Genomic DNA, 144,179 nt, shown 5'->3' on the forward strand with positions numbered 1-144,179 from the left:
TAGCGTAGCATAGCAAATTGAAAGTGCAAATAGACAACTATGAGTCATGAAAAAGAAAGTGAGAGAAACAGAGACAGTGAATTAGAAGCAAAGAATGGAAATAAAAATGAGCTTGGGGATTTATACGAATGGGAAGAAAGAAATTAGAAGGGAAAGACCTGTACGATAACACTAAGGGCGATGCCTTGCTTTCTGAGGCTCTAGCTGGCTGCCTCAGGACAAAAAAAAAGAAAATGTCAGCGCAATTATTCATAAGATGATGCATATGTCTGCTGCAGCAAAAATCCGGAGACCACTCAGCCCATCCTAATGGCAGTTGAAGGGATTCACCAAGTCAGACTCGTAGGCAACGCGCATTTTCTGGAGGTGCGTGGATTTAAAGCATCAACCAGTCAGCAGTCGAGATAAGCAAAAGTCTTTATAGTGGTTGTGAAAAAAGCATACAAACATGGAAGTGAATTAATGCGACAGCATCTGTTACAGGCATAGGTAGCGGTATAAGGTAGATACGTTTTTAGGAAGAGGAAAAAAAAAATATTAAGGAGACGTATACAAAAATGCTACAATGAAAAGCCTGTATAGCGTACCTGATTAACTCAATCAGTCTAGGTAACTATTTGTCACCGCCCCGTTTCAAAGGGGATCCCAATAAATAATTGTCATCGCTATCGTCATTACGTATGTGGGCTACAATTATTACAGTCGCCTAGTGCATCGTTGAGCGTGCTTGCGCGAACGCTTTGTAGACAATAGGAGGCTCGGTGCGTGCTCTTTACGGATCTCTTGTTGGGCGAAATTGACCAAAGTGCTGGATGCCGAATCGAAAGCTAGGGGGAGGGGAAGTGTACCACTGTCTGTCTGAGATACTAAGTCTGTGCATTATAGCATTCGAAGCTATTCATGCACCAGAAGGCGTACTAAGTTACACGAAGGAGACAGTGATGATCGTCAGCGGTAGCGATATGTTAGGTTTACTCACCTCTTATGACAATGTTTTGACCAAAACGAATATTTGTAAGGCTTAGATTTCTTTTCAGCCATTTGATAAGTATGGTCAAGAAAAAGAGTAATTAACTATCAGAACATAATAGTGTCACGTTGTAGTGACCCTCAGGAAAACAGCGGTAAACTGTGAATGATGAAACCAACTCTTTATTGGGCGAACTAGTGTCCCTAAAAGCAAGTAACATTCAGTGCACAACGATAGCTGCGACCACAGACGGCGATCGTGGAAAATCTAATCTGTGGGTCAAGGACGTTGACTTCTATACATGTATCGACGAAGCTTCCAGAGTAATCGCTGGTGGCGTCGTACCTTCCAGGAAAAAACTACACAATTGACGTCGCGCATACTATCGATTACACAAGGTTCGGTGACAACAGACAACGTATAAAACCATCGGTAATACTAGAGAAACTTGCGATACATGCAGGTGCGTCCTTTGCCGAGCGATAACGTTTAACATTTGTTAGCCGATGAAAAGCGCTCACCGTAGAAATAGGGATGGTTGAGTAATTCTCTTATTCGATTAACGACTGATGGCTCGTTATTCTATCCTTTAACTGATTCATCGCTTTCGATGCAAAGTTCTTCAGCGATTGATTGATTATTCGAAAGTTTTACCGGGAATCCTTAAAGAAAAGTTGAAACACAGTTGCCTACGTTTGTGGGACCCTGTATTAAACTTTGAGAGGGTGTACCAAGTTTAAAACACAAGGGTATAAAAGGTTGATGAAGAATAATCGTTAGATAAACAATATATGTTATAAAATGGCACTTAGTGCAGAATATGAATAAGATACATAGCACTAGTGAATCCCTGCACAGTACAGTTAAACAGGAAATCAGAAAAATGGCAAAAGTCAACCGTTAAGTCCAGTTAAATAGCAATGAACATCAATATGCGCAGGGGAAAACAAATTTACCAGTTTATGATTTTTAACGACATGCTCTGTTCTACATTGCGCAGGTATGTCATTTGGCTGGGATGCTTGGGCGAAATCGACACTTTGTTTGAATGGACATGCACCCAGCATGCGAGAATCGATGCTCGCACGCTATATATTGGCTGGAACAGACGTGAACTCCATCGCTATGCCAAATACATGCTCCAAACCGAAGCGCATGCTGTGGCACGTCTCTAGTGGACTCGAAATAGCACGACGATCAACTACTGCGTTTGCTTTACTGTGCATTGAATTGAGACGGCAGTTCAAGCCTCCGCCTTCGGGCGGCCTGTGCGGTGTGAGGGAAAGGAGGGGAAGCGCTCGGGTCTCCATCATTCGGAAAAACAGTGGGCACAGTCGCTATACCACAGCCGCACAGTCACTGCTAGGCGCCGCCATGTGAGCACAATTTCTAAATTTTCGCGCCGCTCATGTCAAACTTTCGGAAACGCTTAATGGAACAGGTCTGCTTGATTAAATCGGTTAAATAAAACATCGGCATCGATGAAGATCAATTGCTTTGTGGGATACATTTATTCGATTAATCATTTGTCGATGTTACCAACCCTACATAGAAAGATAAACAAGTACACGTGTCAATAGTATATATACTCCTGTGCTACAGGTCGTTCTTTGTTATTTCTTCGATCGTATCAGTTGCGACGTTGTTGTCTTTCTCGTACGTGAACCAACTAGCCTAGAAAACGATTTTATTTTTCAAACTGTATTGCAGACTTTGTTATCGCCATGATGATAGCTCAGACAGACATTGCTGATGTATCACAACTGACAAGCAAGAGGAGACAATAAAAAAGAAAGCAGCGGCCACTATGTCAAGCCTTTAGGACAAGGAAAAGCCCCGACGTAGGGGTGTAGCAGAGTTTAGACGTACAGCAGTTGGTTGGGCATTGGATGAATGATAATGCCCATTATGGCAGCGCAGGCACGGTGCAGTAAGAAATGAAATAAAGCAAATAGATTTTCTGCAAGCTTTGCCATTGTGCTGCTCTTGAAGTGAAGGCAATGAAGCCTTGTCGTTTCAGGAAATCCATTGAGACTGGAACAATAAGAAAAATTGTGGCGACCAGGATTGCATGCCTCCCCACCTGAATTCCTAGTCTAAAATAGCGAAGACACGCTTGTGCTGACATTGAACGATCAGTTAATGCTCGTTCGCAATCTTGGCAGCTTGGCTTGGTTCTTCATTTAAGTAATGCCAAGAAAAGCTTAAAAGAGACGAGGACGAATAAGACATGCGCATAGGTTCCTGCTTTTTTAAAGATGGGGTGTTTAGGATATGTTGCTGCGTTTGATTCTGTTCATTTCAGTTAATGCTTTGTTGCCGTTTCAGGGACGAAACCAAGGATGGCGAGAAAAAAGTAGTATTAACCACCGCTTGACTAGCCTCGCAACTCCATATAATGTGAAGCCCAAGATTTGTCAGTCATCCTTGGCGAAGCCGTGTGATTGTTCAGAAGCGCAATTGTCGAGACGTGCAGTAACGTGCATAGCAACGACGCTGTTACGGATGAATGGGAGCAACGTACGAAGGCGAAATTTTGCGTCAGCTCTTTCTGACACGTAAACATTTGTTGTGCTCCATCGTCCCTCTATTCACCGAACTTGGGTCATGTCGATGGCGTAAGCATTTCTATGCCATACCCAACTAAGAAACCCGTCCCTGTCCTTCCGGCCGTTCGTAACGTAAGACGAGATCGCTTTCAAGATAGGGGCCTGCAGCAGCGAGCGAATTGAACTTCGCGCTGCCACTCGCGTGAACGCGAACTAAACGGCGAGAACACAGCGCACACGAGGCTATCAGCACTCGACTCTCCGATCGCTTTCAAGATGGGGCCCATGCTTCCGCGTCATACGTAGCCGCCGCCGGAGCATGGTTGTTCACGGTTGGTAATGGTTCGCATCGAGAGGAGGCAGGCTCATCGATCACGTCTGCGTAAGAGGTCTACCAAACGCGATGCTGTTCAATTACGTCATGTAGTACAGCACGCATCGGCCAGTGTTCATCTTCCACAAAGCAGCGGCGTCATGCAAACGCATCATATAGCATGAGGGAACGTTGCAACTACTCGCCACTTTTTCGTAGTCTCTGGCTAGTCTCAGTCAACATTTCGGTGTTGCATCTGCGTTTCTCCGTTTCACAAATATTTCGCTCTGTCTCGCAATTACACCAAACACAGCAGCACACGAGGAAGAAACAGCAAGTCGCTCGTAGCAAATGCTTACGCATAATTTAGGTAACTACCACAGGAGACTCTGCGTATAGTTTTCTTCAATTTACCTCGCTTGAAGGATAATGCTATGTTCACACTACGGTCGTAACGCGCGTAACAGCTCTTTTGGCGTATCGAACGTAACGGCTGTAAAAAACGTTACGGCAGTTAAGCCGGCACCTTTGTTCACATTTACTGCTGCTTAAATTACGGCTTTTACAACAGGCCAATCAAATTTGGAGCTGCAGAATCGACGTCACCAGCGGTCCAATATGGCTCCTGCCAACAAGCGAGCGCTGGCCGAGATCGAAGAAATTCACGCTCAAAACAAACTTATAGTCATGTATTTAATCGCCCAAAGACGACGAAGGCGACGCAGAAGGGTTTGGGTGCGGCAAGTATTTCTCGACAGGGCCGCGGACGGCGATTTTCACAACCTTTTCGCCAAGCTCCGAGTTGGTGACGCTGCGATGTTTCATAACATCATGCGCATGTCGCTCCAGCAGTACCGCTTCCTTGAAAACCTAATGAGACCACTCATCGAAGTTCAGGGCACGCATCTGCGGCCATCGATTTCCTCGGCGGATAAACCAGATGAACTGAAAACAGTCTCGCAAGGCGCACTGCAAAAATTTTCACGAACACAGCCAATCGTGCGCACGGAATGGCGGAATGGCACTTCCCGCGCCCGGAGCTGTCTGCAGACGGGAGGACGGAAGTGTCGTCACCGGTTGTTGAAAGCCGAAAGCTTATCGGTCATTGGCTGTGTCGCAACGGTCGTAACATAACAGTCGTAAATGTTGCCGACCCTTTAACACTCTCACCCACGATTTTTGCGAGAATTGCGCAGGTTGGTACCTTTACGTTCGCAGTCTGAACTAGACGCATACGCTTGTTGCGCTTCCGCTTACGTTTGTTATGAAAAATCGGCGCCTTACGAACGTAGTCTGAACATAGCATAACTTGAACGGACAACGGTTTTAGAAATTTCACTGGCATCAAACGCAATGTTAACGATAAACTCAACGGCATCCCGCAAGCTGCCTTCTGTACCTATACAAGCGTGCTCATAAGTGGACAGCTATGGGACGCTGTTATTGTGAATGACAACAAGCTGTATTCCTGCATATGTGTATAGCCTCTTCTGCTAATAAATCACGAAATCAATCATTCGCCGTTTTTGTTGATCACAGGTTGCACCACGTACTAATCAATTTATTCGAATATTTAAACAAAAGCTTAATTTCTAAACTGACACACGTACGCAACGATGCAATAGCACAGGCGCTAGAGTGTACAAGAATACTATTCACAGTAAAGGTCACGAATTGGGGAAAAGAACACAGTTCTGAAATGGTCACAGGTCGACAGGTTTGAAGAATTTTGGCAGTATACAGGTATATAAGCATCGCCGAAGCCATAATTTGTACACTTTGGTAATAGGAAGGTATCAGGTTTTCTAGGTTTGTTTTGTAGCGTTCAAGCGGTGCACCTTGAAGAAATGTGTCGTAATTATTCGTCTTTTTAAGGCCAAGTAAATTTATAATCAAAGAAATTGATTTGCTCTACCAAGTAAATTGGTCTCGTTTCAAAATCGCAAGATGTGCTATTACTCACCACATCTTTTATTGGTACAGAAATTATATTTATTTATTTATTTATTTATTTATTTATTACGCCCTTAGGGCTGCGTCGCATTACGGAGGGGAGTGGTCACAGTCAGTATGAAAAATAACATACAGAAAAGGGTGTACAGTAAGAAGGCTTCGTTATACATTGTTAGCTAAACACTTCTTGAAATTTTCCTTGTCAACTATGATGGCAATGTGCACAGGAAGGTGACTCTCCACCTCGGATCTTCGTGGTGAAAGTGACTTAAAGAAAGAATTAGTTTTGCACGATCGAATTCCAACCTTGTGACGAGAGTCTAGCCGAGATGATGCATATTGGGGAGGCAAAAAGTGTTGATCGCGCAGAGAAGGTTGATGAAAGGTGTGCTGACAAAAACACAGACGGGCAACTTTAGGGCAGTGTGTTAATAACGGTGTGTCAGAACTAGACTTCACGCTGTTTATACTGAGAGTTCTGTTATTATTAGATAAAACGAATAAAATAGGATAAAACGGCCGGAGTTCTGAATTATTTCTAAGGAGTTTTTTACGTTATCATGGTGACTGGGGTCTCAAACCGATTTGGTGTATTCTAATTTTTCGAGTTAGAGATATGTAACACAAGCGTTTTGGTGTCAAGGGTGCGTGGGAAATGTTCCTTCGAAAATATTCAAGAGCTTTGGTAGCATTGTTAGTGACATAGACAATTTTAGCTGTCCAGGTGAGGTCGGTCGTAATGTGAACGCCTAAGTATTTGTAAGAAGGCACTAGTTCCAAGCGGGTGTCATTAAGGTAATACGTTTGCAATTCACAAGCGGATTGGGTTACGTGCATTGATTTACATTTATCAGTATTCAGTTCCATGCACAAAGTTTTGCACCAATTAGAAACAGCCTCAAGATCAGATTGGAGATACCTTATGTCGCTATTGTGACCTCTTTCTTGAAGGCTAACAGTCTTCAACAAACAATTGAATATGAGATGAGACACAAGTTGGTAAATTTGTTTATATAGTTAAGAAAACGGAAGGGGTCAAGTACATTGCCTTCGGTGGCGCGCCGGAGTTGATGGCAGTTGATGAGGAGTTAAAATTGTTAGCGGAAACGATTTGGGAACGGTTTAGCAAGAAACATTTAGGCCAGGCCATAAGCTTGTTGTCTGTCCGAAGTAAATGCAATTTACAGAGTAATAATTGACAACTCACCGTGTCGAAAGCATTAGGACAACCTAGGAAGTACAAACGGCTAAGGAACCACGGTCAATTAGCATGTTTACTTTGTGCGTGAATAATATGAGCTGTGTTTCACTTGAGTAGGTTTTGAAGAAGCGGCGCTGTGAATGTGTGAAAAATAATTTGCATTCTTGAAACCTGTTCAAATCTAAAAACAAGATATGTTCAGGGATCTTGCACGGAATACTGGTGAATCAAATTGTTCAGGAGGGTTGCAATGTGGACTTGTTGGTAACACATCTTCAAGGGGTGTACGGTAGCGCGATTAAAAGGCGTGGCTGTGACTCATGTTGGCTCAGTGTATAAGTACAACTTGGTTTTCGATAATAAACGTTGTTGGAAGTTAGCGCTGTGTGTGTCTTCTTTTGTCCGGTCTTTTAATCGCGCTACCGTACACCCCTTGAAGAGTCAAATGGGCCGGTAATTGAGTGGCGAGTGCGTGTTGCCTGATTTATGTCGTGGACTCGCCTTCCCCACTATCCAATCATCAGGTCAAGCCGTTGTCACTGTTGTAAGGTATTCGTTAGTAGTACTGAGGAATAAAGACGTGCTTTTTGAACATTTCGTATTAACTAAATCACAACCAGGGGATGATTAGGGTTTTAGCTTTCCGATTATGTTTTCCGCGCCACTTGGGTCACTGAAAATCGGTGCCATTGGAAAGTGGCACAAGAGTGCGCTTCTGGCGGTAAAGTAATCGAAACGTCAGAAAAATGAAATACATTTAAGCACTCTTCAGCAGGGATGGTATTCCCCAACTGTCAACCAGGTGTATTAAATCATGTGCTTTGGGCTTCATGACACGCCGAAGCTTTCTTGGATCAGTTGCAAGCATTGGTGGGAGCCCATTATGCCAGAAATTGTTTTTTCCTTAATGCAGGAGTATATTCGACCAAAGCAAGCTTGTGCACGTTCCGTGGAGCATTACTTGAAGACAAGGCGAATTTGAATACGCGTTTCTTTTTGTTCGATATACCTTTAACGTTGCGATTGTACCAATGGGCCTTGTGATCAGCAATAACAGTGTGAGAAGGTCTACATTTGCTAGTTAAATCATTAACTTTAACCAAAAACAATTTCCAACTAGCTTTTACCGTACGGAGATTGAAATAATGAATCTTCAAGAAATGCAGTGAGTTCATTGTTAATGAGATTGAAATCAGCAGACGAATAGTCACGAGTGGGCGTCCTCTTGTTCTTAAACGTTAGGTTCTGATAAATTAATGTGAAAGAAAAACAGAGAATGATCGCACAAACCTGATGAATAATTTATGGGTGATACAAGATCAGAGCTTGTTGTTAGAACAAGATCCAGAATATTTTGGACTAATTCCGTTATTCTAGTGAATTGTGTGATTAGTTGAGAAAGACAAAAGAGCGAGCACATGTGAGTAAATTTTTTTGCTACAGCAGAAAACGGATTTATATAGGTGGTTCAGAATTCAACTTCATATTAGGAACATTAAAGTCGCCCAGTAAATAAAGCAGGAGACGTAGGATGGTAACACTGTGCCATGTCGGTTACGTCGTGCAGTAGATTAACAGAAATTAGACTATTGAGGGTGGGCAGCAGATGCCAATGATTATTTTTGGCTGGTTAAGTTCAGTGGTGGTCCACACTGTTTCTACTTCGCTGGAAACGTAGATGCACTGCGACAGGAAATCTTTGGAAACGGCCAGAAGTACACCGCCTCCTCTTCGTGATGTACATAGGGTCGCAGCGGTACACCGAAAAACGAGATGCGAGTGCGAAAAGTTCATGGTCCCGTATTTGCGAGTGAAGCCATGTTTCTGTTAGTAATACTGGGCCTCCGTCAAACTGCTGCACCAGCTTTTTGCCCCTGTGTCCCTCCAGTTATATCTGTTTCTGATAAATAAAATTGATTGATTGATGGATTAATTAATTGACTGACTGAGTGAATAAGACTTGCAAACAGAAGTAAAACAGAATTAACAGAAAAAGAATAACAGGGCACAAAGCTATACAAATATTAATGATAAAAACCGGCGAACGAACAAGGATTCACAGCATAAAAAGGCTTAAGTCTGCCTATGTGTCACAGTGGCACATACCCAGTAGCCCAAAATGCGCTAGGGTAAACATAAGAAATCCAAGGAAATAATGGAAAATATTAATGTTTGTGCACTTTGAGGTTACCTGTGAGCTGACATACTATTTAGAATGTTTGTATGATGTATTTCTGGTTAAAACTAAACCTGTTAATTCAAACCTGGCGCAACTGGAGCTTGCATCATTCGGGAATACCGGTTTGTCCGTTGCCTATCTGTTGCACTGCAATTAATTATGAACACACGCCAACTCGCACAGTTTCCGGTTCTTATGGCGGGTTCATGAGCTCGCTTGTTTCCTAGAATATCTGCATGGCTATGTATCCTGTAATTTAAGTTCGTGGCCATGTGCTTATATGTCGCGTATAAGTCTCAAGTTTTCCGTGACAATATTGTGTGACATGCAGGACCTGACAGTTTCTGGTGAATTCATGCAGCCATGCAGGATGTTGTAGTCTGCAAATTTGCACTGCAAGTGCGCTTTTAGTTCAGCGTCTCTGGGTGTAGGATGACCTGGAGTGGTCCCCACGTGTATGATATTTATATTATGCAGTATCATACTACTGTTACACCGTTATTGCCACATCAGTATACTATATGTGCCTGATGTTTGCCTTCATGATTAGCAACTTCGTCTGTGTGCTTAGCAGTTGCATATGGTCTCCCGGCCTAATTGTTTACCCATATAGTCTACGGTATCAGTCTGTTGTGTGCCGAGTTCAGATGCTCCTAAGGTTGTGTTGCTGGAGGTAAAAGAAGTCGTCATTAGAGCTCATATGCTAGCTGGCATAGTATCGGCGATCACATTCGCTGCTCTTGAGGCAAAGTTGTGCCCCAGGCTGCACCTCTACTCTGTCTAGGTCTTTGTTCATTTGCCTTTGCTCATAGAGTCCTTCAAGCATGGTAAAGTTGAAAAGACCTATCAGTACCCGTACATGCCTGTCTGATGACATGACATGAACTTTATTTGAGTCCTGAGGGACTGAGATCTCGGGGAGACATGACATGATATGAACTTTATTTGAGTCCTGAGGGACTGAGATCTCGGGGAGCCAAAGTCGAAGGCCCCCGAAGATAAAGTCGGTGGCTCCTCCCCCGATGGGGCCGGGAGATGAAGTCCTGCTGCAATGTTGTGGGCCCTATGGACAGCCTGGAGTTGAATGTGCAGATTGATGCTCTTGAGAGATTCCTGTCATTGTTATTTCGTGATGAGTCGAGAGGCGTTAAGAGCTGGGCACAGCCAGAGCATGTGTTCAAGAGAGCATCAGTCATGACCACATTTCGGGAACGACTGTGAGTGGTCAGGGTCTATCCTGTTAAGCAACCGAGGAGTGCGATACGAACGGGTTTGCAGAAGTCTGAGTGGGCTAGCCTGAGGTTTGTTCAATTTTGGGTGAGGTGGTGGAAATGTCCTCCCGCCCAGTCGGTAATGCGAAACAGTTTCGTGGAAAGTGCATAATGGATCTTTGTAGATGTTGACCTCGTTCCAAGCCTGCCTACGCGCGACAGCGCGGTACGTGAAATCGCGTGCTCTACGGTGGGCCTCCTCGTTAGGATTACATCCAAGCGGGTTAATTGAGCCATCTAGATGGGCTGGGAACCACGAGATGTGGTATCCCCCTTCGCTGCTCTCCCTGGTTCTTTGAAGTACTTTCTCACAATACTGTTCGCCTGTTCAGACACGAGAGCGGACGAGAAAGATCTGACCGCCATGCGCGAATCCGAGAAGACGATAGGGGGAACTTTTGCGCTGTGAGAATCCAGAGGGATGGCCGCTTCCTCCGCCACATGGGCAAACTTCGTATAAACAGAGGCTGCATTGACCAGTAGGCCCCTCGCGTCTACCACCGATACAGCGAACTTATCCCCACTGTCATTTCTGGAAGCATCGACAAAGAGGGCATCTCGTTTTTGCTGACTGATCTTTTTGAAGATGAACTTGGCTGTCGCGAATCTTCTACCCTCGTTATGCACTGGGTGGATGTTTCGTGGGACGGGGTCAACCATCACGCGAGTTCTGGTTTCCCGGGTCAAGCTAACTTTGGTCGCCGCTTCATGTCTGGGTTGGATACCCGCTTCTTCTACAAACTTGATCCCAGGCTTAGTGGATGGAAGTCTCATTATTTGAACCTCTGTGTGAGCTTCTATTAGGTTACTGATGGTGTTGTGGAGTCCTAGCTCCAGCAGCTTCTCTGTGCTTGTGGTCTGCGGAAGGCCTAGCACGCGCTTGAGGCCGGTTCTGATTAGGGAGTCGAGTTTGACCTTTTCTGCCTTACCCCAATTAAGGTACGGCGTGATCCAGATAACATGACACAGGAAGAATGCCTGATAAGCTCTGAGCAATTTGTCCTCTTAGACCGCCTCTTCGATTCGAGACGCGAGCTACAAGCTGTCAGGATTGGGGGCTCAATCCCATCGTCCGTGGTCCTTTGCCAAGATTGGAGTACGGCATGAATTCGAAGGTAGCCGGCCCATGCCGTCGTCCAACTTATTTACGCTGAGATCGTTGATGAAGTGAAGAACTGTTTCTCATCGAGAACGAGGAAAAGGGTTTATTTACAGAAATTAAATCAGTCTAACATGACTGCTTGAGAAAAAAAGTAACAGTCCAACATGACTGCATGAGAGAAGTGACTCAGTCTAACATGACTGCTCAAGAGAAGTGTCCTCAGCATTCGCACAACCACAGTTTTTATACACTCGATCCGCCGGTCCTACGACGCGGCGACTGTTCGTTTACTCATCACCAACGCGCCGCTGCACTGCAGATCAGTTTACGTACACAAAGGCAACCGCGCTCTGTACACAGAGGCAACCGCGCGGGGTGCCGTTCCGGGAACTATCGGAGCCGATCGAGGGTCGCTCGTTGTTCTGCGCCACTCCGAAGCGTGAGAAGCACAAAAATACGTTGTCCCCACGGCAGCTTGTCCATGCGTGTCAAATCAGCTCCGCGTTGGGGAACTCCGGAATCATTGTTCACACACGCCGAACTAGTTCCGTCACAATGTCGATGGGGCGGGTGGAAGGCGGCGGATTCCAGCGCAAAGGCCGCTTCTTTGAACGCCTCCCAGCTGCAGCGACGGAGAGGGAGAGGTGCGCGTCGTGTCGCCCTGTCGTAACTGTGTGTCAATCTTGTTTCGCAGCTCGCCGTTCTTGACAGCGCCTCCCTGGCCCGGAAAGTCTCGACTGTCTAGCGCTGACAACCGCTAGGCAGGAAGAGAACGGCTGCTGGTCAGGGGGGGTATTGATGTCTTGGCTCGCAGCGACCACTTGTGCATTGATGTCACCGCCCCAAAACCTCCAACAAGGACAGGCAACTGCAACAGGAACCCCACAACACGGCTCTGCGCCGAGATGACGTGCATTGGCTCTCACTTTAGACTCGCTAGGCTTCAAAAAAAAAAACAACAACCTAAGTGCAGAAACAAAACAAAATGCTACATTTCACTATGCCAATTTCTGAAGCAAATTCCTGCTGACAAATTCAGCAATTAATGGAGGGAATTCTGCTGAATGAGAGGGGATTTTCTTCGCCTAAAGAAAAGCTAACACTAGTAACCCTAAAATTTAGGCGGGACCCTCAAACGCAGAATTCAAATTAGCCTGCTCAAACCATCCGCATTGCTATGCAGCTTTCCCTTCTTATATCTAACGGAGAAGTTGTACTCTTGGAGAGTGAGGCTCCATCGGAGCATGCGGCCGTTTTTGTGTGACATTTGATTGAGCCACGTCAGAGGACAGTGGTCGGTCTCGAAGATGAACTTCGCTCCGTACAAGTAACACGACAACTTCTGGGCGGCCCAAACCAAACAAGCGCATTCCTTCTCTGAAGCGCTGTAGGCTTCCTCTCTTACATTTAGTTTACGGCTGGCGTAGAGGATAGGATGCTCCTCGTTATCGTCGCCGACCTGACTAAGTACCACGCCCATACCTCTGTCGCATGCGTCGCATTGAACTATGAATTCCTTTGTGTAGTCTGGCGCGCGAAGCACAGGGCGAGAAACCAATAGCGTTTTCAAACTTTGGAAAGCGTTCTCCTTGTCCTTATCCCAGTGTACGTTACTCGGTGCTCCCTTTCGGAGGGCGTCTGTTAGTGGACTTGCCAATTGCGAGTAATTCGGAATATGCCGTTGATAGCACCCCACAAGTCCCAAAAATGAACGAAGGTCCGTTTTCGGGCGCGGCTGAGAAAATTCTCCAATCGTAGCTATTTTCAGCTCAGCCGGCCGTCTCATGTCCTGACCGACAACATGGCCCAGATAAGTAACCTGTGAACAACCGAACCTACACTTTCCCGCTTTCATCGTTAAGCCGGCTTCAAACGTACGAAGCCTCGCATTCTTGTCGTAATAGACTTTGGCGTTCTTTTGAGCTATTGCCATGTTCTTTCCGACTAGTTCTTGGGTTGCGCTTAGGCGTTCCAGTAAATTTAGCACGTATTCAACCACTGTCGGAATCTCCCCTCTTTCTTCCCACATCTCTCTTAACATTCTCAGTGGAGAACGGAGTGTCCTCTCATACACTAGTTCTGCTGGTGAGAACCCTGTCGCCTCATGTGGAACCGTTCGCAAAGCAAACAAATTTGCCGGCAGACAGTTCTCCCAGTCCTCCTTGTGCTCGTAACATAGCGCACGCAAAACTCGCTTAAGCACCGAATGCCACCTCTCTACACTGTTTGACTGAGGGTGATAGACAGAACTGTGTATTAACTTTACCCCGCACTTTTGCAAGAATGTGGAAGTCAGTGCGCTCGTGAATACTGACCCTTGATCTGCCTGAATTTCGGCTGGAAACCCAACTCGTGCAAACACTGTCAAAAGCGCGTCTACTACTTCGGTGGAGCTGAGCTCTTTCAAAGGGATTGCTTCTGGAAACTTGGTAGCCGGACACAGCATGGTAAACAAGTACCTGTAGCCTGATTTTGTTTTTGGAAGAGGCCCTACCGTGTCTATTACAAGTCGTCTGAAAGGCTCTGTTATTAAGGGCACTACCTTCAGTGGAGCTTTCCATGTCTCTCCTGGTTTACCAGAACGCTGGCAGGCGTCGCATGATCTTACAAAGTTTTCTACATCTTTGAAACAGCCAGGCCAGTAGTATTCCATAAGCAATCTTTCCTTTGATTTGTTTATCCCTAGGTGGCCGGACCACCCATTTCCATGACAAAGACTCAAAAGGTCCTCCCTATACTTAGTAGGTATGACTAACTGATCTAAAATCCTACCCTTTCGATCTCTGTAATGCCGATACAACAATCCTCCTCTGTCATGTATCGTTACGTTGCGCCTAGCAATGCCTTCTTTAGCTGTGTCACGTAATTTAGCTAAGCTCTCATCATTCTTTTGCTCAGCTGCCAGTGACTCTCTATCCACGCGTAAGAGTTGATCGAAGTTCTTTGAGGCCGGTGATAATAACGACCCTGTCTCGCTTGTGAGCGCGTCTGCTTGCTCTTCCTGCAGGCTAGAACTCTGACACTCTAGTGCTACGCTCTCATTGAGCTGGTCAGCTGGCAGGCTCTCCTCAACTGTTCTTTTGTCCCTCGGGCCTAGCTCGGATTCGGGTATTGAAGTTATGCCCTTTTCTGCTTCCGCTGGAGGAGCTTGAGCATTTTCAGCCGAAAGCGCCGCGATCTTACGAGCTTGGCCTCGGGTCAATGCCTGTACTATGCCCTCTCCCAGTTTGAGCCCTCTGTCACGCAGTAACTGATTCGAGCGATTCGAAAAGATGTAGGGATACTGCAGTGACAAAAATTTGGAAACTGCAGCCTCAGTCTCTAGCTCCCCGAATGGTCCACTGATTTTGACTTTGGCCATGGGCAGACACACGCTGTGTTCTTCTACAACCTGTTTTATCCACGCTACTTCTCCGGTGAAGTCATCTACCATCACGTAAGACGGATGGACAATGTCCAGCGTAGCGGCACTGTCTCTTAGCACTCGGCATGGTTTTCCATTAACTTGCAGGTCGTGGAGATATGGACTTAAAAGTTCCATATTCTCATCTTTTTCCTCCACGTAGGAAAAAACTACGCTAGACTTCTCGCAGTTTACAGCTCTATGTCCCAGTTTGTGGCATTTGTAACAGCGAATTGGTCTAACAAATTCGAATTTTCTTTTCTGTTCTTTTTGTGCGGTTTCTCCGTTAAGTTTCTCCTCGCTCTTTTCTGCGGGCTTTTCCGCCATGTCTACAGGCTCGGATCGTCTAGTTTGCGCACCCTTTTTGAACGGAAATGGTTTCCGCGGTCCATTTCGACCGTCCCAGTTTCCCTCCTCGGCGTTCAATTTTCTACGGGTTGCGTACTCTTCGGCTAATTCAGCCGCCCTTTCCACAGTGTTTACATTACCTCTGTCTTGCACCCACAGTTTCACAGCTTGGGGGATGGTTTTGTAAAACTGCTCTAGACACATGCATTCAATGATCATGTCTCTGCTGTCGTACGCTTCCGCGCTTTTAAGCCACTCGACTAGGTTGGCCTTTAAGCTATACGCAAACTCCGGATAGCCCTCGCTATCTTTCTTGCCTGTGCTCCTAAACCTTTGCCGAAAAGCTTCGGCTGAAAGGCGGTATTTCTTCAGGAGACTAGCCTTAACTTTTGCATAATCATATGCATCCTGCACACTCAGTCTGGCGATTACTTCCGCCGCCTCACACGGCAACATAGACAGCAACCGCTGTGGCCATGTACTCGGGCCGAAGTTCATCTTCTCACAAGTCCTTTCAAAATTGCTTAGGAACAAGCCTATGTCGGTCCCGACCTCAAATGGCTTTAATAGTCTGTCCATGCGGTATGATTCTGCCTCACTTGATCGACCCAGAGCGCCTTCACTTCCTTGAGACAACTCCAAACGTCTGTTTTCAAGTTCAAGTTGCATTTTTCTTAATTCGCGATCTTTATCGCGTTCCTCTCTCTCTCTATCCCGTTCCTCTCTCTCTCGTTTTTCTCTGTCCCGTTCTTCTCTTTCTCTTTCCCGTTTCTCTCTCTTTTTGAGAAGTTCCAATCCCATTTCAATATCTTGCTCACTGGCCTGATTGGAAATTAGCTCCAATAATTCCGATTTGAGCATTTCCTTGCGTACATCTAGGCCCAGTTCCTCACCAACAATCAACAACTCGTCTCTCAGCAGTGTCCTTAACTCCATGACTGCTGCTTTACTGCCTTGATTCTGCTCTCTAAATCTAGCTAGGAAAACACCACCTAGCTAACACACAACAATCTAGCTTCCCTACTGTTCTAAACAGAACAACCACAAAATGAAGCCTAGAGAGTCAAAGCAAAAACCAAGCACTCACCGCAGATACAGCACCATGTCGCAAAGTCCATCTCACCGCTGTCAGCCAGTTGTCAGGATTGGGGGCTCAATCCCATCGTCCGTGGTCCTTTGCCAAGATTGGAGTACGGCATGAATTCGAAGGTAGCCGGCCCATGCCGTCGTCCAACTTATTTACGCTGAGATCGTTGATGAAGTGAAGAACTGTTTCTCACCGAGAACGAGGAAAAGGGTTTATTTACAGAAATTAAATCAGTCTAACATGACTGCTTGAGAAAAAAAGTAACAGTCCAACATGACTGCATGAGAGAAGTGACTCAGTCTAACATGACTGCTCAAGAGAAGTGTCCTCAGCATTCGCACAACCACAGTTTTTATACACTCGATCCGCCGGTCCTATGACGCGGCGACTGTTCGTTTACTCATCACCAACGCGCCGCTGCACTGCAGATCAGTTTACGTACACAAAGGCAACCGCGCTCTGTACACAGAGGCAACCGCGCGGGGTGCCGTTCCGGGAACTATCGGAGCCGATCGAGGGTCGCTCGTTGTTCTGCGCCACTCCGAAGCGTGAGAAGCACAAAAATACGTTGTCCCCACGGCAGCTTGTCCATGCGTGTCAAATCAGCTCCGCGTTGGGGAACTCCGGAATCATTGTTCACACACGCCGAACTAGTTCCGTCACAATGTCGATGGGGCGGGTGGAAGGCGGCGGATTCCAGCGCAAAGGCCGCTTCTTTGAACGCCTCCCAGCTGCAGCGACGGAGAGGGAGAGGCGCGTCGTGTCGCCCTGTCGTAACTGTGTGGCAATCTTGTTTCGCAGCTCGCCGTTCTTGACAAAGCCCTAGGACATTACTAGCCTGTCCACTGAGCCTGTTGAGGTCCGTTGAGTTAGAGCCCTTGGCATCAATGAGGAGACCTGGAATATTGACTGTCTCCATCCTCAGTATGGAATGTCCATTCCTAGCTCGAATTTCTATCGGCAGAGTTTCCAGACGTGCAAGGTTTTTAACGCCTTGTCTGGACTGGCAGTATAACAGCAGCTCTCATTTAGCGGGGAAGAGTTCAAGGCCCGTGTTGGAAAGAAAGTCTTCCGTAGCCTCCAACGCGCTTTGTAACAAGTGTTCGAGCATGGCTAGCGATGCGCCCTGCACACATATCGTGATGTCGTCCGCATAAATAGCGTCAGCCACATTCGCGATTGCAGCGAGGCGAGTGGAGAGTTTGTGCATGCCTACGTTGAATAAGAGTGGGGAGAGGACCGAGCCCTGCGGGGTGCCTAGCTCGTAGGGTACTCCTGAGACCGTGCCTAGTCGGAGGTGTGCCTTGCTACCCGCGAACAAAGATTTAGTGTAATCATGAAACCGCTAACCCAGGTTAAGAGAGGAAAGCTCCGTCAGGATGTCTTTATGCACGACCCTGACGAAGGCCTTGGAGAGGTCCAGTGGGAGAATCCGTCGCACGTCGCGAGCAGGGTTATCAAAGGTTGCTCTCTTAAGCAAGCCGATTAGTTTATGTCTAAAGAGCTCCTTGTTTTCAATATGTTCATGATTATATTGCGCTTAGTGTTACACTGACGAACATGAAGGACAGGACACGGACGTACGTAGCGCAAACTAACAACTGTTCGATACTGCTAAATAACGCGCTTATATTCAACGAGATATGGCGCGTCGAGGGGGGATATAAAAAGATATGACAAGGTGACGGCATGTGTTGATACTTTGCGCCGGCAGTACATCGTTCACGTGCTCCCGTTCGCCCTCGCAAACTAGACCTAGATAAGCGCGATGAACTAAATAAGCGCGATGGACGGAGTGCTTACCCACATCTCTTTTTGTTTTGCTATCGCCAGTGCCTCCCATATTTATCTCTCAGTTATTGTTTTTGATGTGCCATTGACTCTGGTGCTTTCTAGTAGCGGAGAGCATTTGCATTGTTTGCAGTACGCAGCCAAGTTGCTAGGTGCTGTCAGAAGCTGGCAGGTGTATTTGTGCTCCCGTAACCTATCATTTAAACAGCGTCCAGTTTGCCCAATGTGTACTTTCCCGCAATCTAGTGGGATTTGGTAAACCACTCAACAAGCACATTCCACGTACTTTTTCAGATGCCTTAGTCTGACAGAATGTAGCGCCTGGATTGCCCTCTTGCACATGCCTTTTAGTGTTTGCGGAGCGGAGAACAGTACTTGAACATCATGGCGTTGAACATCATGCGAAAGGCTGGCGCATGATGACTGTGAGCATCACGTTGCTGCTGCACCAGCTCATCTAGTGTGTTCAGCTGTGCGTTCTCTTGGAGCGCCACGATCGGGGTGATGCGGGGAAGGCAAGCGCCTCCCTACCAACAGCTTCAAGACTACCCCATTGTTCCCTCGTCAAATGCTGGAATTGGGATTGATAAACAAGGTGTACTTGCACTATCGCCTTCATCAACTATCGCGCAACATGTCAGCGGGCGCCGCCCGTTTTAGGAGTAATGCGTCTAATCAGACGCAACGCCTGCTGTTTAGCGCTGGGGAGCCAAGGAGTCCCAGTTCCCGATTTGTGGACCATTAAACCCAGATTTTTTATAGTTGTACATTGTTGAAGTGGGGTTCCGGATAGATGAAGACGAATGGGTGTTGCAGAGAATTTACGCCTGCCGCAGCGGTTGGCGACTGACATGTAAGCAGATTTGTTGACGGAAAGCTTAAGCCCGACCGAAGAAGCCTAAGCCGACGTAATATCTATAGCAGATTGAAGGGCAGCGACTTGAATCTGTAGGTCAGTTGAGTGCTCCAAATCGTGATGTCATCAGCGTACAAGAACTTTATGTCAGGCACACCGTGTAAGCGCCATGCGAGAAGACGAATGCAATATTGAATAATCTGAGTGAAAATGCCGATCCCTAGAGTACGCCGCGAAGAGGGACAAATGAGCAGACGGCGTCACCACTGAGAAGGACTGCAAAATGTCGGTCTTCAGGGAAAGGTTTGACAAAATGCCGTACTCTAGGGCGAAATGCAGCATGTCAATTTAAGCCAGGTGGCAGCATGATTAATGTTACCGTACGTCTCTTCGACGTCCATATCGAGGATAGTACAGACGGTGTGGCTGCGATTTGATAAAACTGAGGATGCCAAGACATCCAGCCCATCTTCAGTGCTTATGCATGGACGGAAGCCAAATTGACCAGGGTGATAGAAATCGTAGTGCTCTAGCCACCACGACAATCGTGTGGCTAGCATTTTCTCAGGAAGCTTGCACATCGTTGATGTTAGGGAAATGGGTCGGAAGTTGCCAAGGTCGGTCGGCGGCTTGCCTGGTTTAGGAATCGGGATCACAGTAGCCGATTTACAGCCCGGAGGGACAATGCCATCTAGCCATACCTTGCTAATAGTGTCAAGGAGTTGCAGTACAGCGGAACTCAGGTTCTTGTAAACCTCATAAGTTATAGCGTCTGGACCGGGTGCTGTCTTGCGACTGGCGCCATCTACCGCTGCAAGCAACTGAGGCTTGGTGAAAGAGGCAATTCCCTCGGCGTCTGCTGTAGATGGTAGCTTGTCGACATGTGGTGGAATGCCTGTCAAGGAAGCACCATTGGTTGTTTGCGGCAACACTTCGTACTGCGGGAAAATTTTATTTGCGGGATGCTTCTATGGCGAAATCATCAGGCGATAAGTCAGCAGCAAAGCAGGCTGCGGCCGCCGCATCGCGACAGCGGGAACCGTGTTCCATGGGACGGAACGTTCGCTAGAGAAAAGCATTGTATATCTTGGATGAAAACCGCTCACACCACGTATGCCACTACTACCACGAGAGGTTGCGTTCATATCTTTGGGTCTCAGCAGTAAGAAAATTCAGTCGTGTGCGTGCTTGTGCATGAGTGGGGTTTCGGGATGCTGCCAGCTCAGCTTGTCTGCGAGCAGCCCACAAGCTGAGCAGGCCGACATCCGGTGCGGGTCGATCGACGATCTACCCAGCTGATGGTTGTAGCTTCTTTGAGCGCGCTTTGCATGCGGTGAAGAAATAGCAGTGACGAGTGCACAGAGGTGTCTTGGAGAATGGAGCGAAAGGTGTTCCATTTGACCACAGTAAACTTGCTGCCCAATAGGCGGGCCTGCGATAGATGAAGGCCGACTATGATAGGGTGGTGGTCACTACGGCAGCAGTCGGGCTCCAGGTGCCAAGTGGGAGTGCTGGGACGCGACCAGCACGTATGATACGGTGCATGTGTTGCACGCCGAGCTTGAGGCACAGCCCGCGTTGCTGAATCGGGATGGTTCAGTAGAACAAACAAGGCATTCGCGAAGACGCCCGCAAACATAGTGGGGTTACCCCGATCTGGATGAGGGGAGTTGAAGTCACCACGACCTAAAATAGGACACCCTGGGTATTGTCGACGGAGATTCAATAACCAGCCCAGACTAATGCATGAAGAGACACTGCTGGTTTTACGTAGTTTGACACTACCACCACAATTGCCTTGGGTAACTTCACAGCTACTGACACTACCTCCTGATGTGAGTTACTCCAGTTTTCCAGAGAAAGGCGGGCCTGATGAAAACGCGTATCAACATACACTGCCGCCTTTCCAGTAGGGCTAGCCATGTGCACGCGACGGTGGCTCATCGACGGAGACACGTATCCTCTGAAGCCAGGAATGGCAGGCAAGGCGTTGTCGCCTGCATTGGCAAGGTAACACCTTGCGGTAATACCCGCAGCTTGTTCATGCGAAGACGAGATTTAAGCTCCCCCACTTTCGTGGAGAGGCGTCTACAGTTCCACTGCAGTACACTACAAGAACATGTACCCGCCATTTTGACTGCGAGTCCAGGTGTTGCGAAATCATAGATGTCAGGTGGATAACTGGCTGACCATGAACCGCAGAAGAGATGTTGTGGAGTTTTTTTTTTATTGCGATAAAGACTTGCCCTTAAGGCATAATTCTTGATGCGTATATGTGTATTGTATGTGTGCTGTGAGGCCTGTGTTGTGTATGAATTGAAGCAGTGTTTTGTGGAATCTGTTGTCATGTATCCAGCGGTCATAGCTGGTTGTCACACTGTAGCGGAGGCCGGCTTGCAGTAGGAGACGCGAGCGTTCCGATTTTAAACCAGTACATGTCCATATTAGGTGGTATGCATCTGCTTCCATCACAGGAACGGAGCAGTATGAACACGTAGCACCCAGTGGTAAATGCGACCAGTTCCACCTTGAGATAACAGCCGGTGTAAGGGCCACCCCGGCCCGAAGTCTCCTAAGCACAACTTCTCTCTTACCAGGTCTTCTGCTCCGGCAACGGAGCAGAAGACCTAGTAGAATCAGTGAACGATACAGGAGGGCGCGACATAGACAATGATACAGCGGAATCGATATTTGTGGTGGTGTGAGATTCCACTGTTCGTCTGCGACGCGCAAGTAGTTCTAGGTGTTGGGGGAGCTTGGAAACCTCCACTAAAAGGCGGCCAATTTGACTGTCAACTACTGTCATATCATCACTAGGATGTTCCGGCATGCTCTGCTTGTGCGTATCCAGCTGGCGAGGACAGTCTTTGTAATCTTTGTCACTGTAAGTCTGTTGGGAAGGGGGTGCAAGCGGGTCGGATTCGGAAAGCGCTGGCGAGTCATCGTCATCCGACTGTAGCACCGAAAACCTGTGGAATGTCTGCACTGGTTGTGTGGCAACATCTTGAAGCCATTGCTTATCAATCCCGCGACGAACCTTCTGAGTGGCCTTTTACTTTGTGGAACAAGTTGTAGAGGTGATCTCGTGGTCGTCGGTCTTGCAGAGTCAACATCGGTAAGACACTGTGCCGGCTGGTGCACCCTCATCTGGAGCTGTAAACGGACAGGATCGGCTCATGTGGCCAGGACGACACTGGGCTTCTATACCCGAGGTCGTAGAATGCAGCCATAGCAGTACAGGCGGCTGAGGGAGTTGGTGGGTCCTGCAAGACGACGGTGCAAGACCGCCCCTTTCCCTTGTAACGCTCTTGAATGACACGGTGAGGTGGACAGTAGAATGCATGCTGGAGAGCAGTCTGGTCCTCTCCAACGTCAACGCTGTAAACGACACATCGCTGTAAGTGCGAGCCCTCTACAAGGTACACCTGGACCGGCACCATGACTTCGTTTGTGATCGAGAGACGCTGAAGCGTCTGCGAACGCTTGACAGCAGCCAATGTCGGGAGCCCCACAGCGATGATATTTGACTTCTTCCTAGCCGTGAAGCTGCGGAAGCCTGTGCTGCCACACACGCGTCTATGTTCGCCTGAATAATCCTGTTCGGAATCTCCGTGAGGCTTGTGGGGACCATAGCATTAATGCTTTCTCTATAGCAAACCGAGCCCGATGTCGACACAACTGGGTGTTCAGTCGTTAGACAGAAACTCTTGCCTTGGGAGCCACTGTTGGCCAAAGACGAAACTGGTGCAGAGTGTCCCGAAGGACGCTTCTGAGAACCACAGGGCCCAGCGGCACCAATTTTAGCGCAGATGACAAGTCCATAGGAGTACTCGGTTCCTTGGGCACAACAATTGGAGCCCCATTCCCAATTGGTGACTGGGGAGCTATCACTGGGCTCTGCCTTGAGCGCAGATGACGCACGGTCTGATGTGCAGTTTAAGAAGGCGGCGGGTGGGCTGTAGCCGAAGGACTTGGAGCAGGAATCAGGAGCTGGCATCCAGACTCATATGTCAATTGTGCGGCCGGTAATGCCGTCGTTAAGAGCGGCGCCGGCGACTCTGCCGCTAAGAGCGCGTCACCGGAGGCACTAGGCCTAGTCCCGTTGCACAATTCTGCTCCAAGGATGATGGAGGAAGACTCGCTGAATGCCAGGAAACCAAACAGCGCATGAGCGTCCGCAACGTCCTCACATGGCTTTAGGTCAAATCTTTTGAAGTATGGAACGCATTTACGTGGACGGCGAGGTTTTCCACAGGAGTGATGAGCAGGCACCTTAACTTCGTCTTCTTCCGAACGCATGGTACATTAGTACTTATAAAGGTAATAATGATATAGGATATCGTTATATGGTTTTATACACTAATAAATGCGATCACGAACTTATTAGAAACTTATTAAGAGCATGTTAGACATGAATGTTTCTGCACACTTGATTAGCTGTGGACGTGCAAGAATCATTTATGCTTAAATGATGGAATCATTCGCAGGAAGGTATACAACTGCCTGATTTCACTACACACTTTTGATTTACTTTTCTTTAACGTGTCGTCTTTTACTGTCTCATCTACGTAGGAATAGGCTGTTTGCCTCTTTTTCGCATTGTTGCACGAGTTTTACATGACGGTACACGAGGGTGCGCTGTCACAGCGCCACTATAGCAAGCCAATGATGTTGTATAACTGTATAGCTACTTACCGTTCAAAGCCAGGGTTGATACACCAGCACTAAGGATATAAAGTCCGGAACGTATTTAAAGTTTGTTAAAGGGACACGAAAGGTTACTATGCAGTCAAGTTAAAGTGATAAAGCAATGCTCTAGAATTCTAAGGCGTCAATATAATCGCAAACAGAGCTTTAGTAAATGAGAAGTTGAGGTAAATGCCTGACACGATTCGTGAGCCCTCAGTGACATTCCGGTACTAGCCCAATGAAGAAGGCACTCCTCATCATAATTTATGTCACTAGTACTCAACGACTCGTATTAAAAAGCCCATTTCATTAGATTATAAGACGGAAGAAAATAGTACTTGTCTACTTCGATTCTAAGAAAAATATAACATTTTGGCGTTACCCTTGAGTAGTATGGGGCTCTTGCATTGCCCAGGGGGCGCTGCGAAAAGGTGCTAAAAAGCGCCCTCTGTCCTAAAATGGGTCGTACCAAGCTCGGTCGTCTGCATCGGAAAGCACGTTTACAATATGGACCCGCCGCTTTCGGTTGTGTTGTATCACGGCCTGCAGCGAATATCCGGTGCCGAAGATTTTTTCAGGGGTGGCAAGCTGCGTAAAGGCAAGAAATTATGCAGTGCCGAATGCCTGTATGCCGTTCAAGAATTAAGCGGCGAAGTTTTAGCGCGGTGTCAATCGCAAGTGAAGCGAGTCGCGTACGAAGTGGAACTTCAGGTTAGGTTTGCACGCTGCTAGATTCAGGCGTACAAACGCGAGGAAATGCTTGATATAAATGAATCCACAGCAGCGATAAGCAGACATCATGTGTACGGAACTGCTCGAGCACACGATCGTACGCGCCGCGAAGGCAGCGGACTTTCGACATGCCGCGAAACGGCGGGCCTCCTGCAATCTTTGTTGACTGCATGCCGCTAAACAAATAGTTATGCCTGCGTTGTCGTAGCGGCCATCTGTCCCTTTTAGTAACTGGTAATAACTGATGCAATGCATATGAGCTCGCACGTACGTGCGAATCGCGCTGCAGCGCGAGATCGTGCGCTGCTCGTTTGAGCTTTTATGACAGCGCTCGAACATCGATTTGCTGTAAGGTTGCTGCGCTGCCTCAACATGCTGACTTGAGGTCAAGAATGAGCACATTTAACTCTCTTAACCTGTGCTGCTCGTAGTGGAGTAGTGAATTGTCATCGAATGAGCCCGACCATTTGTGCTCATTTGCACACACTTCACCACTTCGCATCGGTCGAATTGTTAATTGTCGCTGTGGCCGGGTCTCGAATCGTGAATCACCAGCCATGCCTGCTGCTATGTCGGTGTGCTGTCGGGACTGTACGTGCAAAAGACCGAAATTTAGAACGCAGATAATCAAGCAAGCTTCAAGACAGGCGAAGCAGTCAGCATGGCGCGAAGTTTCGCTTACTCAGCGCGACGAACTGCAGCTATGCAGCGCGCCCGACGCTCCACTTCGTGAGGCCTTGAAGGAAAACGGTAGAATCTGATGTTGGGATTCAGGCCTTCTTGTCCATGGCAGCCGACGACGCAGAAGTAATGACGGTGACGCCTTCTCGAGGCTGGGCTAGCTAGGTCTCTCCGGATCGGCGTCACCGATTCCGTCTGCTCCCAGCATTACATCCCACGGCACACGGAGAGCCCGTTTTCGTTAAACTATAGGCGGCGGCGAGCTCGCAGCGTGGTCGGCATGGTCTGTGAGAAGTGACGAGCCTCTTCGCACTCGCAACAGGGCAGAAAAAAGTTCGAATCGACGCAAAACTCGGCCTAGAAACGTGCTTCGCCACAGCCAGGGCTCAATACGACCCAAGCTGGTACGACCCAGATGTCGTTTCCCGCGCCGCCACCAGGCGCCGCTACTATACCTCAAACTCCAGTTCAAGACGCCCATGGGTGGTGGAAAGGTTTCGTTTTCGCCCGACTCCGCGCCGCGCGCGCTTTGGAGTTTCAGTTGTTTCGTTATCGCATCGTGCTGCGCTGGTTCTGCTGGCTCGCGAAACTTGAATTTGGAACAAGCAGCGAGAATGCTACGTCCATGTGATGTCGTGGGATGCGCGAACGGTCCGCGGAACTTGGCCAAGGGCAGTTGCAGCGGCGAATCCAACGTTACTTATTACTGTGTGCCAAAGAGTGAACCTCTTCGTTCGATGTGCCGTACCTCCGCCACAGCGCGTTGGCAAGAAAGCCGAAAAATTGCATTGTGTGCTCGCTGCACTTTCGTCCAGAGGATTACGAGTTCAACGCCGACTTGCTGAAGTCATGTGGAGTGCCTTTCAAAGCAATGCTTTCCCGTAGCACTGTTCCGTCGGTCTTGCCTGCATTCTCCGAAGTGCAAGAACAACTGCCCGTCGAAGACGGGGCGGTGAGTGCGGCATTTGGTTTTCACGAAGGAAAAGCTACAAATGTGCGAATATGTGCAGCCATGACAAACAGTTGCCGTCGCAGTAGTACGCAACGACGCCGGCAGCGCGAGCCCTCAGCAACAGGTCACGTTCATCAGTGCTTAAATCGCTGAAGTCGAGCCCAGCATCGCGAGCCAATGTGTCGTTGTCAGGGTCGTCCATTGCAACGACTGTCAAAGTTGGCGTCATAAAATAAAGAACCAGCTTATTGGCTCGCGCTTTCCCAGCCGCTAGCCACCATAGTTGCGCTTTCGCGCTGCTGTCGGCTCTGTCTTGGCTGATTCTGGCCGCGCGTTTGCGTTTTGCGCAGAAAATCCGTAGCGCCGTCTGCGGGCGACGTTTTACTCACCGACGGCGCAACGTCACTACGAGACCATGACGTCACCACTTCTCGATCGGAGGGTGGGCGATTTAAACTGCGCTAGAGGTACGCAGATGCTTCATAACGCATTTTCTCTTAAAGTAAGTCTCTTCTTCGCATGAAACAAGCGCTTTGAGGTTTCTGGGATGGCATTTCAACAGTCCTCGTTGACTTAATATTAATGTTTAGTGTCCCATTAAGACGGCAGACTCATATCTCTTATGTTTCAAGGTCGCGTTGTCCAGTAAAGAAAATCGGAGCACTCGTGCCACTCCTCGCGCGTTCATCGTCTTTCACATCGATGCCGCTAATCCTGCTCAAAAAGGCACAGTTAATTATTAAAAATAAAATTATGGCACTCGAACCAACGACCTTTGGTGGGAGTCGAACCCACGACCTTTCGTGTTATTTAGGACGCAGTTGGTTAAGGAACAGCTAATAAACGTAGCTTTAATTAGGGCACTCGAACGCACGACCATTAGTGGGAGAAAATAAGTAATAAGTAAGGACGCATTCGAGTGAGAATGTCAAGTAATGTAATGGATGTGTCTTGCGTGCGCAAGTTTTCGCCTTCACCCTCTTTGGTGTATGCTAGTGTGACTGTCAATTTTTGGTTTCAGTGCAGAAAAATACAAAAATAGATTCTCCATCAGAGAAGAGATACAACTTAACGTGCATGAAATATTCGAAAACAAATTGACGACGCTGTTTATTCAAGCTAGAGTTAAATATGGTATGGTAGACAATGCATTACGATATCCTGCGCGTTTGGCACCTAAAATTTGATAAGCAAGTGAGGTAAGATAGCCTTGCAAGAGGCACCGGAAAATTTACGCGTCAGAACCGACACGAAAAGAATGCAACTAAACAGTCGCTCGTTCAGCGCAACATTGAAAATTTGGTTACTTTCCTTTCTTGTCAGTTGCAATTGCACGCGGTTGCTATTATTTAAACTGCTCCGTGAGCGCGATTTTTGTATGCTACTCAACAAAAGAAAATTGTGACGATCCCAATAGGCCATGCCGTCCCGTGCGGATCGAACACCTCGTAGTATTGACAACTCGCAAAGGTGTGTCTGTACTGAATGCCCTTCATTTGTTACATAGCGTGTCAACGAGCGCGAAGAAATGAGAGAATAGAATCTGTGGTAGAAGTTTATCATTCTCAATTCGCGTACGTACTTGATTCGGCGCTCCACGTCTCCGCGCATTGCACCTGTTGAGCGAGACGCCATTTCCAAAAACAAACCGCCATATGAGTTCATGAGAGTGGCTTGTTGGGCTAGTTGGTACATGGTTATGCTAGGAGAATGCCAGCAAACTTTAGAGTAGGAAAAAATCGAGACGCAGACATAGACAAAGAGACAGGAAGGTGGCTGGACTAACAACTGAACTTTATTCATGAAAACGACGTCCCCCAAGTCCGTACTGAACATGCGCAGGCACAACAAAACAAAAACATGGTCAACACCTTATCTATACACGTCTACAGTTATCAAGAGATAAAAGCTCTTTCTTGGTTAGGAACACAGATGGGGTGCTTACACACTTCTCGGGGTCAAGTTTATAGATGCGATAGGCTTCAATCAGTTCTCTTTCTTGCTGAGTCTTCGCCTTCGCCAAGATTGAAACGTCATTGAAGATAGGATCACAACCGCACTCCTTACAATGCAGCGGAAGATTACCTTATGTGCCTGTGGGTATTAGATTTGCATGCTCACGCATGCGATCATTGACACAGCGACCGGTTTGTCCTATATAATCTCTACCACATGTCAAAGGGATACTGTACACTACACATGTGTCGCACGTGCGGTGCTTCACAACATGCTTGGTATTGCACGTACTCTTTCGCGAACTGTGCTGTGAGACGCTACTGCAAAGTTTGCAAGCTTACAAGGCGCAGAAAAAACCAAACTGACGTCGTTTCTTGCCGCAATCTTTTTCAATCGATGAGAAATGCCATGTACATACGACATGACCACCAAGTTCTTCTTCTTTCATGCGGCCTGTCGCACGTTTCTGCGTGGACAATGACCTTGGACTTCTGCAGTCCGATAAGGAAGGTGGGTTTGTTGTCCTCCCGAATACTTTGTTTACTAAGAAAGCTAAAGAAGCTTTGAGCAAAAACTTCAAGGCTGTGTGCGTAAAACCAGAAAAAGTGAAAAGAAGTGCCTTGGAGCTGCTAAAAAGGCTTAACCTGGAGTTGTTAGACAAGACTGTTAAGAAGAGCAAGGGTGATGTACTTTCCGCATTTTTCACTGTAAAAACGCACAAGCCTGACTACCCTATGAGAACCATAGTGACAGAAGAAGGCTCATGGCAGAAGCCTGTTGGAAGGTTCTTGCAACGTTCCTTGAATGCCCTTGCCACTGAGGAGCCATTCAGCATTGACAGTTCAAGGGTAGTGATCGACGCTTTGAGATTGGGAGTGCTAACAGCGAACACGGCATTTTCTGTGGACATCGAAGAGCTGTATTATTCTATTCCACATGAAGAACTTTTTGTGGCAGTGCGCGAAGCTATCGAATGCCAAGGAGAGACTTCTTTTCAAGGTAGTTGCGGCCTCTCGACTGAGAGTTTTATGGAACTGTTACTTTTTTATTTGTCGGCAACTTTTGTTAAATTCGATGGCAAGATGTTTTTACAGAGGAATGGTATCTGTATAGGGTCAAGTGTTGCGCCGATACTGTGTGGTATTTTCTGAGCGAAATTCGACAAGTCTTTGTGAGACGCCATTACCGATTACCGTGTTGCCCGGGTGTTCAGGTATGTCGACGATTTCCTGGTTCTCTTAAATATCAGACGAAGTGATTGTCTCCCTGATATCATTTGCAGTATTTTATCAGTTTTTCAGCATTGCTCTCGGCATCTTAGTTTCACCCACGAGGCACCACAAGAAAATTCCATCAAGTTTTTAGATTTGACTCTAACCTTTCACCCTCAAGGTCACGCTTGCAGTGCTTATAGTCCAAGAACTAAAAAGACGTTGCTACCGTACCAATCCGCTCACTCGAAACTGGTCAAGCGTGGCATAGCCTCTTTCTGCTTGTCGAATGCGGTGGAAAAGAGTTGTACGCATCTAATGCAAGACAGTGCCGCCCAACAAGAAAGGAGACTGTTAGCGGCAGGCTACCCAAAGACTTTGACCACTGCAGTGGCTGAATCTGTGTACAAGCGTTTGATAAAGAAAAAAAGGGAGGATCGCGAAGTGCGAGACAAAATAAAGAAGAACTTGGTTGTCATGCCGTATGTATATGGCATTTCTCATCGATTGAAAAAGATTGCGGCAAGAAACGACGTTAGTTTGGTTTGTTCTGCGCCTTGTAAGCTTGCAAAACTTTGCAGTAGGGTCTCACAGCACAGTTCGCGAAAGAGTACGTGCAATACCAAGCATGTTGTGAAGCACCGCACGTGCGACACATGTGTAGTGTACAGTATCCCTTTGACATGTGGTAGAGATTATATAGGACAAACCGGTCGCTGTGTCAATGATCGCATGCGTGAGCATGCAAATCTAATACCCGCAGGCACAGGAGGTAATCTTCCGCTGCATTGTAAGGAGTGCGGTTGTGATCCTATCTTCAATGACGTTTCAATCTTGGCGAAGGCGAAGACTCAGCAAGGAAGAGAACTGATTGAAGCCTATCGCATCTATAAACTTGGCCCCGAGAAGTGTGTAAGCGCCCCATCTGTGTTCCTAACCAAGGAAGACCCGCCGTGGTTGCTCAGTGGCTATGGTGTTGGGCTGCTGAGCACGAGGTCGCGGGATCGAATCCCGGCCACGGCGGCCGCATTTCGATGGGGGCGAAATGCGAAAACACCCGTGTGCTTAGATTTAGGTGCACGTTAAAGAACCCCAGGTGGTCAAAATTTCCGGAGTCCTCCACTACGGCGTGCCTCATAATCAGAAAGTGGTTTTGGCACGTAAAACCCCAAATATTATTATTATTAACCAAGAAAGAGCTTTTATTTATTGATAACTGTAGACGCGTATAGATAAGGTGTTGACCGTGTTTTTGTTTTGTTGTGCCTGCGCATGTTCAGTACGGACTTGGGGGACGTCGTTTTCATGAATAAAGTTCAGTTGTTAGTCCAGCCACCTTCCTGTCTCTTTGTCTATGCCTGCCTCTCGATTTTTTCCTACTCTAAAGTTTGCTGGCATTCTCCTACCAAAACCGCCATATAGCTACCAGCGCAGACGGAAAATCGCAGCGATCGCTGGGACGTTGTTGGTTGCAGCCGGAAAGGGGCGGATCTCATGCTGGGCACCAACGCCTAATTGTTCGCGTGTACAGTCACGCGAATGGTGTGGTGTCCGAACGATCGAGTTAGTCCATCCCGGTGCCTCGCTCCAAGCCTTTCTCAGAAGGATCCCGCGAAGCGTGTCGACGCAGGTGCGAAACCTCTGCGCCGCATGTCAAAGAGGAACAGCCTACTCCATTTTGCGTCCTCGTAAACCCGCTGTTAGGTGGCTTTAGAACGCAACACTCGCGTCATCTCTCTTACTAAGCCGAAACCAAACCGAGGGCCACTGGCGTTCAGCTACACGTAGAAGCCGGATTACAGGAGACGCGAGAGTCATGCAGGGAAAACATCAGGGGACGCGTAAGGCGTGCGGCCCCATATTCTTTCAACTATAAATCGCTGCATGCGGTGCCGAAACGTGTCATACGGTCTAACATCAACACGTGCTTCGCGAACAAGAGGTAGTAAATGCGGCCGTGGCCGCGCCGAGGATATGTCCACGCACTGTCCACAACATACGCCCTGAAATGTCTCTAGAGTGCACGGCTGGAGTCCGTTGGTCACAGGAGTAGCTTTGCAGACTCGACGGCGTGACTCCAGGCTAGGTTCCTGAAAACGGCGACGTACTAGATGGCGTGAAAAATCGCCGCTTGCTTTCGCGCACCATGCTGGTGAGAGCCGCAGTCGTCCTCGGTGACTGCAGCCTGTTTTCCCATGCCGCCAGGGTTGCGAGCCCTCACAGAGGCGGCCGCTGAAGTCGCTGCGCCGAACTGGCCACAGGTATTCCAATTGCTTGGGATCGCTCGATCGTATTCCGGGGCAGAGAGAGAGAGAGAGAGAGAGAGAAATGATAAAAGGAAGGTAGGGAGGTTAACCAGGACTGAGCCCGGTTGGCTACCCTACACTGGGGAAAGGGAAAGGGGGACGGAAAGATGAAAAGAAGAGAAAGTCCACTGGAGATATCAGTCGGTCACTCAGTCCGAATCACAGGCGCTCACTCAATCCGGTCGCTTTCAAATATCGCAGCAGCGCTTTTGTGGCCTTTTGTAGCTGCGATATGCGAGGCCATGGTCCCAAGATCTTCTTCAAGGTGAACGGCTTCCCATCCAGCTGATTGAGAGCTGTGCAGAGGTCTTGCCTTTCGTTTTCATAAGATGGGCAGTAGCACAGTAGGTGTTCTATGGTTTCCTCGACACCGCAGGCGTTGCACTTGGCGCTATCAGCCATTCCAATCAGAAATGCATAAGCATTTGTGAATGCGACTCCCAAACGTAAGCGGCACAGCACTGTTTCCTCATTTCGCGGAAGACCTGGTAACAGCCGCAGTTGCATAGAGGGATCGAGAGAATGCAAGCGATGGTGAGTGAATTCAGATGTGTGCCAATTCTCCAATGTCAAAGAGTGCGCTAGCTTGCCTAAGTGTTGGGCTGCGTCGGTCCGCGATAAAGGTATTCAAACAAGGGTTGCTCCTTCGCGTGCTTTTCTAGCAGCTTCGTCAGCGAGGTCGTTGCCGAAGATACCGCAATGACCAGGCAGCCACTGAAACACGACGTCGTGTCCTTTCGCGATCATGAGATCGTGCATTTCTCGTATCTCCGACACGAGTTGTTCACATGACCCGCGACGAAGAGATGCCAGAAGACATTGTAAAGCCGCCTTGGAATCGCAGAATATAGCCCACCGATTAGCCGGTTGGTTATTAATATAATCAACGGCACCTCGGAGGGCAACAAGCTCCGAACCAGTCGATGTTGTCAAATGAGAAATCTTGTATTGGATGCTTAGTGACCGTGATGGTATAACCACTGCGCTGGTGGAGCTGGTCTGAGTGGAAGAGCCATCCGTATATATGTGTATTCGATCAAAGTAGAAAGTGTGCAAACAATCCAGAGCTGCTTGCTTCAAGGCCAGGGTAGGCAGGTCGGTCTTCTTTCTTATTCCTGGAACCGTAAGACGCACTTGAGGTTGTTTTAAACACCACAAAGCTGAGGTTGAACGTGCAGAGGGTGTGAAACCCGATGGTAAGGAGGCACGATGGATGCTGACCTTGTTGGAGAAGGACGCCTGTGGTCGTCGTTCCGGCAGGCACGCAAGAGAGCTTGACTGCATCCGTGAAACATGACGAACATGGGCTCTAAGCGTTTCGGTACTAATATAAGTCGTGATCGGATGGTCTTGAGCCATTACAATGGTTCCAGCTGTTGAGGCGCTGCGCGGAAGGCCTAGGCAAACACGTAGTGCCTGCGCCTGCACGCTCTGAAGTTCTCGAAGATTAGACTTGCATGTTTTAGCAAGCACGGGAAAACTGTAGCGTAGGAATCCGATGAACAGAGCTCGATATAACTGTAGCATGGAGCCCACTGACGATCCCCATGTTTTGCCGGCGATGAACTTGAAAACGTGAAGAATAGATGTGAGCTTCTTCTTTAAGTGGGCAACATGAGGGCTCCAAGTGAGGTCTCGGTCTACAATGACGCCCAAGAACCGGTGATTTCTCTTGTAGGAGATAGGCTGATCATTGATGCATACCGGATAAGGAGTCATCGTTTTTCGCGTAAAAGCGACTAACGCACATTTGTCTGTTGAGTTGGTAAGGCCCTGTGCGTGAAGGTAGTCAGATGCCTGTGTTGCTGCTTTCTGTAACCGTGCGCGAACCTGCAGGCGAGTGACCGCTGATGTCCAGATGCAGATGTCGTCGGCGTAGATTCAAACACTCACTGTTTCCGGTAGAGATTCGGCCAGCCCAAGAAGCCCGAGGTTGAAAAGAATAGGGCTTAGAACACCACCTTGGGGAACGCCTCGGCATGTGTAGTGGTCGGTAGTCGGACCATCTTCCGTTCGTACGAACAAGGACCTTTGTGTCAAGTAGTTACTGACCCATCGATATACTCGTCCCCCTAGTTCGATTGTCAAAAGTGCGTCTAGAATGGTTTGATGGAAAACGTTGTCGTAAGCGCCTTTCACGTCAAGAAAGAGTGCTACTGATAATCGCTTCCGATATTTTTGTTGTTCCACAGATGTTACTAGATCGATGACATTGTCAATCGATGAACGACCCCGTCGAAATCCCGCCATAGAGTCAGGGTAAATCTTGTAGTGTTCAAGGTACCATTCGAGACGCATGAGGATCATACGTTCCATGAGCTTTCCGACGCAGCTTGCAAGAGCTATAGGCCGATAGGATGCCAGTTCGAGCGGTGACTTTCCTGCTTTTAGAAGCGGTACCAGGCGGCTACGTTTCCATTCCTGTGGGACGACACCATCTTGCCATGAACTATTAAAAATGCTGAGGAGTTCTCTTCGTGCTTCTCTGCCTAGGTGGCGCAAAGCAGTATATGTAATGCCATCGGGACCTGGTGAAGACGAACACTTACAGAGCGCCATAGCAGCTTCTAGCTCTTCCATAGAGAATGGAGCGTCCATACTTGCATCTCTTGCGCCGGGGATGTTGCCTAGAGCCATGTCAGGGACTAAAACTGTGCCGCCGGCGACGTTCGCACAAAATTCCTCTGCGACGTCCATCTCACAGCGGTTTTGATAGAGAGCAAGGGCGTTGAATGGGTGTCGTTGCTGGGGACTTGAGCAAAGACCCCGTAGGGTACGCCATACACAGGACAATGGCTTGCGAGGGTCTAGTGAGTCGCAAAAACACTTCCATCTTTGATTCGCTAGCTTATCCATACGGCGTTTGATCTTCTTTTGCATGCGCCGAGCTTCTCTGAGGTCAAGAATTGACTTCGTGCGCCTGTACCTCCTTTCAGCTCGGCGACGTAGTGCACGAAGCCTTTCCAATTCAATGTCATTCTCTGTACGCTTGGATGGATGTGTGAAGCAGCGTGTACAATCTTGCATAGCGTCCGCAATTATGTCTTCCAATCTGCGTGCAATATGTGTCTTGCATGTGTCTTCTACGCGATCTTGAAAGACTGACCAGTCGATTTGGCGAGAAACAACCGGTAATGAGGCGTCTAGTCCATCAATTCTCACATAGGTCGGGATATGATCACTTCCATGGGTTTCAATATCAGTGAACCACTGCACGCTCAAAGTCAGGCAACGTGACACCAAAGTCAAGTCAAGGCAGCTACTGTACGTAGTTCCGCGCAAAAATGTCGGGCTTCCGTCATTTAGAAGACACAGGCTGTGGCCTGATGCAAAGGATACTAGTGACCTGCCCCTCGAATTTATCCTGGAGCTTCCCCATATATGGTGGTGAGCGTTGAAGTCCCCTGTTATTATCCAAGGACCGGGAGTAGCTGCCATAATATATTCCAGTCTTTTTCTATCAAACTGACTTGTTGGGGAAAGGTAGACGCCGAGAAGAGTAAAAGACAGCTTCTTCTTTTTCACAGTAACACAGACGTATTGGTTACCGTCGTGTGGCGCTACTTGTTGGGAAAAATACGTAAGGTCCTTGCGAATGTAGACCAGAACCTTACTGCTACGGACACACGTGTTGGAAACAAAAGATTCATATCCCGACAGCCTTATGGAGGCTGATAAGTTCGGTTCACAGATGACCAGTATAGGAAAATGGTTTGCAAATATGAACTGTCTAAAATCCGAAATACGGGACTTCAGGCCTCTTGCATTCCATTGGAATATGGAGGCACTTCTCACATCATCCCGGAACGATCGTTGTTGTTGTCGATGAGCCATGGTTCTGCTGTAGAAGTTCTCCAGCACTGGACTTCTGAAGGCTCGCTAGAACCGGACTGATGGCATCCAGCACTTGCAATGCACTTCGAGCTGTTGGTGTCTGTAGCTTGTCCAGAAGAACACGAATAGCACTCACCAGAGAGCTGATCATAACAACAATTTGTTGATCTTGGTCCGCCAGTTTATCAGGAACAGACGAAGTGTCCCCTGCTGTAGAAGTATCACTTCGCTCAGTAGGGGCATGTAGCTTCGGGAGTGCAGGCCACGCGTCAGCAGCCGTGCTGTTCGATGCACCCGTGTCCTTTAAGATGACTGCGTTTGGCCTGGGCGGAAGAGTGGGTGGTGATATACGTGTGTGGCGTTCTGCAGAGGCTTTGGAGGGTCTTGATCGACGTCGGCGACGTGATCGTCGTCGCTTAATAGATGCTGCTGCCTCTCGGTGAGACGAGTGGTCTCGAACCATTTTCTTCAATATTTGCATTTCCTTTCGAATCAAAGGGCATTCCTTCGAAGATGCATCGTGAGGGCCGCTGCAGTTTGTGCACTTCAGCACACTGGCCTCGCACGTGTTTGTGGTGTGGGGCCCAGTGCAGCGAGAACAGACGGTTGTGTTATTGCACACACTGCTCACATGGCCAAGCTTCATGCACTTCCAGCACTGCAGTGGTTTTGGTATAAAGGGGCGAACTGCGTGTCGGAAGTGGCCCACTTTTACATGCGATGGGAGGGATTCGCCCTTAAATATGATCTTCACACACCGTGACGTGCCGAGACGAAACGCGTTTGTGATGATGGTGTTCTCTGTAGCTGGCCTGATTAAGATTGACAGATCGGAGTCGACAATGGTCTCGTCAACATCGTAAATTACGCCAGTACCGACTTGTTTGCCCAGCGGAATATAAGGGCGGACTTTCATCCCGCCAAGTTCCGTGATCTTGCGCAAGGAATCCAACGCAGCCGCGTGTTCTACGTCAATCGCTAGCACGTTCTTACGGGTGTTCACTCTGATGTCTTTGATTTCGTTTGGAACCAGCGCCTCTAGATGAGAAGACACGGCTTGCCTGTTGAGGCGTCTCAGGTTGTCAGTGTCGAGAACTGGCGAGAACAGGATGGTGAGCTCCTCGGTATCCCGCGAAGATCTCACGGTGGACTCACTCGAATTCGATGATGCGCTGAGAAATCTTCGCTTTGCTTTACGACTCCGCACCAGCTCGAAGGTGTCGTCACAAGAATCTTCACGGCTGACATAGTACTGCATGGTGTCGTCGCTGTCCGTGTCGCTCTCGGTGCCGTTGCGCTTCCTGGAGGCAGCCGCCGCGGGCACTGCCGAGTCCGGCGGACGCGCGTGAGGCACCATCTCCATCGCAGTTAAGGAGGAAATAGCAGTCCACTGGCAAAGTCTAGGAAATTCACAAAATGAGTAGAGCTGGAAGAGCCGGCGTTCTGCCCGAAGACACTTCGTCGTCGTCCGGGGCAGAAGTGCAGTCAATATGCAGGTGACTGCAAACCAATGATGACTCCGCCATAAACACTGAAGTGGTGCACGGGAAAAGAATTTTGCATGCGCATTGCCCGCGTGGTGCGATGTTTATTTCAACTAGCAAAAGATTAAGCGGCTAATCGGATGCTAAGTTCACGCGAACAAAGATCGATTTCTCGAGTTGAACGAGAATTATATAGAATTAGGCAAGCAATGTGTGACACCTAAACGCCACGTCCCACCGGGTTATGTCCCTCCACGAGCTACAGGCAGCTTCGTAAAACTTTAGAACTAATAGTCGCTAACCTGACAACGACCGGCGTCCAAAAACACACAAAATGGGCGCAAAAATGTCAGCCGCTAGAAGACGGCAGATGAGTTGGTCCTAGCATCCCAGTAGAAGGCGCCCATCGCTCCAGACGGTGTCGGAGACCCCTATGCCAGACCGCAATACGAGACAACCAGTATAGCGGAACTCATGCCTCGCGGCCCCTCGGCTCCCAGCTCCCCAGCTCCGGGACTTCCGGAGTCAAAGAGACAGAAGTCATTTAGATCAGAAACTTGGACCACCAACGAGCCTCCCGTACTCACTCACTTCAGGCTTGACAACGCTCCGCGGGGGCTAGGCTTTACTCTCCCATGATGCAGACCATGTTGCTCTTGCACCATGAAAGTTCTTCAAAAATACTTGCGAAAAGGCTTAGCGTGTTGAGAAGTTCAAACTTGCTGCAACAACCGTCGCCTCGCCCAGGAAAGCATGTTGCCTTTGCTAGCGATCAAGTTCCAGGCTAGGCCTACGCTTCGGTTTAAACGAAGATGGTATCGATGCCTCAGGGGACATTGGGCAGCCAGATGTGTCTGTTCCCACGAGAGCGCCAGTTTGAGCAGCAAGATCTGGAGTCAAACGTGCTTTTTGGACAAAGGAATGACGACACGACATAGTAGTGCAAACAATCAAAAGGGCATTTATTGCACCTTGCACAGACTAATGCCTGCTAGCCGATTTACCACGTCCATGGAACATTCCGATTGGCGCGCAACAAATCGCGGAAGTCCGACTCATCGCAACCGGATAGCGATCGGATATGTTTGCTCCCATACTGGGCACCAACGCCTAAGCGTTTCCGTGTACAGTCATGCTAACGGTGTCGCGTTCGAATGATAGAGTTCATCCATCCCGGTGCCCTAATCTGAAGCCTTTCTCGGGACAGTCCCACAAAACGCGTCGGCACACGTGTGAAACGTCCGCGCCATTCGGCGACCCCAAGCCAAACAGGAACAGTCTACTCCATTTTGTGCTCGAGTAACAGCGTCATTAGGTGGCGTTAGCAGCGCAGCACCAGACCGATCGCCGCCGGCGCTTAGCTGTGCGGAGCAGCCGGATTACAGGAGACGCTTGCTCTATGCAGGGAATCCCGGGCGCTAGATGGCGCCGAGTATCCTTAGGGAAGCGCGACAGACGAATCCCGCTGCAGCACACGCCTCATACATAACTCGTTACGACAGTGGCAAAATGTTGTGCCACTCTAAAGATTCGATGCCAAACGAATTACTGTCGACAGTCATCGTGAGATAGATTGTCCCACTTTTTTGCGTAGCCCACTGTAAAGATCTCTCCGCTGTTCTCTTCAACGAAGTCCATTAAGCAGTGTTATAAAATAGTTCGGAGGTCCACGATCATTCGGCCAGGCAGGAAAGTAAATGAACAGCAGCATAATAACAAATACACACCAGCAAATGAATAACTGCTCTGCGTAGCAGCTGCGCATTGAACATGCATATTTTCTTAAGGCGAGATAAAACTGCAAGACAGTGCGGAACGTCTGACATGAGAGGGCAGCAGATTCGCTACCATGCGCGTTCTTATCAGCCTTGGGGTCAGACTTTTTGTGTATCAGACTTTTATTAGCCTTTTGTGTTATTTCCGTGAGCGAAGTCGTGTAATGCATAAAGACTGCCTTGTATCGTACTCTTTGTGAGCGGCTGTAGCTCTCTTTTTGTCATTTCAGCAATAAACCTAGCCGGTAGGAATAAAGCTGCGAGTGAACTGACAGCTCCAATTGGCGTAACAGTGGCGTATACTCGGTCGGTCGTGTTGACGACGAGCGTTTTCAGCAGGAAAGTGGCGTTTTGCCTGCGAAGAAAGAAAGGGCGAAATCGAAACAGGTTGCGTTAGAAATGATCGCTCAACATGATGTAGTCTGGACAAATTCTCATAGACTCGGGCAGATGTTGTCGGCCTATAAAACGTCTTTTTGGGTGAACATAATAGCTAAAATTTGATGTCCCTTTCTACCCGTTGCGTTTTTTAATAAAGAAATCGACAGAATTTCCCGAATACTTCGCTGAACTTTGAACAAAAAAAAAGTACGATGGGCGATTTACGTTTTCATATTAGCCACGAAACAGTTACTAACGAATCAAGCTTAATATAAAGAGTTTTTTTTTGTCTGCTTTCCCTGAACTGGGCGAGGATCATTATTGTGTATTTAAGTATGCATAAAATAGATATTAACCCCAAAGAAAAGTGTTCACGCGGAAGCTCTACTGTATTCGTTGAAATGAATTTGTTGTTCTGTTTTCAGCGAACCAAGGGAATACAAACGGCGCTCTCGAGAAATAGTGCTCGCCTTTACCAATAATTATAGTAGTTGATGAGGCAACTGCCCGCCGTGGTTCCTTAGTGGCGTATGCGGTAATTGCGCTGCTCCACGCCAGGTGGGTGCATTTCGATGGGGGCAAAATTAACTCAGAGTCCCCCGCTACGGCATCCCTGAATATCAGATCATGGTTTTGGCACGTAAAACCCCTGAATTCAAATTTAATTTATTCGGACCCCTACATCTTGGGCTTGTGAGTGAATGAATAACAGGCAGATTACGTATTACGATAAAAAGAAACCAGCGAACAGACAATAACGGGAACCGAGACAAACAAGACACCAAAGCACTGAGCTTACAACTCTATTGGAAAGTGTTTAGTCAATACACTTGTTCATGTTTCGTATTCAGTTTACACATGTATGCAGCTTGACAGTTTGTCATCAGCGCCTGAAACTTGATTCGAGAAATTCGGGTTCCTAATTACATAATAAAACGTACTCTGAACTAACACTGCTTGCTTAATCGATGAATCATTTCGTCTTATATTAGATGACGCACGTGTTTGCCGTTATCTCTGCTGATTATCTTTGCTTCATTCAAAAATGCCTGCATGCGCCAGTGTGTATCATATTTATTAATCGTTAACCCTCTCATCATCACGTCGGCGCTGCGTTTCACATCAGTATAAGGTGCATGCGTGCGTTTAAGACTATAGTCGTCTTCTGCCCCGAGCCGTGTTGGTAACCCTTTCTTCCACAAGTCGCGGCCCGAAATTATCCTACACCTTGACAAAGGTTGCTAAGTGATGAGGATGACTTGATCTGCGTAAATTCTTTTTTTATAATTTACTGATGCCGCACGTTTCTCTCGGTATTTTCTAAACGATATATTTAGGGATACCTCTTGCAGTGGTGGTTCGAACGTCGGATTCTGAAACGGCTGAATTACACGTCTTGGTGACGTAGTGGCGCCCCTGTATTCCGTGCATTGGGGGACGTTAAAGAAACCGAGGTATTAAAAATTAGTCCGGAGTACCCCACTACGTCGTTTTGGCACGTAAAGCCCCAGAATTTAGTGTTCTTTTTTTTAAATGGCCGAATAACTCCTGTTTTCTGAAACAGTATCACATCATTGTACTTTGCCAAGAAAATTTTCTTTGCTGTACCCAGATGGCTTATTAATGAGGCCTTCGCTATGTCTTAGGAACAGGGAAATGGAGGTGGGCCCTCGAACTAAAAATTATTTTGTCCGTGGAATATCCTTGGAATTATTGAGATGCAATCCACATTTATGCCAAGGGATAACACCCGCAGTGAAATGGGACTTGGCACTGAACTTAGCCAGAAACACCTGTGGAATCTCAGCAGGGCAGTCTTCATCTTATTGGCTTCACTGTAACAATAAACTAAAAAATCGCGGAGGCTCTAGAATGACACGTCAAGTTCAGCGACTTATCCGGATCTTCTGTGTTTGCTCTCGAGTATCAATCGTATACTCACTCGACAACCTCGATGATGAACCTCGCTGAAATGTTGGTGCTCACTATCGCTCTGAAGTCGGCCATGAACGTCCTCACATTCACGGCAAGCGTGACGGTCAGGTTGCGCACCGTCACGTCGGCGTAAACGTACGCGCCGCATTCGTCGATGCGGGCGACGACGTCACCCGACTGGCGCATCCTGGACAGGCCTCGGATGGTTCCGTTGCTGACTTTGACCGAAGCGAGTTTGGCGAACAGGTCTGTCGTCAGCGCTGGCAGCGGACTCGGGTCGAGCTTGTACGAGGTTAGCGCATTTCGGAGGACCGCTTCGAACGTCGTGCATCTCGTGCATTGCACTGCAAGTGAAGGACGTAAATTTAGGTGCGTAGGCTGATACAATTTTCTATCGAATACGTGAAATGAATTGTCGAGGTCACAAATGAGCTTCATGTGTGTCTAGCCCTTGCAGTACTGGGGTCCTATGACGTAAAACTAATATATTCTGATCTAATTTCTATCTTATGATTTAAATTTTACGCAACCGCCAATGTAAGCGTCAGATGGTACTGTAGATTTGTTTGAACCGCCCAATCAAACGCTCTCCTATGGACTATAGGAGATCACTTTTGTTTGCTCTAAAAGCAAACACCATTGCCTACAATTAACTGCTTTTTTTTTGTCGAACTGGCCTACAAGAGGCGAGGAATGCACAAAAGCGAAGAGGCTTCCGGTGATCCCGAGCTAGCGCGGTGAATGCGATTGGTCCTCTTCCCCTTGCGTACCTTGCAGTAGCTGCTCAAACAAAAATCGAGGCTGCGTGTAACGGAAAGATAGAAATGCCGCTAGAAGGTATTCCAAGCGCAGGAGAGTTGGCAGATGAATGTATGTGTGCCGAAAGTTCTCGACAACGTTATGCGGCCACGCGAAACATTTTATTTAAACTTAAAGAAGTCCATTCTCCCAGCCTGCTGCTTAGCCTGTGTAAAAGCTGTCGGCCGAGCAGCAATTTTTTATATCTTTCGAAACGGGTCAGTCACCGGCTATTCAATAGGAATTTAGTTTTTTTCTTTGCATGTTATGCGAGCACGTCGAATTCACGTCGGGAGTTTTTTGCGGTTTTGTGACGTGGCGTGACAAACAAGCAAAGAGTGCGCAGACCGAAGACTAGTATAGCGGACAGCTAACGGCGAAACAGGCGTAGAATCGTAAAGCATTGTCTTCTTTTCGCTCCGCCTAATCATGCTTAATCAGTACGTACACGTCATATCAGATAAAGAGCTCTTACGCGACAGACAGGCGAAGCGGAGGTGGACCTAAAAACTTTTAACCAATCGTGAATGGCTACTGGCAGAAATGGACTACAAAGCGATCGGAATAGCTTTAGGTTATAGCGCTCCTGCTTGAATACCCTTAATTGATTAGGTGTTACTTCAGTATCATTTTTAGTCGTTCGGATGTATGCTTCTAGGGTGTGCATAACAGATTCTTGAGCGTCGCACGCCAAGTGAGGTCATGAAGAATATACTGAAGCCCTACCGCGACGGCATTTCCGCATCCACTGTAGGCTCTTCTGGTGGTACAAGCGCCATTTGTTCAGGTTAATATTATTTTGTGACATTGAAGAGCCACCAATGGGGAGTTTTTATGCTTAGGCTAAGCATATCAACAAGCAGTTTGACTGTTATACGGGGTGATTATATTTAAGTTGTGTGGAATTTTTCTAAATATCGCCTGTGGCAAATTGAATTGAATAAAAGTAATTAAACTTTAAAGCGTTAGCTTTTGATCGCTCCTTGCTCCTGAGCGACGCGAAACTGCAGTTCCCTCAACTGTTGGAAAGGTGTCCGAGAAAGATGAAAAAAAGAAAGAAAAGAAAGCGCACTCGACGCCGCCTTGCTGAGTTCGGCGCTGACGCAGCCGCACACCACGCGACGAGGCGTGCCCTTGCACAAATGAGAGAGGGAACTTCGGTAACGATGCTCCGCGATTGCGGGTGGCGAAACCCAGCCATTGCACCCGTCGTAGTTCCACCGACTACATTCGTTCTTCGTAACTCCATCGCGCTGTTGTAATTTATGCGTGATTATGACACCTTCGTTATGCCATCGTCGTCATGCAGTCATCGTTGAGCATTCGTTGTCATACGGTCGTCGTGATTAAGTCGTGGGGGAGGTGGCGTGGATCAGGAGGTAGAACACGGGGCCTCTTATTTGAAGGTTGTAAGCTCGAATGCTCATCCAGTTCACTACATATTCAGGCTATGAGTAACGCGTGGCACCGGCAAAAAAATAAAATAAAAGAAACCGCTGAGAGCCAGTGGGGCTATACAAGTGCAGGTGCAACCAAATCAGGAAGGCCCACTAGTATTTTACAATGACACTCCCTGACGACAATAGGAATAGGCCTCCCTGGTGCAGTATTCGCCCACTGCCTCCTTCATGACTCCTGCGGAAATTTACAGCACAGTAAAAATGGTTTGAGTGCACACGGTAGGCATTACCAAGACCTGTCTGAGAGCTTACCACTGTCAGTGCAAATAAAAATGTACAATCATTGCCTTCTACTGGTGCTAACATATGGGACAGAAAGACACTTGGAGGGTAACAAAGAAGCCCGAGTACAAGCTAAGGACGGCGCAAAGAGCGATGGCACAAGGAATGTTAAGCCTATCGTTAAGAGACAAGAAAAGAGCGCTGTGTATCAGAGAGCGAAGGGGGTAGCCGATATTCTAGATGACATAAAGAGGGAAAGATGGAGTTCAGCACGCCATCTAATGCATAGGGTGGATAACCGGTGGACCATTAGATTTACAGAATGGGTGCGAAGCGAAGGGAAGCACAGTCGAGGGCGCCAGAAAACTAGGTGGGGTGATGAAATTAGGAAATTTGCAGGCGCAACTTGGAATCAGCTAGCACGAGACAGGGTTAGTTGACGACCGAAGGGAGGTGCATTCCTTCTGCAACGGACACTGAACAGGCTGATGATGATGATGGCGCCTAACTCATAGTTGTTCCATCGTTGTCATTCTCTCTTCGTCATCCCATTGTCCTCATATCGTCGTTGTCATTCTCCCCATATCGTCATATACACTCGTCATCCCTTTGCCCTCGTGCTGTCGACGTCACGCTGTCGTCCTTATACTATCGTCCTCATTTCAGAATCATCATACCAAGGTTATGAAGCCGGCGTCGTCACAGCGCTTTCGGTTGCGCCACTGTATGCTAAGAAAGTGGGCGAAAACTCGATGATTGGAGAAGAGCGCAACAGTGTTAACGAAAGCTCTGTAAAACGTCATTTGCACTCAAATGTCATGGATGAAACAGGACTTTCAGAAGTGATTGGGCTAGCTCGGGCGCATAAGTGAAAACGCTTAGCCTGCACCACAGCTAACGCAAACATTTCCGTCCTGTGAGTTTTTTCTTCGTTTTTATTGTGTTAAGAGGCTCAGGTTCGACACCGGCATTAACGTGTATAGCTGGTACGACGTGGGATGTTGACATAATCTGTGCCGTCTTTTTCTTTTTTTTTCTAGTTCGTCGGGCCGTTACTTAGACCGCATGCGTGGCAGTGAACCCTGTATTGTGAATCGATGTAGTCTACCTCTTTATACACACGCATGCTTTCCTTTTCGTGTGGGGCTCTGCTAATTTGTTAAGAATGCTATGATAACTCGTGCCGAATTTTGATTTGCAGGTCTGACGATGAGGACGATGATCATGATGATTTGGGATTTTTATGGCGCAGCAGCCATGCAAACTATAATGCGCCAACTTTTTTTTTTTGCAGGTCTGCAAATATGAATACTTACGCTCTGCACGCCGTTCTCCCAGCGCATGAACAGCTTCGTCAACAGCGTAGAAGAGTTCAGCTTCCAGATGCTCATTTATCCTCTTGTTGATATATCTCTGAAGTGGCGTAAGCTTGTTCAGTAAACGTAGTATTGGGCTTAGGAAGCGAAACTGGACTTTCACCTCGCTGGTATCGTTCATCTCGAGCCGCTTCAACATGAGCGTGTTGTTGATCCTTGAGAATAAAAGAAACAGAAGGGAAATTAGGGTGTTTCATGGCGCACATCAAGAAAAAATTCGACCTTTAAGGGTGTTTTCCTGTGTGTAAAGTTCACTACCTTACACCTTCGTAAAAGAATGTTTGAGTGAACTAATACGTGGGTGATATTTTTCGAGTTTAGGAGAAGTTGTTGGGCGAGTTGGTACATATTAGCGAACATTGTTTAACTGCGCTAGCAAACGGAGCACAGAGACATCATGGGACAAGGACTACGCCCGTCCTTGTCCCATGCTGTCTCTGTGATCCGTTTGTTAGCGCATTTAAACCATGTTCGATATTTTTCGAGTATCACCCTTTTCCTTAATGTGTGTTTCACCAGAATGCACATTAAGCTTTCTTTTTTAAAGCGATATCTGCTTTTCCACCGTTACCCTAGTCTTTTGGGCATTCACCGAAGTAACTGGGAAATGTTTTTGGAGACGCCTATAAAAATATAATAAAGAAGCCGCGCCGATTGTTTTTAGATAGATGTGAAAACACCGACCTTATTCTCTGTATTTTTGTTTTGAACAAAATAATCCTCCTAAACGATCCTGCATGGGCCCGAAAAGGGCCTGCAGTATGTTTAAATAAATAAATAAATAAATAAATAAATAAATAAATAAATAAATAAAATAGCCTGCTTGGATTCGAACTTCGGTACTTTAGATTGCCACTAGGACATGTAAAAAGTTGGGCAGTCCGCGTTCATTACTACAAGTAATATTAAAGCTCATAAAGATTGCAGGGACACGTACCTCTGGCTGCTAGGACACTCTGGTGCTATGCTGTTCAGTTTGTCTATAAAGTAGCGTCAAGGTGAAACATCTTCTAATAATAATAATAATAATAATAATAATAATAATAATAATAATGTTTCATCACGGCACTGATAAAGAAAGCTTTAGATAAAAGCTGTTCTCCGTAGAGGCAGCTTGAGAAAGGCCTACAAGTACCTTTTTACAGAACAGTCAGCAGCGGCAATTGCCACAACATGCAACATACAACAAGAAAAGGTAAAAGAAATACAGAGGATATCTTAGTTTCGTAAACAGACAAAGCATGGGAACAAATAAAAGGTTGACCGGAGAAGCAATGCAGTTTAAAAACCTAGGATATGCAGTTTTCGCAGTTCGACCGGTGTGCATTGCAGAAAATGTAAGCGAAGCTTTATCCTTAACATCTAAAGGTAGTGTCTCCACACATTGCGACTGGGGCTGTGCCACCTGCACAACAAGTGCCATGTTTTTATTGGCAGTAGGTTGCTTCTCAACGAATCTGCAAATGTTTACTCCAATAGATTCTGCATGAACGAATGTGCAAAGCTGGCTGCACATAATATTGCACCGGCGCCGATGCGACGCCAGAAAGAACACACAGCTGAAGAACTACACTGGTTTACGCGCTACGACTCGCTGACGCTTGGCAGCTGGTCTATAATATAACGCCATGCTAAACCAAATTCAACGTGGCCAATGGTAAAAACGATATGTAGAATAGGAAACAATAAATAAACAGGCACTGCTTTGAAGCACTGTCCGTGGACCTTCCCCACCAGGGATGTATTATACATTGAGCTGTGGCGCCACAGCGTAAAGCTTGCTCAAAAATGTCATTCCATTTCTGCAATCAGCCCTCCGTGATTGGCCGAACACTTTGCGGGTCACCTCCACTTCACCTGTCTGTCACGCGATGTCACGAAACTCGTGGGGGCTCTCCATTTGATATGACGTGTATACACGGATCAAGCTTGATTAGACAGAATGAAAGAACATATTTATTTGCGTTTCCACACCTTTTTCGCCATTAGCCCTCCGCTATTCGGCAAAAATCTTGCGCTGCGCCCACTTCGCCTGTTTGTCACGCGACATCAAAAGACCGCGAAAACTCACCACGTCAAAGTTGCGCGTACGCATTATGCATTGTTATGCCGAACATAAGTGATTTCTTTTCGGGACAGCCGGAGTGCCCCGTTGTGAATGGGATAGAAGATGTGTGCCAACCGATTGCTCTGGCACTGTCTACTTGAAACTACCAGAGAAAAGTGATTTGATTTAGTTGCGTATAATAAAGCATTTTTAAGCGGCCATATCCACGCCTGCGCACTCCTTGCACCTTGTCAGCCAATAAGACAGAATAAACCTACCACGGTCGGCAATGCTATTCGCTTTCAAAGCAAACAAATCTGACCTCCTACAAACTATGAGAGCGTTTGACTGGGCAGTTCAAGAACGCTGCGGGTCACTTCCCCATGCTTGCGTCAGCGTTTACGTAAATTTGTTGTCAGGAGATTAGAATGAAAATTGATCGGAATGCCTTTACGTTACAGGACCCCAGAATGGCATCCGCAGCCCACTGTGACCACATGACGTGCTCGAGTACCGACTTAGCGCGAACCGCACGGAAAGAAACCCGTGCAGCGTTTTGCCTGCTCGAGATGTTGCAAGTGCCTTAGCATTCCTAAATTCTGGCATGTGTATGTTTCACACATAAAACCTTTTCGCACCCTCAAAATAACGAGAGATGTTCTTCGAACGACTACAGCCACTTGCGAAATGTTCAAGAAAGGTAGGAGTGCAGAAAGGGCGTTACTTTCCAGAGTGCGGGTATGAAATGCACGCGCTACATTTAGTGCGTATTGTTATTGAAAATAGGGAGTGTTGTTTTGCATAGTGTTTGACCTACAACAGCTGCCACAATCTTCGGATCACTGTCTAGATTTTTCTTCTCTAAATTTTAATCTGCCAAAAGGAAAAAAACTGGCAGATCCCACGCTCTGTGGGAATCGGTGTTATGCGAAGCAGTGTGCGGAGAGCCTACCATGTTTACGAAACGACTATGAGAGCACCAAGACGTAGGCTGTGGTTTCATGACCTTCATGGCATGCGCGTCACGAAATTCCTGCCATGACCTATCACTTATGTTTGTCATGCATTCTTGTCATAAGTACTATGCCAATTTAGGTACATACTAAGTTAATGAAACGACCATGAGTGCACCAAGAGGTAGGCGTCTGTTTCATGACCTACAAGACACGCATGTCAAGAGAATCAAGTCATGACCTGTCATTATTGTTTGTCAAACACTCTTCTCATGCTATGCCAATTTTGGCACATACCAAGTTCACGAAAGGATTACTAGAGCACCAAGACGTAGGCAGCTGGCTCATGACCTACATGACATACATGTCATGATATTCGTGACATGACCAATCATTTATGTTCGTCATACACTCTTGTCATACTATCTCAATGTTGGTACATACAAGTTAACGAAAGGACTATAAGAGCACGAAAACGTTGGCGGCTGTTTGATGACCTACATGATACGCATGTTATGACAGTCTTGTCTTTAGCGATCATTTATGTTCGTCATGCACTCTTGTCACACTATGTCAATTTTGGTGCATACCAAGTTAATAAAACGGCTATGTGAGCACCAAAACCTAGGCGGCTAGATAGATACTGTCAAATTGTAAAATGTTCGCCAAGAAATGCTTCGCATTTAATTGAGAGAAAAACCTATCCGATTCTCTTGACGCGCAATCTCGACCCGTTATAGGATGAACTCGTGCTTGGAATCGGAGCACTTAAGTGACAATTATTAAGTTAATTGTTAATTGTTCTAATTTTTGTAAATTAGTTATTAAATTAAGTGAGTGCGGTTTGAGGTCCTCGAATCGAGTGCTTACACTGTGCACATACAATCGTACCTTCAAGAAAAGTCGGCAGTGATCGCCTTGGCTAGGAACTTGCTTTAACATTTTGAACGTACAAACAATATCATTAGAAAGGGCTCGTTTCGTTATTTGTATGCATGGCGATTACTTTCACGATGGTGAACAGTGATTCCTAATTGGATATTTGCCACGCTCGAGCTGATTGGGGAATCGACAAAACACACCCTTCCCGTATATGCAACTTTGATTGATTACGAAAAGGCGTTTTATCAGGAGGCTTGTATGCCTTGCATAGTCCAGTTATAAAAGAAACACAAGGCCCTTCAAGAAAGGTACCAAAGCAACCACCACACCACTTATGTCGACGCAGCAAAGTAAAATCATCAAACTTACGTAGTGAGCGTCGTGACCGGAGAGGGAAGTATCCTCAACGCCGCGACCATAAAAACAGCGTCCACCGTGGAAGCGGTAGAGACTGCCATTGCTTTGGCCATCATGAATCCCTCCGTGCAAGCTATCATAAGCGACTCCAAAAGGGCAATCGTCAACTTTTCGAGAGGCAGCATAGGCGTCTGTGCAGCGCGAGTCGTGCGGGACTTTACATATGAAAATACTGTTGAACTCGTATGGGTCCCGGCCCATTCGGGGAATCAAGGGAATGATGAGGCGCACTGGGTAGCCCGAGGTCTAATCAACCGGGAGGTGCGCCCCTCAGACCTCGGATCCCAGGGGTGAGGCACCGACGATATACCACGAAATAACAAACTACTACAAGAAAAAAGGCGAATCTACCCGCCTCCAAATGCAAGCTTCACGCGAGTGCAAGCCTCGATCCTGCGTCGAACCCAAACTAAGTCGTTCCCCAGCCCACATTGGCTGATCATAATTACCAACTGGCAATGGAACCCAATATGTCAAAACTGCACAAATCAAACATTGGCTACCAAAAATCACATTATTTGGCGGTGCGAGGGCTTACCTCCTGGGAGGAGCTGCTCAGAACGCCGGATAAAAAACTGCAAAAAACCCTCGTTGCCTGGTCCGAAAGGGTCGCTCCTCGTGAGGGACCAACCTAAGACTCGGGCCTGCCAGATCATAACTGAGCAGAATCTCAATAAAGATGTTGCCACCACCTAGGATCGATAAGGTTCTATAACATAACTAAGGTTCCATAAGTCTCCTGCAGCGGTTTAGACAAGGCGAGTCGACTGCGGCAAGCGCTGCAGGAAGAGCTCCATCAACCGCGGCACCGTTTGAATCGACGTTGCTTGTGCCGAGAAACTGCCGCATGCTGTTGAGCAGCTGGAAGGCGCGGCAATCTCCAAGCTCCTCGGAGATGAGCAGGTACTGCAGGCGCACTCTTTCAGGCCGCTGTGGTACGATCTCGAATACTCTGCTTAAGACACCGGTACGGGGCATCGATCAAAGGTGCAGCGATAACGGCCGCCACCTTTTCAGCCACATCAGGAGACAGGTTGCAAAGTAAGTGGCGAAACCCAGGTCTACAAGGTGATGTGGTTGAGATCGAAGATGGCTTCGACCTGGGCGAACAAAACCCGCGGGTTTTTCTGCCAGAGCGTGGGAAGCTGGAGCTGTAGAGCTGCAACGTTTCGTGGGCGTGAGGTAGCGTCAGGCAGAAGGTTGCCTTAGGGCGGTTGGTTGCTGGGGTCGGTCATCTGCTAGGCCAGAGTCACCGCTGTCGCAAACCTAGGTGTCGCAACGGGGCGCCAGAGCCGGAGGACCAGCGTGCTTACGCATCGTGCACGCGGCGCCGAATTTTGTATTCCTCGTCTTTCGCGGCCAGCACCAAGGCGCCAGCCTAGAGCGCCAACCTTAGCGTCCCCTCGTGGCGGCGTCGGTGGGCGCTACTACGATGTTACAGCGAAAAGTCGCAGTTTCGTCCGAAAGGCGAACAATCAATTGCGATAGCTAATCAGCGGACAGCTATACGAAGTAAGAAAAGTAGCTTTATCGACCATAAAAAATTTGAAACATGCACTTACCAGCTGAAATAACAAGCATGATGTCGGCGCACACTAGCATACATGAACACATGACACTCAATGAGCGCGGACACGCTGTAAATGTACTTGTGTGAGAAAGCGCGGCAGCAGCAGCGAGCGATGTAACCTTCGTGTGGTCTATCGCTTCAACGCAACAGCGGCGGGAACACAGCGCGCACAAAGGTACGAGCCATGTGCAGATCCCTTTCAATATAAGGCGCATGTGACCGCGCGCGGCCGTGCAAAGTACGCACTTGTCGGCAGAGTCGAAGCCCCCCCAGCGCCATATGTGGCGCGCGAGATTGAGCCGCGATCGTCAGTTCCCCTTGTGCGCGATTGCTAAATGCGCGGTTGCTGCCGGAGCACAACGCCACACCCTCCCTCCCTTCGATTCCCCCGCGGCCTTTCTTGCGACGGCAGACGGCGCGTTTACTCTCCACATTATTCCTTCGCGCACGCCAGATTGAGCCGCGATCGTCGGCATCCCTCGCGTGCTTTAACTCACACATACGTCATTTGACGCACGGCGACAGTGTTATCGCCCTTGGACGTCATAGGGAACATCGCTGCGAGGGCGGCGGCAACAACGCGCCTGGGGCGTCCATATAATTGCTGTCGCAATAAAGCAATTTATCCGGCCAATGATGCCGTCAGGCAAGGTGAGACTAATTTTGCGCTGTAATTCGCCCCCCTTACTTCGTAGACAATCGAAACCTAAGTTAGGGCTACCCAGGACGCGCTCTTTCGTTCATGCTTTCGCTAGTTCCTTTAATACCAGCTTTGGCAAAGAGGTAAGTAGCAGTGTGAGACCGCGCTTAATAGTAATTGCCAAAGGTGTTCGACTACAACATCTGCGATTCGCCATTGCTGGCGATTAAACGCACGGATAATATATCAGCAACCTATAGCTGCGGTTTGTGATTGCGTCACTTCGTTTAGCAAGGCAGGGGAGTGATTCGTAACCAAATATGCCAAATTGATCACAAATAATGATCAACAATAGTGATCGAAAGATGGACGACCCTGTCAGTGGTAATAATCAATGCTATGTTTTTTTCTGGCGACTCCGTGCGAAAGGGAGACACATAGAAAGCTACTGGCCAGTGTATCTGAATATAAATTATACACACACGTAGGACTGCAAGAAATAGCGCACTATGTGGTTTGCAAATTCCGATGAATCAGTTGTTTCAGAGATGCCTGATTTTATAGTCCTCGCACTCTGCTGGACCGAGTGACAGATAAGGAGAGCATTGTAATCCGGTGAATGCATGTCTTGTAGTGCAGTGTAGAGGCTGTGGATGAGAAGCGTTTGGGCAGAGCTGAGTTGCTTGGTTGAAGAAGTAACAAACACAGCTCGAGAACCAAATATTCGATGGTCGTGTCCTGAGTGAGTCCATGTCTCAATTACAGCTCTTCTATACATCAGCAACATGATTGTCATTTCCTAAATTAGACTGGCTGCAGGCATGGTCTTTATTTTCTTTTTCAGGGGATGCAAGTATCAGTTGGAGGCGTGATATACTCATAATGACATCTGCGATAGCACACAGGTGTCATTAGTGTGTATTTTATGCCACGATCGTTTTGTAATAAAGCATTTGTTTCAAATTACTGATAGTACTAGTGGTAACTCTGTACAGTTGCTCCATTGTTGAGCAGGTAAAACAGATCATGTTCTGTACTTCCTGCTCATTATGGTTTTACCTGCGCTATAAGCCAGGTGGCCACGTGGGAAGCTTCAATCGTTGCCAAGAGTTGCAAAACACCTCCATGGAGGTCATGGCGTTGGTGCGCACTCTATCTGTCAATGCTAGTCGGAGACAAGGAACGCGGGCTTCACACAACACGGCAGAACAGCTTGACCGGGCCAGAAGAACTTGCCCGGACCTTTCACTCGAGAAGGGGGTAAACCTTGCTTCTGTCGCTCTTTCTCCTATTATGCTCCACGGCGGCCGCATTTCGAAGGGGACGAAATGCGAAAACACCCGTGTACTTAGATTTAGATGCACGTTAAAGAACCCCAGGTGGTCGAAATTTCCGGATTCCCCCACTACGGCGTGCCTCATAATCAGAAAGTGGTTTTGGCACGTAAAACCCCATAATTACGTTTTTTCTTATTATGCTAGGACGCGAAAGTTCCTGCAAACCATGTTTCCACTCGCTTTTTGCTTATATTTGAGGCAGATTTGCTGCAAGAATGTTTCACAAAGCACGATGAACGCCTTCATCGCTGCTGAGAGCATCGCTCATAGCTTCTTTTTATGTGTGGCTACAAGTCAGCGATTCTCTCAAATACGGTGGATCTGCCGCTGCTTAGAGAGGACGGAACATTCGGCCACTTCTCTCGTATCTCTGTTGCAGTTCTGCGAAGGCCGCCGCTGTTCCTTATTTTTTTTTTTTGACGTAGAAGCCTAGCGCATTGTAGCTTTGATTGAGCGATGAATTTATTGTTGCGCGGTCATGCAACATTGAAGGGCTTGAAGTATTAGAAAACCACTGATGCACCGTTCTAACAACATATTCATGTACTTGAACTGCTATAAACAGTCTTACATCTCTTCGACGTGAAGCAATGACATCATTGTCTTGCGTTAGCAGTAGAAGAGGTACAAACAAAGCAACCTTTCGCTTTTCTAAACATGCCTTGCAAAGGGTCCGGCGCAGAAACACAATTGGCGTTTCGAAAAAAATATAGACGTCTTGTTAGTACGTCTGTAAACACGTACTGTAACTTAAATTTTTGGGTTTTCCGCGCCGAAACCACGATATGATTGTGAGGCACGCCGCAATGGGGGACTCCGGATTATTTTAACCACCTCGATGTCCTTAACGTGCACTCAATACGCGGTACGGGGGCGCTTTTGCATTTCTCCCACATCGAAATTCGGTGACCGTGGCCGTGCTTCGATCTCGCGACTTCGTGCTTAGCAGCCCAACGCCACAGCCACGAAGATACCACGGCGGAGGCACACACGCGTATTTTGAGACTTCAAGCCATTCAAGAATTTGAATGGCATCCGCGTGCCATCGTCTCGCGCGGAATATATGACTACCTGACCACCTGGATGAAAAGCGCATGCGCACGATATCCTACTACTCTCCGTGCCTAACAACTGGTTCATCCATCCGCCGCCTGCGCCTGGCTAAGCCTTCACCGATGCCCACGTGCATCTTGCAGACAACTCACAAGGGTCACTTCTGCTGCTGCTAATACGGGTTGCACTGTGATTTCCTGGTCCTTTGCAGCAGCGGCATCGGAGTACAGAGGACCATCTAAAGCCGTTCTGCAACCTTTTACTGGCATGTGCGTCTTACAGATGGTCTCTTTTAACTGCGCACGCTTAGGATGTATTATTCTTTCTGCTGCTCCTGCTGCTATTCAACAATTCTGTCATCGAAACTTGTGCCATACCTTGCTTGCATTTCTGTATTTACGGATTGCTATTGGTCGTCGTGGGACCGTCACGTAAGTCAGAGTGCGGCAAACGCTGTACCTTTTAGGACGAGAGCGAGTTTATGGAGAGCTCTGATTGTTCAGCTTATTATCGCATTGGAACTACGCGCTCTGAAGTTTCTGAGAACACTTAGAGGTCTAAAGGGGAAGACTACAAGAAGACTTGGCGATGGGGAAATCAATGTTCCAATCGATGTTCATTGGAATTCTACGACTGCCATCGACACAGAAAAATCACTATTATCCCGCCTTCTTTCGGAATCATTAGTAATACATTCAACACCTCTTACACTTCATCGGTCACGTGGAAATCTACCAGATATATACACGAGATCGTTGCGCCATCTACTACGTATATAAAGCACGGCCCAACTTGTATCGCCTTTATGTGACAAGAGACCCGTATAGGGGACGCGAAACGTCAAAAAAAGAAAAACTGCTTTCGTACGGCAGATAAAGCTATTATCCTTACTTCGTATAACTGTCTGCTAATTTGCTCTCGCAATCGATACTTCGCCTTTCGGGCGAAGGTGAGACTTCTTTGTTCAAACTTTGGCGAGTATTTCTTCTCTGTCATGAAGAAAATTTATACCCCTCGCCAGACGACGTTCCATCGAACCCTGGACTAGGTTAGCTTACTTGCGTGCGATTCATTTAATGCGTGCTATGTACAAGAACATTTTCTGTTACCGAAGACTACGACGTATTGTCTGTTTTCCCTGCGCGCACTGTTTATTCTGTTGTGTACAGACCAGCGCGAGCTAATGTGCAAGACTTTTTTTCTGTTTTTCAAAAATGCTTTACAGTATATTGTTGAATCTCAATATAAATTTTTTGGTAATGGCTATTTCAATATAAGCATACTTGTTGACTGCAATGGGACACGTGATTTTGAATTGCTGATAAAAAATTTGTGGGTGTTTCAGTGTTATCAATACTCCTATGGGAATTATCTGTGATACGTCTACATGCCTTGATGTGTTTATTACTAACAATGGATGAAATAGTGTTAAATGTGGTACTATTTCGTACAGCTTGAGGGACTGCATGCTTGTGTATGCTCCATTGTTAAACAGAAAGTTGGCACCAGAATGAGATTGCTTCTCACAATTTATTACGAATGACCGGCTTGTATGTTTTCCCGATAAGTTTCGTTCCGTTTCTTGGAATAGTGTTGTTACTGCTACACGTGCTGATCGCACTTAACACGCTTTGGTGAAAACATTCATTCCTTATTATGATAGACGTTTTCATTCCTGTCCTAAAGTATCCGTTCCATCAGGGATATGTAAACCCTGGGTAGCAGTTATAAAATAAAAGGGAAGGTTTTTCAATAAATTCATCACGTCCCGGTATCCTGATGACCTAAGAGTGCTTAAATCGTTTCGAAATGACTTCACTAAAGAATTGCATGCTGCGAAAGCTGCATTTTATGAAAGATCGTGTTCACTCTGCAGCCGTGATAGCAAAAATATATGGTACTGGCTTAATTCTTTGCTAAATAGAGTGCCCAATCCAGCGGCAAAGTTCCGTATGATTTGCGATGGAATGAACACACACTACGAGAAGCTGGCCGACTAGTTTACCAATTATTTTACTAATCTACCTTAATGCAATGTGAACGGCGAAGCATACCGTTTCATTACAACGAAATGTGCGCATTCAATTATTTTGCGTCCTGCCATAAATTGAGAAGTTATTTTAGTTTTTTCCGCACTAAGTAACAGCAACACCTGCGCACTCATAACAATAAAATCAAGCCTGTGAAATTTGTAATAGACATAGTCACTCCAGTGCTAACCCATAGTTACAATATTTGCCTTTCTACAGGTATGTTTCCGTATAGGATACAGATGGCGAAAGGTGGTTGCGTTGTTTAAAGAAGCTGACACATCTGCCCTATCTAATTGCAGACTTGTGTTTGTTCTCGCTATGTTTTAGAAAAGTTAGGAAAAAATTATATTTTGTATAATATCTGACTTTCTGAACATGTACAATTTCATAACTAAAGATCGTTACTCTTTCCGCAAAAATGTGTCAACACAGCTTGCTTTCCTTAAACAAAAAGAACTTATTCTAATCAACTTTGAGCAGCGTTTGCTAACATTGTGAATATTTGTCGACTTCTCAAGAGCATTTGATCCGATGAATAACGGTCTCTGGCTGAGTATGTTAAACCACTATGGTAAACGCGGCATCGCACTTGACTTGTTTAGGTCACATTATGCCACAAAAAGCAGTTTGTACAAATAGTTTAAAGTCTCAAGTCCCGTAGGTGAATGTAGGTGTACCCCAGGTCACTATTTCAGGGCCCCTGCTTTTCAACATTTTTGTTATTGATCTAGTAAACATTCATGGTGATACGCTCTACCGAATTGATTACAAAGGGTAATCCACTTTTGAATGAACTGCACTTATGGTGACTTGATAACGGTTTCAGTTTGTTTAGAAGGGCTAAACTGGTGTTATTTCGCCCTAAAACATGCAAATTACATTTCAGGAATATTTAATAATGAAAAACGCTAAAATTGAACTTGCAAATTCGGGAAGATATTTATGTGTATTTTCTGATCATACAATCACCTAGTATACGCACATACATTTTCTTGCTTTTAAGCTTTCAAAAACCACTGGAATATTTTATTGCGCAAACTACCTTCTTTGCTCTACTCTATGAAATATTTATTACATAATTCACTTTTTCTGGCCACTGAAATTATTGTTTTCTTGTCAGGGGGTACGACTTCTGAAACTAATATGAATACATCGTAGACTCTCCAAAAGAAGGCTCTTCGGGCTATTCGCAACATAACATATAATTTCCCTTCAGGATCTTTATTTCATGAACTTAAGGTACCGAAACTAAAGGCCCATCTATAGTATTGTTGAGTACTTGTGTATAAAAATTGGCAGAAAAGAAGCATAAGTTAGAATAATTAGATGGCTAACTCTAAGCAACACGAAACTCCCTACAATACAAGAAAGCCAGAGTATTGGTACATACCAATAATCGCGCCCTAACTACGAATGGTAAAGATTGCGCTCCAGGCTACCTCAGTTACTAATGATCTTATTGTAAATAAATTGATACTTCTTTTTGTTCTACTCCTGATATTCTTGCTTTGTTTTTCTCCCGCAAGTGAGTTGTATACTGCTATCTAAAGTTAGGAAGTGCATTGAGAGACGTGTCTTTTTTTGTGCATCTTCGGTTGTTCTCATCTCTGATTTATGCGTACGGTATGCTATAGTGCTTGAATTGAAAGGAACAAGAAAAAAAGTGCACCGGTGATTACGATACTCGCTAACTCGAAATTTGGGTTCACCTCTTCACCTGTTTTCATTTCGCTATATATTGGTTGGCGCGGACAATCTGCCTCGTGCGGCACGTTGCAAACAGAGGGAATTGTGGCGCGGCTGCCTCGCTGGGAGATCGCGAGAGGTAGCGTGTGAGTGACACGTGGGCGCGATTCGCAGCATCCGCCGCAGACAGACCTCCCCTCATGCAGTGCTTTGTTTCCGTGTATGATATCGGCTGCGTCATTGGTTAACAGACTACGCGCGCTATTATGGCGCCATCTCGTAGCCACCGTCGCCGCAAAGGCCATCTTGCGCGGCACTACGCTTTTCTTCTCCCGCTTTCGCCATGCCCTCCTCCTTCGCTTTCCGCCTCATGGTTCCGCTGCACCCTAAAGCCCCTCAATTTTCCAAAAGTAGCGCCATTCTTAGATCTTTCCGCCACCCCGCTCACCCAGGCGCTTCCTCCTCCACTCCTCCTGTCGCCCCAGCCTCCTCCGCTCCCCCATTGGCCAATCTGTGTCACGTGAAAGCGGGCCCCGCGCTTTTGTATATTTTTTTCTTTCCGGCGCAGAGCAGGCGCCGCGCTTTTGTATATCTTTTCTTTCCAGCGCGCTGCGACCCCCAATCTTGGGCTGCGACCCCCATTGTTGGGCCTGCGCGTCGAAGTACGGCAGGCGGTTTGAAGGAGCGCGGTAGTTTTATACAATGTGTTAGGGCCGAGTGCTTAATTGCGATGCCGTGCTGCTGCGCCTACGGTTGCCACAACAGACCCAGTGACGGCAAAAAGCTTTTTGTTTTACCATCCGCCGGGCGCAACGCAAAACGAAGAAAAGTGTGGATTCACAAGATCGGGCGGGCTGACTTCGAGCAAGTGGCAAAGAACGCGCGGCTTTGTGAAGTGACACGGCTCCTCCAACCTCTTCTTTTGACGCCCGTGTCAAAACGGGCCCGTGTCCAGTGCATTGGGGGTGCGTTAAAGAACCCCAGCTGCAAAAAAAATTAATCCAGAGCCCCCATTATGGCGTGCCTTATGAGATCGTGGTGTTGGGATGTAAAACCCAAGAATCAACTTTTCTTCTGTCTTGTGTGCCTTGACTGTTCCAGTTAACGCAACACTGCTTCCTTGTGAAAACTTTCAACGCAAAAGAATACAGACGCACGTAGTATACAGAGATAAAATTAGCACTTCAACAAAAGTGTTGCTGGTGCCAATGAGGGAGGGGGATAATTATTTTCTGAACCTCTTTCCAGTTGTCCCATCAAGTTCCTTCTTTCTTTTCTATCAAATTCTAACCATTTGCACTGTAATAAATAAATAACGATTTCATATGCTGGTACGTTGTTAAAATTATCTATACCGCCTATGTGTGAAAACGTTGCTCATGGCCACCACAACCTGTGCATGAGCTACGTACATCTGTAGAAGGCGCGGAACAGAAACGGCCCTGCTGCCAGGCATTGCTGACCGCAGACAGTCGGAATCTCTCACGCGCCTGCCGAACAAAAGCATCCTGCAGGTACGTAAATTAACCTACGAAACCACGTGCACATACTTTCGTGCTGTCAAAACCTGAAACTCTGGTAATTACTCGCGTGTCTGAGCACACCGCGTGCTTGTGTCGTGTTTCAGCAACACGAACTTTCAACGTGCGCGCGCTTTACGCCTTAAATACGCCTTGAATAATGGTGCTTTTCTCTATTCCTTCCGCAAATCCGACACGACATTCTTAAGGGCAGTTACCGACTGACAAAGCAAGATCTAGATTGAAAAAACTGCTCCGCAGGACTCGAAAGAACTTTTCCGCGGATTTCCTCCCGTAGCGTGTTAGCCGTCGTCTGCTACGGCAGGCCCACCACCAGCGGCGCCACCGTCGAGGCCGCGCCGAGCGGAGAAGGAGGGAAGTGAATGGCGCTACTTTGGGAGATTGAGGGGCTTTACTGCACCCTCCTCCTTCACTTTCCTCCTTTTCTTGCTCTAATTAAATGGCCAAAAAGATTGAGCTGAGGATTTTTGGGCATTGATAGCGTTTGTTGACATATGAACTGAAGGAAGCATCAAGATGAAGAAAAGACTTCTCGGTAATATAGCTTGAGTGCCTGTGCGGTACAACAGAAACTTGTTTGTTTTATTCCTAAGCTCGGGCATTGCAATGAAAGCTGAGCGGCTTTACAGTAAACATTCAGCTTAGGTGTTTTAGCTCAACCTCCACAACGTCCAACTCTTGCACCGGTTCTCTTGAATAGGCACAGCAGAATAGTTGTATAGATTACCAGGTACTTCCTTAGTATATATTGATCAATTACAACAAATTCTCTACTTTCAGATCCCCGTGACCAGCCTGAGACATTCGGCGTGAGAAACACCGCTAACGATTTGTTAGGAATATGACAACACTCAGCGCATACATTGATGTTCCACCTATGTCGCCATCCATAGGCATGCATTGTAACTAATAACGGTCAGTTTCATGCTGTCAACTACCGCACTAATTGCTGGAAAAGCATTCGCTTCTGCTTTTCGCTTTTCAGTGCATTAATGTAGGCCTGGTGGGGTTCGCTTGCTGTACCCGTCCTCAGCCGTGCTGACAGACAGACAGACAGACAGACAGACAGACAGACAGACAGACAGACCGACCGACCGACCGACCGACCGACCGGTATCCTCAATTAGAACAAGGGTGTTTCCTCGTGCTGCTCGAGTGCTACCCAGCCGGCCAGAGAATAACCCCTGAAGTGCGCAGGCCTCGCCTTTTACGCGGATGCATGTCGCGGTACGCATGCGCCAATACCAATAGCAAGTGCGCAAGGCGCCCGTGGGCGGCGCCCGAAAGCTTATGTAACTGCAAACGAAGTGTGGCAATGAGTACTGAGGTTCTTTGCTTTGCCTATAGCGGATATGCAACGGCTGTGGCATAAATAGAAGAACTGACCTCACGCTTGACAAACGCACCATTAGATTGCAGATAACAACGCATTTGGGCTTGTTGGTTCATGATTACGAGCAGTGAACAGCGCTAAACGACAGGACGAAGAGAGGGACACAGACATTAGCGCTGAATAACAACCAACTGTCTTTATTCTTTCAGTCAGCATTTATGTACTCAACCGCTATCTCAAAGCGCCAACGCAACCGAAATTTAGCATGCGCACGAGGAATAAATTTCAATCAATGACATCGGAAGGCTGCCTCCTTCGTAAGGAGAAAAATGTAGGGGAGGCTTACGCATGTTTCGCCGCTATTATGAATGTGAAACGCTTTAGAAATAAGACGTGCGCGGTCATCGTGGTATTTTGACAAATAGGTCACATTTTCAAAAGGCGGCTTGCAGCCGCATGCAATCGGATGCACTGATAACTGACTGTCTCTAGATTGTTTTTGAACCTCGTTTGAGGGTTCGCGCATGTGGTCATTGATGCACCGCCCCATTTAACCGATAAATAAACGCTTGAATGAAACAGTAATCTTATAAAACACACATTCACAACAGTCAACAAGGAACCTCTGCCTTTGCTGCTTTTTAGAACTTTCTTTGTTGTTCTCGGTCACGCGATGGACTCAGTGGCACAGGCTACTGAACTCATTTCGGGCAGTGAACACCTACCTAACGCCTGCCCTGCTGACAACCTTTTTGAGATTATGCGGAATCTGGTGCATAATGGTATAACAGCAACCATTTGCCGTGAGTGATTTTCAGATTCAGCAGCTGCCGATTGCTTTTGAAGGCTTGTTGCGAGGCTTTCAGCGATGCTAGTTAAAAGCCGTAACGGGAAACCTGCGAGCTTCAACCTGGCTACTTGCAATTCAAAGCTTCCATCTATTCTGTGGTCACAAAACCTGATGAGGGCCGCCTTCATGCAAATGGTGCAATACCGCACTTAATTACCTACATTTGAGTGCGCGGAGGAAAAGGGAAGGAGGATCTTATGAGACCGAGGAGCATAACCCCAACATACATGGTCGCTTGAGAACGCGAGCTCCAAGTCTGAGAAACGCAGCTTATTGCCTGGCGGATGCTCCCTGGTCAATTCAAAGGAAACCAGAACTATGCGGAACATGTCATATATTATTGCAGCAGCAGGCTGCGTGTCAGGACTGTTAGTATAATCAAAAATTTAAAAAGTCATCAACGTATCACATCACTTTTACAGTGCTCGTACAGCTGAGCTCAGTTTTAAGGTAGCGATCATAGCTGGTCAAAATGTCACTTAGAACAGGGGCAATACATGAAAAGCTTACCCTCCATGCCGATGAAAGTGAAAGCATATAAAACCTCAATAGCCCTAAAAACATGTCGACATTGATACCGCATACATTCTGAAACTTAAGAATCAATAGATGCTACCTAGAGCGTGAAAGAAGCTCGTGAATACATGAAAAATCGCCGCGCGACTGGCCGCTGGAGGTACTTTGCGCGTATTAGAGGTCTTCTTTCACGACCGAAAAAGCCCTTTTATGTCCCACGTATTCAGCAACAGAAAGCTGTACCGGGACGTTTTCCTGTTGCACTGCAATTTTCTCATTGACACTTTTCAGAGAATTATAATAATTGATAAGTTGATCAGTTAAGGCTACTTATCTAATTAGGCGGAACGCAAAAAATAATCTGAGTATCTCCAGGAGACGGAAAACAGCATTACCTTGGTTCTATACAGCTATGTGGCATTTGCATACTTTTAACGTTTGAATCAAGTTCATGGATACTTCAGTATCCATGAATACAGCGTGTAGGACAGACAAACTTTCGCTAACCTTCTCAAACTTCCCGAAAGATCGTATTACTGCAGTACGCAGACGCATGACAAACTATCTTTTTAACAGGGGCATTTCTAAGGAGACAAGAGATAGCGAAAATAATATGACTTTATACGGTAAAAGGTAAATATCGCGTATAATATTACTAGGTGATTTCTATTGTGCCAGTTCTCAGTAAAGTTGTTAAAACGCTCTTTGTGGAGCCTTTGAATGGGTACCCAGAAACCTACAACATAGTAACCCCATATCAGTTTCGCTAATTCCAGCGATATCGACGTTTATGGATTACGTCAGAAAGTTGATGGACTCAGATTTGCGTGTAGCAGGAATACTCATGGACGTTGTGAAGGCGTTGGGTTCATTAAATCATACCATTATTTTTGAGGAAGCTGCGGCATTAAAGGCACACCGTTCTTTTTAACTGAAAGCTTCACTTAAGATCGACCTCATATTGTTCGTGTGAGTGGTACCAGTTCGAGTACAAAGTATAATAATATAGGTGTACCTCAAGGCTACTCAAAGCTTAGTGTTCGCATTATTGGTTTTTTTATTCTGTTTAAATGGTTCACTATCACAGTTGATTATGCGCCGGTAATGTATGCAGATCATACAACTATATACACTGCTTGTCAGGACCGAAATGCACTGGTTTGGAAAGCTAATATTAGGCTAAATAATGTACGCAGATGGTGCACAGCAAATGGTGTACGCCTTAACCCACATTAAGACAGTACTCATAATGTTTCATTTGCACAAACAAAATGTTTCGCAGCACTCCGATATAGAATACCGCAATCACACAATCAAACAACTAGAACACACACTTTCTCGACGTAATCCTGGACAGAGGCTTACAATTTATTCAGTACGTGAAATCAACTGTAAAGAAAACCCTCATTTTGTCTACACCTATTGGCTAGATGTGTACACTTCTTTCAATATGCATATTTTGTTAATCTCTACTACAGTTTCATTCAGAGTAGCATTGCTTACTGCATTGCTACCTGGCGAATAGGACATAAAACTAAATTTTGGCTAAGCAACGTACTTCAAGAAAGAGTCCTACGAATTATATGCATAAGTACGCCGTGAAATGGCACAAATAATATTCTAAAGAGAGTTTATGATATTATTAAGTACAACACTGTGTCACTACCACTCTCAATTAACACCGACAAAATATTTTAGATGTGTGTCTCGACCGCTCCCTTCAATAAGCCCACCCTTCGTTACGCCACCGGTCTCTTCTAATCAAAATACATATTATAGTACAGACCGTCACATATTTTGATAGAAGGCATGGATTGACTTAAATAACAAATAATGCTTTTGTAGTTATTTCAAATAGTGTACCTAAGCCTTTTTTCTGCTTGAGTGATTTCGTGCTTTTTTGGTGATTGTTTAAACACTACGACGCTGTTCGTATACTGGCGTGCCCCATGGAATGCTTTGCTGGGACCCTCTAACGCGTGTTTGCGGCGGCGAACCTGAAATTTGATGTGGGAACGAACAATGCAGTTCAATAAGATTGGGCAAGCTTCTCTGCAAGAGTATTTTTTTTTTTCATCTTACGCTACCCTTCAAAAGCTTAACGTTAACAAACTTACACTTGTCGTTTGTGCTTGCAGCTACAGGGTTTTCTTCAGCAATTTATTTATGTTTCTCAGTCGCATAGATGTTAGACGTTTGCTAAATAATGCACAGTGCTCAGCAAACGAAACGCGGTACTCGGAGCGCGTGGCCGCCTGCCCTTCTTGCGCCACAGGTGGGCTCTCGTGATAGCGAACTGGTGCATTGTGGTATACGCTGAGGGCGAGAGGGTTGGCGACGCATGGAGGCTGCATGAGACCGACAGATTTCGGCATTTGTTTCATGGTGGCGCCGCCGGAGCGCTGGAGGCCATGGTTTCAGCACCGCGCACACGTGGTGGCAGGAACTGACAGCGGGCGTGTTTCGCAGCACTTGAAGGAGTATTGTTTCGCGATGTGCTAGCATGGCTCATGGTTTCGGAATGGGGCCAATGTGCTTGAGGCATACTGCGCACTCACTAAAACACAGAAACGAATGAACGCAGAAGGAACAAATACTAACTTTTGTTCTAAAAAAATATGTACCCCAAGAAAAAAATTTGGAGGACGCTTAAGTTTCGCCATTAAGTATGGAAGGCGATAGCATTGAAAGACCCCTGACTGCTCACGCTTTCCAGAAACTGCAGCTTAAGTAATCGTAATGTTTACCACAAAACGATGGCGGCGAACGCTATGCACGAAGGCAGGATCTTTGGTAGAAACGCGATCGCTTACGTGAGCCGTGATGCGGCGGAGGTGAGCGCCATGTGGGGGTGTTGCAAGGAACCGGGCGCGCCTCTGCGTGGCCTCAAAGATTTTCGCGCGCTGGCGCGCACAAATGGCGGACACTATGGCCGGTCTATGCATCGTATAAACGCTGCAAAAGGGGTTTGTTTGAGTTTTCGCGTAACAGAATGGTGTTTTTTCGCATATTCCAATTACTACACGACGCAATGATCTCTGTAGGTTGGTGTAAGTCGTACTCTACGATTTTTGTGCATAATTTCACTTGATAAATTCAATTATTTCAGTTACTGTCTTGCGCAACATGGAAGCTCTGGGTATTTGTGGTGCGCAATACATTTTGTCGGAACGACATCTGACGCCAGACGCGGGACGCCGACGCGGGATTTTCTTCGACTCGGAGACTTTAAGGCTATCGCGTCCCTTCCCTTGCTTCCCTTGCTCATTACTTGCGCGCTGGATCTGCCCATTTGGCTCTGGCCTCCTATTCTAGACTCTTCATCGTAACGTAGACCGATGCCCGTTCATATGATGGCGTCAATTACCCGGCTTCCCTTGCGCGAATACGTTTGGTGAATCCATGAATGTATCGCGAGTCTTTATGTGCAAGAGAACGATCTACTTATTAGGATGCATGGCGTGTTGTTACGCCCGCACAGACGTTAACGCGAGTACAAGAAACGAGCATAAATCTTGCTCACCAAGCATTGTTTATTGATCGCTCATGCTTATCGGACACATTTGACATATTGCAGATAGCAAAACATTGCAAGGATACAATTAAAACATGTGATGGAACAGCAAAACCGTGAAACTACAACGAAACACGTGCGTCGCAAAAATGGCGCAAATTATTATATTTTCGATAATTTTGCAGTGTCCACAATGAAGAATACAGAAGGGAAACTGAAATACAATTTGCATCTAAAATCCTCAGTCATGATAAAGGTATAATTTCTCGCTCTAACGTTTCCATAAATTTGTGAGGCGGCACAGCGTCATTTGGGAAAGGGGGAGGGAGCCTCGAGCTCAGCGGCTCAACGCGATAGCCTCCGACTTCAGGAGCTTTCCGGTTTAAAGACCTGCTCCTACAGGTGTTGCCCGTCGTGGCCATTTGAGTCGATATAATGAACTATTCGGCTACGTATAAAGTCCCAACCTACAGAACCGCATCCGGTGGGGCCAATGCTGAAAGCGCTCGGAGTCTCTTGTTATTCTTTTTTTATTTTATCATGCTTTTTCTTTCCTTCCCTTTTCTGTAGTAAGTCATTCAAATGGTTCTCTACGCCAATTCTATTCGTTTTGCTGAGCACGCAATATGCTGCGAGCACGCGAACTCTACTCCGAAACATTACGTCACGCTAGAACGTTGCGAAAAAGCGAATTAATATCGTCTGTGACGCGCACAACCAGCGTCCAGCGAAAGTACGACCGCGGCACGACCTCTTCGAGCGGCGCGGCAAGAGAGCGCGGTGTAGAAACCCTAGTGAGAAACCATAAAGCCCCTTAAACTTCGTAAAGTAGTGCCACGCTTTGAAGAATGCCGCCTCCTCCTCCAGCGCTCTGGCCGAAGCCGACACCGCGTCGCTATTGGCCTAATGGCATCACGTGGCCCCTTGCGCCGGCTTTGTTTGTTTACAGTCGCGCTTCAGTGCCATCTTTGCTCGAGAAGCGGCGCTTGTTGGCGGCATTCCTTCCGTTCCTATTCTGTGTGGTTTTGGTCTTGTGAACACCTTGAAGGATTTTTTGTGGCAACTGCGACGTCGCTTCACGTCATTTTCTGTTACCATGACCTGCTGCGCGTTTGGATGCCAATATAGTTTTAGCAAAGGCAAGAATATGTTCGCGATACCGTCCGGTAAGCGCAACGGGTTAAGAAGAAAGACATGGCTTCACCGAATCGGGAGGGAGAACTTCCGACCAACTTCCTCCGCGCGACTATGTGATGTAAGTTGTGACTCTCTCAGAGTATTGTATGTGCCAGGCTTGCGTATTGTGCTGCGGGCAATAACGTAGTAGATATTGCACAGTTCACTGTGCATGTTGTCATTTGTACGCACGCTTTAACATGATTTTTACGCAACGTCTGCTTTGCTTATATGCGCACTACGTGGTCGTGTTAGTCATATTTGGTGCGCTTGATCGTTTTGAACGCCAACCGGCTTGAGTTCGCGGGCACGCGACGTTGCGTGCGATAACGTTATTGCGAAATTGGTAAGATTCAGCGCAGTCCTTTTGATAAAATTTCAGTCTCGATCATGAAAGCACCTCAGGAGAGCAACTCTCTGCCTTTTGTGGTTACTTACTAGCCTTCTTTAGATAGACTAGCTTTGTTTGCCACATTTGTTCGTGTTCCTCGTTGGCGGTCGCCCGGTGGATTTGCGATACAGAGGCACAGATGAAAAGCGTGCGTGCTCTCCCGAAACAGTGTTACGCGGTGCGTTCATCGTCGAGCGACTGCATCATAGGTAATTGAGACGTATGTGCTAATTCGCGTGAGCTTTAAAGTGTGCGAAGCTGAAGATGCGGCGGTGCAGCACTCGCAAAGAAAACGTGCGGTCGCCCGCCCGTTCCCTGGCTGATTTAGTCGTCGTTCGTGCTTAGTTGTTTGCTCGTTCGTTCGCACGCTCGTTTAGTCGTTTGCTCGCTCGTTAGTTCGCGCGCTCATATAGACGTTCGCTTGCTCTTCTATGCCACTATTAGTTTCTACAGTCACTATGCCTTATTGAGACGCTCTTGCTGTAGGACTCTTAGGCTGGTGCGTTTATTTACGCAATGAGACAATAAATGGTGCACTCGGACTTGTGACTGCAAAGGCAAATCTGTAATGCATCTATGTGAAAATAAACTGTTAACTTGCAACTCGAATGCCGTTTCATATCATTTTAACCTATGGATAAAACCATTTCACTTGCCGCAATTTCGGCCGCGTCATGGCGGGGGGATTCTTTGCGCGATCATGACTTCACTAATAAAGTCATATCTCGCAAATGTTACTTCGAAGGGAGTTCAACCGTCCTCAATGCATGCACCTCAGTGCAACTCGGTTCGCGACAAGTATGTCACTTAGTAAACGGACGAACCAACGCACGATGAAGTGTTATTCGTGATAAGTCATTAACCTCAAAAGATTACTGAAGGCCACAGTAGTCTTGTTTGAGATTGGGTCAAGCATTGAAGTCCCCATAGGCAATTTCATAAGGTTTTTAGACTTGGGTTTGTACTTTTATCCACAAATGACATGCTGGAGTTATCAGCCGAGATGCAATAAGCCAGTCCTACCATTTCATTCTGCTCATTCAAAACTTGTAAAACGCGCAGTAGTGACATCGTGTTTCAACAATTCTTTGACGAAGTCATGTGACCACGAAATGGAAGCCAGTCTTAAACAGCAGGCCAAGCGCCTGGCAGATTCTGGTTACCCGATGCGCATGCTAACTTCTGTCGCGGAGGGCTTAAGCAAAAAGTGCAAAAACGCGTCGAATGCAAGTAGTACCAATGCTAGAGCAAAGAAAGTTGCTGTGGTGCCATACATTCATTGTATTTCTCATAATCTCAGAAGAATAGCGGCGAAATCGGGAGTAGACGTAGTTTTCTCTGCCCCTGAGCGTCTACAGAAGCTATGCAAACAGGTTAACACAGAAAATAACAAAAGGCCCTCATGTTCTACCCAACATCTCAAAAAATTTGTAACCTGTACTCATAACGTTGTCTATGCCATCCCACTTTCATGCGGAAATACGTATATTGGTCAAACCGGCAGATGCATCAACGAGAGATTAAGGGAGCATCAATACAATGTCAATAAGGTAATCTCGGGTCACTTGGGCATTCACTGCCGAGATTGTTCCTGCAAGCCCATGTTTGAAAGCACGTCCGTTCTGTATAAGGCTCATAGCAGGATGACGAGGGAGATTGTAGAGGCATACGAGATAGCAAAATTACAGCAAAAGTGCGTAAGCAAGCCTTCGGTATCACTTTCGGAAAAGGAGATACGATTCCTTGGTTTGTCTTCGTGACGATTGTAGTAGATGTTTTTTCTCTTTTTTTCCCTTGCCTAGCACACGTGTCCGGTTCAACGAAATGTACCACTCAATGTTCTTTTTTGCTGTCACGTTTGTTTCCGCTCGCACGGTATATATTTATCGATGCGTGCGAAAATAAAATATATAGTTGAAAGTGAAGCGCTGTGTCTGTGTATCTGTTTCTTTCTTCGTCCTCGTCCAGTCGCGCTTATACACTCTACCATGGATTGTTATCGCGCTCCCGCTTCGCGCACGAATGCTAAAAACTCATTTTATTTTCTTGTGTACGCACAGTCCCGACTCGATGATCGGCCGCGGTATTTCTGTCGGCGTTGAGACACGAGAAACATAATAGCACCAGCGCCCACCTCTGAGGCTTTGCGCGCGCTTAGATTGGCAAACACGCACGTTGGCGGCACTGTAGCTTGTAATACACTTTCGAGCCTCCAGAGCAGTGATCTCCGTCAGCCTTTGTACGTCATGGCTGATACGCGCCGCGAATTCACATGGTAAGGGCGGCGCGGATTCTTTAGGCTGAGGGCTTGCTGGAAGCCAAGAGGTTGTCATTCGATGGTAAACGTGTTATTTACAACCATTCGCAACAATATCTTGCGACACGCCCTTGACAAATGTTGCGTGCCTAACTGTAGGGCACGCGATACATTCGCAGTCGTCAACGCACAGCGTTAACACTCCGTCAGATACTTTTTAAAGAAATAGTTATCAAAAATGAAACAAAAGCTGCCGTTACCGAATTTGTATAAGCATCCGACTAAAGATTCTATGCTGTACACGAAGTTACGCGGAGCTGGAAAGCCAACGTGAACGCCTAAAGAGCACTACCTTGCTATGCGTGCATTCACTCTGCGAAAGGTCGTCTGCTGCGCTCGAGCAAGTAGGCGGTGCCATGGTCGAGGAGGGAGCGTCAAAGAGAGGAGAAACGAGGAGGAGTGAAGGCGGAGGAGGAGAGTGGCACTACTTTACGAAGTTTCAGGGGCTTTAAGAAACCACAGCTTGCAGCGCTCCGGCGGCGCCACCGCGAAACACAGACCAAACGACTGTCGGCCAGATGCAGCCGTCATGCGTCGCCAACCCTCTCGCTCCAAGCGTATCCCACAGTGCGCCAGTTTGCCTTCAGGAGCGCTCACCGGTGACGTAACAAGTGCCGGCGGCCACGCGCTCCGGGTATCGCGTTTCATTTGCTGAGCACTGTACATCAATACATCTTTATACAATGTTCTTCTTACGCTTTCTATAGTTGTTTGCCCTCATTTTGTGTTTCTTTTGCACTTACCTTAACTAATCTGTAATATATATTATTGTAACTCGCCTGTTTGTGGCGGCAAATTTCAAATTTGATGTGAGAACATACGGTGCCTTTCTCTTAGGGCCGAAGTTGTTCGTAAGAGGTTTTTTTATTCTTACGCTACCCGTCCAAAGCATGGCGTTAGCAAACTTACTCTTTTATTTCCGCGACGAATGTACTTGCAGGTGCGAAGACGTCTGCTTCAAAATAAGTGTACCAAAGGAACCTCTTGGTCCGTGCGGCAACTGAAATGTTCAATCCTTCCAGTTTCAAGGCCACGCGAATTCGCATAGATTTGTTAGTTTCAGCTTCCATGTAGTTGACGCCCAATCTTTCAACGGCACTCAAACCAAAGATGGTTCCATTGTAAAACTCGATCAGATAATTCCACATGGCCACACGGACGGTGTAATTGAATTTCGGAAGAGATATGGCTTTGAAACGTTCGGATATGAAGTATTTCTTCATGGCTTTGTCAAGAACCAAATCTCCGTCTGTTGGTCCCTGTCCATTGGAACACCTCTCTTGATTCTGCGCTGGCGAGGAAATGAAGAAGAAGATGGTTATTTAACAGAAAATTTTAGCATAGTCTGTCAATAATCTCGATAGGCTTTTCAGAGGCCTCTTTACTCAACCGCGATAAAACACTGCTAGTAATAGCAGCAAGAAGGCTGCAGCTTTAGTGAGCACAGTGGCGTCAAAAAGCACGGATTCAGCATGATTTGCAGCACTATGAAGTGGATATCCACTTCTTTAAGAAAGTTGCAATGCACGAACGCGTCCGTAGTTCTTAACTTATTGCGCTTTCCATTATTGCCGTCTCTAGACAAAGTTCACAGTGCAACAATGATGTTAAATATCGATTCGTAAAAAAAGCATATTAGGAGAACGTACAGGTCCTTCGAGCCCTAAAGAAGCGACGACTTACAACGTCTGGCGGATTGCGGAGTGCCAGAAAAGGCGCAACTCACCAATAAACCGTTCTTTATTAGCGTTCCCTACCTTAAGTGAAACGCAAGCCCCTTTCGGGAAGTTACGGTGCGCCTCGCTTGAAGACATTTATTTTAACATGCGCGAATGCAAACGTAAAAAAAGTTGCTACCATTCCACTCTGTAATGTAGGCTACCAGCGGAGCTGCAAAAAATTCGCAGCCATTCCAGTGAATGTGGGCCGCCAGCGTAGATGTAAAAAAAAGTCGGTTTCGTCCGGAAAGCGAAGCATCGATTGCGATAGCATATTAGTGGATAACTATGCGAAGTAAATATGGCGGATTTATCGGCCGTATGTAAATATAGGCACGCTAACTGAATTAGCAAGCATGGTGTCACGCGCGCACGAGCAATAATGAGCACATCTGACTCGATGATCGCGGAAACTCGCTGTCAAAACGCTGGCGCGAAGAAACGCGGCAGCGGCAGCGATCGAAGTGACATTCGTACTTTCTATTGCTTGAAGGCAAAGTGAGCGCCGAGAACTCAAAGCGCGCACAAAGCTACAAGCGGCCGATCGCTCTCTCAAGATACGGCCGCGCGCAGCCTCCACATGCGCAGTTGCAGCCGGAGTAGAACAGCAGAACTCCGTCCCTCTCCTTCCCCTTCCCCCGGTCGCTCGCAACCTTGGGTGTGCCTCGCGCACGACGTAAGGCAGTGCGCTTCCTCCTCGCTGTTGTCTCTTTCACGCGGGCGAGATTCAGCCGCGATCGCCGAAAACCCCTCGCACGTCTTCACTTCGCCCTTAGACTTTATACAGAACCTCACGGCGACGGCGATGCCGACGGCGGAAATGCGCTTGGAGTGTCGATATAATGCTACAGCAATAAACGACAAAGCCCGCCACTGAGTGTGAAAGTTTCGTTATTTTGGGCCTTTCCCCTTCCGCGTCTGCAGAATACTCTAAGAACACGCGCAATTGCTACTTATAGCTGCTCAACATGTCTAGGTGTCCCAATTGAAACGCGCCAAGCGTCTCAAGACGTTGGCTTGCCCGCAAGAAATTCATAAGGACGGTGTATTCCACATCTTGGTGCATGGGTACGTGGCGCGAGAGGTCTATTGAGGAACTAAGCTCTGGCAAATCTCCTGGTCCGGATGGGATTACCGCGGCAGTTCAGAAGACGTTCAAGACGGATATGGCAACAGCATTGCATGAGGTATCTTCAGAAGCACTCGAGCGGGGGTCTTTACCTGCAGCGTTCAATCGTGCGCACACAGTACTAGTCCCAAAAGCAAAGGTAGAAATATATTACGTAAAGTAACGGGATACAGGCCAATTACGTTGACAAATGTTGAGTACAAGGTTTTATAAAAGTTCTTGCAACAAGGCGGCAGGGAGTTATACGGAAGTTAGTTGGGCAGCAACAGACATATGGCATCAGGGGTAAGAAAATGTTTACAAATATGCATGCAGCTAGAAGCATTTTAGAATATTGCGATAGCGCTCTCTTCGAGGTAGCGATACTGCAAATAGAGAGAGAGAGCAAATGATAAAGGAAGGGTAGGAAGGTTAGCCAGGACTGAGCCCGGTTGGCTACCCTACACTGGGGAAAGGGAAAAGGGGATGGAAAGATTAAAAGAAGAAGAGAAAGTCCACAAAGATCTAGCTAAGGCTTTTGGCATGGTACCTCATAGTGTCTGTTTTTGTTAATTATTTATGTAGGACTTGGTTCTTTCATGTGTAAACGCACCAAATGGCATATGAAACCTCATGTACCAATTTAATTGTTAATGGTGAACTTTCACAACGCATACAAGTACTCTTTTCCGCTCTACAGGGTTGTCTGTTAAGTCCATTACCTTTTGCTTTATTTTTGGAGCCGCTCTGTAGAAAAATAGTTAACAGTACAGAAATCAGGGGGTTTAAGATAAAATCGTGTAAAGTGCGTGTTCTAGCTTATGCCGATGACGTTGCCATATTTGCTGCAGATAGGGAGAGTGTTAGCTCATTATCTAAAATTACTGAAAGGTTTTCCGAGCAAAGCGGCAATCAAATCAATAAGCAAAATGGTATTGGCCTCTGGCATGGCCATTGGAGTGTCACCCCCGGTGTTTTTTGAAGATATCCAGTGGCTCAGGACACCTAGCACATACCTGGGGGTATAGGTATCGTGTGAACCAGTCACTCTGGCTCGAAAAAACAGATGAAATGAGTGCGATGGTCGAAGAATGGGGTGGCCTGAATCGTCGATTTTTGCACGTGCCACTATTCGTAAGGTTTTTCTCGCTCTGAAAATTATGCATCTTCTGCAGACAATGTATCGCACACGTAAGCAAATTAAAAAATTTCACCGAGTATTTGTCACGTTTATCTGGTGTTCCACGGGGGAGCGAACATCAAGGAAAATTTTGTTTCGTCGAGTAAAGAAAAGTGGTCTGTTGGAGTTCCACTTGTTTCTTCAGCGAGTTGTATCAGGTTTCATAAGGAATGACCCGTTCTGTGTTTTTTTTTTTCAAACCGTGTTAACAGTGTCTATGTGATTATTTTTTCCTCAGCCATTGGCCCTCATTAGACAGTTTCATGGTTTTTGTGCGAAGTTTTGACGGCCCAGCGGTTCCTTAGGGCAAGATTGTGCCTTGATTACCTCATCTATGGAAAAAGAAAGCGTCTTATGAAGGATCTTATTCAGAGTATCGTCCCTGTACCATTGTGTCAGTTAATGTTTCAAGGGCCTGGGCAAGACGTACTTAAAAGGGCTAAAAATATGTGGATACTGGCAAACTTTAAAACATTTTTCATCAAGCTTCACACAGGAATTTCGCCTGTTAAAACGTAATTAGAGGAGGAGAAGGAGGAACAAAATTTATTTGTGCACAGCAGATTTGACACCTAGGCCTCTCTTCGTAGATGACGGCCTCGAGCCCTTGGACCCTGGCAGCATCTTCGGCCTGCTGGATTGCCTTGAGTTGGTCTTCCGGTGCACAGCTGAGCAACGCGGTCTCCCACTGGTCTCTGGTCTTGTTTATATTATTCTGTGTGGGTGTCCGAGGACAAGCCCAAACCATATGTTGTAGGTTCGCCCTTTCTTGATAGAATCTACATCTATCAGTGTAAAGGTCCGGGTAGTAGCGGTGGTAGGCCAAAGGGTTCGGATATGTATCAGTTTGAAAGAGGCGCCATGCCGTCGCTTGCCGTCTTCTCAGCGAGGAGTGTGCCCAAGGCTTGCTTATACACCCTCCTAATAATGCATTTTATCGTGGATTTCTCCGCCGCTTAGAGCTGGAGGTAAGGGACCACATATACAACACGACTGATTACGAATGTTTCTATTAATCGGATGAGATTGCGCTCTTTCATTCCATAGTGTCTGTTGGATATCCGCTTTATCAGTCTGAAAAAGTTTGATGATATGTTGAGCACTATTGTCAAGTAGTCTAATAGTTTCTGCGTTATGGCCGTTTTCGGATATGCGGAGTCACAGTATTCTCAGGCTCTCCACTATCGGTATCGTAGTGCCTCCTACTGCGACCGCAATGGCCGGCCTTTCCCTTATGCTTCTTGCGCCGGCATGGGGGTCTATAGAGCAGAAGTTCTGATTTTTGCGAGGAGCATCTCAGTCCCTTGTCTCTGATGCAGTCTTCGACCGTGTTTACTGCTGTTTGGAGGATCTCTTCCACATGCCCATCGCTTCCACGCGCCGCCCAAAGGGTAATGTCGTCCGCGTATAGGCTGTCTCCGAGTCCTTCTATCTTTTCGAGTATCGCAGGAAGACCGATCAGTGCCAAGTTGAATAGAAAGGGAGATAGGAGTGAACCCTGCGGGATACCCTCATTACCTAGTTTGAGCGTCTCCGATTTGGATTCTCTAATTACAATATTTGCGGTACGATACGTCAAGAAGTCTTTGATGTACGCGTATGTTTTACGTCCTACATCCAGCGTTTGGAGATATTGTAGTATTGACTTGTGCGTGACGGTGTCAAAGGCCTTAGTTAGATCGAGACCAAGTATTGCCTTGGTGTCTAGAGTTTTTTCTCCCGCATGGATTATCTGATGTTTTAGTTTGAGCATAATATTCTGCGTCGACAAGTTGGGTCAAAGTCCAACCATGGTATGTGGGTAAATCCTCCATCAACCATGTATCTCGTGAGGCGTGTGAGAACCACATGTTCCATGAGTTTACCCGACGCAGGATGTCAGTAATGTGGGCCTTAAGTTAGTCAGTTGTAGTTTCTTTCCAGGCTTCGGTATAAAAATGATTTGGGCTGATTTCCATTGACTTGGAATGCCACCTTGCTCCCAGCAATTATTCATGTAGTCCGTTATAGCTCGGATGGATACATCGTCGAGGTTCCTGAGTGTTTTGATGCTTATCCCATCAGGTCCTGGCGCAGATTTAGGGTAGAGCCTGGTATGTTCATATCTGACTTCTGCCTCTGTAATAGGGGTATCAAGATCAAGATTCTCGTTATCTAGGTAATCCGGGAGTTGTTCTCTATCCGCATCTCCAACGTACATGTCTTTGGAGCTCTGAAAAGAGCTCTTCTTCTGTACCGTTGTAAATGTGTATACTCGTCTGTAGATTGCGTCTTTTTATGATTTTTGTTCTGCCGGGGCCCAAGAGACATCGGAGAATATTCCAGGTCTTGGACATTCCTATCTGCCTTTCCATCAAGTTGCACGTGGCTTCCCAATTTTGATGGGTTAACCTATTTGCATATATCTCGATTTCTTTGTTTAATTCCACAATTCTTTTCCTTAATTTCCGATTATATTTTTGCTTTTTCCATCTTTCCAGCATACCATCTTTCGCTTCCCGCATGTGCAATAATCTGCTATCCATCTCCTCTATCCCTACCTCCTCTGGAACAGTTTGGGTAGCTCGTTTAATGCTTTGTACAAGTCCCAGTGTAAGTCCCATTGTACAAGTTTCAGTTCTCTACCCCTCTTTTTCCTTGGGCCTGCTTCTACCGCTGTGACGACGATGTAAGGGTCACTACCTAAGCTTTCCTGCATGTTTGTCCATTGAGAATCTGCTACATTCTTCGTAAATGTGAGATCTGTTGTCGTGTCGTTTGTTACGCTGTTTCGTGTTCTAGTTGGTGCCTGAGGGTCAGTTATGAGCGTTAGTCCTTCGTGCTGAGCGTCTGCCTATAGGTTTCGGCCCTTAATGTTCCCTATGCTGTGTCCCCAAGCCGCATGTGGCGCGCTAAAATCGTCGACTACGACTAGCGTCTGCTTGTGCGCTAAGCTCAACAATTTGCGGAAGAGCGGGCCGAATTTGGGCTTGTGTCGTGGTGGACTGTATATGTTAAGAACAAATAGACTTCCCTCTTCTTTACAAGATGGGATTATTTCAATCAGGACGTGGTCTATGCCGTGCATACCGGTATCGTGCTCGACAGCCGAGAGCTTTCTGTGTATCAGCGTCATGACCGTTGCCTTCTCGCCGGAAGCACTGTAAGATTTATGCCCCGATAATTTAGGCATCACCCCCGTCTCCTGCAGGGCGATGACATCTGGCGTCTCCTTACTTGCTACGAACTGCTGCAGGTTTCCTCGCTTGCGACGATACCCGTGGCAGTTCCATTGCCAAATCGCGTAATGATCACGCGGCGCCATGTTGATTTATCTGTTCTTCCCCGGTGGCCTTGCTGTTTTCTACCGCATTCAGTCTGCTATACGGTGTGCTTTTAACCGGTCCTGCGCCTGCCGGCCGAATATCCTTTGGTGTGCTTTCTAGTGCTGCTACTCTATTCTCTAATCCACCGAATCCTTGTTTAATCTCTAGATACATGTTTGTGATTTGTTGCTGTAACCCGTCGAACATTCCTTTAAATGTTCCCATAACCTCGCTGATTCCAAATATGCTCTTTTCTTCAACCGTTTCTTGCGCCATACTTTTGTGTGATGGCGCTTTCCCGTTCGCTTGTGTGGGAACGGGCGTTGGAGCTTTACTAGGCGTCGATGTCGTACTGGCGGAGGCTGTGTGATCATTCTTTTTTTTTTTGTTGCTGAAGCTTCGCGTTTTCTGCCCTAAGCTGCTTGATCTCATCTTTAAGCGTTGCAGTATCTGGGGTAATCTGTTCTAACATGTTTCTAATATGTCATTTCTTGTTCTAGGGCGGACCACTTAACTTTAGACGATTGAGTAGCAGTGCCGGAGACCACGCCTGCCCAGCTCACCTGTGTTTTGCTCCTGTACCCTCCTCGATTCGTTCTCGAACCGGACCTCGACCTTGATCTCGTCCACGATCTGGTCCTGGACCTGGACGTGGAGCGTTCGCGACCTGCTTCCCTGGCAGTCTCGGGAAGGAACCCGAGCGGTCTCTTCCATAGTTTTTTCTGCTTGTTTCTTCTTTGTCGTTTGCGGGCTGCTTGCTCGCTACATTCTTATGGTTATTGTCGTTGCTCCCTCTGGTTCCTTTGTAGTTGTGGTAGTAGTACTCTTCCTCTCCGGCCTCTTCTTCTTCCCTACTCCGTCGCTCCCAGCGGTGTCTCCTGACCAGGTACGGTATCTTGTATCTTGCCATGCACTTCTTGTCTCCCGTGAGGTGGTCTTTGCCGCACACTTGGCACTCCGCGTCCCAGTTGTGATCCTGCTGTGGATTCTTGCACCCACAACCCCGGCAAATATTGTCTTCAGGGTTGGGGCACACGTAAGCCCTGTGCCCTGTTCTTCCATACTCATGGTATATGTCGATGTGTTTTTATACAAGGAGCATTGGATAAGCATCGATCGACACCTCACATATCTTGGGCCGTGAAAAACCTTCAAATAAAACGATCACCTTGTCTGTGTTACCCATTCTCTTGGCGTGCAAGACTCCAGGATTGCGTGGCGTGACCAGACTGGTCACTATGTCCTCCGGACTCTCCTCCTGGGATATTCCTCTGATGAGACCATTGGATGTGTTATAAGGAGCTGCTCTGTAAGCACTTGCTTCGAATTCTTGTTCTCCAAGGCGGAGCTTGTAGACAGCCCCACATTTCCTGGCCCGTTCCTCGGAAGACGTGCTGAGCACCACTATATTTTGCTTGCTGTTTGCGCATGTGCTGTCTTCCTCCGCTGTCTCACGGCCGACCCCGGCAGCGTTGCGCAGGCAGCAGTAAATGAGATCCTGCTTGTAGTCCGATACCTTAAGTCCGCCGCGTGGACGCACGGTAACTCTGTAGTCTTCTTTTGGCAGGTTAGGCAGCCTACTTACTTTGATGATTTGTCGCACCTTGCGTTCGTTCTTCCATTTATTTCTATTTGTTGCTTCCCAGACGGAAGTTCTTCCCTACTGCTCTGTTCCGCCAATCTGGCCCCACCGCTACATCGCTTCTTTGTGCCTCTTCTAACTTCACGCCAACCTGATTCTTTTCCGAACTCCTCTGGTTGCATTTCTTCGCCTTCCACGCTCACGACTTCCATCATGGAGCAGGGCCTGGTATCTCCGTCGGCGCGCTAGGCCGAGCTCTCTCAGCCAAGGTTGTGGCGGAGGCGTTCGAGGCGTCGAGGCGTTCGCGTTAGGCGTAGATCTGCCGCCACGCGTAGAGAGAGGAAAGAACGATTGACGGCCAAAACACGGGCTTACCCGCTAGAGAATGATATCCTTGGGGTCTTTGGCACTTGTTCTTTCGATTATCAATGGATTCCTCCTCAAAATACGATTTTCCGCCGAGAATCATAAGAATATGCGGAGCTGACGCGACGTGCATCCGCACTCCATGCCTTCTCTAATTAGAGGAAAAAAGGATTTATGTGGCCATGGGGAAGCACATGCTTTCTGTGCATCAAAGCTGCAACAATCGAACATGTTTTCATTGATTGTAATAATGCCATATTCTTTTGGGATATATTATAGAGAACTTTAAAGAAAGACGTACCCCTGAATCCACATTGCATTCGTTGTTTACCTCCTGAACGCGATTTTGAACAGATGGACGTAATCTTTTTACTTGGGCTGCACACGCAGCCTGGCGTAGTCTGCTAACATATAGACACTGATGTTGAAGGTCGATCTGTGTATGAATATTTTGTGGTAATAGTTGTGAAAGTACGTGACGCATCGCAAGTCGACATCACGGCATGAAAGTAAACAACCTTATACGCCTGGTAACCACGCACGCTCTGAGCAGGATCACCTATGTCGCCCGGTACCTTAGCCTCAATACAACTGACCAGCTCAAACTCAATACCATAGTCAAAAGGGCCTATAAACAAACCCTACATCTTCCCACCTCCACCTCTAAGGAGGAACTGAACTTCCTCGGCATTCGCAACACCATAGACGAGCTTATTGAAGCGCAGCGTACTAGCCAATACGAACTACTCGCCAATTCCACCACCGGCAGGCACATTCTAGGCACCCTAGGCATAACCTACACAACCCAATTTGTACCAAAATACCCATCCCTCCAAACATTCGCTCTCAGCTAGTTATCCCGCCCATACCTAGCAATATGCACCCTGAACACAATACGGAGTGACGTGCCGAAATAGCTAAACAACTACAAAAGTGCTGCGACCAAGCCGCTGGCGTAGCCTACGTGGACACAGCGGATTACACCAACCAAAACGCCATGGTGGTCGTCGCAGTCGCGCGCTTGCAGTACCGCCTTGCCGCGGCCGCATCAATACCCACCAAGCAAACCGAAGAATGAGAAGAAACGGCCATCGCTTTGGCCTACGCGGTTACCTAGTGCACACTGCATAATCAGTAATTCAAAAACGGTAATTACACAATTCACAATTACACAACAGGACTGATAACGTCCCAAGCGCAAAAGATATTCTCTGGCACTCCTCCCTCAAGGCGACGCTGCGTCCAGATCATCTGGGCCCCTGGTCACTCGGGTCTCGCTGGAAGTGAAGTCACCCACAATGCCGCCCGAGCTCTTGCACAGCGGGTGCATCCTCCTCCTCCTGAGTCTTCCGATCTTGCCCAGCCTTCTGTTCTGCATCGCGGTCACGCGCGGGACCGAATGGTCACGTTCAGAGAAATCCTCCTCCACTGCCGCAGAGAGCGGCGGCTACGCTACTCCCAGCACACGAAACACTGAATAAATCTCAATCCACCCTTTGGCGATTACCTCAGACGTGAACTTTCCCGAACCCTCTGCTATACAACCGCATTTATCCCGATGCCTACTCCCCACTCTGCATACCGTGCGAGGACCGCGCTGACCTCGATCACATTATCCGGCAGAGCCCCAAAGCCTCACACACCAACACCTACCGCACTAACACTACACGCATCATAACTACGGCCGAGCAGTGGGAGACTTTGCTGCTCAGCTTGGACCCAGAGGAGCAGCTCTGGGCCGTCCGGATGGCCGAAAACGCCGCCAGAAAGCAAGGACTGGCCGCCGTCTGAGGAAGGGGGGGGGGATTGGGGGTTAGTCTGCCGACCCGCGCCACCCCTGGACCCCATCAAGGCCATAATAAAGTTTTATCTTTCTCTCTTGAGGGCTGGAGCGGCCATAACGGGATCCAGGTCAAGAGAATCAAGTTGAGGCGAGATGTCAAAAAAGAAAAAAAAAACTCAATAAAGCGTATCATTCTAACCTAAGGCTTAATTAAGAGGAAGCTTTAGCTGGGGTGCTCCTATCTAAATAGATGCAAAAGCAGAATTCTTTTTTCTCGGCAACCCATGCACCAAATCTGACAGAGGTTGTTATATTTAAAAGAAAAACTTAAGATCTAGTGAATGATGGTTTCGGATTTTTTATTTAGGTCATCAATTTTTCATTAAAAATCGGCAAACATAAAAAAAATTTCAGAAAACGAAACTACCAAGTTCGCAACTCTGTAATTCAGCAACAAAAAAATGATAATACAATCACGTGAATTGCATCTAATAGCACATCTAAAGCGGACAAAATTTATGTTATACATTAAATTCAAAAAGTTCAGTAATATGGAAATACAGCTTTTCCAGAACCCTTGTAATTAACGTAACAAATTCACGTAAGATATAAAATGACATAAGGACTTGTACGCTTTCAATGGTCTAAGGGATGCCGTTTACAGAACCGCGCTATCTGTTCTTTATGCAGAGATATGAATTTGTAAACTTCGTGCTTCTACTTTTTTTCAAACTTTCGAATTTTTGAAAATTCTTGTTACAAAATTCAGGACCTAACTCGAAATTATGCTTCCAACAGTCACTAGAAGTTAACTTTGTCTCTCAAATGGAATATATTTCATCAATATCGTTTCAGAGGTTATCTCAGAAAAAGGTTTTTGCGTTTTACATGTGTTTGAATAGGCCGCGTCGGAGTTGGGCTCGAGCTAAAGCTTCCTCTTAAGTGTGTGTCCTGAAAGTATCGAAGCAGGCTATATGAAAATCTGCGTTAGGCCATACATGCCAAACGCCCCGAGATGCTTGAAATGTCAAAGGTTGATGACCGACGTTGGAATCCTGCGGCAGACATCCGTTATCCTTGCCTTGAGCTCATATGACGTCGTCGTGTGGATCATGTAAACACGATATTTCACATAACCTCAAAGAAAGAAATCGAGTGGGGAGAGGTCAGGTGACCTAGCCGGCCAATTCACAGGCCAGTGCCTACCAATCTATTGTGCGTGAAAAGTCGCACTGTTGCGTACTCCAGGGTAGCGTACCATACTGCTGCCGAGAAGTAGTGGCGCCTGCCTATCGAAGCTCGAGCGACATTACTTATTGGGTAGCGTGGCGTTGTCGGCGGGCTTCAGGCATCCGGTAGACCATGGCGGCCGAGCAAGGGCGAGATGATTTGCTTGTGCGAAACTTGCACGGTTTATTCAAAGGTAGTTGAAAGAAAATAAGAAAAGCATGGGATATATAACAGTACATTTCGGAGCCCCTTAAATAGGCTCTCTACAAGTGTGGGCGGGCTCTTGCTTCCGTCGATGACACGTGACAGGCACAGAGAGAGGGCCCCTCCTCCTGCATTACCGAGCAAGGAAAGGAGAAGTCAACCCTTATTTCGACGAATCCTGGTAGAAGGCCCTTTGTGCGCAAGGTGCCTGACGTTAACCCTCGCAGGAGAAGTCAACCCTCCTTTCGACGAATCCTGGTAGAAGGCCCTTTGTGCGCAAGGTGTCTGACGTTAACCCTCGCAGGAGAAGTCAACCCTCCTTTCGTCGTTTCCTGGTAGAAGGCCCTTTGTGCGCAAGGTGCCTGACGTTAACCATCGCAGGAGAAGTCAACCCTCATTTCGACGAATCCTGGTAGAAGGTTGGGCGAAATTCCTGTCGCCACGTGATGTCAGACGCCAACCCTAACAGCACCCAGGCAGTTTCGTGCTCAACTGCTGCTGTGTGCTGGCGACCCACCCTGCTGATACCACAGAAGTAAAAGACTTGACAGCGGGGCTTCGCTGAGAAACTCATCCATCACTGCTTCAAGTATTTAGTCCGCATAACGCAATCCAGTCAGTGTGTGATCGAAGAAGATGGGACCGATTATAGCACCGGCGTAATTTCCGCACCCCACATTGAATGACCACTGGTACTGTGCCGAGTGCGATTTACCCAGTGTGGATTGGAGTCACTCAAATGTGTGCATTACGGAAGTTTACCTGTCCGTTTGTGCGAAAATTGGCTTCATCTGTGCACATGATGTTGCTCAAAAAGTCCGGTAACTCGTCGGCTTTTTTGAGGAATCAATTCAAGAAATCAAGACGATTCTGCAGGTCCCTGTGTTCCAAGATTCTTGCTCGTTAAGGTGGCACGTGTGAAAGGCCGGGTGATTTAGAATGCTCCGAACTGATGACATGGAAATTGGTACCTGGGCGGCCGCGTTCCGCACGCTAGCATGAGGGTTTGAGGACATAAATGCTAGAACATCCGGGCGTAGGCTAGGACTGAAAGATGGAATCCTCCGCCACTGTTTATGGAAGCTGCCGGTGTGTCTCAGGTTTTCATAATTTCTCATGATACTCGATGCATATAGTCTAACGCCATACCCACATGACTGATATATAATTCCGGCCTTCCTCTTGTTGCCATTTGCAGCTTCCAAGGCAAGGATCATGTTTCCCTTCTGCTCATTAGAAAGGACATGGCGACTGGGACAGAACAAAAAGCACCTTTAAGCCTTTGCACGGACGTTGTCAATTCGCTTTTGTGGTGATAGGTTTGGTGCCAAAAAATACAGAAAAGAAACCATCCGTACACTTTATCTACGCTAAGAAACCAGCTTGTTTCCAACACCAAACGCGACGTTTTCCTTCGGCCGGCGCTCGCACGATCAGGCTCGATCACAATGTTTTTCTTTATTCTCTTTATTTGGTTCTGAATAACTTGGAGAGAGCCTGTTCGATGGCGTTGTTTTATGTGCGGGTGGCAGCGCAGTCACGCGGTATTTTCACATTTCGTGGGGTTTATTTATATGTCGGAAAAACTTAGTACGCAATTAGTACGTCGTTGCGAAACACCGCAGTTGGATGTCCCTTGGCTGTGCCTGCAAATGCCTCATTGACACTTTGATAATTAACAGAGTACGTCTCGAGTTAGATATTTACTACAATTATACCTAAATAACTCTCAGTTTTAAAAAACATTACTGGTGGCTACTGCAATGTTCTGGACACAATAAGCACTAGGTTTTCTTCGAGTAACTCAATTTCTCTCTCTTTTTTTTAAATATTGGTGCATCATAGTAAATGGGGACACCCTGTATATATTTATGGCCTCCGCATGCAAGTGCTAGTTATTTGGCTACCCTCTTGCAAAAATATAATGAAATTTGTCCTGTGTATATATTAAATATATTGTGTATGTGCATAGTGTTTACAGTGTAAATTTAAAACAATGTTGATGTGAGAAAATACAGACATGGCCCCCGCCGCTGGTGCTTCTAATGCGCTTATCCTTCGGCTGTCAGGATTTGCAGAAATAAGGCGATAGTATGCATTAAAAGTCCTCCACGTCCAAGCTAAGAATTATGCAATAAGGTATTAGCCCCAATAAAATTTTAGGCGAAAAGGCAGAGGCAAGGCAAAAGAAACCTCAAATGATGTGGATGACAAAACTCTGGTTATGACATTTAGGAGTGTGTAGGGGGGGAGGGGGGACGTAGCCTTCGGCATCGCCGGAAATAGGCGCTCTGCCCTCTCCCCTTCCCCCTCCGGAAATCACCGCAGGGGGCTCTTGCCCCGGAGCGCCCCCCCCTCCCGTAGTCAGCGCCTACGTATATTGTATGTATGTATGTATGTATGTATGTATGTATGTATGTATGTATGTATGTATGTATGTATGTATGTATGTATGTATGTATGTATGTATGTGCAGAGAAATTTGCTGGGGTATTTGGGAATGATGCAAAGAAAATTGCCGCAAATAGGGAATTTTCGTGCTTAGGAATGGTAATTCTGCTGCAAGGTACGGAACATCACTGCCTTAATGCGTTCCTCACTTCCGAGCGGACACACACGGCATCGATACACTGCTCGTAGACACCCTGGTACGCAAAATCAGCTTGACTCGGGGAGGAATCCTTCGCATTAAAAGAATATCGCGTTGGCAAGGGCGTGGGCACAACGCACGGAGCAGGTAGAAGTATACTAACTCTAAGGCTAGCAGACGTGCGGGGCGGGTTCCAAGGTCAATTCAAATAGGCCGCGAAGCTCCGGACGAAAAGCAATTCAGAACAAATTGCCACCGACATCAGCAAGGATGGTTATGGGAGCAGCAATAGAAGCGCGACTACGTTTGGAGAGAACAAACATTGAAAAAGAAAAAAAAGCGTTTTTTTTTATTAAAGCGAGCCACAGTTAGGTTCATTCAACCAAAATAATATTCCTTATCAATTTTATATGTGCGTCACGAGTGAAGAAAAGTCAACTCTATTTTATTTTATTAGTATCAGTAAATACATTTTTCAGGGCCCATCGTAAGGCCGCTATCGCTTGCAAATCCATGCAGCTCTTGAAGTAGGCAGAAAGGCGCGCTCGAAAAGTACACCTGTTATTACACCTGTTGCACCTGTTAGAACAATTTTGACTATCTAGAATCCTACAACACACGCACAAAGTACCGTGCATTAGCTACCTTGCATTATCGCATCGCGAAGACGAATCTGTGAACTCTTGCACAGAAAAGAAAATAGCCATTGCACCATCGTGGCAGGTACGTCTTAGGTTGTGTGTCAATCACACTTCACAAATAATTGCAATCTAGCAGTACTAACTTAAGAAGCAGGAACACGGAGTTTAAAAAATGGCTGTGGCTTAGGTAAGGTTAAGCCCAGGATGCGAAGCATACTAGCCTTTATTTTAGTTGTTGAACCACTGTTTAGCCTGGTGAACTGCTGTTGCTTGGCTATATTTGGTTCGGCTAGACGAAGAAACAACTCATGCATTACTTCTTCGCCTTCAAGAGTGGAACGCGACAGCGTTCCCGTCGACCCGCCAAGGGGTGTAAGACAATGGGCTACAGGGCAGCGACTACGCGCCCCGCATTGGACGCGGTGAGCGTCGAGCAAAGCAGCGTTCGGCGCGGCAACGAAATGTGCGCCTGAGCAAGAGACGCACGCCTTAGAAACAGCGCGTTTCTAAGGCAACACCGCATTCACTAGAGGCGCTTTTGTACCGCTTTGAAGCGTTGTACTCGTGGCTCAGTGGTAGCGTCTCCGTCCCACACTCCGGAGACCCTGGTTCGATTCCCACCCAGCCCGTCTTGCAAGAGTTGAGCCAAAGCCACTTCTCCTCTGTCGTGACGTCACGGTGTCACGTGATTTCATGGTCACCGCCGCGCCTGAGGAGCTGGGTTGAGCCCTCGTAATATGCTTCGCATAAAAAGGAAGTTTGAGAACAAATTTGGAACCGCAGAACGAGCGATGAAATGAAAAAATGTTAGCGATATCGTTAAGAGACAGGAAGAGAGCGGAGTCGGTCTGGGTGTAAACTGGGGTAGCCGATATTCTGGTTGATATTAGGACGTAAAAATGGTCCTTGGCAAGCCATGTAATGCGTATGGCAGATAACTGGTGGACCATTAGAGTTACAGAACGGGTACCAACAGAAGGCAAGCGCAGTCGAGGAGGGCGGAAAATTGGGTGCACGGATGAAGTTAGGGAATTTGCAATCGCAACTTCGGATAACCTAGCGCAAGACAGGGGCAATTGGAGATCGTTGGTAGAGGCCTTCATCCTGCTGTGCACATAATGAATAGGCCACTTATCACGGCACTTTACAATCTGACCTGGACATCCTGTGCCACCGTAAGAAAAAAAAATCCGGCAGAACCCATCTCGCGATGACGTCGACATCGTATTGCTGAAGGCACTTTTATTTATAAAAAGTAGTGGTCATTTGAGTTTTCCACTGCTTCGGCTGTTTGGCTCATTTTCAATGAAGCTAAAGATAGCGCCAACTTTGGTTATGTGATTAATGGCGAGCTCAAACACGTCTGTCATTGATTTGTTGCAGCATGAAAATTGTTCGATGCGCGCAAGCAGTGTGAAGGCGGCGTAGTGTCACATGGTGCGTGCGCTCAGTACAAATGGCTCCTCCCATGCAATACTCGCTACACAGAGCGCAATGAGACAAACACTGACTGAGATGTAAGTTTAGAAGAGCATAAGTGAACGTGCCAAATGCTCATGCAATTACATACATTACAACCGTAGAGTGGTCCGGTAAAAATTAACTGATGATTCCGATACTCCATAATGCGAAATTTCATGGCTGCTCTATACGTGTTTTGATATATTGGCTGGCGCGGACAATCTGTCTCGTGCAGCAAGTTGCTAACTGAGCGAAGTGTCGCGTTACTGCCTCGCTAATTACTCGTTACTGCCTCGTTACTGCCTCGCGTGGGTGACGCGTAGCCGCGATTCCCAGCAGCCTCCGCAGACAGACCTCCGCTCACGCAGTGCTTTGTTACCGTACAGACAACGCGCGCTACTCTGGCACCTTCTCGTAGCCATCGGGGCCCCAGAGCTGGTCTTGCGCTGCGCTACGCTTTTCTTTCCGCAATCCCGCCTTACCCTCCTCCTTCACTTTCCTCCTCGCTCTCTAATTCGCTATCGCCGTCTTTCAAATCCTCTGCTGCGCTCCGCGTTCGCTTTCATCCGTCGGTGCGTTTGGTTACGAGGTACTAGGCCGATGCTCGCCGCAGGAACGGGCGCCTAAGAGCTGCGTCCTAAAAGCTTGTGAGCCTTACTTGTTCAACGCGAAGAAAAATCCTGCACGTAGATAGATTAAAACAAAACGAAAAGGACATGTCAAGTAAAACAATGTCGTATTGCCCCACATCTCGCGTGAAACTATGAGAGTCTTTTAAACCTTGTCCAGTTCATGCCACTCAAAGACGTTTACTCAAGGAAAGTCTCTGATAAGTGAGGTATTGTTTTACGCAAACGTCTGGACGGCTCGTTCTGCTATCGATGTTCATAAAATAGTGCACAGAGTAACTCGCGTCACAAGCTGCAAAGCATGTGATTGAGTGAAAATCTAAGAAACGAAGAGTTCCTGAAGGCAGATCCACAACCCCGTACGATATGCTGTGCTACTAAGTCGCTGTTGCTTATTTAAATATCGCCATTTTATTGCAACGAATATATATATATATATATATATATATATATATATATATATATATATATATATATATATATATATATATATATATATATATATATATATATATATATACTTTTAGTTCACTTAAGGCCTCGTTACCTTTTTATTCTCATGTGTCATTTTTATAGCCCGGTTTAGAATTCGGCCTTCTTAACGCAAAATAAAGGTGTAGCGGATACTATAACGAATGTCCACAGATTTAAGAAGCGTTTTCCATTTATTTTTGCGTTTATATTTTTTACGTCAGTAAACGTGTCAGGATTGTGATCACGTGCGACAGAAAACAAAAGTATCAGCATTTAGCCAATGAACTTCCACGGAAGCATTGTTCTAGGTGAATGTCTGACCCTCAGTGAGAGATTATTAGTGCGAATTAAATAGCCCTGACGTCATATAACATGCAGAAAGTTTATGATACATTCGATTTGCCGTGAATACCTGGTCATTACCGTACTCCGCGTTATATTTAAAACAAATGAACCACAAAACGACCCTTCACTTTGGCTAGCGTCATCTTTTCTATCACAAAGGCGCATGAGCAACTATTTCTAGTTTCTGTTATTGGAAAGTGAAGTGAAAGACCTTCAGACCTGCTAAGGCTTTTAGGCACCCTGCAATTAATTGCGCCGCTAAATGAACAAGAACCAATGGCCTTTTTACCTTGGCGCCCTGATGTTGTGTTGAGAGAGAGCGATTCATGCGACAAAACCCACCAGCTTTTATTTTTCGTTCTGGCAAGGCAGAGCGGACACCATCGACTACTGCTTCTTTCGTAATTACATTTTGCTAAGTTACACGCGCATATAAGCTGTACGTGCCCATTATATTGCGGCTTTCTGTTCCCTTACATTTGTTAACGAACATTTCCTACGGTAGCAGTAATGGGTCGTGCTGCAAGGGGTCTCAAGTGCAAGTGTGAAGCAACTCACAAGACGCGCGTGTAGTCTGGCTTCGCGGCAGCCGAGTCACATAAGGCATGTTAGTGTAGCGGTGCCACGCGCTGAGACACTCGGAGTCAACTGCTTGGTTAGCCACCATACGATATCAGTCTTCACCGCTTTTTGAGATTTTTTTCATTGCCTAGTTGAAAACTACCGAGCTGTAGCAATGAGATTGAAAGAAAGTAGAATTTCCACGACCTGAATTTAAGGTACTCGAAATTTAAGGACCTAAATATTCCTGGCATCTGTTTCCCACAGGTCTGTGAGTTGGCATCATTTAATAACAATTACTGAACCTTCGCCTACAGATAAAGTTTAGAGAGGTAAAAATAAAGAACCTGTAAACTAGGCCTCACAGTTAACAAGGTCTCAGTTTCAGAAATTTGTGCGCGCAGGAAGTCAAGAGGTTAAGCAAGTGGTCGAAATGCAGCCAAGGGATCATGTATGGAGAGTCCGCAATGAATGGAATTTATATATCCGTGGCGTCTCTCTTATCTAAATTCACTTGTTTTCGCCATAAAGGCCCGGACGCATTGGATATAAAATTTGGAGCTCGTGAAACCATGCATTACGACGCGTATCGTTGAAAGTTAATCCTTGAGATTGTTCATTGATGAGAGTTCAATGGCGCTATCAAAGAATGGTTTGCAATACTGATTCGTAGTTAAGAAGGCCAGTGCTAGTAATAACATGCGAGTATGCGAGTTCAAAATACTCTGAGTTAACATACGCACCACTGATCGCTTTGGTGTGGCAGGCGACAAGAGCGAAAAGTAAAATCGCCCTCTTCATGGCTGTTTTCTTGAGTGCAGAGTTCCCTTTCTTTCGCGTCTACGGCTGAATGTCGAAGCATCGGAGCCCACTGTAGCAGGCCATTTCTACATCCACTTTCTTTTAGCCACAGCAAGCAGCAAGAAAAAAAAAGAAAACTGGAATGGCGTGTCATGTTTTGATACGGTCAACTCAGATTGTTAACCGTCTTACCTTTATTCCAACTTAGAAGCGACAAGTTTTTTTAAAGGTTGGAAACAGAAGCAACCCTATAGTCAGGAAGCGACGTCATAAGCATATGGTAAATGAATGGACTTATAAGTTTGCTTTTGTGCTTTCAGCCGTTTTTTCAAGTGTTTTGTGTCACCCTTTCAAGTATTATGCGTAGTCGAAAAAAAAAATGAAAGCCGGACTTTTAGCTCTCTCCTTGAACAATGGAATACGATGTGAAGCATCGAATCTTTTGACAGATTGCACTGTTGCTAGAGGGAAAAAATAAGAAATGTGCGATGCTGACGTATTTTCCGCGTAGCAACCAGGTATTTCCGTGGCTGAATAGATCAGAATTCAACGCGTGAGTCCTTTAGGACATATATATTTGTTTGCAGATGCACCACGCATGATGTTGCCGTTGTATCATGCTATGCGTTCCATATTGTGCAACAGTTTTTCTTAGTAAGCCCCTTCCCCTCGTAGAAAAAAAGAAGGACGTTGGCGTGGAACAGATAGCACTAATAGAAACGAGAATAGTCTGACATTGCAGGGAGTACCATAACCCCGAAGCTACTCAGAATGTGTTCTTTTATATTGCATCAGCCTGCACCAAGGAATGCTTGATTCAAATGTCGCCTTTAGGTTACACCGTCGAGCGAAGAAGCATATATACATCCGCATGGCTTCGTGAAGTGGATAACGTGTCGCCCGATCCTCCAAAGAATATCCCTTCCATTTCAACATGCATTGCTCTGATTTTCTATGGCGGATAAGCGGGCTTCCTTTAGAACGCAGGTACCGACTTAACGGCTTACAAAAGACTCCACCAGTCATGAAGGTAAGGGCCGCCCTCGACGTCTTCAGAACGCCTTCTTAGCCTACTGCTAGCCGATTTACCGTGTGTGCATCAGGCAATGCATTATATATGATCACAGCGATGCTAACCTAAGAAATATTTACTATATGCGGAAGACCGATTGCTCTGCGTCTGTGGATAGCAGAGCTCTGTGGTGCAAAAAGCTTCGAGGAAGGAACATGCTCACTTTGTCTATGAGGCACTTTGGAGAATTTGCTTTCATGTTAATGGTTAATATAGCCAATGAAACAATTACCAGTGCAAGCAAAATTTACTTGCGACTAAGCTACGGCGTTGCATGGCTAACTGCGCCGACTCAAACGACCCTCGCGTAAACATTGTACAAGATCATGTGCCCTTGGCAACAAATCCGTCATTGTGTTTGCTGCACACTGTGTGGCCACAGGAGGACCTGCAGTTTATCGGTTCAGTTTTTCCTATGACTGCAGAGTGAGTGCGAAGCTCCACACGGTCTGTGCCTTTCAATTTTTGCAATAGTTCGAAAATGGGTAACCTCCACACGTTTCTTGATCTGAGTTTTGAACTGATCGTGTGTGTCTTCTTGCCTCCCGTCTTATTTGGGCTAAAACGCTCAGATGAAAATGACACACCAAGTCTGCATTGCTATTTTGGTCTCCACACGTTCCACCCGAAATCCATTAGTGGCAGAGAATATGCGCGATTTAAGAGGAAGCCACGCTCGTCGATGCAGCTAATATAGGACCAAGGCGTCACATCTCCAAAACAAACGACCAAAACACTGCACTTAGCACGTGTGGGTAGAGCACGACTAGTGCGCCACGTGTATCTGTTTACAACTGAAAGACGTCCAAATAGTGTAGGCAAGCCATGCACATTAACGGGCCCATGGTGGAGCTCGCCTACACTTATTTTATTTATTTTTTGCGAGGGGGACAGTGTTCATTATTACGAACGGATAACATTGCCGTCGCTGCTGCGTTGTCAGTTGCGGGAGGAGGAAATACGGGTTCAGTTTCTCCGAAAAGAACGCCAAATTACGCAAATTTCATGGTAGTGGATACCTAAGCTTTCCTGCCACTGAATGAGCAATACTTTCACGGTTTGCGAGCTGCCAGGCAGTACTTCGCTTCTCGAACGGGGCGTCAATAATGACAAGTGTCTCCACCGTGGCTGCGCTTACGTAACAATCAAACTTCAACGATTTTTCCGCAGTTAGAATACTAATGGGTGGTTCATTGGTGAGCCATGGTATTCTTAACTCATTTACTGCGGCAGTAGCAGGATGTCACAACGGACACCGCCATAATTTTTGCAGGATCTATGCAACATTGTCTTCGTCCACTATAGTAGTGTCTACAACAGCCTCCGAAATAGAGGCACAGATGCTTCCACTCTCGCAATCAGCGTCACACGCAAAACGCTGCAGCCATTGCCAAGCAGTATCACGCCAAGGTTCACGACAGCGCTGATATGATTGAGTTGCGGTGATATTTCAGTAGTTAATGCTCCGGCGTGCATTTACAGAAACGCTCTCATGCCCGTCTTGATCGCACATATGGTATTTAGTACTCATCATCAGTGCTATTCGAGATGAAGCGTTATTATAAAAAAAATTGTAATCGGCAGCATGCTACAATCCTGTAACGCGTGAAGGCGAAAGCCTGCTGCACACATGGTAAAGCCTTAAGTTATCCGATCGAAGGAGTCATTTCTTGCAATGCATAAGCAGCTGGACTGTGAACTAAACGTATTGCGCTGTAGTGCGCTTTGTTCAAGCACACATGCTAGAACTCAATGTATTATCAAAGGTTCGTTCTTTCTTTCTGACCGTCTTTCTCTTTCCTTATTTTAACTTTTTTCTTTCGTTCTCGCTTTCTTGCTTTCTTTCCTTCCTCCATTCTTTCTGTTTTTCATTTTTCTTTCATATTCAACCATTGCATTACTGCTTGCTTACGGGGGCATGAGCCTATCTAGATAACAATGTTATTTTTTTTTCTGATTTGAGCTATTACTGATGATGAGATTTTTTGAACCACTTCACTAGATGCCGCTTTTATCGGGTATGGGCCATTGTAACGAGCTACTTAAGGCTTTCGCCTTAAGAAACAACGAATTTCTGTGATGTGATGCGGGAAATATTTCTTCTCAGATGGTTGTATGGCTAATATCCGCCTGCGAGCATCACTGTCCAGTGGGCTATATGCCGCAGTCTTGCATCATTTACCAGTACTCCTCTCGCTGAACACTAGTAGAAACATGAGCTTATCTATGCAGGACGTCAGCACACGAGTTGATGTACAGTCACGTACAATATGACCTGCAACACCGGTGCCTGTGGTCGAAGGGGCTCCAAGACGTACAGCTGCCCAGACACAGGGCATGTTCCATACCTAAACACAGCTTCAATTAGTGATGTTTATTAAACCGCTATTTCGCATGTCAGAGCCGCGGCGAAGCTCTGGAGCGCCTTCGATAACGAACAAGGGGGTTGCAAGTCATATTGCACGGGTCTGTACCGTCTTTTCTCAGAATGTATTTGCAGCTGTTATTCTGGCCACTTCGTAGCGCAAGAGCGAAGCTACGGATGAATTAGTCGACTCTCAGACACCGACTGAAATCACCAAAAATGTGGATTTATTAACGTGAATGGCGGTGATTAACGCAGGGTACACAACAACGTGACAGTCATGGCCTACGCTCAAAATCACAAGCAAGACCGATCGGGAACGCACAGCCGCTGTTCAAGGCTAACCAGGTAGCGGCCCAACGAGCAGGAGAATTGCATGGGAAAAGGCTCTAGGTCAAACTCGCAGCGGGCTTGTGAAGTCTCTGTCGCGGTGAAGAAGCGCACAGCGGTTCAGATTGTTCCGAGCTCAGGGGCGACAGAGGGCTTTGTGGGCGGTCACAGGAAGGCTACCGGGGCGCCTCCTGACGCCATGTGCTTGTGACTCGACTCTAGTAGGGGCAAGCAGGTCCGCTCGAAAACGTAGTTCTGATTGCGCTAGTCACTTGCGCTATGTTCGCGCCGGTACGGCGGTTGCCAGAAATCCAGCTTGACAAATGTGCCAGCTGTGGATGACGCACGGTAAAGTCCCTCGATCACAAGGCTTTTTTGCAAGGCTCACAAGGCTTTTTTTTTTCACAAGCAAAGTTTAAATTATCTGCTTGACATTATTTCGTGTGAGGGCCGGCAAAAGTTATTTTCGAGAACATAATCACGATCTCCTCTAATGGACTCCTAATGAAGACTTAGCTATGCCATCGTTATCAGAACAAAGCTGCTGTTACCCGTGGAGCTGGCTTTGAGATCAATGAACTTCTGCTGTGGTCGTGCGTTGACCTATACGGGAGACGCGGTGGTTGGCCCCCGGGGTAGGCGACTCACACTCGTGAGACCAACATGTGCGGAAGTTCAAGTCACTGTAACTTGTCAGAAAGATCTGCTAGGTTTGTTATTGCTTGGGCTGCATGTTACACAGGACGCAGTTCAGGCCGCGGTCACGCACCTTTAGAGGAAAGTTAATGCGGACTCCATCTAATCCGCCACGTTCACATAAACGCTCCACGGACCAAAGCAAAAATTAGGCATGATAATAAATGACTTAGCAGTCTCACACGTCTGCCATGCAGTACGTGATCGACACAGAGGTAGAGGCTGCAATTTGTAGAGCATTCCTTATGGCGTATAACAACATACAGTTGTTTATTAAATGCGACAATATAGGAACTTTGGATACTGATGAACCCGCTATCCTGATATAGCTAACACTTAAATATATGAACGACTACACGAGCAAGCAGAAAAACAAGAACACACTCAAAAGCTTTCACAGTCGCACAGAGTGAAACTGCCTATACATGCACCTGATAAATATAAAAAGGTCTTGATAAAAGCTGCAAACATATGCATCCGTACCACAGAATCATTGTACGACCTGTGACACACACAATTGCTGTGCTGATGATTTAATTAGTCACTTAAAATCGGAGCGTGCAAGAAGTCCGTGGTGCGATATAGGCACATGAACGCACACAAAATGTCAAATAGCACGAGAAATTTATAACGGCCTTGTTTGGAGGCATAATTTATGCCACCTAATCGCACTATTCACAAGGAACTAATGAGACCACTGTCCACAAAAAAAATCACGCGAGGCTTTTACAGCTTCTCTTTGTCGTGAAGACAGCAGCCGGGACCAAGACATTTTCTTACAGAAAAGGCACGTCTATCTAAGGCGTGCTATTCTATTCACACTATTCACACTTCCTCATCTAAGATGAGGAAGTGTCTCTTTATGTTCGTCAAATTGTGGGAAAGTGACGAGAATATTTTCTACAGAGGCTTTCAGGGTGACGCGGTGTAGACAGTCTGAAGAGAGTCTTTTCCACATGCGACATTAAAAAAAAGTGGCATTAGGTCTTTTATTTAAAAATCAGCTGCATAACGAGCTCAGTGAGGAATGTTTGTCGTAGCGCACATCAAAGACTTTTACTTGAGAGGGTTCAAAGCATATCTACAACGGGCTAGCTATACTTCAAGAGAAGCCTAGACGTTTAAAACATGGTGTTTCATGGACGCTGTATTGCGCCATTAATGGGAAAGTAGTATACTTGACCTGCGGAAAATAACACAATATGTGTCTCATCCTGACAAAAAAAAATATGAATATTTGATTTCTGAACTATGCTAGGTTAGAGCACAGGGTGGGAGATTCGTTGAATTCTTTGCCGTCGCTGCAGCATTCGCTCCTAAGGGAGGCGTGCAGGGTTGTCACTTACATCACTGAAGCATAAAATGAAATTTACCAAAGACAAGCTCACTCATGTAGATGCCGTAAGGCGTCATGAAATTCTTGTCTTGCTTTAGCGCAACTCAGTTTGAATATGAAGGAACCGGCACAGGTGACAGCACGAGCGCTGAGTTGCGCTAAAGCAAGACAAGAATATGATGCACCAACTTGCCCATTGAGCAATACTTGTCAACGTCATTACATATTTACGAGACCGAACTTACACGTCCCAGCATTGATAAACGAGTGACAGGAGCATGTATGGTGGCGCACGCTGCCTGAAGCAACGTCAATACAAGACAATGGCAAGTGCATGTCGTCTGCACTGAGGCGGCTAAAAAAAAATATGCCTATTTTCCTGCAGCGAAGCGGAGGCATCATCTCTCACTGCACGGAGTGTTTCGCCGTCTTTTTGTCGTCGCGGTGACCGAGGGTGCCACCGTCACATCGCACTGAAGTCGCCAGCTGCCTTTGTATGACTACAAGGAGCCAGCTATGACCATAATATAGTGAGCTAGCTAGCTCACTATAGTATTACCACAGGCCTGGCCTTTATCCCTCCACATGGAGACCGGATCTCGAGAATGCGCCGCTGAGATAGCAGCCCAAATTTGCTGGCGAGGTGAAATAAACGTAGCGAAGTTCTACCGCACGTTCTGTGAAGAAGGCAAGTGGGTTAGAAACGGCTACTCGATGGGCCTGAAACGGGCAGACCTAGGCAAACCAGGAGCCACCATATCGACACTTGCACTTGTGTAGCTTTTTTGGGTGACCGCTTTTCAGCGGATAACGAATGTTAACCGTTATAGCTCAGTGCAGGACGCGCCTGCATGTATAGGAAGTTTCTTGAATGTTATCAATGGTTCTATCCGTTGTGTGTTGTCACCCAAGCGTGTGTAATCTGATTGTTTTAGCGAGGCGAATTGTTTAGTACATTACACGCGGGCACCAGCGATTGCTCCTGAACCATCCATGACTCATGTACAAAGCGACGTGCTTGACCTGCTGATCAGATTTCACGATCGCCGAGTTTGTTCGCCGCTATCACTGTGCTTTGAGTGTAATTTGCTTCTGTGGACACAAGTTCGCCCAATAAAAAGTTAGTTTCGTCATTCACAGTTATGCCGCTGCATTATTCACTGTCACTACTACGTGACAATATCAAGCGATTAGATATTTTCCGTTGCATCCGCTGCCAGAGACGAAAAACCAGTAAAAGAAAAGAGTAAAATAAATAATAATAAAAAATAACACTTCTTCACCTTTCCGTCATGGTTTCCCCTAGCAACACAGATCGGTATAGGTACTGAGAAAGCATGTACATAAGACAGCTCTTCCAGTCTCACAACTATTAAGCAAGCTTTCCCATTTCCATGTGGCTATTTGCTGGCCACAGGTTGCTTAGTGGTCGGTGGACTCAAAATTGGTCGTTCATTCAACGCGAATTGTCGTGTTTCCCGCTGAAGTGATACGCCATGCGCACTGACGTTCCTTAGAATTCGTGTGTGCCATTGTCTTTCGCACATTGCACCAAACTCATTGTTGCGAACATAGCTCTCTCCAGACGCTACAATGTCAGAGGCGACAAGCGCTTCAGTATTTCGGTCACACATGCGGTCACTCGATTCTGTTCCACTGACAAACGGCTTTGAAACGTGCTTCATAAGACTATACTTTCATTGATTTTTTTCAGGATATCCCCAAAGGCTTTAATTACGAGGGTATCACATGGGCGGGGGGGGGGGGGGGGGGCACACGCATTGGCATTAGTCACAGATTGTACTTATATATCGTACTAAAACTCACAAAGAGAAAAAAAGTAAACCACAAAGTAATAATGGAGTGATAACATGCGTAATTTACATGAAGAATCATAAATGTTGCAGAGGAAACATGAGTACATATTAGAACATAAGTCAACTGCAATGAAATGCAAACAGTAACAGGCATCACAGGAGAGAATGAAGAAAAAAGAAACGCTGTAAAGGGCCAAAATGACAATAATAATAAGATTAGGTGACAAGTTGTGAGCGGATAAGAACTTGAAACTTAGTTAAGTCGGGGATCGTGGCAATATTTGATGGTAAAGTGTTTCATTCAGTTATTATGCGCGCTAAAAATGTGGATGTTTAATGGGATGACTAGCAGTTTATGCGTTTGACCTTATATCGATGGTCACGACGTGTAAAGATAACGGGCGGTGGCTGATAGAAGTTATCATGAAGTGACTAATTGTGATAAAGCTCATGGAAAAGTATAGTCGGGAGATTTTACGGCGAATTATTAGGTTGTCCTACTCAGCTTTATTATTTAATGAGGTTCATTCTTTAATGAGGTAATGAGATAACCACGTTACAACAGCGCCTGTTGTAAGGTGAATAATCTGAAAAAAAATTGCGCAGCACGGTTTTGCAATGCTTCAGTGCAACTGTTGATATAACTTTGTTCGCGATCTCAAATGGCAGATGCGTATTCTATTTCCGGACGGATTACTGCGGTGTACGCTAGTTGTTTAATATGCATTCGTGCTTCTTTAAGGTTATGTTTAAGAAGTCCGAGAGTACGCTTTGTGGAAGCAAGGGTAAGCTTAATATTATTGCTCCACAATATCTTTGACTGAACATTGATACCGAGGTACTTGTAAGTTATGTTGAGCGTTGTGTTGAACATTGTTATGAATAGAGTAGGCGGCTGGAATTCGTGGGCTGTTGGTGAAAGACATGAGTTTAGTTTTGTAAATATTTAATGGCATTAACCAATTACAACACCATGTACATATCACCTTTAGGTCAGTTTGTAGTAAGTGGATATCAGTGTTACTTGTTACACATTGATAAAGCACACAATTATCTGCAAATAGGCTGATTTTTGACCTCACGCAACCGCGTAAACCACTAAGATAGATTAGAAAGAGTAAACGTCCAAGTACGCTACCTTGTGGAACTCCAGACGTAACATCAGCATAACAAGAGTTAGAATTGTTAACTGATGTAAACTGAATTCTAGATGGGAGAGAATGGGTGATCCATGCAATACATAAAGGTGAATGTTAAGTTGATAAAGCTTAAGTAATAACCTGTGGGGTAGAACTCGATCAAACGGCTTAGAAAAATCTAAAAGCATTGCGTCAACTTGATGCCCAGTGTTTATTAGTGCGTGTATGTCGTATATAAATCCGGCAAGTCGGGTGTCGCGTGAGTAGCCCTTGCGACAACCGTGCTGATGCTTGAAAATAATGTTATGGTCTTCAAGGAAGTTTAAGACTTAACAGTATATGATATGTTTCAGCAATTTACAAATAGTGTGAGCTAAGGAAATGGGACGATAATTAAGCGGACAATCACGACAACTTGATTTGATAATGGGTATCATTTTAGCTATGCGTCAGTCATTAGAAATGCATCCAGTTAATAGTTACTGGGAAAATAGAGTGGTCAACATGGAACAAATATTGTGCGATATATTCTTTAAAATTTGTTCTTGAAGCCTAGATGATCGGCACTAGGTAGCGTTTTAAGGTTGGTTAGTAGAGATGAAATGGTAACGCCGGAAGAAGTAAAGAAAGTCTTGGGAGCTATGCAAAGGGGGAAGGCAGCTGGGGAGGATCAGGTAACAGCAGATTTGTTGAAGGATAGTGGGCAGATTGTTCTAGAGAAACTGGCCACCCTGTATACGCAATGCCTCATGACCTCGAGCGTACCGGAATCTTGGAAGAACGCTAGCATAATCCCTATCCATAAGAAAGGGGACGCCAAAGACTTGAAAAATTATAGACCGATCAGCTTCCTATCAGTTGCCTACAAACTATTTACTAAGATAATCGCAAATAGAATCAGGAACACCTTAGACTTCTGTCAAGCAAAGGACCAGGCAGGATTATGTAAAGGCTACTCAACAATAGACCATATTCACCCTATCAATCAGGTGATAGAGAAATGTGCGGAATATAACCAACCCTTATACAGTAAAAGCTCGTTAATTCGAACTGCAAGGGGAAGCCGCTTCAGTTCGAATTAACGAAGTTCGAACTAACGAAAGTGAAGGAGGGCAACAGTACACTGCGATTTGGAAGCAGTAGGGCATGTCAGAAATTTGGCGTGTCAGAAAGTGATGGCGTGTGCCGCGGGCACACGCCATCTTCAAGTTGAAGCTCTGGGTCCGACTGTGCCACACCACCGATGTCCACCGAAACGAACGTTAGCCGAGGCTTAACACCATCACAATGAATCGCGACGGCTGATACCTCCTAAGCTGAAAACAGAGGTGCACAACCGATGAAGACTGCCGAGACAAAGACGCTGAACATGTGAAGGTGGCGAAGGCCCTGATTCGTTGGTTCTTGATTGCAAGCGCAGCTGCGACGTACTTGATTCGCTGTGTTTTGGAGCTTGCCGTGCCATCTCCGCACAACATTAGCAGCTGTACAAGATTTGCAGAGCCTCCGAGATTCGCAACGGGCTAGAAGTCTCCGAGGTTACGTAGAACGGAGAGGCGGCAGCCGCCGCTGCCTTCTGGCTGACCCCGCGTCGGTTAGATTTTTGTCCTATTTTGCCTTCTCTCGCCGTTCTCTCCCTTTCGGAGGCAATACAGCCTTGTGTGTAGGCAGTAGGCGCGTTTCTCTGGCCGTGTGCCAGGCGAGCGTTGTTCGAATTATCCGTGAGGGAACCTTCTCGCGTTCGAATTAACGGACTTTTTTATGCATAGACTTCTATGGAGCTTGGCCGGACCAAATCGTGCAGTTCGAATTATCCATAAATTCGAATTATTGAAGTTCGAATTAACGAGTTTTCACTGTATATAGCTTTCATTGATTACGAGAAAGCGTTTGATTCTGTCGACACCTCAGCAGTCATTGATTCTGTCGACACCTCAGCAGTCATGGAGGCATTGCGGAATCAGGGTGTAGAGGAGCCGTGTGTAAAAATACTGAAAGATATCTATAGCGGCTTCATAGCCACCGTAGTCCTCCATAAAGAAAGCGACAAAATCCCAATAAAGAAAGGCGTCAGGTAGGGAGATACGATCTCTCCGATACTGTTCACAGCGTGTTTACAGGAGGTATTCAGAGACCTGGATTGGGAAGAATTGGGGATAAAAGTTAATGGAGAATACCTGAGTAACTTCTGATTCGCTGATGATATTGCCTTGCTTTGTAACTCAGGGGACCAATTTCAATGCATGCTCACTGACCTGGAGAGGCAAAGCAGAAGAGTGGGTCTAAAATTAATCTGCAGAAAACTAAAGTAATGTTTAACAATCTCGGAAGAGAACAGCAATTTGCAATAGGTAGCGAGGCACTAGAAGTGGTAAGGGAATACATCTACTTAGGGCAGGTAGTGACGGCGGATCCGGATCATGAGACGGGAATAATAAGAATGGGCTGGGGTGCGTTCGGCAGGCATTCTAAGATCATGAACAGCAGGTTGCCATTATGCCTCAAGAGAAAATTGTATAATGGCTGTGTCTTAGCAGTACTCACCTACGGGGCAGAAACCTGGAGGCTTACGAAAAGGGTTCTACTGAAATTGAGGACGACGCAAGGAGCTATGGAAAGAAGAATGATGGGTGTAACGTTAAGGGATAAGAAATGAGCAGATTGGGTGAGGGAACAAACACGAGTTAATGACATCTTAGTTGAAATCAAGAAAAAGAAATGGGCATGGGCAGGACATGTAATGAGGGTTACGGACTGGATTCCAAGGGAAGGGATGCGTAGCAGGGGGCGGCAGAAAGTTAGGTGGGCGGATGAGATTAAGAAGTTTGCAGGGACGACATGGCCGCAATTAGTACATGACCGGGGTTGTTGGAGAAGCATGGGAGAGGCCTTTGCCCTGCAGCGGGCGTAACCAGGCTGATGATGATGATGTAGTAGTAGTGGAGATAAAACACCAGTGTCACTGGTGACTTCCTCGTGCATAGGGATTCCCACTAATGCCCTTAATGTAAGCAATGAGTGAACGTTTCATGAGTGAAAGTTGTTACAAATGGATCATTAAGAAGTTGAGCGCGATCTGAATCGGTGATAGGAATGCCACTAGAATCAGTTAGACTGATATGGGCACGAATTCCAGGCTTCATGGTACGCCAAAACCGACGAGTACGGATGTGCTTCTTGAGCTGGATTATTCGAAGAGGTGGATATGGCACAAAAAGTAGGAATGGGCAAATAGTGAACTTCAGGTTTGAATCGAATAACCAATAGAGGAAAGTTCGATTGACTATTCAACAATGAATATTCACCAATCTCCAATAAAATATCAAAATGAAAAATTAATGAAGTACTAAAATCTCACTAAATAGCTCATTACCTGAATTCACACATTACAATTGTCGAATTAAAGCATGTAAATAGGAAAGGACATCTACATTCGGGCGAGTTTTGACACTCGCAACAGTTTCGAAATAAACGTAGTCAAACTTGCGGTAAAAAGCTGCTCTTGATCCAGTCACACATTTAACAAAACGCTTTTTTATGCAAACAAGCACAATGATAACGGGAACGCCCACGTATTATGTTGCAAAGGTTGACAATGAATATCTCGAAACTCATGGCATCGTCCGAATTTATTGCAAGTTATTGCGCCTTGAGAACTCATGGGCTACCATCCCTAAACTGCAGTATGTGCTGTAACATAATGCAGTAGATAGAAATCGGATGAATAAAGGTGTTTTTTTCTATATTTTAATAAGCATTCTGATTTCCTGAGCAATTATTGGTAACAATACAATTACGAGTATTATTGGGCAATACCAATTATTAGTAACATCCGCTGCCTTTTAGACTTTGTCTGAGAATCAAATCGAGCAAAGATGTATGTATGGATCAAGGGTAAATTCATATCCACAGGCGATTTTTTAAAAGCTTTGTTGTAACTAAAAAACACCCTTTATAAGACGGTGCCCCTTGATGCGTGCTTCCCACAGTAATGCCATGAATTTTTCGGCGCAGCAGAAGAGGACTCGCCCTTATCATTGAATGTTAACGAACTCCGGATCTGTCACAGCTAGGTGCATAGTGTCACCTTCTAAAAGCATGTCAGTCGTGAGGCACTGTCGCTTTTCAAACGACACCGAACACTCTGCGCGCGCGTTCTAGAGAGTTGTCAGCTTTCAGTAAACTTCCTACAGAATTAAGAAAGGGCGACAACTCGACAGCTCCAGCCGCTTTGCTAAAGTGCTAATTTCAACCACAAATGTTTTAACCTATAGGAGCTTAGAAAAGTTTCATATCGGGCGATGCCGCAGTAACGGTAAAGGGCTCTGAAGGAGTGAGTGAGTGAGAAAACTTGACTTCGAATCAGAACGATTCGCGTCCGGCTAGTTATTGGGCTAGGGCACCTGTCGAGGTTACGGACAAGAGTTCTTGCCTCTCGGCGGCTCCTGAACGACTGCCCAGTTCTAAAGGAAGCTTCCGTGCTTTTTTGTATGTCTTTCTGTCCGAAAGTTCAAGCAACGTGTTGACAGATGACTATTTGGGACTCGGTGATTGACGTCATGGTATTATTTTCTTGCAACTCAAGCGCATGGCTCACGTAGCACTTTTCTGCTGGTTGTCGGCTCCTCGGCGGCGTGGGCGCTTACGTAGATGCGCTTGATTAATTACCCTCTCATATTCTACGTGAAACAAGTTTGCTATTTGTCCGAATATGAGCAGACGTTTCTTGGGCCTTTTCTCTGCCAACTGTCGCAACCTTGGTGATTGACCATTTTAGATTTATTTAAATAGATACAGAAAATTCGGAAGTTGGAGAGAACCACTCTCGTGGCACGTAGTATGGTAGCAGCGACAAGTGACGCAAAATCTGCAGTAAACAGACTTTATTAGCTATTAGTATCTAACTCTTAAGTCAGATATTTCAATGGACTTCAGGTGGTCAAAACTGAGGCGCAGTTTTAAACTACGGCTTCTCTAATCGCAGGAGTAGCTTGAGCCGTATTTAACCAGTTAATGAGGTGCCGTTATTTAAGTTTCGCCCCAGGGACAACGAAGTAACACGCGTTTGGTTGTCGCATGACAAAGCAGCGACACTACCGGCAAAGCGTTCTACCTTTGTCATGCGATAAGTGTTTCATTGACTTTATCGAAGGTGCTTTATCACAGCTGAATATACGTATTCTCAAAGACCGTTTCGCAAGGAGTATTTCCAAACGACCTTTTGCGAGTGCGCTGTCATCTCGGCGTACCACTTTGTACGCGAAACGCGGCCTAGCTGCTGCTTTAGCAAATGCTTAATTACAGAGCAACGGCGAGCCGGCCTCGCTTGGCGAAGGCCCGCAGCTGCTTTGAGCTGTCTGCGCGCAGCGGCACGGCACTCAAAGCGACTTTGTGAAAGCTGGGGAGAAGCGATCGTCGTCCACATTTGTTTTCTCTCAGCGAGAGAAAACCTCGCAGCAGCTGCGCACGCGGGCGCCCTATAGAAAATAGCGGCTGTGGCAGCTGGTGCTGCTAGTCCGGCGGCGTTGTCTAGGGCCCGGCCTTTCGAACGTCTCTCAAGGCTTTCTTTCGCAATCGCCTGTGACGGCATGTGTCTGCATTCGAGCACGTAGAACTGCTTTTCGCAGCTGCAGCGATGCACGCACGCGCTATACTTAGCCGTAGTAGCCGCAACATACGCCAAGAATCTGGTGCTCACGATTTCGTATAGCACTCAACACGCGCTATATGCTAATCGGGCCCGGCACTTTTGTAGAGAGTAAGGCCACGTGGCCGGAAGCTTTTTTTTGCTTTCTCCGCGAACGCATGCGTTGTGAAGCAATACCGTTTGACCAGTCGATTTATCGATGAAGATTGTGCGTAATTCAGTTAAGTTGACTGTGTGATTAGTTGCAAGAGCAGTGGCCACGTAGCGCTTGCGTAATGTTGACATGGGACAGAAACAGAACAGTGAATTTCTTTTTGTACTGTGTCATTTTTGAGTCACCGTTAACGATTTGGAACCCGTATTCTATGTGCTTACGCGCAGCTTCTTGGAGGGGGAAGTGCTGAGGCAGAAAAAAAGGGGGATGGCCAACTTGTCACAGGAGGACACAGCAATACTCCCGCGGCTTAGCCAAAGATGAAAACAAAAATATTACAAGATAGGTCCAAAATAAGCTGTAGGTGGGTTTGATTTTTAAAGCTGCAACATAAAAAAAGAAACGACACGGAGAAAAAAATACGCAGACGGGTACACAAGCTGTGAAAATTGCTTAAGGGGAAGCTCGCGTACGCGTTCCTTAGTGGACATATGCCAATCATAGTCTCCTGCAATAATTGGTAAAGCGAACTCTGGTGCCAGAATCGTTCAGCCAGACTGAGAATGATGGGAAGTGCATTGATATGCGTGATCTTCACGTTGTGGATTCGGACTTTCATGTGTTTGTTTATTACGTTGTATCTGCCTTCATTGACTTACGTTTGAAAGCACTCTATGCTTTTCTACATCGACAAGGCTCTGTGAACACGGACAATGGCTAATAATTGCCGCGATTCAGCCTGTCGAGGTGGTTTACTCGAAACACGCCAAGCATCTTATCGCGGCGGCTTGCCGGCGAGAACATTATGAAGGCGCTCTGTGGCTCTCGTCCGTGTATGTGCGCCTGTCTTTATGTTTTAATGGTTTCAATATCGGGCCTATGTGCTAGAAGTCCTGTGTTCAAAGCCTCTGGTAGGACAATTTTTATAATGTGTCTTTATTTCTTACACCGTGCTTCGTTGACAATGACGAGCTTACAAAGTCACGAAGCCATTTGAAGCCAGAAGGACGAAGTTTCGGCAAATCCATGTACTACTCATCATTGCCATGCTGGCTCAACCACCCCGCTTGCAGCTCCCGTGGACACTAGCGCCACATTTCCTTCTCGTGATTGTATGAGACTGTCATGTATTACCAGATCTGTTCCCCTCAACATGTTTGCTCCGCGAGATGGTGTAGCTCCGTGGGATTGAAACCAGCGGCGCTCATGTACCAGATATTCTAGCCAAAATTCGTGATCTGGTACCTCTGCACCACATCAGCTCGCGCTACCACGGTGCCTGAACTGCAAGCACCTCAACAGGAAACCAAATATGGTAACCTGCTCTGGAGCTGTACCGCACCCACCACACAACCGTACGACGTTGACTGACGCTAATGCCAACTTCGTTAGATTAGTGATGCTCCCGCAGTGGTCGATTGGCTACAGAAAAAGAAAAGTTTTCAAATCTGTGCTGATATACAGATAGCAGGGCTCGAAGTCTACCTCTGACAATACGCATGGGCACCTGTCCAAGCAAGAGCCGCTGCTGAGCACGTTGCAACAAAGTACTTGTTTCGTTTGCAACCGTAAACGAAGCCAGTAGGTAATTTTTTGGCGGTAATTACGTTTTAAGTTGCCGAAAAGGCTGCGGAGAGCGCAGATGCCTATTCAGAGAGGGGGAAAGGGGGGGCACAGCTACACGAGCACCAAGCGTCAACCTTCAATCTATGCTCTCTTATTTTCTTGTAAAGAAAGCCTTTTTCTGCCGTGTCCCCGCGCTTTGGCGTTGGTTGTTGCCCCGTCGGATATATGTGTGGATATATACAGAGGAAGATTATATATGGTTCCCAGCTTTCATCTCATAGCATTCGATAATTACATAATTTGTTTTGAATGAAATATTACCTAGTCAGGTGTCTTAACATAGAGTGCAGAAGAGCAAATAGCATAGAAACGGACACAGGAAGCCTTTAGCATCATCTGTATTTTTTTTTATTTGAGGCAGTACAACTTCGTTAGGCCCGGATGTAGCAGTTCTTTCATTTCCACGAGTAATATTGCTTAGTTTTTCAAGGTCACTATTTACTGTAGTCTTTATGGTTTCCGGAATGTTTGATGTTATTCAAGAAGCAATTAATTTATGCGCTAAGGGTGTTGCGACAACTGAAATGAGTGATCCTATTGGCGCAACGTTGACGTGTACTGCTTCTGTTGCATCACAACCAGTTTTTCCAACAAAGAGATGGCGTGCCGCCTGCACAAAAAGCACTTCGCACCAAAACATCATTAGAAATAACCTGAGAAAATAAGTGGGCAGCCTGCGCGAAATCCCCACAAATGTTGATGAGTGTCCTTTTATGAAAATGTCCACTTTACAAAATGACTTTAGGTCTCTCAAAAAAAAAAAAAGCGAAGCCAAGCAAACTATCCATGAAAGCTAACTCTCGTGTTATATCGAAAAGTCGTACTAAGGAAGTGATGCTCTTATCTGTTGGATAAAAGATAGTCGTGAAAACCAATTACGTTACGCGCAAGGAAAATTATAGGTACTTTACAGTTCGGTAACCTTTCAGTTCATCTATGGTTTACACCAGTATGGTTGATGTTAATGCGGCCGCACATAATGTACTCCAGGGCAGAATTTTCGGCTTCGTTGCCCCCTTTGTTCTTTGTAGGAATATTATGGTATACGCTGCTTTCCAGCCCACATCAGACGAAATCGTGAAAATATTTAATAGTTGCTTTGATCCGCTTCTGTTCACCCACGGGATGCCCACTAACAACAAATTACGATATTTAGACCTCAATTGATTTACTCAATTAGACTCAATTAGACCTCAATTTATTCACGTGACTATGTATGTTCGATGTAGGAATCAAGAAGCGAGAAACCTCTTTTATCATTTGACTCAACCCAATCTAAGCTGGTTAAGCGAAGCGTAACTAATCTTTGTCTTACTAATGCCCTCAGGAAATCCTGTCATCATAACATGTAGCGTAGTTTTGCAGGTCAATTTGATCGACTTATGTGTGCCGTGTAGCCGGCCACACTTCTGTCGGCCATAGCTGAAAAGATATTACAGCAAATAAAGAAGGACAGTGACACGGAATCCCAACAAAGAAATAATGAACTAAGGATGCTGGCAGTCACACCATATTTGCATAATGTCTCTCACAGATAAAAACGATTGGACGCAAAGGTAACCTGGAAGTAGTTTTCTACGCCAGTCACGCTAAGCAGGCTCTGTATTGTCGTAAATGTGCGCCATCCTTGCACTACTGTCTGTTCGACCATGCACAGGAAGCGTTTCGGGGCTTGCGTTGTTGGGGTTGTTTACCCAATTTGCTATGATGCGGGAAGGGATATATAGGCCAAACTGGTCCCTGCCTTATTGAAAGGCTAAAAGAACACGATTACAGTGTTCACCGAGCTATACAGGGACACCTAGGAATTCACTGTCGCGACTGTGGATGTAAGCCGAATTTTTATCGGTGTGAAGTGCAAAAGAAGCACCGATAACAACTTACGCGGAAGATTACTGAAGCTGATCTCATAGCAAGGGCTGGCAGTACGTGCGGTAGCGCCCCATGTTTGTGCCTATGTCCACAGGAAGTAAGAATTCTTTATCAGTTCAGCCTTGCATGACAGAATTGTGAGTTCTGTGACTCATGATGGTGTAGCCTTCTATCGGTGTGACGATTTGTAAAGCGCTGTGACGACATGTCCTGATGCTTTCTTGTAGATATATGTTTCGTGCCACTTGCCAATAAACCAGTTGGAAGTCAGCGCTCTGTTCCTTTATCTGGCCGGCTCGGCTTGGTTCTTCATTTCTATGTTGCGCATTGCCAGTTTTAGAATGGTATGCAAGGAGAGAAGCTCAGCGCTGTGCAGTGGCACAAAGCCTAACTTTAAAAACGTTACTGTGCCGCATGCCATTCCTTGTCACAATAACTGGTCTATAGTGAAGTCTGTCTAAAGGGCGTCGTTGTGCGAAAATTTTTTTTTTCAGAAATTGTTAAACAGTCTTTCACCCTAATAGTACACCTTCAATATCGTGAAAACGGCTGTGTAACATTCCAGTCACACCGGCATGCCAAAGGTCCCTTGAAGTTAAGGAACCCATAGCTTTCAAAGGAACATTAGTTCAAGGCATATGTGTCAGTACTACGCGCTCTCAAGATGGTCTGCGTTGAGGTTTTCAACATAAACCGCAACGTATCCTTAGCGCTGCCATCGCCTCAAAATTAATAAAGGATGTGGGTGCGAATGTCTCTTAGGAAGAAGAAATATTGCAGAAAAACGTCATCGATTTATTCTTATAGATTGACGCATAAAAATGTAAGCGTAGTAATGGCGTTATCTTAACAAATACCGAAGTATGTATTGTAAAGATGGCCACCATGTGTGCAGCTTCGTACACCGCGTATTGGCGCAGGTTGGCGTCGATAATTCGTTGTTGCCTTTGTTTAAGTTGCTTTGGTTGTTGTACTCAGCTTGTTTTCTCAAAGCAGCGATTCTGAAGGTGAGTGACAACGATGAGCATTGGTAATTGTTGCTGTCTCATTGCTAGAAAGAGACGTCGAGGCAAAAGCAAAAAAAAAAAGAATTGGAGGACGCTTAAGCTTCGCCTTTAAGAGTGGAACGTGATACCCTTAATGTATTTAATTAGTTAGCATTCATTAGCGTTTAATTATTTGGTATTAATTAAATAACATTTATTAACTATAGCTTATGTAGCCATAATGTTAACCGGGAAACACTGGCGGCGAGAGATGTGCACGAAGGCGAGCTTTGTGGTTTTTTTTTTTTTGATGGTGCGTAAGGAACCATGGGGGCTGCGGCACTCCTATTAAGACAGACGGCAAACGGCAGCTGCAGAACGCTATCGCGTTAAAAGGGGTTTGTGTCTGAGTTTTCACGTAACGCAATTATGTTTTCTCGTATATTCAAGGTACAATCCGACGTTACGATGTATACAGGTTGTAAGTCGAACTTTACGATTTTTGTACGTATTTTACCTTGAGATATTCAATTAGTTCAGTAATTTCCTTGCGCCACATCGAGGGCCTACGTGGTTGGGTACGCGTGGTTCGAAATTATTTTAGCCGTAGCTACGTCCGACCCTGGATTTTCTGCGATATGGGGCACTTAACGCTGTCGCGTTAAAAGGGGCGAGATATACGGCGGCGTCTCATTGCCAAGAACTGCTTGCTTGCGGCCTGCGCTTCATCGCGCGCGCAGTTCAGCGACTGGCCAGGGCCTATCGTAGCTACGAAGAATGGTTCGCGTTGCAGCTCGGCTTCCCCCTCATTGAATTTCTTGAGGGATCAAATACATGGATAATAACTACATTGTAATATGCAAATGTCCTCAAAGTAACTGATATCAATGCTTCTATGTTTTTTGTCAATAAGTAAAGAAAATATCACACGAACTTCGGAACTATATCAGTTCGAAACCAGAAAATCCGTGCATGCCGCTGATATGAAAAATGTAAAGTCCGTGAAACGAACAAGATGAGGACAAATATTTTATTGAAACGTTTTCGTTCAAGAACCTTGTTTACATTTTTGTACATATACAACGGCCAGGTAAAAATCTCAATGACGCTGTCCTTTGTCCATATGTATTGCGCAGGCGCAGCTGTCACCGGTCGCGTATTGTTAGTAGTTGCACCGAAGTTATAGTCGCAACAGAGCGTACACATAAAAAGCAAGTGTTTTGAAATGTATACCAGCGCGAGTGAACTGAAAGTGAGCCAATGCAAATATATGACGAACGGGGCACTTTATTTAAGAGTAGTCTCCATGAGCATTTAGACATTTCTCCTACTCACTAACGAGTGGCGTGATTCTCGTCTCAAAAAACTCCTTGGGTCGCTGCTTCAAAATTTCTGTAACTGACTATTTCACGTCATAGTTCGACGAGTCTGGTTCCCTTGCGCTGTTTTTTCAGTTGCCCCAACATGAGGAACTCGCAAGTCGACAGGTCCGGGCTGTATGGCGGATGTTGCAACGTGTCCCACTTGAATGGTTGAGAAAGTTTTGTATTAACAACATCAAGGACGTAGGAACAGGCATTGTTGTTCAGCAAGATGACCCCATTCGTCAATTTTCCCCGTCGTTTGTTCTCGATTGTGACACGAAGCCGAACTGACGTTTCACAATATCGGAAACGATGGATAGTCTCTCCAGCTTTAGCGAATTCGATCAGTAATGGCCCCTGACGATCGAAAAAAAGGTCACAACACCTTTCCGGCGATAATGATGGCCTGTGATTTCTTTGGGGGTGGTTAATTCTAATGTTTTCGCTGTAAGCGTTGCCGTCGTATTTCAGGCTCGTAATAGTGGCACCATAATTCGTCCCCGGTGAAAACTGCAGAGAAATCGTCAACCTCATTGTCATACCGGATCAGATGAGTCAAGGCAGCACCGAACCTCTGTCTTCTGGCGGTGGTTCAAAATCTTGAGCATTCATTGCGCACACAACAGCCGATAGCCGAGATGTTCATGAATTATGGTGTGAACAGAACCGTGACTGATGTTCACACGCTCTGCCAGTTCATCGATGCGTATCCTCCGTTCTTATCTCATGAGCTCATCAACCTTTGCAATTGTTTTGGGGGTGATTGCACGGTGGCTTTGGCCCGAAGTTGGATCGTCTTTGAAACACGTCCTTCTTTGAACCGCTTGCTCCAACGCTTCGCAGTGGCCAATGAAATGCTTTGTTCAACGTACACGGCAGCAATACGGCGACAATTTCTTTTGGGGGGAAACACCTTCAGCTGTCAAACACCTCACGACACCACGCTGTTCAATTTTTGGAGCGTCCATTATGTCACGCAACCACGTTCAACCCAGTGTATAAGAGCAATAAATAACATTTAAACTCACACCTGCGTGTCACTTTTGTAAATGAGAGATGCCTGTGTGCTACGCGCATGCCTCGCAGATAATGAACCGAACCCTTTTTGCGCAGGGTGGGTAGGCGTACTTTCATTTGACTCGCCCTCGTACATTAGAAACGCGAAGATACAATAGAATATACAGATGCGAACATACAGCTAGATAAAGGGCAGAAAGTGTCACTGGAAACAAAGTTCTATGCACCTCTACACAACACCTCGCAACAAGATGTTTAAATATACGTATAGGTGTCCAATAAATCTACATATTTAGGGCAAAGACACTGTGTATAATGCGTCAAACAAGGCAAATAAACATGTTGGGCAATCACAGATAACAATATACTAAGGCCCGCCCCCTACACCTCCACTTCCCCCGATGTATCGCGCGCGACGGAAGGCGCCGCGCCTTCCTCCCCGCCCTTCTACCTTGTGCACACAAGGCCGAGCCACCAACGTCGGCTCACGCACATGCAGCATGCGGCGCGCAGTCATGATATTATCGCCCTTCGACTTTATACGGAACATGAGGGAGACGGCGACGGCAGGAATGCGTCTGGAGTGTACGAATAATTGCTCTCGCAATAATATATTAAGAGCATCAGGCAACTGAAGCGTCTCGTGGCCCATTACTTTTCGCAAAAGAAGAAGTAACGAAATCGAGATTTCACCATGCGGCAATTCGCTGCGCCGAAAAAATGTCTTTTTTTCTTTTGTGGGACCGGAGCACCGAAAAAAGAAAACGTGAAAGAAAGTACGTTGGCCACAATAGAATGCCTACTTTGGGCACCTACTGTGGCTACCTAAGGAATATCGAAGAAAACGCGAAAGGCTTGGTCCATAGAAAACCATACGCATACTGCTAGGTATCCTACACTGGTGACACAAGACATTCCGGAGATTTGCGCTCAAGCGAACGCGTTACAATCCGTCGAGTCCCCACATCGATAGCAGCGATTGACCATTGTTTCGCTTGCTCGTATGATATTAAGAAAGCGTCCAAAACTCTGCCAGGCGAAAATACACCCCACCAGGCAAAAACGAAAGCGCACCGAGAGGCGGCGCCCGGTGGTCGGGGCAACACGATAAAAACGCACGCGCTCTGGCTGGCTCTGGCAGCCCGCGGGTAGCGAGAACATGAGAAGTGAAGAGGCTCAATGCGTCCTCACTAATAAAGGTCAAAGTAGAAAAATAAGTAAGAACGAAGTTGCCTTTGGTGGCTTTAGTATCTTGACATGGATACTTTGACGTAGGTGAAAGTTTGATATTCTGTTCTCTGACATGACGGCACAAATGAACAGCCACGACGCTTCGTGTGATCGGATCTCACTGCGTGCTTTGTCAACTTGTCTGATAGTGTGTTGGTTTGGCTTTACTGGTTGTATGGTCCGATGTATGACTTTAGAAATGTTAATGCACCTTTGGTGTCAAATGTTTATAACAGCATTAAGCCCAGACCCAGAAAATCTAAAGCACGACTTTGGAAATGTTGAGGCGCCTTTCGCATCAAAAGTTTATGAGAACTTTACACCTACAATGCTTCGGAATTGAAATCCATGCGCTCCGTAGATTCCGCTGTCTCTGCGAGATGCTACGACGAGCCCGCTTGCCATCAAAGCTCCCTTGAAGCTTTGCGCCAGTATGAAGCTGTTTGCGTTATCCGATTCCCGGTGCGTGGGAGTTACCACGAAATCCAGCCCGAGTTTGCAATGTTCGCGCTGAAATCTCTTTTCGAGCGTGAATAAGACATTTTAGACAAAATCCAGAATGATTTCTGGCGCCGGGGGTTTTGGTCGGCGATGCGTGACAGCAGGAAAAATTTCGAGTGGGTGGGGGGTGGGCTGAAGCCTCATAATGCCCCCCCCCCCCTGTCTACGCCCCTGCTTCAAGAGCTTGTGAGAGAACGATTGGCAGAGGCACTATATGTATAATTTATCAAAGTCCGCGAGGATTGTTGATAACGCCTTTAGGAGGCTGAAAGCTCGATTCAGGCTGGTGCTGAAGAAAATAGAAGCGGTCAGTAGGAGTGTACCGATAATAATAAGAGCTCGTTGTGGGAACACTTTTGAGAATCACTTTTACAACAGTGGCTGCACGAGTTTGAAATTGAAAGCATGATGTATGTGCAACCTGAACATTCTACAGACATGCAAGTTGGAAGATGCATGTTAGATAGTTAGGATGTTAGATAGTTACGAGCCTTTGTAGAGTACTATCGCCAGCGTGAATGTCACTGAAGTTTGTGAATCACTGATATATGCTGTTGAATGGCCACCTATATGAAGGCAGCTGGGGTTAAGTAGCATGTGTGTTCAGCCACCACAGGGGTGTCTGCGTCAACACGCGTTTGGTGTGTTGCGACACTACGGACCTGAGCACACAAGGGTTGGACCCTCCCGCGCTTATTCGTGCACGGCTTAGCCGTGTCCGGGAAAGAGAATATCCTGGGCGTTGAGGCGATGCCGAGTGTTTGGACCTTTCTGACCGACGGCGGAGGCAAGACATTTCTTTGGCCACCTCTTCACTTAGACGGCAGCACCGAACTTACCCATCCAGGAGAAACTCTTAGTTGCCTTTTCCTGTCCTTCTCTTCTCTCTCCAGCCTTCGTATTTGTTTCTCCTGTTTAATGTTTCCTGTCTTCGCACTTCCTTTTACTTTGAATTTCTAAGACCGCAAGGGGCAAGTGTATGGTATCCAACCTTGGGTGTGCCATATTGGGTTATAGTTGTTGCGTACAGCTGGCGTCAGCGATTCCTCTGGGTCTCGTAGCGTCCCCTTTTTGGGCTCGGTGGTGAGCGGCTGGTGTCAAAATCAAATAATCTTTAATCCTTTATGGCTTCGACATCGTTTCCATGCTTCCCCGATCGTGTTCTTTCTAAAAGAGGGCTTACCAATGAAACCTTCTAGTTTCCTACAAAAAACATGGCCAATTTTCCACGGTTCCATATCATCCGCACTGAATGGCTTCAAATGACAGCAAGATTAGTCTAACCTTTCCTCGTTTCGAAGTTTCTTATGGACGCAATTGGACCAGGTTACAAAGGCACAAAAATGGCTAGTGGAGACCTTCTGCTAGTAGGTCAAAACAAGGCTCAGTAAAGCTGAACACTCTGGTATTCCTTAGCAGTGCACCTATAACCGCAACCACACACCGTACCTTGAACGGAGTTCATGGTGTTGTATCTGACAGACTTGAATCGCACCAAAAATGAACTTCTTGATGGATGGAAAGATCAAAATGTTGTCCAAGTTCAGCGAATCAAGATAATACACAAAGACTAGGAAATACCGACAAATAACTTAATCGCTACAATTGGCCCCAGTATACGCGCAAAATCTATCCAAGCAGGCTACATAAATATGCGTGTCAGACCTTCTATTCCTAATACTCACAAGTGCTTCTAGTGCCAGATGTTGGGTCATAGCTCACAGAGCTGCTGTTTCCCAATGTCCTGCGCAAAATGTAGTGATAATGAACACGCAGCTGAAAATTGCAGATCTGACCAGCATTGCTCAAATTGTGATGGAGATAGTCCTGCGTATTCGTGCTCTTGCCCTGCGTTAAATATAGAGATCATATCTCTAAATGTGAAAGAGAACCTTTCATTTAATGAAGCAAGGAAGCGACTTTCTTTTGTGCAACCTTACGCCGTTCGCGCCTAGAAGAAGCGCTCGAAGGTTCAGCGGTCACGTCACGAACACGGGAAGAGAGCATGCGCGGTGGCTATGAAAACACCCGTAACATGTACGGTTGCACGCGCACACGCTGTGGATGCGACGCGCACAAATGCGGCGTACGAGTTCATTAAGGCTCGCACTACTTAAAATTGTGGCGCACCTTCCCCGCACTCCAGATCTGCCTTTTATCCCGTTTATTTCCCTCTTTCCTTCGTTGAGGGAATTGACTGGCCAATCATAAAACGCCGAATCGTTCTCCACCTCCTGCCTCTACCATCGGATAGTCAGGAAAGTGACTTGACGCGCGCCGACTTACAGCGCCCTCAGTGTCGGAGGTCACGTGATCGAAGGCGCTTTAAAGATAAAGGAGCGACGCCATCGCGCACGCGTCTACGCACTAGTGCGGCTAAATGAGGCGGGTGTTGTGCGTGCGTTCCCTCCTCTAGTTGGGCGTGGCTACGCACAGGAGGCGCTGGGATGGCTGTTTAAGTGGATGAGCACATACGCGACCCACACACGTATGTTGGAGGTCAGATGCGGCGGTTGTCATTGTTAACGAGACTCTCTTTTTTTATTTGCCTGAGCGTCGTGCGCATGCGATATTGCTAGTAGGACATCTGTGGACTCTAATTGGAGTCATTCGCGACACCTGGGGACATTTTGGCGAGGACTCTTGTTTCTAATGCCGTTTTGCCTACGTTCTACAGGGGACACCGCACTTTGCTCGATCCGCCTAAAGCGCCGCTTGAACATCCGTCTAAACGGGAACATAACGGCCGATACACAGTTCGTAATGGCGAAGAGCAGTTTGTGGTCAATGGGTGACGTCAAACTTGTCACTGTGACGCACTTAGAATAAAGTTTGCCGCTTCGCGGCGTGTCTTCAGCCCTCTGCAGTGACCCAGTCGTCGGTGACGGGATGAGTACGTTCTACATGGGCACGTTCTCCGTATGCGCCGCCAAGCCATGAACAATAACTTAAGTATAACTTGCAAATGAATATTTTACAACAAAAGTAATTCGCAGGAACGGCTTATCATTATGCAGTGATATGCGGCCACTAAAGAGGCATCCACCTTACCGCCACCCTCGCTCCCTTCACACGCGCTTCACGCTGGGTCGCTTCACTCCCCATGGTAGGAACACTCCTTGTCAGCCCTGGGGGTGAAGCATAGGTAAAGAACAACAACTGCAGAAATCAAAGGGAAAAATTATGTTATTATGCCATTAGATAAAACGAACAGGAAAGCTTATCGAACACACGATTCGAACTATGCAACTCGTTTCTGCTCACGCCGCGAGTTACTTTTTTTTCTTTCATAGTATTTGTTACAATCACACTTAATGCCATGAAACAGTCACATATTGTGCATAGTCACACAATGGCTGGCATAATGACAGCCATATACAGAACAGGCACAGTCACAAGCACTGTTCATACTTCAGGTGGAAATGCAGCTTCCGCTTTGGAAGGGCGGTAAGGATCAGCACCTCATGAATGGTTAGCACACTTATATGGGAGTGATTACGCGCTGTTGCGTAATTTGCCTCGGCTAGTGATGTACTGAGCAAAGCACTTATCTTCCTGGGTACTATATTCCCTAGAAAGGCAGATTCCAAGAAGCAAAAGTCCCCAGACGTCTCTCGCAGCTCTGACAAATACGAAACAGGTCCGCAGTCATGGCTACGGACGAGCCGCCGTGGCTTGTGCCTTCATGCGCGTTTCTTCTGGCGCGCCTGGTGTTGGAGGTCGAGTGATCTTTAGGAGAGGCGACAAAATGAACCGCGGCATGAAGTGTTCGCTCCCCGCCTTAGGCGCCCCTTTTCATGGCAACGCACTGGAAGCGAATGCTCCCAATTATCGAGGTCTGTCCGTGTTTGTATGCGCGTGACAGCGTGCTTGTGCGCTTAGGGACCAAACGTTTAGCGCAGCTTACACTGTCAATAAAACTACGAACCTTGATTCGTGCAAATTCCTCATACTTCGTTATCTCCATCAATGCCTCCCCTTTCGGGCGAAACTCTTCAGTCTTTAATTTGATGGCAATGATATTGTCGTCGGCGCACCGTCGCCCTGAGGTTCTTTGTGAGGTCCAGGTGCGATGACATCGCGGTCGCAAGCCGTAGATTGTTGGTGCGACGGAAAGCACGCGAGGGTGAGCCTAGTAGGATGGTGACTTGGCAGGAAGCAGGGAGAGGTGCGCGTGCGAGGAAGTGGGATAGATTGCGGGTCCGCTTCTTTGCCTCTACTCCAGCCGCGATGAGCACGGTCACACGCGTCCTATGTTGAGGTAGTCAGCGATGGGTTCAAATGCTAGCCGACCCAAGATAGCTGACGGCTTCGTGTGGGCTCTGTTCTCGGGTGCCCGCTTCGCGTTGAAGCGAGAGGCAGCCACCAAGGGGAATCAGCTGGCTCCTGTTGCTCTTCACCACGAGTGTTTGCCGTCATTGAGTGAGATGTGTTCATGTTTGCTGGTCCATGCGTGGCACTGCGTTTGTTAGGTTAGTTCAGAAACGAATGTTTACAGCAACTTATATAGACAATAAAATTACTAACCTTGCTGTACAGGTGTCTAATAATTTGCTATCGCGATGAATTCTTCGCCCTTCAGGGAAAACTGCGATTTCTTTTAGAAACACGTACACTTTAAAACAACAGAGCCTTTTGTCCAGTTGAATCTACCAAATAATTTATAGAAGTACGTATGCAGATAATGCCCTAAGAGTACTGAATACGAAAAATGTATGCCATGAAAACAGAACGCTTTGATATAATATGCTCATTTTATTGTTCGCAATCACATTTATTAGGCGCTTATGCAGCACTTTCATGAGCAAAATTGCTCAATGCTTCAAGGCCACTTTGTATAGTACTGTTAGTCAGTTGTTGAATATTTATTCTTATTATTTCAGCAATAAATTTCGGCGGTAATAAAAATGCTACGAAAGAACTGATTGTTCCTATAGGCGTAACAGTTACATTTATTGTGTCTGTTACATTGACAACCAGTTTTTCCAACACAAGAGTGGCGTTCCGCCTGCAAGGAAAGAGAAATGGCACCTATGGTAAACTGGTCAAAAATATTCTCATTATCTAAGAAGATAATGAGAAAGGCTCCACAAAATGCCCCACATTGTGATTGCTTGTCTCACGGCATAATATTTATTAATGTATTTAAGCAGCTTAAATTGGGTGGGGGGTTTAAGAGAACGCAGTGCGATAAATTAGCCACGGAGATAATTTTCGCAACATTGTCGCGAATAAGTTGTCTAGGGTGAAAATGTTTTTCAATTCAATCCCTTTGAAGTAAGGGCACCAGGCAATTAGGCCATGGAAGGTGACAACTGTAGGAATGTCACTCAATACTATGTTTATTAACGCATGCAAAGAAAAGTGCTAGTAGAAAACAGGTGCCTATTTTTCATGATGAAATACAATCGGTGGGAAAAGCGTCAAGGTTTCTTTTGTCTAAGGCTACCTATATTAGGCAGTGACAAGAGCTTCGCTTTTGCCTGTGATGATTGGCGTAACATTAGCAAACTATGCTGTATGGCATTCCTTCTCGCCACAACTGTCGTATAGAAAGTTTTTGTCGATGAGCGTCATTATCGGAAGATTTTCGTGATGACTATCTGTTTAGGAATGTTCTGCGCTTGTGGCACGCCACCAAGTACTTCTTACATGCTTACGCAAAAACGGTCTGGATGTCCTTCGCACTAACGTACATTGAAATTTCGAACAACCGTTTGGTGTGTATGCGTTGCTTTGCTGCTGTAAAATCATAACTGCTGTTAAAAAACTCACTTTTATGGTGCTAAGACCCCGGAATAACACTGAGATGCATTTTTTAATAAAGTGACAAACGCGAACATCAAGAGAGTGATTCTTTTAACCACTCCTGTAAAACTGGTGGTTGTTCTTGCAGTGTGCACTTCGGACGAATATTTATTGTTCAGTATACTATTTCTGCACTATTCACATAGCCCTAATCGTTACAGCCCAATTAATTTTTTTTCTTTTTCAGCGGTTGTCCCGAAACGGCAAAATTACTGAACAGTCTTGTTAACTTACTTCTTGTGCAATATTCAGTGAGCGAATCGGTGGAACTGACCAGTCATGGAGTATGGGCTGAAAAATCTTTCATAAATTTTAAGTGTTCGCACAATCATTTCTGGCGTACTAAAAATGGTAGTAATATCAATAGTAACGCAACGTACCCTTCTCTAGCCAATTCACAAACGCATTCTTTTATCAAGTACTTTCCCAGACTCAGTCATAATTTCTGCCTGTTTTCCTTCCGACTTGGTGCTTTGTCAAGGGTGCCTGCGAGGTTCCTGCTTGCAGTTTTTTTTACAATAGAAAAGTGCTATCCCGTCTTATGTTCTTCCATTGTTTCGGACGTGACAGTTACTCCCAATGGCAAAATTAAAATAGTCGAGAGGACTGAGTGGTGCCCTCTTGCAATTAACGTTATTTCGGAGGCCTCGATCGAGGTGAGTGCGACCGATCTGTGCTTTTTTATCTATGACGGCTCTTTCCAGCACCCGATAGTGGAAGCGAAACTCGGCCATTGCTGCGCGCAAACATGATGACGGCGCCTTGAAAAACGAGCGGCAAAGCTTCCGCAATACCATTGCAGGCTTCATATTAAGAGCAAATATTTAGGATTATTGCTTATGTACAGTTGACAACTATATTGTGAAGAAAGAAGTGCGGTTAGTATATGTTTGTTTCTACAAATGCACTTAGAACATAAAATTAGAGTTAATAGGAAATTTGTTGGATTAGTTTACTTCTCTGGCTCTATAAGTTAGATATTCCCTTGAAAAGGGTTTTCGTTCCTATGAGAATCAACACACAAAACCGTTTAAGTAATACTCATCAGCGCTGGGCAAAAGATCACTTTTCTTTAGGAGAACACGCGCTGGACAAGAGCCAGTGAGATCTCAAAAGAAAATCCACTCTCTGGTTTGAGGCAGAATTCGCAGTGCTTGCCTCTGGCACTGTTTTTTCCGGCTTAGGTTGGTAGGCTCCAAAACGTTTGGAATATAAAGCTTGAGTTCAGATATTTAGATGCGTCATGCAGCCACTTTCCGGACATAATTTTATAGCTAACGCATAAAAGCAAAAATGAATTATTCATATTGCTATTTATCACTCTTCTATAGTGTCGTATTCAACTCTCCAAAGCCTGTTCCGTTGGGACACACTGTAGTTCTTGCATGCTTGTTCTTCTGTCGAATGATATTTCAAATAAATTAGTCCTACTTATGTCGACACACTTATGCTGCAAATATGCGCCAGGAGCGTTTCCGTAGAGCTAGATTGCGCGTTGCATTTTAACACGAATAGTCAAGCGAACTTACTCGACAATCTCAATGACTGCTCGCACTGAGATGTTGATGCCAACCATGGCCGTGATATCAGTCAACAGTGTTGTGACATTCACACCAAGTGTGACCGAAAGGTTCTGGACGGTCACATCTAGGAAGGCGTGCGCGCCGCAGTTATCAATGCTAGCGACGATGTCACCTGACTGGTGCAACGTGGACAGGCCTCGGATGGTCCCATTGGTTACTTTGACAAAAGCGAGACTTGCAAACAGGTTTTTCGTGAGTGTGGGTAGCGGGGTTGGGTCTAGGCCATACTTGGGAAGCGCATTGCGGAGAGCCACTTCCAACATCGTGCAGTTCTGGCATTTTTCTGGAAATGCTGGAAGGTATAAAGAAAGGAATTTTTTATCAGCGTCAAAAAGGTGAGACGTGCTATTATTGACTGCCAAACGCTACAGTTGTAATAATAGTCTGTGCCAAGAATAGTGTAAAGACTCGTAAGCCTGTTCATGGCTGCAAAAATGTCGATGACTGCCCTTTGTTAAAGCATGAAATATATATGTATATATCTAGATTCGCCTGAAATTGCAAAATAGTTTGCTGGGACCTGTAGTTTATTTATTTATTTATTTATTTACAAATACCTTACCGGCCTCAAACTGAGGCATTGAGTAAGGGGCGCAGTACCTAAAATACATAGAAAATACATCGAATATATGAAAAACTGTAGCAGTTTACATACTAGAACCGTAAGTGCAACCTAGGTGAAAAATAATTACTTAGTTCATGATTTCCTAGTACAAAAAACATAACACAACAACAAAGAATGAATCACGCAAAGTATTTTCAATGAAGATGTGTAATTAACAGGACCATAGTGCAAAACAGTACTACAGATTTTAAAAAAAAGACGGAAAAGTTACTAGAGCCACATTCGAACGGTAAGGAAAACATAGCGACATAAGGGTACTAACGCGACAATAAGGCGTAAAACGTAGGCATAGACAATAAGGCGTAGTGAAAGCGCAGGAAAACATTGAGCGACAACCACAGAACCTGACTTTTCTTTAGTCATATAGTCGGTCAAGCCGTCACAGAATGAATCATAGTTGGACCAGCATGCAATGCTATCCGGGAGAAAATTCCATAATCTGATAGCACGAGAAAGAGCAGAGTAATGGAGTGCATTTGTAGAACCCTAAAGGCGGGCATAACTGAAATGATTATGAAACCTATGTGACGTGAAGTAGGCTCGTTTCAAGCATGCTGGTGTTCGAGTAGAGTGAATGAGCTTGTGGAGCACTGATAAAAGGCCAATGTCTCGGCGAGTGTTCAAGGATTGTGATGAAAGTGTAAGTTTTATTTGTGTCACATTGGACTGATAGCTGTAATCGTTTATGATGAAGCGGCTTGCTCTGTTCTGGATCCGTTCTAGCGTTTCGATTCGGTATTTCTGATGAGGGGACCAAATAGCAGATGAGTAGTTGAGCTTGGGACGAACGAGAGTTAGATAATGTAGCTTGCGAAAATTAGAAGGCACATTTCCTAAGTTGCGTCACAAATACCCCAACGATTGGGAGGCGTTAACTGAAATGGACGTGATGTGCTATGTGCAAGAAAGAATCGATGTGAATAGAACTCCTAGAACTTATATTGTGTAGTCATTGTAACAGCGTAAATATTAATATGGTAAAGATACAGTGAAACTGTCGACTTCTGGGTAAAGGACATTACTTTGCATTTTGAGGTATTTAACCTCATTATCCGGTTATTGAACCAGCTAATAATTTGTTCAAGATCTTGCTGAAAAACGATATGATCATCTGAACTTTTAATTGGGCGATAAATTATGGAGTCGTCGGCGAATATTCTTGTAGCGGAGGACACATTGTGAAGTAGGTCGTTAATAAAGTTTAGAAAAGGAAGGGACCGAGGACGCTACCTATGATACACCTGAAGGAACGTCTGTTACGGAGGAAGAATAGTTATTTGCAATAGTAAAGTGCTGACGATTAGACAGGAAGTTACGGAGCCATGACAAGGTAAGACAGTCCAATTTGAGTGCGGAGAGTTTTTATATCAGGCGACATTGTGCGACACGGTCGAATGCCTTCGAAAAATCAAGAGACAAGCAATGAATTTGTTGTAAGATCTGTTGCAAGATCTGTTGTAAATTAAAGTAACTGTGCCTCGCACAAGAGGCCCTTCCGATAGCCATGCCGATTATGAAAAAGGAATTTGTTAGTCTCACGATGTCTGTAAATCTGTGAAGCGATAATATGTTCGAGCAACTTGCAGGGAATGCATGTCAAGGAGATAGCACGATAATTCTCACAGGAGTTCCTGTTGCCATTTATAAATATCGGTATAACTTTATATCGGCATATACCGGTTAGTCTGTGGGAACGTGGCCAGTCGCAAGTGATTGTCTGAATATGTGAAGGAGATTTTTGCTTGATATTGCAAGGGTATTCTTTAAAATCTGTGAGTTTACCACCTATGCCACATGAAGACCACATCTTAAGCTTATTTATGACAGAAGAAAGGTCCTCCAAAGTGACTGGAATAAGTTCCATGTTGTGGTAACTTAATTCTGAAGCACAAGGTATATTTGGAGTGTTCTCCTGTGTAAAGGCAGAGCTGAAGAATGAATTAAAAGCCCCCGAACATTCGTTGTTTGGAATAGAAACATTGCTGCTGTTTTGTAATAACATCTGATCGGATTCGTTATTAGGCTTTCTTATTTTCCAAAACTTGGCCGGATTGTTCTTAAGCAGCTCAGGATGATATTGCAGCTATATTTCGTAATCATGTTTCACTTTGGTCTTCAGCAGCGTTCCTAGGTGAATCAATATAAGCTAAAGATATGGGAGACCTGAGCACGGGGCTTCGACTTTTGTGATTATGGAAGAATCCGGCACCACTGTAGTCTATTGAAGAACGAGCTCACAAGGTGTGTCAACTCAGCCGCAAGAGTAGCCAACTAGTATGCAATTATTGAGGATCGAGGTTGTGCCACGCTGCGGCGATGTTCGCACGGGAGCCAGGGGCAGAGAACAATCGCAGCTCACCGCACACAAAGGTAATCGTAACAAAAATAAATCGTACGCATTCCAAATCTAAGGCCGACTGACGAATGTGATTTCTTGTTTATTACCTTGTTCTTCTGCCAATTGCCACGGGGCAGAATTAGGTATATTTACAAGTATATACAAGTCGCAGCAACACAATATGCACAAGATGGCTGCCGGAATCAGCCGCACCATTTTCTCGACAAATCGTCGTTTTTGTTCATATGATTACACCTCGTGCTCTATAAATTCACGCCCCGGTCGGAAAGCCGCCGTCTCGGCGGTAGTTTTCATAGGGGTGAAGTTGGGGTGAAGTCGGGTTTCAGCCTAGAAACGTGGACACATCAGTGGGCACAGGAAGAGACGGTGAACGATAGTCCAGCGGGGATGCTTCGTAATTCACATCGCCGAGCTGGCACAGGATCTTAAACTGCGATGTGTAACGCGGGATAAGTTTTTCGGACAATCAGATACGGTGACATGGTGTCTATAGAAGAACTAGTCCCGGTGGCAGGTGTCGTACCTCGTCTTCTGGGCAAACTGTGAGGCAGTGAGCCGTGAGCGGGCAATCTGGCGAGTTGAGTGAGCCCTGGCGAAGATGTCGCGGCCATACTCAGTTGGAATGTTGGCTGTTGGTGGAAAAAGTGCGTCGAATGGCAAAGCTGGGCGGCGGCCGAACAGCACATAAAAGGGAGGAAAACCAGCGGTCTCGCGACGGGACGAATTATAAGCAAATGTTATGTATGGTAAAGTGTCGTCCCAGTCACTGTGGTCCGGAGAAACGTACATGGATAGCATCTCCGTCAACGCCCGGTTGAGCCGCTCAGTTAGTCTACTGGTCTGCGGATGATATGCGGTGTATAGTCTGTGCACGGCAGAACAGGAACGAAGGTCTTCGATAACGTGGCACAGGAAGGTGCGGCCGCGATCAGTGAGCAGCTGCCTCGGTGCGCCGTGACAAAGTATGACGTCATACAGAAGAAAATCCGCAACGTCCTTCGCGCAGCTTGTCGGCAATGCTCGAGTGTAGTGTAGCGCGTCGTGCAGTCAGTCGCGACAGCGACCCACTTGTTGCCGGTTTTAGACGTAGGAAAAGGGCTTAGGAGATCGACGCCGACAAGAAAGAATGGTTTCGAAGGGATATTGATGGGGTGTAGGCGTCCTCCAACGGGTATTACAGGAGGTCGTTTGCAGCGCTGACGGAGTGCACAAACAGCATCGTATACTATAGCGGCGCACCGAGCGATACAAGCCGGGCCAGTAAAAGCAGCGTCTTACATGTCGTAGATAGGGAGCCACCGAGGTTGCCGGCGGTAGATGCGTCGTGTAGCTGCTCAAGAACTTTGGCCCGAAGATGTCGTGGTAGGACGAGCAAGCAAAATTTCCGGGCCGTCAGGGCGAAAATTTCGTCGCTACAAGCGCTCTGTTATAATAAGAGGGCTTCCACCTGTTTTAATTCAGCTTGGGCTAACACAACTGACGCACCTGCTACCGACGCATTCACTCCAATGTTTCCCTTCGAGCCACCCTTAAAGATTATCGTTTGGTTTTCAGTAGAATTTCAAGAACGTAGATTGTCCTGCAAAATCAGGAGAAGTATCATAAAATTTGAGAATACGTTAAGCATTTTTCATTGAAATTTGTAATGTTCTTTTAGGTGCCATGGGCTGAGTAGCACCCTCGATAATCCGCCTCTGCTGGGTAGACGTAGTCTCGACATTACCGAAGTATCTGGTAGTTTAAGTCATGCTTGCATGTTGATTTTGAAAGTGAAATGCCCTATTTCATTCGATCACCTAGCTAGTCGTCGTTTTGGTTGCGCGAGATTTATGGTGTGGCGGAACGCTTCGTTGTCCTGGAGTATTTTTAAGTGCCTGCGCTCCACGTATGTATGAAAGTCAAGGAGTGCCCAGACAACAGCAAATCAGTTTTTTTCATGCAATGACATAATTTATGCCTGCCATTGCAAACGTATAGGAATAGCAAGAAATAATCTCCAGTCCTAGCTCGGTATGGTAATTATCATCCCTCTGGTACATACATACTGACCATACGTGGTGAAAGCAACAATATTTAGTCAAAATGCCTTTGTGAAGTCAGCATTGCCCAAAATTATTTACATCATATATTTTTGACTCAACCTGCTAGGCTTGCGCACACTGCGTTGTCGACGTCAAAGTGGAACGTCATTTTGAGTTGGTCATGTTAGGCACTGAGTCTTCTGTGCGTAGCATTTATTAATGGCTTCGCTTACTATGTTTTTTCTGCCCTTATTGGCCTGCATTTCGAACTATATGTGTTTATATAGTTGCAGAAGGCAGTAGACTGCGCGCATATATATGCATAAAAAATTGGGAATGTCGAATTGATCACGCAATATTTTGCCGAAAGCGATCACTTCGCAAAGCTACAAAGCAGTTTGAAGCAAGTAGGACGAAGTTTAGGTGCATCCATGTACCAATCATCATTGCCATTCTGCCTGAACCGCCATGTTCTTGTAACTCCCATAGGCACTACAACCTGAGCTCTTTCTAGTAATTTTAGTACGAAACTCCATGGGCGCACATGTCCTGTCATCCTTGTTCGCCTCCTCCATCCTTCGATGCGTGTCTTCTAGAACTATTAGCGCGTGAAGCACAAAGGTTCGAGATGTCCACCCGTGCCTGCTCATGTTAAGATATAAGTGTGGTCTTCGCCACAGTAGAAGGCTGACAATTTGCACTGTGTTAGGGAACATGAACGAACATTCCAAGGGAAAACCTAAATGTCTGTAATGGGATGTAGGAAGGAGGGGCTCGTCGTCGCGGCCAATATTTTGTTACTGACTTAATCTCGCCACGAAAGCGTAGGTAAAGATGTTTATAGAAAACCTTCGGGGTTACTCAAATAACCGCGTCGGCCACGGCGGGATCCCCCACCTCGGCCGAAATGTCGGCAGTGGCGATTTCCCTCGCTCATGCGGAGCGTTCGCTAAGGGATTCGGTTGTGGTCACCGACTCTCGGGAGACATGTCACATGTTTCTCAAGGGGCGCGTGGCTACGGCTAGCTTCCCAATAAATCCCAAATCTTTCAGCCACCGTCATCGCCTACTCTGGTGCCTGCGACACGCGGGGGTACACGGGAACGAACAGGCTAACGCGTCTAGCTCGAGGGTGTACCAACCGAGCGACGGCATCCTCTCCTAACCCTAGCCACTCGCACTATCCACCTCAAGAGCCCATTAATTTTAATGCGATAGACATCGTTGCTCATTAGCGCGGAGTGCGGAGAAAATACCCGCTGCCTCACCCACAACTTAGCGGGGAAGAGGCCGCCGAGTGGTGCAAAATAAAGACTGGGGTATTCCACCTACAAAATTTGCTAAACGCCATGTACCCCACTCGCTATAGGGCCAACTGCCCTTGATGCGGTGGCATGCCCCCACCCTAATACATGTAAGCTGAGAATACGCTAAGCGCCCTCTATGGAGTACTGGGAGGCGCAACTCGCCCGTTCCGACTTGGAAGGACAAAGTCCTTATCCAGGTAAGGCAGGCGGCAGAGGCCAGTGCGGTCCAGCACTGTGAGGATCCACCACCCCTCCTTAACATCTTTGCCTGACAAATAAAGCTTCCTCTCTCTCTCTCTCTCTCTCTCTCTCTCTCTCTCTCTCTCTCTCTCTCTCTCTCTCTATATATATCTATATATATATATATATATATATATATATATATATATATATATATATATATATATGGCAAAGAATAATGTGTGTAGCGAGAGGTTCCGAAGTGACTTCTTTGTGCTTTTTAGTGACCTGCGGAACAGTCGGCGAGCTCAATTATATGCGACGCATTGATCGGAACATTGCGTCGGGTCAACAAAGTGACAAAGTTTGACCACAGGCTGCATAGCCCTCATTTTTCTGAAAACAGTTCGTAGGCATTAGTGATTACTAAGGAAAGCTTTTCATATACCAATTAACAACTCCATCGAGCGTCTGACGGACAGCTGGTTAGGATTACTGGCACAAAAATGCAGTCTTAAAAACACCACAACATATAGAAGATCAGACCCATTGCATCGGTTCTATAGGTTGAAATCTTCTTCCGACCTAAGGAAAGACGCTTTGCTGCTACTCGGATCGGTAGCCACAGCTTGCGCACGTCGCCTGCGATGGTCAACCAGGTTGAGTTGCCCAACCAGTTCCAGTTTAACTGCTAAATAAAGCACGAGTCTTGCTGAGTTTCTGGATTCAGCTAGTGCTTGTAGACGCTAGAAATTTCGCCCAGTTTTATTTCCCTTGCCTATTGTTAGGAAAGTGAAAGTTGCCAGAAATTACACCTTGAGTCAACTACTTCTCCATAAGAATTTAAAACTCAAGTTTTGTTTTGTTCCATTAGCTTCATCGACTGTTTGACTCACATACTTGTTTCCTAAACAAAGCCCATGGTTACTTTTTCACAAGAACGTGAAGACTTACGTTTCTTTTCTGTGTGCTCTTGCCCAAGTGAGTGTAAAACTTCGCGCAAAACATAAAAAAGTTCAGATTTCATTTTCTCATTTATCTTCTTGTTGATATATCTTTGCAGTCTCTCCATCTTGTTTAGAATTCCCAGTATGCCACGGAATTTAAATCGGATGCGCAGATCCGATATATTAAATTCAAGGTGCGTCAGGTTGAGTACTTTATTAATCCTATGTGAGATCGAACAAAAAATAGACAACTGAGACATTTTGTCCCGCCCGTATTACATGCAGGCGCACCTTATTGCAGAAAAGCGCATTTGCATCTATTTTCATTAACAGGGCCAAACATAGAAATACTACAGTGTTTATAGAAAAGAAGCGCGTTGTTTGCAGAAATTTAGCATGAATGCTTTCGCTCGAAAATGTCTGCGAACACAATGTTGCTAGCTCAGGTCAACAATGAATTTTCGTGTGGTAACATAGGTAGCGCAGTGTTAACGAAAAAGGCGCACGAACATTTCACACTGACAAGGTATTTAAAGGTGAAAGTCATAGATACACGCCGCTTTCGTCCATGCGATAATACAAGGCAATAGTAAATGCATGCACACTGAATATATGCGGCGTCACCATTCTTAAGTTTTCTCGAATTTGACAAAGATCGCGTGTTGCAGACAACATGTTTAAACTCCTTGAGCTGGATTGTTAAGAATAGCGAAAAATCCTTATACAATAAATCGAAACACATAACTGATTAATTATAAATTCGCAAATTAACTCCTCATTACTCTATGGCACATTTTGCAATTTATGAATTCTAGCCGGTGAGTTTGTAAGGTGTATTCACTTTGAATGAATTTACGCAATTGATCACACCAATTTGGAAACATGCACCATCAAACTCGCCATGAAAATGGACTGTTGTTCCCCTTGCATTTTAACAAAGCACCAGTTTAGGAATTCAAGTACAAAAGTAAGTGGAACGCTCATGCATTTTGTCCCAGGTGTTGAAAAATATTATCCAGAAAGTGGTGTCATTCTTTAAATTCATTCCAAGTGGATACGCCTTGCACACTCACTGGCAGCAATTCGTAAACTGCAATACGTACCGCAAAATACATAACTGATAACATAATTAGGGAGTTTTCGTTAAACAGTGGAGATGTTTTGATTTGTCGCGTTAGTAATGTCCGCCTCTTCGAATAATCCAGATCAAGGGCACTAAATGTACTATCTGCCACGGGCTATTTGTAAAATTTATCGGTAAATTTATAATTATCACTCCGCATATTGAGTCCCCGCAATCGCAGGCTGAGCTGGCTAAAGAAAGTCACCGAGGAAGGGCGATATGGCCGAGGGTGTTTTGTAGCAGTAGCATTACACACACTGGTAAGTTTTCATGCCATCATCGATTAGATAATTAGTGATGATATATTGGCTAAATATATAATTATTTGCTTAATTGTGTGAGGTCGAATTTTAAATCCTGTATCACATTCTAAAACACTATGCTCAACAGTTGCCAGCTCGCCACATTACCCCCATTTTTTTTATTCGTGTTTGAAGTTGCGGAATTGAGAGGGAAGGCAAATTGGCTTTTTTCGCGCGAGTGACATCAGCGCTCTTAAAGGGGATTTCCACGAATCAACGCTACTCAATAGCTGACTTGGTGACCGTGATTAAAAGTGGCAAGCAGACATTGTCGCAGTTGGGTGCTGCTACGAGCAAGCAGACGCGTCACGCTTTCGCTCGAACATTGCCTACCGCCATACGACGGCTATCAGGAGGAGGAAAAACTTATTAGTCCAGGGTTGTGGTGGTGACCTTACCACTAGGTGGCCGCCAGCCCTAGGGCTGCGGCGACGTCCTCGGCTCGTGCGATGGCGGAGATCTGAATCTTTGGGTCGGAGCTCAGAAACATGGTCTCTCACTACTCGGTACTGACGCGGTTTGAGGGTGGTTTACGCTGACTGTGACACGCCCGCACGATGTGGAAAAGATCGTCAAACGGGAAACCGCAGCGCTTACATTTACTTCATTGATCTGGTCAGTGGACGCTATACAGGACGGGACATCGGAACGACTCTGTTTGAAGTCGTCACCCGGCTGTTTCCTGCACTTTATCTGTCTTTGCATCTCCCGAAGAGAAGGCTCTGCGATTTGGCCTAGAATGCTGTGTAATACCGTGGTGTGACTGCAGCCTGTGTCGGCTTCCCCTATACGCCGACTGGCTTTCCGCGTTTTGGTCGGTAAATCCTCGGGGCCGCGCAGTGTGTGCTGCAAATTCCGGAGAGGGCCGAGTGTGCTAGTGTCTATACCAGTGGTATTTTTCGTATCCTAATTGACTGATTTAGAATAATTTTCGTCATCGGGGATATCTACCCTCGGGCGAAGTTTCGCACAGCGGCTTTAGATGCACTCATTATTTATTTATTTATTTATTTATTTATTTATTTATTGTACCTTCAAGGCCCGAAGGCGTTACAGGAGGCAGTGGAACGAACTGCACAGCATGTACAGATGACAGGTTATTTTAAAAATTTTAAATGCAGTGAACAAGAGTATTCTTCAAAAGTAGTTCTGAATGTAGATGTATCGGTTATGTTAACAATTGAGGCCAGCAGATGATTCCAGTCGTTGGTAGTTTTAGGAATAAGTGAATAAAGTTATGGTGATGGTCAGTACGAGATTATATGTATGCAGGTTCGGAGAAAGGTTCACTTTTAAATTTTGGATTGTATTAATAAATTTTGTGCAGCAGTGATAAGCGTGGTAGCTTCCTACGGGATGACAGGAGAGGGAGGTTTAAGGTAGGCTTCATAGATGTTATGCTTGATGCCCCGTGAAGAGTTAGTAGGAAGGAAACGTGCGCTACGACTTTGTATAAATTCAATTGCATTTGTCAAGTCATCTAAGCCAGTGTCCCAGACAGAAGAGGCCCATTCAAGCTTAGGACGTATTAGTGTTTTGTACAGAAGTAGCTTGAAGTTAGCGGAGGCCATAGAGAAATTGCGGCAGATGTAACCAAGCGTGCTGTTAGCAGTGTTAGCGATGTGGTTTATGCGTGTTTGGCAGGAAAAATTATATGTTATGTGGAAATTTAAGTATTTATAGGAAGTGACTTCTTCGAGTACAGAGTTCATCAAGGGATAATTGGATAGGTTAGACGAAGCAGTATTGCGGGAAATCCTCATTAGTTTGCACTTTTTGCTGTTAAGACGCATTTTCCGAGTGTCGCATCAGTTAGATATCTTGTCTAGAACAGATTGTAATTTTAGAGCGTCAGAATTTGATGATATTACTCTGTAAATGACAGAATCGTCTACAAATAACCTTATGGAAGAACGCTACACAGTTAGGCAAATCTTTGATGTAAATGAGAAAAAGCAAGGTTCCGAGACCAGAACCTTGCGGAACCCCGGAAATGACAAGACAAAGTGAAGAGTCTAAACTGTTAGCAGAGACAAATTATGTTCTGTTGTATAAGTTTTCACTACGGGAGATAATATGACGATCAATGTTGAGTGTATTTAATTTTAGACAATGTTATTGGTGAGAACCAGATTAAATGCTTTATGAAAGTGAAAGAACATGGTGTCAATATGAAGTCAATTATCCAACATGGCACAGATGTCATGTGTAAATGAAATAAGTTGAGTAGCGCACGAAAACGATTTACTGAACCCATGCTGACAAGATGAAAAGAATGAATTTGTTTCTTGAGTAGCTAATGAGACTACAGTACACTATATGCTATAGAATTTTGCATGGGACACTTGTTAGAGAAATTGGTCTGTAATTTGAAGGTGAATTCACGTCGCCAGACTTAAATAATAGAACCACCTTGCCGAATTTAAAATCCTTTGGTAATGAGCACGACAAAATAGGCTGCGAAAAGATGGTACACAAAGTTATGGAGGAGTACACTTCGATATTTTTCAAAAACTTGGAATTAATGTCGTCTATACCTCACGATGACGAAATTTTTAACTTACGAATCAAGTTCACGACCCCATCGTAATCATTAGCAGGGGCTTCCTCTGAGAAAAATTCATCTTAACAACTTCAGGTAGAGAAGTACAGGGCAACAGGTTATTCAAAAATGATTAACAAAACACTTCACTGAGTACAGAACAACGTTCTTGCGGAAAAACAGCACCATCTACATCATTTAACAATATTGTGTTACATTCGGAAACCTTTACAATTTTCCAAAATTTGTTAGTACTTTCAGTCAGAAGAGATGGAAGTGTATTGTAAAAGAAAACGCGTTTAGCTTCTTAGACTGCGTTTTTAAACAGTGAACCAACCTGCTGATACGCACGCCAGCTTAAAGTTGTGTTTCGTCTTTAGCTTGGCGAAACAGCGGCTTCTTTCTGTTCAAGATACGTTTTAGAAATGCAATAAATCTCCCTGATCGATGGTTACACCGAACAACTCGGAGGGGTATGTACTTTTGTACTAATTCATTAACTTTCTTTTTAAGAAGCGACCAGTTCTGTTCAAAGCCGTGAATGTAAAAGTCCGGCGTATCTTCTTCTACAAAAGCTTCAAGTTGCGTGTTCATTGATGGGTAGTCGGCTTTACTGCAGTCTCGAATGTATTTTTGTTTGTTATTGAGACGGTTGACATTTTCTTTAACCTGAAAATGAATAATGCAAAGATCGCTAAGTCCTGGCAAAATACTTAAAGAATTAGCAACACGGGAGCGGTAGTCACAACTAAGTGCAGGATTCAGCACTCGTTGGTATAGTTCGATTTGGTTTAGTAATCAGCTGAGTAAGGTGGAAATCAAAACACAAATCGAGAAATGGCTTCCTATCACTCCATGAGTCGGATACAGTTGGCGCAGGATCGGACCAGTTGATGTTGTGGTAATTGAAATCCGCCATTAACAAAATTTGTGAGTGCGGAAACCTTGTTACGATGGTATTAAGCACGTCATGAAGTTCAGCGCAAAACGTAGAGCAAGCGCTCGCGGTCCTATAACATGCGCAAAATATACCATCCCCGTGGTTGATTTTCATTCCTGCGCAGACTGCTGGTAAACCGTAAGGAAGCGGAATGTGAAATGAATTCAGCCTGTGAGCCACTGTGATTAGCACGCCGTTACCTAAGCTAGCACCATGGTCACACCGATAGTGCAATAACATTGTTGGTATTCGAATACTTCTTTGTTGCACATTTTTGACGATAGCCAGGCCTCTGCAAAGGTGGCAATGTAGGCAGTGCATGCATCGATAAAGGAATATATGTCATCACGTTTATTTACAACACTACGAATGTTAGAAGAGATTAGAATATTATCAGGTGCAAGGCGGTGTTTGTCGGAGTTTAGCTATGCAAGAGGTGTGCAATGCGCAGAAGATGAAATGACGGCTCGGGAAAGATGCAAGGATGATTCATCAGCCCTGATTCCGCACTCGATCTCACAGACACGGTTACTTGATGGGTGGTACATATAAGCCTTCTTTTTGATTATCAGTTTGTTGTATCGTACTGAAAATTGCTCACCGCTAGCTTTTCCAAACTTGATTAGTTTTTTGCGTGCTGTGCAGGTAGAAATGCATAAATCTTCACTTACAGTGATACCTGTCGTTCTCATTAGAGATATTGAGGAAAATATTTCGCTTTTTTTTTAAACTGGTGAACTTTGTTATTATTGGACGGCATTTATTTGTGGAAAACATTCCCAGTCTGTGGGCATGAGATATGGCCTCATTTGACAGTCCCATTGCGAGCTCTGAAGAAATTACGTCCCGCACCTTTTTTTTCAGAATGAGCCCACATTTCTGTCCGGTCCAAAGCCATAATATATCAAGTTATCGCGCCTTGCCCTGTCTTAGAATTCATCAAAACGACTGCGAATGCAGGCTGTTTCTCTACCCACAGCCTGAGTTACTGCTCGGGCAATTTCTACCTCGGCACAGTTTTCAGAGGCTACTAATTTTTTTTCAACAGCTGTCAACCTGTCATTTAAATCCCTCATTTGATTTTCTAGATTCATCTGAATTTCCTTTACTGTATAGAGTTCTAAGAGCACCTCTGCATGAATTTTGACCAGCTTGGCATTACGTGTGTTCATCAAAGAAAGAAGTTTATTAGAAGTTTTGCTAGGGTCCTTCTTCGGAGCCGCGGAATTCGTTTCGACATCATCACCCAAAAGCTAAAGTTTCAGGACATACGCAGTCACAAACAATACCAAACGTGGTGTTTGAGCATGGAAAGAGCAGCGAGCTAGTATTGCTGGAGCTTTTGCAGTTCAAAGCATGGCTAGGACTGACCTGCATCAAGAAGCAAAGGAAGATTTGGGCGTCCGCATTGCAGCCGCTCTTTCTTGCCCACTGAAGGAGAACGAGGAGATCCGATGATGTCAGGGACGATGGCTATGCAGAATCCATGGGAAGTGAGGTGACGTTCCAAGGGTTTTTCTTCGATGTGGCCGGGCAGCATTGTTCTGGCTGTAGCGCTGGACTGCGCAGGGGCGAGTGGCACCAAAGGTCTGATGACGCATCAGGCTGCGGTGCTGGCTCGCCGGTAACTCGCGTCAATACCATCTGTATCGTGAAGCAAAGAAAGATTTGGGACATCCGCATTGTAGCCGCTCTTTCCTGCCCACTCAATATAATTGTTAAGAGTTTCGGCCTGGTTCATGTAGGTGTTGAGCTCGACTTGTACATCTGGCTTTGTGATAGCGGGGATACATATTTTTCTGTATGTAGGGAAATAAATAGGCGTTCTCTTATGTCGGTTGCAGTACGGATCTTGGAAGTGCATTCTGCTGCCATACTTATACCCAGGCTTTGCCGCGTGTGTCTGCCTGTGGCGGTCTTTGTAAGCTTCTCGTATTGCGCGGTGTTGGGGACCGCGAACTGTACGAGCCTCTTGGTTGATCTCCTTTGAGGTAATGCGAATGTTTGTTTGTATGCCTTCCGTATTAAAGCGTCCGAGTGCTGTTTGCCTGTCCTAATATCGTTAAGGTATGGGCTAACGTAACATATGTTATTCTGCTTGTTACGAATGCGCGCACCAATCTCGTGATGTCTGCCTCCTTCATGCCTGTGTGCTTGTTAGATATGTGTGATGTAAGTCTGAGTGTCTGTTGGACGCAAACGTTGAGCTTGTGCAACGTAGTCATGTTTTTCTGGTGGAATTAAATTGAACTGGAATTGGACCGAGAACATCGATAGCGGAGACCGCAGGGATATTAATGTCTTGGATTTGGAGATCTATTTTCGGCGCACTGTCGGGCTTCCGCAGGCGCGTGGGGGGTGTATAAGCAGAAGTTCGGATTTCGTGCGAGGGCAAGCAAGACCTTTGTGCACTACATAGTCACAGACAGCCTTCATTGCAGTTTGTCGCGTGTGCTTGATTTGTCCATCGTTGGCTTTCCTTTCCGACATAGCAATGTCATCTACGTGAAAACGTTCATGTATATCTGGAGTGTGATTTAGTTTCTTCGGTGTGTCCTATCATTGCTAATTGAAGAGTAGGGTGAGAGTACGGAAGCTTGGGGTAGTTGCCTAGTTTGTAGGTTGGAGAGGAAATTTCTCCGAGAATAAATTCTGCTGTGTTGTCGACACGAAAGTCTCGTACGAATTTGTACGTGCGTTGTCCTTCGTGGAGAGTTTGCAAATGCTTAAGCATGGCACAAGGCGCTGCCCTCTGAAACGCTTTGGTGAAGTCGAGGCCAAGAATTGCCCTTATGGCACTGCGACTTTGATTTTAGGTACTTGGTGATATAACTGAAGCATGATGTGCTGTGTGGATAGGCGAGGGTGGAAGCCGTACATAGAGGTTGGAAAGAAATCCCAGACCTCCGTGTAGTCCTGTAGTCTGTTAAACAGGACATGTAGGAGCAGTTTGTGCACGCAGGATATTAGCGATATGGGTCTGATGTGTTCGAGTTGAAGTGCTGTACCTGGTTTGGAGATGACTAAAATTTTTGAATGTTTTCATTGGGTGGGAACTTTGCCACTTTTACAGCGTTGGTTCATGAATTTAGTGAGGGTGACTAAGTAGTTTTCATCGAGATTGCACAAGATTGTCGGGTGATACCCACTGGCCCTGGGGCCGAGGTGGTGCAGAGTTTAAGAATTGTAGACCGTACCTTAGCGGCTATCATAGCTTCATCTAGTTTATAGTTCAGATTCCATCCTCTGTAGTTGGGTTGCGGATAGGGTTTGTTGTCTCATGTGACCGTTTCGCGGAGTTCGCCGAGGAGATCGTTGTATGTACCATCATATTGGGAGATGACGTTGTGCAGGTTTTGCACTTGTTCTGTTTTGCATTTCGTACGGTCCGAGTAAATTACAGGTTCGTCATAAACCTAGTTCTCCTTCCATTCGTTAAATACCTTGCCTCATTGTAATTTGATAAGTTGCTTCGCGTAGTCTTCGATGTCCTTGCGAAGTTTGCATATCTTTAGTTCAATGCTACAGTTATGCTTTTGAAAGTCTCATGTTCGGAATGGCTGGTTCCACTTTGGTCACATATAGAGGAGGTGCCTGTCGACCGCTTCAATATCTGCTTCCTCAGGGACTTCTACACTGGCCTTTAGAACGCTGTCTTTCATAAAATTTCAGCAGTCCTCCCGACATCGGGATCCTGGATAGGAAGAAGCCTTGCCGGTTAGATCTACTCTTATTTTGCCGAAATTGTCCCAATGAAAAGTGCGTTTCTTGCTTTTAGGTGATTTGGTTGCAGCTGTTATCGGTGTTGGTTGTTAGTGTTGACTCAGTAATAGTGAGTTATATTACATATATATGTCAGACTGGCGTTGTTTTGCGTTGGGCGCTATTTCCTATTCTAGTGGGCTATACGGGGCTGTTGTTTATGGTAAGATCCTCTTGAAAGGAGCTGAGCCATAGGTTCCGACCCTTGGAGGTACAGTGCCTGCAACCCCATGCGGAGTGAGCAGTGTTTAAATCCCCAAGAATCGGAACGGCTGCTGGAGCTGTTTAGTGGGTAGGATTTCTATAAGTTCGTAATCTGTGTGCTCGTCTTCTATGTCGTGTAGTATTACTACGAGGTTCCTTTGGGTAAGTACAGCTATGGCTTTTGCGTCAGAAGGATGAAAACCCGTATGCCGCTAATTCTGATTTACTGTTCACCTCCTGCAAGGCGATGGCGTTTAGGTTATTTGGGGTACTTATAGATACTGCTGTAAATTTCCCCGTTTTCGGCGCAAACCGCTGCAGTTCCATCGCCATATTATATAGTCAAAGGTGGTTGAACGAGCTATTAATCCATCTGGGATGTTTCAAACGATCTTTGGTGCGCTTTGGCGGTGGTTGTGGGCTGAAAAGTGACCGGGGTGATATTTTTTGAAGACACATTTCTAGCGGTTGTATTTCGGCTCCATTTTGGCTTACTTGCTGAGTGATTTGGAGGAAAATTTGTTCTATTTTTTTTTAGACGAGCAGTTAAGCGTTCTCCTTGCTGTGTAAGTTTGGTATCAGTGCTCCATTCGGATTTTTGCATGTGCCTTTCTAAGTGACTTAATTGTGTGCTAATGTCTGGCGACCTTTCCGTGTCGTCCAGAGCTGTATGCTTTTGTGGAAGTGCATTATTTTAGGTTTGTGATTTCGACGCGGGATTTTGTTTGCATCTATGAAAGCGGGATCTGTCGCAGGAGCTGCTTCTGTACTCGTAACGTTTCCTGGAACAGCGGGGGCGATGTTCTGACTTGTTTTACGCCGGTTCTGGGGATGAGTCTCATCTTCTTGCTTGTTGCAGTCATTGTCGTAGAATAATGGATGGGGTCTCGAATCTTCTGGGGCACTTTTGGTCGCCTGTTAAGTAGGGGTTTTACAAAGGCGCAGATGCGGTTGCAAGCGGGGCCTTGATTGAGTTGGGCTATCTTCGCCGCAGCTGGGACACCTTCGGATTTGCGAGTTTAGGTAGTTCTTTCGATGACCTAGCCAGTTCCATATTTGGCAGCCATCTACCGTTTTATTGCAGAGGTAGCAAGCGTAATGACTCTTGCGTTACCTCACCCAGAATGTCGTGACTACGGAGTCTGTGTTACCGAGCCTTCTGGCGCGTAGGACTCGCGGTTCGTTGCGTTATAGGCTTTTAGGAATGACTTCAGGAGCATCGTAGTCAGGCCCATCGTAGATGATGTATTTGTAGGTTCTATCCGGTGTGGTCAAGTACGAAGGAATGGCGCCGGTTCGGCCTTTTATCTTGGATTATTGCAGTACGCTGTACATCTTTGCGTTTTCTTGGAGCGAAGGGCCTACGACGATCAGGCTCTGCGAGGTGTGAACGTAGACAGTGTCTTGGCTTCTATCTGTTATCGTGGAATTAAGGTCTCCGAGTACGGCGTTGGGAACAGTGGCTATGTTTAGATGAATGTGTGCGTGCCTTCTAATGCCAGAAAGAACCTGCCAATCTAAACGTTCTTGGCCTCGCTTGCAATCCGGCCCCAGATCAGTTCCTTTTTTCTGCGCACAACCTACTTGACTTCATGAAGGCCAAGTTAGACCCTAAAAGGTTTATCTTGCAGGCGGCGTCGAGAATATTTGACCCACTGGGACTGATGGTCCGCACATGACGGTCTAACGCAAATGTGTCCAAAAACTGTGGGTCGGAGGAATAAGCTGGGATGAGACATTACCCCACGACCTGAGTGAAGAATGGCAAGGCTAGATTTGACAGCTTCCGCAACTTCCGAAAGTAGCAGTTTCCGGCTATCTTGGCGGACGAGAGAATTTACCCAGCGAGTTGCACTTGCACCTATTCTGCGACGCCAGCCCATCTGCGTACACATCCGCGATTTATGCCATGAGGGACGTGGTTGAATGGCCTATGTTACTGATCGCCATGTCACGTGTGGCTCCTGTTAAGACACGGACACTATCACGTTTGGAGATTTTGGGTGCATTTGTTGGCGCAATAATGCTTGCCTATGTGAATAGCGCGCTTGCTACCATTTATCTTGAGTGCACGATTTGGGCCGACTGTATAATTGTACTGTCGTTGATGAAAGGGGACTTCACAAAATGGAAGCAGTTCGTGGCAAATCCGTATGCGAAAATTTTCTGCAGAACAGAACCATCCCGGTGGAGATATTGTCCCGTATTGAAGAATCCATCTGATCTGCTTACACGTGGTGCACTACTAATTTACCACTCCTAACTACTACTCTTAGTCTACTACTCCTAACCAAAGCGGCTTCCAGCTCCAAATGGTGGCATGGTCCTGACTGGTTACACGGACCAACGGACAAGCCGCCTTTACAGCAGTTGAATTCGTTGAACGTTGACGATGCTTTCAGAAGTGAGGTAGCAGAAGTTCATATAGCAATGAGTGAAAATATTCAGTCTAATAGCAGACATTGAGCGCTTGAGCAACCGTCAGCTCCTGTTGACGATCGCAGCGAGGATGTTAAGGCTCACGGACCGTTGCAGACACAAAATAGAAGAGATTGGTCATCTAACAGAGACAGAAGTCCTTCGTGCTGAGCACTACTTGGTCATCTACGTTCAAAAGCACAACATTTCTGCAGGATACAGTTCCTTTGCACCGGGGCGACCAGTGAAACCAACGTCAATATCGCCGACCTTTGTTCGTTCATAGACATCGACGGCGCTCTCAAATGCGGCGGACGATTGACGCTCATGATTTCACCGCAAGTAGTGAAGCACCTAATAATACTCCTAGCTAATCATCTTACTCAACTTTGGTGGTCCTCAGGGCTCGTCACCACGTCGTGGATGGTTGAGTGCGCGACACGCTTACGCAGTTGAAAGAGCCCTACTGGATTTGCCGAACGCGTATCCAAGTCAGAAGCTGAGACAGCTTCTATGTGTGTCACCGGATAATGCCGGCTAACCCTTGTGGAGTAGTTGGCGTGGACTTCGCCGGGCCGCTCTTAGTACGGACACAAGACGGAGACGCCATATGTTGCACTTTTCACTTCTGCTGTTTCGCGAGCTATGCACCTTGAGTTGGTTTCAAGCATGACGCCTGAGACCTTTATGTTGTGCCTGTGGCGTTTTGTCAGCCAAAGAGTACTGCCTCTTTGGACTAAGGCACACACTTATAGGAAAACATTAGCAGACCCAAAGCGGCTCCTTCAGATTGCCGCACGACTGGCCGCTCAAGAGAATTTGCATGTATTTGCGGGTTTCTTTCACGCTCGAAAACAAAACTTATTATGTAGCTCGTATCCACTTTTTCATGTTGCTCTACAATTTTTTCATTGACAATTTTCATCTAGTTATAACATTTGAGAAGTTGAATAATTAATTAGGACCAATTATGTAATTAGGTAGAATGAAACAAACATAACCTCAGTATCGTCAAGCGACGGCATACAATACTACCTTGCTTCTGTGGCATTCGCATATTTTTAAACTCTGGCTAAAGTTAGCTTGGACACCCTGTAATGGTCTCTGAACGCTACGCGTCTACCACGTGTTAAACAGATTGTGCAAGGTAATACTGTGCAATTTTACTAAATTGTTGGTTATATCTCGTGCACTGTATTGGTGAAAATTTACGGTCTGGGTACAATTTCCTCCTCTGGCTCTGATGAAGACTGACACACTTTGTCAGCATGTTGACGAGCGATTGTTGGCGGCAATTATGCACAAAGAATGTGAGAAAACCTCAAGGGTTATACTCTGCCTTCGTATACGTGAAATGTCCGTTTAGCTGAATGCGCATTTTCAGGTCATCTAAAAGGCTTAATAAATGAAAGCCTCATGAAAGCGTTTATGAGGAGCCATATAAAGGAGGAGGGAAAGAGAAAAGCAGAAGGCAGGGAGGTTAACCAGAATAACGTCCGGTTGGCTACTCTACACCAGGCGAATAAGAAAGCGGAAAACAAAGATGACAGGGAGAGAGAGGAGGGAAGGAGAGAAGGAAATTATGGTGAGTTTGCTGACGCGTGTGGTCTTATCGAAATTGCATTAATAGTCACAGGTGGTCGCACAAGCCCGTCGTTCTCAAGAAGCACAAAAGCGCCTCCACCGCTTTATGGGCCGACGAGGGATGGGGGCGGTGTTCCAGCAGCACCTGCTCAGAAAGCGGCCGATTGTCCAGTTTTTGCAGAGCTTTGGCAAGTTCTTGCCTTTCTGGGGCATATCGTGGACCGTAGCACAGCAGGTGGTCGATATTTTGTTCGGTGCCGCAGACCTCGCATGCGGCGCTGTCAGTCATTCCAATTAATGTAGAGTACGCCTTTGTGAAAGCAACTCCTAACCAAAGGCGACAGAGAAGCATAGCTTCACGTCGAGGAAGTCCGGGTGGAGGTCGGAGTTGCACTGAGGGGGTTAATCGATGCAGTCGTGTAAGTCGCAAGTTTGGCGAGTTCCACTCGGTCAGTGGGGAAATGCGTGCCAGGTGTCGAAGCTGCCTTGCGGCGTCTGTCCTCAAAAGCGGAATTGGAATGCTGTGCTCTTCTTGATGTGCTGTGCGAGCAGCCTTATCGGCGGAATCATTGCCACATATTCCACACTGGCCAGGTATTGAAAAACAACCTCGTGACCTTTTTGTTGGACGTGATTGTAAAGTTTCACGATTTCGTATTTCAATTGGTCATGACATTCGCGTCGGAGAACTGACTGCGTGCCCTGTAATGCCGGTTTTGAATGACAGAACGCAGACCATTTTCTAGGTCTTTCAGAATCAATGAATTGCAGTGCACGACGCAGGGCCGCTAGTTCTGCCGCCGTTGAGGTCGTGACATGCGATGTCTTGAACCGCAGTGTCATTCTTCGCGTTGCTATAACAACCGCGCCACCAGAAATGCTCGACGTAGTTGATCCATCAGCATAGATGTGCACATGGTTGCTGTACTTTTCATGCAAAAGAAGTAAGCTCAGATATTTAAGAACAGGGGCCGGTAGATCTGTCTTCTTCTGCAGTCATCGAATCATTCATTATATGCACTTGTGGACGGCTCAAACACCACGGAGGAAATACTGGCATGGCGTCAGGTGCGTACCCTGAAGTAAACGACAGGAGCCATTTCAATATTCTCTACACGCAAATGCGAGAAGTAGACAAAAGACCTATTTTCTCCTCCCATATTAGGAAGCGGATTTGGAAAGGTCTTGAAAGTGACACAAATCACGTAGAGAAGACAGAAAACTCAAACATGCTTGTGAGAACTGGAGCTGCCCCTCATGAATAAGGCGTTCTGTAAAGGGGAATGCTTGTCTCCATTAGGAAATTGATGCATTAGTTAGTGATCCACTTATCTGAAAAACTGCTGGCGACTTGGTGCAACTAACGTGTCTTTTCTTAAGATAACAACCGGACGAATATCTGTATAATAAGAAATGTAGCAGACTTACTCTTGCACTTCTGCGGCGAATGTAACGACAGGAGCGAAGGCTTTGGCGTTAGCATAAATGTAGCTGAATAAACTCTTTCTTCTAAAGGCGATGGATATGTTGAGTCCGTTCACCCTGAAAGCTGCACGAATCCTCATCGTGTCATTCCGCCTTGCTATTAAGTAGTTGCTGCCCACTCTTTCAATGGCATTCAAGCCCAATATAGTTCCGTTGTAAAACTCCATATGCCAATTCACCAAGCCTACACGTGTTGTGTAGTTGAACTCGGGAATAGGCACGTTCTTGAGTCGTTCAGACGTGAAGTACTTCGTCACGACTTTGTCGAGAAGGGAATCTCCTTCAGTTGGCGACAGTTGGTCAAAACATTTTGCCGTCTCGGGGCCTGGTGGGAAAACCAAAGAACAAAACCGCATCTGAGATTAGTGCACGTTCTCGCGCAGACACAGCAATGACATGCGAGGAAATTTTTGTCCTAGGCTTTCTAGACTGCCGCCTTTCACAGCATACAATAACAGCGCGAGGGGACGAGTCCATGATCGTAACTACTGTGGTTACAAAGTATAGAGAAGAAGCGAGTGGCTTGCCCTATCAGTTCTATATAAGGGAAGTAACGATTTGCAGTGGTGCCACTGGGCCATTGCAAGTTAGTTACGCAGTGGCGCAACCATATTGCTTCCGCCTCTCTTCGCACTCAGTGATATTGAACGGTGTTATATAGACTTTTTAGGGAAGTACAGTTATAGCGACATTGCTCGCACCGTGCTGTTATGTGATAATTATAAAACGGGTGAAGCTCTCCGTAAATAAATAGCACAAGCACAAAAGTTTCAATTTATCTGCCGGCGCGTGCCCTGCAGGCTGACGAGATGCGCAGTGCGCCGATGGCAAATAATATGCAGCATACTCGAGCATTTGATACACGTTCATTTTTGTATATACATGGCAAAGTTCCACAAAGGAAGGTGACACATATGAACAGACGACTGGATGGCTGCCAATAACAATTTCAGTTCCCGAAGGCTGCGCAAAACATACAGGGCGCTTTTTTAAAACAATGCCGTATTTTATCGGGAAATACTGAGTGCAGCGAATGTGGCGCTTATCCAGACTGCTTCTTACGTGAAGCAGACATTTTTTTGCCTCTCTAATTACATGATCTCCACAATATTTGAGTAATAGATATTCATTAACTTTCTCATGAGGGTCTGGGCGGCAGTTGCCGATATGGCAAATTTGCAGGCACTGATTTCTTCACACGCACCCATGTTTAAAATACCTAGCAAACTGCACCTAATTCCAGGTATTGATCAGCGAATTCGAAAGCTCAATCGAGCCAATACCGTGACTGAGCCGGTCCAGCTGCGCGTCAGACGGCAACGCCCCGTTAAGAAGTGTGGGGCGAACTTTGATTTACAGCTTGCCGCGGCGAACACTGGCCCGACAAACAGCCTCAGATGCTCGCCAGGCAAAGCGTTCCGTATAAAGTAACTGCCGAGATTGGCCGAGACGTTAGGTTTCAAACCTACTCGCGCTTGTCGTCATGGGGCGTTTCAGTGTGATATAACAGCGGGGCCGCCTTGCTTGCGCTCTCGCGGCGCTTTGTTTCGATATTTTCGTTATTTACGAGTGCAATCTTGTGATAAATATATCAAATTAGGTGCTATGTTAAATATATTAAAAAAGGAGGGTGCATTAAGATGTTGCTGCATTCGAATAAGCCATATAAACAAAGTGGCCCTAAGGCACTAATAAATAAGTTAATGATTAAATGGTTGTTAATTGGTCCTCCAAAGTTCACGTTATTAGGGGAAAAGTATGTCCGATTCGCTTAGTAACTCGTATGCAAAAACGCTACTGTCGCTAGTCTTATAGCCTTTTTATAAAAAGTCTTTATTGTAAAAAAAGAAACAAAACAAAAATGGCTGTGGCTTAGCTAAGGTTAAGCCCAGGATGCGAAGCAGTGCAATGTAGTGCCTGTGCGCTTGGAGACCACTGCCGCTTTTCGTGCATTTGGAAAACAGCGACCGCGAACTACTACTTCAGCGGAATACAACAGCTTGTCCCGTTTGCATTCTTCTCATGGTGACTGTCACAGCTCTGCTAAGCACGCGCGGCCGTCTCGCGAAGGTAAATATACCTAGTAGCGAAGCTTCCATAGGAGCCCATACGTTCAAAACATGGCGGTCCATCGGCGGTTCATGGGGCTTAGCGCCATCTGTATCTGGTGGGAACACTTCCGGCCGAAGAAAAAATAATGTGACGCTATGTCCGTTAAAAGCAGAAGTGACGTCATTTTCTTTTCCAAGGCACGAAATTTGTTTTGTCGGCCTGCTTTTGGGGCTATATATTCACAGGCCCCGCCATTCGACATGATGGGCTTTTCGGGCTTTCAGCGCGGTAAGCGATGCAGGAAAAGGCAGCCGTATGGTTGTCGAAATCGCACCACTGTACATAACATATTTTCTTTGTAGGCCGACGAAAGCTTGAGGTGTAGAGTGCTGATCCTATCGTCGGACGCCAAGCTCGTCGGCCAGCGCAGTCGCGCGAAGACAACTACACAATTATCTGGTGGTCGCAACTCACTACTTTTGACTGAACGGATTAAGAAGCCATGAAGCTATGCGCGTCACCAAATTCATACAAACTTCAACAAGCAAGAAAGCACAAACTGTGAGGGGTGCGTATTTCAACAAGTGAACTTTACGAGTGCGCCTTTCTGCCCATTTCAAGACGTGCATTGCATTGCGAGTGATAGTGGCGTCAACGCCCCCTGTAACGATGGGCGCCGAAAATAAATGCATTTATTAATAATAATAAAACTGAATAAGCTTGTATTTTCTTAGCT

General features: G+C 46.1%; 1 protein-coding gene across 3 annotated transcripts; it reads right to left on the reverse strand.

The window, feature by feature from the left end:
• Positions 1–38,541: 38,541 nt before the first annotated feature.
• On the reverse strand, positions 38,542–115,329 carry LOC135915349 (uncharacterized). 3 transcript variants are annotated; one of them, XM_070532341.1, is made up of 5 exons: positions 115,253–115,329; positions 69,981–70,357; positions 44,756–44,970; positions 40,967–41,303; positions 38,542–38,998 (listed from the first exon to the last, which is right to left on the reverse strand). In XM_070532341.1, the coding sequence occupies exons 1-5, from the start codon at positions 115,304–115,306 to the stop codon at positions 38,770–38,772; spliced, it is 1,212 nt and encodes a 403-aa protein (XP_070388442.1). In that variant the 5' UTR covers positions 115,307–115,329; the 3' UTR covers positions 38,542–38,769. The 3 variants fall into 3 exon arrangements, with proteins under 3 accessions (XP_070388442.1, XP_065304456.1, XP_065304455.1); XM_065448384.2 differs by lacking the exon at positions 115,253–115,329 and adding an exon at positions 88,992–89,207 and having other exon boundaries at positions 38,545–38,998; XM_065448383.2 differs by lacking the exon at positions 115,253–115,329 and adding an exon at positions 88,992–89,207 and having other exon boundaries at positions 38,547–38,998; positions 69,981–70,362.
• Positions 115,330–144,179: the final 28,850 nt, after the last annotated feature.

Source organism: Dermacentor albipictus, chromosome 1 (assembly GCF_038994185.2).
Source record: "Dermacentor albipictus isolate Rhodes 1998 colony chromosome 1, USDA_Dalb.pri_finalv2, whole genome shotgun sequence".
In the NCBI taxonomy this organism is placed as follows: Eukaryota; Metazoa; Arthropoda; class Arachnida; order Ixodida; family Ixodidae; genus Dermacentor; species Dermacentor albipictus.

Bases quoted from the DNA above. Each gene is read 5' to 3' on its own strand.
- LOC135915349 (XM_065448383.2), bottom strand. From the start codon at position 89,049: ATGAAGAGGGCGATTTTACTTTTCGCTCTTGTCGCCTGCCACACCAAA. The intron at 44,971-69,980 runs GTAAGTTTGCTA...TTTATTCTCAAG, and splicing joins TTCGTCGCGGAAATAAAAGA to GATCAACAACACGCTCATGT. The intron at 38,999-40,966 runs GTGAGTATACGA...CTTTCTTCGCAG, and splicing joins TTCATCATCGAGGTTGTCGA to GCAAAACGCCACTTTCCTGC.